The 144179-nt window shown below is 41.1% G+C and overlaps 2 protein-coding genes across 2 annotated transcripts; one reads left to right on the forward strand and one right to left on the reverse strand.

Annotated features, from left to right (window-relative positions):
* Window positions 1-13698: 13698 nt before the first annotated feature.
* LOC309402919 (uncharacterized protein C8orf88) lies at window positions 13699-23494 on the forward strand (the record flags this gene model as incomplete). The annotated part of the gene is made up of 5 exons (XM_081996887.1): window positions 13699-13857; window positions 14689-14765; window positions 15157-15241; window positions 19170-19276; window positions 23456-23494. The coding sequence occupies exons 1-5, from the start codon at window positions 13779-13781 to the stop codon at window positions 23492-23494; spliced, it is 387 nt and encodes a 128-aa protein (XP_081853013.1). The 5' UTR covers window positions 13699-13778.
* Window positions 23495-26494: 3000 nt separating this feature from the next.
* On the reverse strand, window positions 26495-115582 carry NECAB1 (N-terminal EF-hand calcium binding protein 1; the record flags this gene model as incomplete). The annotated part of the gene is made up of 13 exons (XM_082015077.1): window positions 115167-115582; window positions 111249-111273; window positions 98173-98281; window positions 82802-82827; window positions 79775-79872; window positions 45859-45995; window positions 43283-43395; window positions 40128-40204; window positions 34941-34994; window positions 33292-33400; window positions 30986-31070; window positions 29881-29972; window positions 26495-26499 (listed from the first exon to the last, which is right to left on the reverse strand). Exons 1-13 carry the CDS (start codon window positions 115206-115208, stop codon window positions 26495-26497), a joined length of 972 nt encoding a protein of 323 aa, XP_081871203.1. The 5' UTR covers window positions 115209-115582.
* Between the last annotated feature and the right edge of the window lie 28597 nt (window positions 115583-144179).

Consider the following 144179-nt stretch of genomic DNA (forward strand, 5'->3'; position numbering starts at 1 on the left):
TTCTTGCAACTCCTCCTTCTACCATACCTGAAAGAAGGACAGCCTCCTCCAGTACTGTGGACTATTTTGGTGGCAGTTGGGCAACATGAAGGAAGAAAAAAAAAGTAACAAGGAGTGTCAGGATGAAGAAGCAGCCTTGAGGGGTACAGTGATAGAAAACAGAGGCAGAAAACACAATCTGTGAGAATTAGACCAAGGAATTGAAATAGAGGAATTCACACTAGGGAAAATGAGGAAGCAACTCCCGGTAATTTGTTAACAACATTAAATTCTGCTTAAACAAACCTTTATACAGACTACTGCTTTTTTTTTTTTTTTTTGCATGGTATGCCTTTTGGCATAATACCTAGCCCACAAAGGATTGCAGCATCCCTGAGAAGATGCTTTTAGTACTCCCAATCATTATCCACCTGACTTCACAGCAAAAGGATGAGGATGGAGAGAACTTGGGCTATGAGCTTTTCTTCTGGGCTTGCTCTTTGACACTGCCACTGTCTGCATCAGTCTGTCCTGTATCAGGTAATGGGAGCTGGAAGACCTGCAGAAGCAAGACACTCCCCTCTGAGTTTAAGAGCATACATGTGATCTTCACGAGTTCCCTCTCTCAGCACTGTCCAGTGTAACCGAGGGACCTTGGAGTTCTTGGCAGAAATGCCCTGAGCTTGACAGCACCAAGGGACATCCTGCATGTCCCAAGAAAAGGAGGAGACAATATAAACTTTAGAGTTAAATCCATCCCCCTGCACGGGCCACAACAACTAAGAAATGAGAACTACAAGGACAATCTTAATTTCTGCGTTTTTTTAAATTGTAAATGTCACAAAGCTCTTGTACTTAATGTTATATTTACACAGTCTAAACTGGACACTGGGAAGCTAAAGGAGCTAAGCAAATTGTTAAAAATGCACACACAGTACAAAACAAAACAAAACAATCAGAGCCTACCAGGAAATAGCTTAGATTTTCCTCAGAGATCTGTCTCGTGCTCTCTCAAAAAAAAGTTTCTTATTGTTGTTATACATTAATTTCTTCCTAAGTTGGTCTGCAGTCAGCCCTCTTTGCCAGCCCTGACAAGGCTGGTGAAACACTCACCACTGGGAGCATCACTGTGTACCCACTGTCTTCTACAGCGCTAACACGAGAACTGTCCCCAAGGCCACAAATTTTATTCTGATTAGAAAGTGGTCTGCATTTCTATTCAAAATACTTCCAGTTTTGTTTAAAATGCCCTGCCACCAGTATTCAGAGATGACATGCAACAGACTCCATTGACTAGTAGGCTTGCAGCAAATTAACACCTTTTATGACTGTTTAGCAAAAAGAAGACACAACCTTACAAATGGTTTTTTCTTTCCAAATTTGGAAAATATAACCTAGCAGCTATTGTTGATAGTAAAACCTCGGATGTACAAACATACTGTAATTTATATTGCAAAGGCAGAAATGGCATAATTGTAAGAGACTATACAGTTCTGGTATTACACCTGTGGCAGGAAGCTTAACAAGAATCCTTTTTCCTGATTACTAAAGTAAAAATTAGTGAGAATAAACCTTTTTTCTTCATCTTTGTTTTAAAGTGAAAAGCAGAAAACATAATCTGTTGACTGCATTGTGATTTTTAAGCCATTATTTTAGCCATTTAAGCCAGTTTCATTAAACCAGAACATTCTGCAGCCTTTCTGTTTCAATTTAGTTTAAACAAAAATTTAGTGCAATTGTCCTGAAAAAAAACCAAACAAACAAAACCTCTTTTTTCTTTTTGTTCAGGGAAATCCAAACTGAAAGCTTGGGATAGATCTCATTTTGGGAGAGAGTAACTGAAAGCTTTCCAATTCATAATTTCTTACGTGATGAATTATAGAAAGAATACTGTTGCCTTCTCTCATTCAGGCTTTGTCAAACTATTGAATTTTCCTATGTTTTTCACGTTAAGAAAACAGAGCAGGTCAAGAGCGTGGAGAAGTCAATGTCATGCTTCACTGCATGTGGGAAAAGCTATGTTTCTGTCTGGCACAGACAGGGTGGCACTGGGTTGGGTTTGGCCCTTCTCTACACCAGATAAGTAGCCTGGCTGTAACAGTAGCCAGCCATCAGCACAGTGACAGGAGCAAGAATTTCTAGTACTGATGGAAAAGACAGAATTACCATGGCACAATTTATAATCTTGTTATGCCCAAAATAGCTCATGTATTTTTAATACAGCATTAAGTGTATTGGACTGTCACTAATACTGATTTTATTTTTGAGATCAGGCAGAGGAAGAAGAAAATTACAAAATTTACAATTAAAATGTTTATATTTGTGAAATTTAATTTACTTCCCTACTAGGATTATCTGCTTTTATTTCACACTTGTAAGCACATAGGCAGTCTGAGCTAGAAAGCTTGAATGGAATTTTCAAATAACAGCAGATCCTAATCTTGGCTTGAAGGAAAGCCTTGGTGTGAGCTGATTTAATGAGATATTTATGTGAACTGACTGAACCCTAAGTTTCCTATTTCATTATTATCTATGAAATCTCTGTCATTCTTCTCAGTCTATAACCTTTTCTAAATTGATGAGGAAAATACGCTTTAATGAATATAATAATTTCTTTCTCTTTGCAAAGAACAATTTCTTGTTCCTTATAACACTTTTTGACTAGAGTAATATAACTTTTTCTGTTTAGTACAACTATCTGTAACACAGATTCAGTGATTGGCCACGTTGCTAGCTTTGCTTGGATTCAAGACATCAAAAGTTAGTATTTACTTATCCTGCAAAAAATGGTACTGCTGATAAGAGACTGACACCCCCGGAGTCCTTGGAAGTTACTTTCCAGGAGTGAGATCAGACTGAACAAGAAATTCCTGACCCAGGGCAGCATGTGCTTGATGTTCACAACGGGATGCTGACATCCCTGTCAGAATAAGTATCTCCCCCGGGTTGGGGGGTGGTGGCGAGAGGGTCGCAGCAGCTCACAGGCTGCTCTTTTCTCATTGAAACTGATTTCCAAAGAGTCGTAATAGACTTCTGCGAGGAATGGCTGAGAAGACTCCCTTCAAAATCTCAAATTCCTAAATGCTTTTGTGCTTGATTAAAACCTTTGGATTCAAAAACCCATCTGAAAATGGGTTATATTTGTTGATTAAACCGCACTGAATATGTTGTTAAAAAGACTATTCCAGAAAAGTTCAGGTTTCTCACAAACCTTGGTTTTAAGTGGCAGTGGCAGTTAAAAGACAGCATGAGAAGTAAAATACCTGCCTAAAAATCTTTTTTATATTTACAACCTTTGAGGAAAAATGTCATTTTTTGCTACATCCTAAATAAACATTGACTTCTTTTTTTTCAATTTTTTTTCACTACGCTTGTATGATAAACATTAAATCTGGATTAAAGCTCTTTGTAAAAATATTTATCCAAAAATATTTTTTTAAAAACAAGCTGTGGTAGAAAAATATAAAACAGAGAGATATGATGTACTGGTAAAAATTTGTTCCAGACCAAAGCATAGTATTACTGTAATACTTTTAAAGCCTTTGAAAATAATATTCATAAATGAAAACAAAGGAATTCCTGTAACGACCTTGTGGGGACAAATGCCTCTGTAAGCATACGCTCTTATGAGAAGAGACTGATTAACGAACAGTACTTCCTACACAGAAATGAGAACTTAATCTTTTTGTGTGTGTTTCCTTTTTAATTCTAGTAAGATGCAATAGAAATTCATTAGTTTTTGCCAGTTAGGGGGCAAAAAAAAGCACATTCTGTGCTTATTCTCAATAACTTCAAAGAGTTTAACTGTTCATTTTGCAGGCAGTAAATTTCTTTTTCCAATTCATATATTGAAAAAGAGACTTTTGCTTATTCAAAAAATTAAATTAATTTTTATTCCTGTGGTGCTTGTATGGCTTCACTTGCAGAATAGGGTTTCTAGGCACTATTCTTCCTTTTTTGTGTTTTGTTTTAATTAATTTTATGTTAATGACAGCAACAATTTTTCTGTTTACAGCCTGCTCTCATTCCTTTTTCTCATCTGCTGTTTGGTGGCCTTTGCTTTTTCCCTACTTTTGTCAGTGTTTAAGAGGCACACAGTAAACTACAGGACAAGATCCAGAGCATCTGTGTGAGAAGAACAACCTTCTTGGCCAGAACAACCTGCTGTCCCAAGTTATGTACACAGATGAAATTTGATGGGTCCATTGCTACAATGAAATGGCAAGCTTAGATAACTGAGGGTAAGCAAACAATGAGTGTACTGGAGCATAAACTGTACAGTTTGTGGCTTCTATTAGCAGCATAATCTCCAGTAGGCAACGCAAAGCCAAGGCCCACAATGCATTAATTCTTCCTCGGTGCACCCCAGTGCAAGACTGTACTTGCCAGAGCCTTCCTGCTCCTGGCAATGAATTTCTATTGCAAGGAGTCCCTGCCCAGGCAGGAGGTATTTCACTATCAAACTACTATTTCAGGCAGAAGAAAGGCAGCTGCTAAGTGGATTGACTGAACTTCCAGTGCTAGACTTACTTCTCTATTCCTCTTAATTGCTATTTCTCAGATCACTTCAATGCGCAATCTTGGTTCTCTTCGTGTTCATGTGCATGGCAAGAGATCACAGCACAGAACAATGTTCTTTCTTCCATTTTCAGAGTCTTCAACAGCACATGCAGCAGCCAGATTATCACTATGCTGCAGGTAGGTTAATGGTCCAGGCTCTGTTTTAGGACAACACTAAGGCTTGTCCCCTGCCTCTTCCTTGTCCTGCTTCCAGAAGGAATGGGGAGTGTGAACAGCAAAGAAGCTGCAGTAGTTCTCCCTGTCCTTTTCCATGGTTGTAACATCTGCTAGATGTTACATGAAGCATTATCCGTCCTGCAGTATACATACAGGTGCAAAGACAGAAAGGGCCAGGAAGCACATGTGCCGTACAAACCCTTTAAAACCCTGATACACACGCACATAGAAGAACACAGAAATGGAGACAATGCATTACACAATGCAGAAAGACCAACACGCGCTAAAGTCATGCTGACTGCTGTCCTGGTAGTTCATCTTTACAAGCTATGATATATACAATAACACCTAGAAGAACAGTGAACTGACTTAAGACAAATACTAACTTAAAAACTATAGAAATTAAGTCTCTTTCTCTTGTAAGTAAATTAAAATTTAAATGGCAATGTAAGAGAGAAACTTTATTCTGATTCCTTATAAATCATCCATACCTTCCATTCAGAAAAAGCTGAACAAGGTCTGAATCATTCCATTCCAATATGTGGTAATTTGCATTTAGTAATTCTACAATAATATATTTCAAGGTGACAAAGCAAATCTGATTTCCTAGGGTGCGTGACAATGGGTTAATTTACAAAGGATTAATTTTCACTTAGGTCATTCTTACACTCATGTGTACACACACATCTGAACACTTAACAGTTTTATTATCTTGAAATCATATTTACTATTTGGCATGTAAACTGAAATTGTCAACAATTTTCATAACCATTTTTCCCCACAGCTGTGACAAACATTATTATCTCAATCCAGAGAAGCATGAATGCATAGTTTCAATGTGTTTAATTTTTATAATCACTACTCTTTTGCACAGCTAATATATGTTTCCATGTGTCACATTCCAAACTTCGGTCTTTTTTTTCCAGTTATGCTCTTGGTCCTGACTCTTTAATACCCATTTTACTGTGTCTTTCTTTATCAGTACAGGTTTTGGTGGCATTTGCTGAATCATGCTGATTTAGTCTGAATCTAAAGGTAGCAATATCTTAGTCATAAGACACTTTATATACTCCTATTATTAAAAGCTAGGACAACAATCTCAATCAGTGTAAGAACTAAACCCAGTTCCCATGACTGATATACTGGAAAGAAAAAGTCTGCATTCTACTGGAGCATAAGCTGATTTCTTTTTAAGTTTCTTTTCAGATTCAGAGACTAACTCCAGCATATATAAAGATTTGTAGGTCTTGTAATTCAGCTATGAGAAATATATCAGATGTAAGAATTGAGAGTAAAGGAATCTACACAAATAACAGGTGAAATTCTGGCCCAAACCCAGAAAATAAAGTGCAAACCTTGCACTAAATTCATTAAGCCACTATTTCAGAATTCCAGTCTGCCAAAGCACATCGAGCTCTTCCAGGATATTATTATCAACTATTAAATGCATGAGTCTCTTTCCCTGTGTCTATATAAAAACACACAAGAGAAATATATGTGGGTTTTTCTTTAAATCTGTCTACTGCTAAATGTATGTGTACATAGATTATAAAACTTTGTTGTTCTGGATAATGCTAGATGTGGATGAATTTATATTGATTGAGTCATGTAGGACCACAAATCTTTCCCAACTTCTTCCTCTCATGCTTTTAATACAAAAAAATAAGCAAACAGCAGATATCTTGATACTTTCTGATACCCATCTTCATATACAACGTTAGTTATCAAGCTGTTAGCTGCAGTCTAGCAGTTTTCCTTCTCTAGGGATCACCTGTCCCATGGCATCTTCTTCCACTATCCAATGCAATCCCAGCAAAATTAAGCTCTGCATCTGAGATGTGCCCTCCACGTGCTAGTGCCTTCAAGAGAGGCATGGGTTTGTGTTAGCAAAACCAAGAGGGCAACTCCGAGAAGTGTGCAGCGCCCGCGCTGATGCAAGCAGTAAGAGCAGACCCTGCCACTGGGTCAAACCCCTGTGACATAACAGAGCCTACAGGTTCCATGGGTGTTTCTGCCTTTTCATCCTCCCGCAGGTAGCTTCTGGCATCCCCTTCGAGAAGCTGGATGTGCAGGTGCTTTTTCAGAGCCTACAAAATAAGGTCAGTTGAAGTTTTGATATTAGGTGTCTGCAGTTACTGAGAATATACTGAGAATATTCAGTTCATACATCCTGAATGCATTGTTCACTTTAGGTGCAGTAATTAACCTCTGCAGTTCAGTGCTGCCATCTCTCAGTGATGAGAGATGAGTGAGGTAGTCCTAACCCCAAACAATGAATGTTTAATTTTGATATCTATTTTATATATTTATTAATAAAATGCATTTTATTTGCCACTTGGGGATTTTGTGGTACTTCTATGGTGCCTTTGAGCCATGTTGTCAAGATTGTTCTCCACATTCACAGAAATCAGAAATTTTGAAGGAAAATGTTGAGAATCTGTTATAATTAATGATCCCAGAAAATTATTAATTTTAAAGAAAAATACAAATTCCTAATCCAAGAGAAGCATGGCAGTTGACAGAAGTGAAATAAGTTTTGTATGTTAAGAAAATACATTTTCATATGTTAATGTATGTAGTATTATATGCTGATCATAAGCATGCAAACCTCTTTTTAGTTACATGTGGTAAGCACTAAACACAGCAGTAGCTTCCCACTTTTAATTCAACAGTTTCTCTAGTCAACAAGATTAATGCACATGATTAATATTCTGAATTCTCAAATCCATTGAAAGAACAGCATCAATATAGTAAATAGTTCAACTTCAGGAACAGGCACGGGGTAAAAAAGTTTCTCCATTCTTTCCCTGTGCTGCCATCACAGGACAAGTCACTAGTTTACCTGAAGTAGCCACTTCACAAACGTACAACTAAAACATTCTGTGTGCACACATACACGTTTACATGTACATTCTAGTCTCTCAGTGTTTGCTCCATTGACTGACTAATAAAGCATGTAACACTGGAAATAATGCTTTTTTGCTTTGCGATGAAATTACTTTCAAAGTGATTTTAGAAAAAAAAAGGTCTCCCAAAAAAGTACTGCTAAATAAATCACAATTACGTGTGCAAATAGGCTGATTACATTTGGCTGCACAATGGAACGACAAATTACACTGAAAATGGCTTTTTAAACTGGCAACTACAAGTCTGCCCTCAGGCTGACCCATGAGTCCTTTCATTTCAGCACAAAGCCATTACTTTGCTGTTAAGTGCCATCCACTACAAAACTAAAATACGTGCAATTACAATTACATGCTCATTTAGATGTGCCGTTGCTCATTTTTACACGTGCAATATTGATACTGTCTTTCATAAATGTTTTATGCTTTTCTAAACGGTATCTCTGAAAGGGAGTAACTGTGTGTGGCTTTCTGCAATCTACAATCTTCAGAAGCACAAGCAATATGTTAAAAAAAAAAGGAAATAATCTCTCTGATTAGTTTGCCAAGTAGAAGACGACAGTTGGTTTTGGGGTGGGTTTTTTCTACCTATATGCATTTTGTTCACACAGCAATAAAACCTTTAATTTTTATATTTTGCTATATATAATAAATCTCTCTTGCCTAGACGTGTCATTGGCTCTTTAAATTAATTATTTTATGTATCAGGTATTCAAGAGAACACTAGATTATCATCATGTAATGTAAGAACATAAACAATACGAAATGAAGTAGAAACTTCCCGTAGGGTAATTACCAACACCAGGGTAAAGTGGAAAAAACGTTAGCTTATGTTTTCATTTCCCACACTCAGAAACAGGATTCTCTCTAGGCACAGGCAAAGTTGCTTAAGACAGCAGGTTGCTGGGATCTGCGAAATGGCTGCGGTCCAGTGCTCCCTCTGCTTACTGGGAGCTGGAAAGCTGGCCTCGCTGCTACTGCTGGTATTGCCAGCTCACGGGTGGGGGCGTGTGAGGTGATAACTGCTCCTGCCGGGACAGTCAGTGCCTCAAAAAACAGCCATTACCAGCTCTAATATTCCCATCTTCCCAGCAGGCCTAGGAGCAACATGCTTTTAAAATACCTGGCACACGCAGTTTCTTTCTCGCTCTAATTCTGCTCCTGCCCCCTTCTCCTTCCTTCGTATTTTAAAAGCAGCAGCCCAGTCTACAGCCCCTATGAAATACGCAAGTGAGGTTTTTTACTGTTTAATTCATCCTTAGCATATTTATCTCTGCAAAAATACTAGAAGTATATGCAAATCTATATCGCTGTACATGATACCACATTAATATAACAACCACAAAAAGGGTTGCGTGGATGTTGCACAAATCTGGTTTGCAGCACCTGGCACCACTTCTTTTAAAAACTGCAACAGCCCCATGAAAAAACGTGTCTTTATCTTGGTTGCCCCATTGACTTGCATGTCAGTAGCTGTTCTGGACTAGCAGCAGATGTTTAATGTTTATGTGCAGTTACATATTAATAATTGATAGTGCTGATTTAGCTAAGGGAAATGGTTGACATGAATAGGGGAGTAACAGTTTTACATGATAAACTTGTGAGAATAAATGACATGGGTCAGAAGAAACATGGTGTGTCTGAGAATAAACTAATTCACTTGGGAGAAACTGCTTCAAACCAGACTTTAAATGGCAGCAAGTGGATTAGCAAGTACGTAGCTCTACTGCCATCAGTGTCTGCAAAAAGAACGTGATGGCACACCATGCGCAAAGAGTTCAAGAAACTAACTGGAAGACAATGAGTTATGAGAGAAGATGATAGGAGCGTGACATCCATCTATTAGTCTCTATTTCAGGGACAGTATTCAACTCTGCATATCTCACTTAAGAAAAATAAAATTCAGAGATTGCAGCAAGGAAGAACCACAGTGCTTGGTGGAACAAAAAAGTCTTTATAACAAACTGGGACTGTAAATCTCAACCTTGGATATTAGTAATTAAATACCTATTATTTCAGTACTTCCTATTTATTAATTGTTACATACTTGATGTTACCTATTCTGAACTTCTGAAGTCTGAGTTAGTAGGTGCTATGAAATACTAAAAAAAAAAGAAGACAAATTTAACAAAAACTTTAAGAACTTTCATTATGTTGTGTACTATAGTAATGTAACAAGCTAACTACTGGAAATCTAGCAAATTAACATCTGGGAATTTTAGTCTGCCCCTTTGGGAGTTAGCAGGGCACATCCACTGTTATTGTTGATTACATGTTATATGAAAAAAAAAAATTTAATTCCCAAAGCATGCAGGGTGCCATCACTTATGTAAATGAAAAGCTGGGGACCATTCTCTGGTCCCTTGTACCGGTGTAACTGGTTGGTGCAATTGGGCAGGTTGGCAAGGGCTGTTTTCTCATTACTAACAACACCCGACAGCTTTCTCAGGCCTCCGGATTTTCCTTTTCTTTCTAGATGAGTCTAGTGTGGAGACGTCACAACTGTGCTTAAAAGTCACTTACTTTCTCATTTCTACTGTAAGGCCCTGACAAAACATGACTACACTTTGTAGGACAGAGGAATAGTTCTAAGGGAGATCTCATTAACTACCAACAAAGGTGGGTGGGGGGAAGACTATGTGAAGTGCTTTCCGTTCAGTCAGTACATCACCCAGATGCAAGGAGACTCCTCATTCGCACTTTTTATGGCATTGTAGTGATTGAGATCAGAAATCACCCTCAGGGGTGCCTCAGAGTACATGCCTCCGAGTAAGAGCACAGGCTGTACTGTCCCTACCACATACAGACCATGGGCCTCTCCCTTACACCGAAGGGTGGGCCTCTGCCCCTCACTCGCAGCACTAGCTGCTATAAGGTAACATACGCTTTAATTACTAAAACAAAAATTTTTAAAACACGCACAAAAAAAACTTCACAAAAAAACATAACCACAAAGCACTCCGCAACCTGAAAGGGAAAACTTCGAAGGCAAGCGGCAAAAAAATCAACTAAAGCTTACTTTACAAAGGACATCACCTTTATTTCCAGTCTCTCTCAGCCCTGACGCAAGAGGGACCTGCGGGCAGCACCTCATCTTGCCTCTCCTACTGCCTTGGCGGGGGCGGCGAAAACCGCCGCGCCTTGTTCGGCACCCTTCCGTCCTGCGCCCCCTTCCCTAACGCGCAGCAGGTAGCGGGGAGAAGCCAGCCCCACTGACGGACGCCGAAAGCCGCTACTGGGCTACAACCGCCACCCCCCCGCCGGCGGCGCGACCGTTAAACTGCCGGCGCCGCCCGAGTCGGCCGGGCACGCGGCTGTGGCGAGAGCCGCCGCGCGAAGGCTGCCGCCGCCCGCCGCGGAGGAAGAGCGGCGCCGCGGAGCCCGTTCGGGGTACGGGGCGCGTTCGGGGCGCGCGGCGGAGGAGCTTGCCTGCGGCTGGGGAAGCCGCCCTGGGAGGCGGTTAGAGGTGGGCTGGGGCAGCCCTTGGGATCCCTCGGCCCAAAGCGTGGCGGGAGGGGCTGGCGAGCGGCGAGGTCATACGTCGTGGAGGCGGCCGGGCTGCGGCGGGCTTCTAGGTACAGGGCAGGAGGGAGGCGGCTTCTGTCAGGCTGGCGGAGAGCGGTTTTGTTTTCTTGTAGATTGTGGCAGGTGTCCGGGGGCTCTGACTGAAACGGTGCTGTGCCCCTTCGGGCAAGGGGAGGTGCGCGGTTTCTAGTTGCTCGGGGGATTTTTCCCCAAAATTGTGTTAATTGTCTTTCACCTGTTCAGGAAAGAGTCTTGCAAAGAACATTTCTGATGGGCCCTTGTAAGCTGTCTGCTGTGAATGTGCAGCTTGTTAAGATGCTCAAAAAAACAACCCCAAAAGGCCATACCGAAATCCTGCTGGGCCTGACTGCTGCCACAGAGCGCTTGCCTTCTGCGGGGCAGGTCACTGCCCAGTAACTCCTGAGAAGCAACAAGGGCCTTTGTAAGGGGGAGGGGAGCTCTTGGGGTGCAGGAAGTGCCCCCGCAGCAATAGCCTCTCCTGAAAGCAGTTTGTTTTTCAGCTATTAAAGTTAAACTTTCTCCACTCTTCTTGATATTAGTCAGATAGAACACTGTATTAATCCAGCAGATTGGCCTGGAAGACTAGTTAAGATCTTTTCTAGCTTCTTCCTTCAATTTAAGGAAAAAATGGAGCTGTTTGAACACTGCACTTGATTTTGACGCCAACCAAACTCCGTATATTGCTTGTATATTCTCTTCTGTTTTGCTTTCTTTGGGAGTAAATGGTTTCTTAGACATCATGCTCATGGAAATTAGTGGTGAGGCAGGGGGCAAAATGTCTTGTTTTGCTGTCACCATAAATCATTTTGGTTTTCATCAACAGGACAACACTTAAAAGTGTGCTACATTCTAGACATGAGCCAGCCTCTTAAACAGTTTATTCTGTTTTTAAAATGTGTGTGCATGTCATTTACAATCAGGGTATGGAGGAAAACTTGGGTTTTTTTTTTAATCTTGCAGTGCAAATATCATAACTGCATTGCTTTATGTGGAAACTTAGTATGTAGTATAAATATGGTTTAAACAAGCATTCATAAAATGAAATACATCATCCATGTCAGTAGTCTCAGAATTTGCCGGAATTTTCGTTGTTGCTTTTGACTACAGCTTTCAAGTCTTTCCTACCTTCCCAATTTAAGAAAGAAAACCAGGGAATCAAACCAGAACTTTTTTCCTAGCTTTAGCTCAACTGCTGTAATTCAGATAGTAGCCATTTAAAATTTGTTTCTAGACATGAATGGGTTCATAGAATCATGAAGGTTGGAAAAGACCTTTAACATCATCAAGTCCAACCATCAGCCCAACACCATCATGTCCCCTGCACCATGTCCTCAAGCGCCACGTCCACACGTTTTTTGAATACTTCCAGTGATGGTGACTCCACCACCTCCCTGGGCAGCCTGTTCCAATGCTTGATAACTCTGTTGGTGAAGAAATTTTACTAATATCTAGTCTAAACTTCCCCTGGCGCAACTTGAGGCCATTTCCTCTTGTTCTGTTGCTAGTTACTTGGGAGAAGAGACCAACACCCACCTCACCACAACCCCTTTTCAGGTAGTTGTAGAGAGCAAGACCGGCTGTGTTGGGTAACTGTTACTTGAGTATAGTAAAAGTTCAATGTTCAGGTTTGAAAGATTATAACATAGTAAATAGATGATTTTTTTTTCTATAATGCAAAGGCCAGTTAAAGTGGGGAGTGATACTGGATCATACTTTAAATAGCCTAACTTCTTTTTTCCTAATCCATATTGGAATTGGATAATAGTCTTTATAGTTTTAACTCTTGAAGTCACAGTAGTTTCCTTTGAATCTTTTTCATTACAACATTTCTTCTTTTGTCTTGTAAAGTCTCTTCAAGAAAACAATTTCAGTACCATTATGATTGTGTTGATTGTTGTTTCTGCTATTTTTTTTCTCTAAAAGAAGCTGAAGTTTCTTTAGATCATGGAATCTTCCAGTTGACAAAGGAAATGGGCTTGGGATTAAGATATCACAAATTAATATATTACAACTACTGGTTTTCTTGTAGTGGGACATTTGTCAGCAGAGCACCACCTTAGCAGTTTTTGGTGCTTCTATAGCAGCCAAACTGAGTGAGAAGATGCAAAACTGTATTAATTTAATGAAAATAGATCTTAAAAATCCATTATGCAAGTTTATGTAGATATATAAAAGGAACTCCTGTGCAGCCAGCAGACTGAGTACACTAAAGGGTACATTAATGTTAATTAGTTAAAACCCCATTGAATTAAATAATTGTTAGAAAATACTGGCACTTCCATCATGTGCCCCCATCTCCTTTTTCCAAGTCTAGAGACATACATACAGGAAAAAAAATCTTTTTTGTGAAGAAGCTAGGGTAGCTCGATTGGAAGGAGAAATTAAATGTCTGATTCTGTCTATGCAAATTTTATCCAGCATATTCAGTAATCTAAGAAAACTTCTCTTAGGCCTTTCTTCTTTTTCCGGTGGAGATACTAAAAAATAGTATATCCTCTTGTCAAATGCAACTGAGTGGTAGATGATAGACTGCTTTTCTCACTTAACGTCCATATGTGAAATTGAATGCACTGTATTGATTTCTGCTGCTTTTTTAAAGTTTGATGCTTCAAAATGTTAAAGGAAACAAAAAAGTTTATTGGTAAATCCCTTCAGCCAGCACGACCTGTGCATCATCTGTCTTCTAAACAAGGTGAGTAGCATGACAAAGATACAGTTCACTTTACCAAAGCTTCAGCTGCTTTTAAGGAAATAACAAGGATGTGTAAGGAGACTTGGAACTTTTTTTTTTTTAATAACTTTGTTCAAACTACAATGATGTATCAATATTTTGCTATGTGTTATCTTACTACATCATCTCTTGTGATAAGATCTGAATTTAGACTACATTAGTGTTATGCAGAATTCTCTTTGGTGGTGGTGTTGGAGCTTGGCATCTGAAATTCTCACTTCAGAAAGCTGGATCAGGCTTCTCTATTAAATTTGGATTTCTTGGGTTAGTTGACTCCTGCTACCGAAAACATAAAATACACATAACTTAACAAATAGATCATTGTTTAAGTTTCATTGCAGGTACAATCTACTGCAATGTATCGTTCTTATCTAGCCTTCATACAGGTTTAAAACAAACCAAAAAAGGCCTAAGAAAAAAATAATACAGTATTTATGTCAGGTGTGTATATTTTGGCTTTGTGTTTAAATCTGTGTGCCTTCTAGATACTGTAGTGTTGCAGATATTATTATTGTTAAGTTAGAAATTTTTGGTGGCCAGTGAAGCAGTGACAGGAGTGGTGATGTGGACAGAAGCTAAGTGGCATGATAAATTTTTACTTTCTTTAAAATTAATGGAAGAAATAGAAAAAAGGTCCTATGGTGATAGAGCTTTTAAGTTGTGAATAGATGCCCATGTAATCTCTTAGCAGTTGGATTTCAGTAATGTTCTAGTGGTAAGTATCACAAAATAAAAATGTGGACTCTTATTTAAAATATTTTTTTTCTTAATGCTTTCTCTTATCTTTACCAGCATCAGCCATTGCTTTAAACTTTCAGACTGAATTACCTAGCAACACTGAAGTATGTTTGCAGAGTAAGGTTGACTGGGTGAGTACTGAGTAAATAGTAGATGACAAAGTTGATGGAGTGTGTTCTAGAGTGCTATAAATTGGACGTCAGCTGATCTTGTATGTTACCAAATGAAAAGTAAACTGTATTTCCAGCTAGGAATGTCTTTGAATCCATGTTTTATAAACCAGTAGTGTTAGAAGTGTTAAAAAGAAGTATGAGTTTCAGGAATGCCTTTCCCTGATATTTGCATGCAGTTGTAGCTGAAAAATATGTCTCATGAATTACTTGTTTAATAGTCTTATGAAAGTCTATGTGGCGTTTCTTCATTGAGTTTAAGACAGCTATTTTAAAGTACACTTATTCAGTCTTCATAACATAATTTTGTGGAATATATAAAAAATGTTTAACTCTTTCCTCCCTGTTTTAGCTATCTGAAATGACTGAAGTGAAGATCTTAACTCAAACTATGATGTCCTGTCAACCAAAACAGCATGAATCAGAAGCAAAAAAAGGTAAAATATTGCATGGAGATCTGTGTCAGAATTGTATTTTCTGGATGGAAGACAGCTGAACTTTGAAGAGATCTGGGCTGCATGTTGTTTTTTCTCATTAGCCAGTGCTTTGAGAGTTTGGCTTCCCTCTGTACCACAACTTGAGAGCAATATGAATTTTCCTGTTTATCACATAACACTCTAGAGAAAATGTAAAACTTGACCATAACTGAGTGGGAAGCCTCCACTGGTAGACTTGCTTGCATATAAGTGTATACCAAGTAAAAACAAATCCCGAGCATAAAAAAATCTCTTCACACAAAATCCAGTTTTTGTATAAATTGCTTCTCTGTGTAGAAGTACAGGTTTGAGTTGCATCTTTTAGGCTGTTGCAGGGGTCAGTCATTGCATACAATCTTTAAGACTATTGCATGCAACCAATTTAAGAATTTAGTAGTTTGGCTTTCTTTCCCTACTCTTACTACAGTGCTTCTGAAACGCTAATTTTCTGGTGGTTAGAAATCACTTAATTTCTTTTACCGTTAGTCCTGGACAGTTTGTCCTTACAAGCAAACCTTGTAAGGTTTGCTCCTTATGCTTTTCGTTTTGTACTGCCTGTAACTCAGTACTCATAAAACATAATTGTGTTTTTGTCATGGTTTGGTATTTTAGACAAGTCAAACATTTACCCTTTTTTTTTCATTAAGGGATTATCTCAAATTCCAAATGTATTCTCACAGTCGTCCACTGAACTGCTTCCTGCCTAATTCTTCATTCTTAAACATGTCACAGGAACTGCAACGTTGATCCAGGTTAGGTCATTAGTTCACTGAGACAATATTTTCTGTTACTGTCTTCTTGTAATGAGGCATCTTAAATCTTCATCTGTAATCTCCAGTCCTTAAGTAATCTCTGGAGACTTGTTTCTTCTGTTGCTCTTAATATTAAGAATTGAAAGAATTTTGTTAACTTTTATTGAGCCTTTCATATTTTTCATCAGTCTGAGGTTACCGTCACCCAGATTCTTGAGCAGTAATTCTACACTGTGGTGTGTTACTGACTTGAAAGTAAGTCTTCTGTGTGTCCCCTTTCAGGCTCAGGTTTGTTTCTTTTATTCTTGATCTAAATAGAATAATGTTCTGTTCTTTGGATGTAGCTTGGTGTTAGGCTTGTCAAGTTCTGTCTGTTTGGTGGTGGCTTTCTGATCCTTTCTCATTGATTCTGCTTGTGGTGTGTAGAGACTATTGTGTTCTAGGAGATCTTAAATGGCTTCTCATCGGATCCTGGTCTCTTGTATAGCCATCACTTTGGATCTTTTTTAGAGGTTAATTGCTCGGTGATGCCTTCGTGGCTCTACTCCACATTTGTCCATAATGTCAAACTTACTCCAGCACTTGTTTTCAAAGGGCTTTTGTTTGCTGATTATTGTAATCCTTTCTTTCAGAGGGATGCAACTTTAGAGGTCCTGAGAGGTCCTGTTGTTCAGCTACTACCTACAAAGAAGTACTTTTTTTTTTTTTTTTTCCTTTCTTCCATTGCACTGTGAAATTTCCACTGGAACTCCATTTTTATCTCCAGCTGTACCTTAAGTTATAGACAATTCCATTTGGTACCGGTTCAGTGGTAGTATGCTTTCCATTATCTGTCCCTACCCTTCTTAAGTGCTTTTTCCTGCTATCACAGTCCCTTTCTTGCTTTCTCTTAGAATCATAGAATCATAAAATTACTTGGGTTGGAAGGTACTTCCAAAGGTCATCTTGCCTAGATCATAGAATCATAGAATAGTTTGGGTTGGAAGGTACCATCAAGGGTCATCTAGTACAAACCCCCTGCAGTGAGCAGGAACATCTTCAACTAGATCAGGTTGCTCAGAGCCCCGTCCAACCTGACCTGGAATGTTTCCGGGGAGGGGGCAGCTACCACCTCACTGGGCAACCTGTTCCAGTGGTTTACCACTGTCATTGTGAAAAATTCCTTCCTATATCAAGTCAAAATCTGACCTCTTTTAGTTTAAAGCCATTACCCCTTGTCCTGTTGCAACAGGCACTGACAAAAAGTCTGTCCCCATCTTTCTTATAAGGCCCTTAGGTACTGGAAGGCTGTAGTAAGATCTCCCCAGTGCCTTCTCTTCTCCAGGCTGAACCCCAGCTCTGTGACCCTTTCTTCACAGGAGAGGTGTTCCATGCCTCTGATCATTTTGATGTCCCTCTCCCATTTCTGGACCCTCTCCCAACAGGTCCATGTCTTTCCTGTGCTGAAAGCTACAGAGCTGGACGCAGTACTCCAGATGGGGTCTCACCACAGTGAACTAGAGGGGCAGAAACGCCTCCTTCAACCTGCTGGCCACACTGCTTTTGATGCAGCCCAGGGTGCAGTTGGCCTCCGGGGCTGCGAGTACCCATTGCCAGCTCATGTCCAGCTTTTCATCCACCAGTACTCCCAAGTCCTTCCTGGCAGGGCTGCTCTTGATCCCTTCATCCCCCAGCTTGTACTGATACCGGGAGTTTCCCTGACCCAGGTGGAGAACCCTGCACTTGGCCTTGTTGAACCTCATGAGGTTCACAAGGGCCCATTCCTTGAGCTTGTCCAGGTCCCTTTGGATGGCATCCAGTCCCTCAGGCATGTCACAGCTTGGAGTCATCTGCAGACTTGCTGAGGTACACTTGATCCTGCTGTGTGTCATTGATGAAGATATTAAACATTACTGGTCCCAGTTCAGACCCCTGAGGGACACCACTCGTCACCAGTCTCCATCTGGACATTGAGCTGTTGACCACTACCCTCTGGATGTGAACATCCAAACAATTCCTTATTCACTGAACAGTCTAGCCATCAAATCCGTATTTTTCCAATTTTGAGAGAAAAATGTTGTGGGGGACTGTGTCAAAGCCTTACAGAAGTAGTCATCTTCATGTGTTTTTAAACAAGGGGGAAAAAAACCAAGCCATAAGTTTTCAAGTATGGTCATGTTCTTTAAACTATTCTTTCTAAAGTTATCTTCATGCCCTTGCATAGGTTCATCAGTTATTACAATCACTTGTGGTCAAGGGCAGGAAAAAAATCCCATTCATAGTTGACTTTGTGGCCTCTCTAGTCAACAGCTTACAGCCTGAGCAGCAAAAACGGTAGTCAGTCAAGTGACTGTGTAACAATCTTACAGGAGGTCCATTATTCCTAAAGGAACAAACTTTGTCATCAAGGACCAGCAACAAAGTTTGTCCTTTCTTTGCCTAATTCCTTTCCTCTTGTTTCTGCTCTTGTTTAAGAATATCAGCTTAAAATAAGACATGGGTAGACATAGCTGAGGCTGTCCTAGAGGAGAGATGCTACGGTAGAGATAGGTACAAACTGAAATGATAACATACACATTCTAAGCAGAGCCCCTGACTCCTGTTGATTCAGTGTAAAACCCTCAAAAACAATTTCATTGGTATTAATCAGTTTTCCAGTTTACATGCAGCAGATCTCATAATTACTTTTACCTGTTGAACGACATCAACTTGAGAGCTCCAAGAAAAGAGACACTCAGTTTTTGTTATCTGTCACGTAGAAACATGTGCCACTTTGGTATGAGCTATAAACAGATTTTCTTCTAGGGTTTCAAGACCAGTTTGTGGTGTGTCTGTTAATTAGAACAAGATATAGGGAGCCTGTCTGTAGTGTAAGGCTGGGTGTACCTTTTTGTGTTCTTTCCTATTAAAACAACAAAGCCTTATTAGCTTTGAATAGTCCTCAATATTTAGTAAGTCAATTAGATAGAGTGAAATGCACTGTAATTTACTACAAATTGTCCTGGTCAGAGTTAAATTACTGCTGGTTTTAATACTGATTTTTATATTCCACATGCAGCATTTCCACCCTTCTGCAACAGACAAAAACAGTTCTCCGAATTCCCAACCTTAATGCCTTAAGTAACAATGTTGAACTTAATGATTTTGTATATTCACAGAAAGGATCAAATACAGCAGAGATTTCCTTCTGAAACTTTCAAGTGTTTCCCTCTCTCAGAAGAAGCCAGAGTTTCTTCCTGATCATCCAATTGTACTTGAAAAGCCAGTAAGTGCATTTTTCGTATTAAGTGAAGTTTCAAAAACAGTCATGGAGACTTTGACACCCTATTTGATAGGAAACATTTTTCTTCAGACTAGTCTGCCAAATAGATAAAATCTTCAAAAGACGTATTCTGCAGTTCAGCTCTGTTACTTTTGTACATAACTTCCTCAGTCGGTGTTTGGCATGAAATTTTAATATGAAATCATATTAAAGGTTTCTACTATGAAATCACAGTACATAGCTTTAGTATTCGATGTGAATTCCATCTCTTGTCTTTTCCAAATAAAAGAGAACAATCTTGATAGATTTCTGGCTTGGTGAAAGTCTGATTCCAGTTTTTAAGTTGTCCATGCATCAGTGTCCACTACGAAACTATTAATGAGCTTCTCCTATCTTGGAGAAGTATGTCCAGATGACTGCTGTGTTGGCCACAGTTTGAGGCAGTTTTAAACTTTTTATATTTCTATTCTTTGGAGAACAAAGTTAAACTAATATATGACAGTAATCAACCTTCCATGATCTTACTTTTTACACCTTTCTGTTATATTTGTCCTCAAGATTTACTTGATTTGAAAACTTTACTTGTTTGAAAACCTGCCTGCAGATAGGAAAATTTCAACTCTTGAATTTCCCAACTTTTTCCCCCCTCTTCCTGTTGCTTGAGTTTCTAAGGGGGGCAAATTTTGATAATATACACACTTTCACATCATTAATGTTCATAGGTAAGGGATGGCCCCCGCAGAAATGGAATCAGTGGACAAATGAGCTCTAAAATTGGTCATGACATGGCTAAATTGCAAATAATTTGGGTGGAGGGAAAGAAGTATAGTGAAAACTGGTGCAAGCCAAGATGCATTGGATGTGTTTTAAGAGGTTGTTTTGGGTCTGAAGAATCTATGTCTGTAGGATGATGTCATAAATGTATCCAGTTATATATAGTCTTGTCTTTAGAAATAAGAGTATCTCATTGTTTGTGAGGCCTGCTCTTAAAGTCTTTCCTCTGCTTTGCGTTAGTCATATGCCCGCCTGCATATGCTAGTTTATCGTACAAATAAAAAAGCTTTTTAGAGATAAAAAGAGTTTTCTGATTCTATTCAGCTGCAAAAGGGGATGGGTAAATTACAAACCCTTACTAGTCAGGATGTTGTGTAAGAGTAGGATAAAGTGTATCACTTAGCTATCGTTATTGGTGTCTTAAGCACAAAGTATGGATGGTTGAGTTGGAAGCTAAAAGAAAAAAATAATACTGTTCTCGTTAAAAGAAAGCAAAAGTGGTGAATTTGCTGTGTGATCTTGGAGACAGTTTTGAAAAGGGTATTGCGACTGCACTGGTCTCATTAGTATATACAGGTGATATTATTAGCTTTCCAGTCATACTTCAGAAGTTAGTTCCACATTGTAAGTATGAAACTTGGTCAGTGATGGTCTGTATTTTTTTTCTGAGGTGACTAGAATAAATGTTCTGATGTTAATATAGGATAAAACTATCCACTGTTGTATTCTGGTTTTTAATTTTAGTATAGACACTGAATTTTTTAGTAATTTGGGCTTTTGTTGGAGGCATATTAATATGAGTTAAACATACATGTTCTTTGGATGTGCACTGTCTTACTGTGTCACTTTCTATAAGAAGATTGAAGCCCTTGCAGATGTTAAGTTTGTCTTTATGGGAATCCAAATATAAGAATCTGTGAATAGAATAGAAGCTGAATCTTACCCAGGAATGCCTTAGACTTGACTTGGCCTGTCAACTAATGGATCTTACTTTCAGGTTTCATATACTAGTGTGACAAAATATGTGTTGAATTTCAAGAATGAGGAGTGACAAAACACATTTCAAAATTAGAAGGATAAAAACCAATAACTGCAAACATTTTATGGGTTAAAGACCTGCCTTATTTTACCTTCTGAGTTAGCTGCATCTCTTGGAAAACATCACTAGTGAGACTTTTCGTGAAATACAGGACTGATAAGTCAACATGGAAATAGGAGAGGCCTCTGTCTGTTCAGAATGCAGGGATCGTTGGTTAGCTCCTCTTAAACTCTATCCTGGATAAAAAAGTTGCTTATTTGGTGTCACTGTTTTATCTCAAATGAGAATAGTCTGAGCCAAATATCCCATGAAAAGATTGAGCCTGTTAACGGATTTTTCTTAATAATTCTTAATAATACATAGATTGGAGGAAAAGTATTTCACAATTCTTGACCATGTATTCTCAGAAGGCACCTGGAATCAAATAAAAAGTGAAGATAAATTAAAAACTAATTTATCCAGAAAAGGCAGTGATTTTGGCTCTTTGTGGTGCAATACAGTGTCATCAGTCTGTCATGTTAAATTGCCTGCTATGTGTGGCACCTTGATTATTGACACTGGATGTCAGAGTTTGAGCATTCCATGCTGAAGTAGAGGACAAGTTGATTGATAGTGGAAGGCCTATAGGACGAGTACAAACATCTTTACTTTTGATGCAAACAGCATTTTCCAGGTGCTGTTTCATTCTAATCTGTTTAGTGATGAGACAATTATAATCTACAGCATTGTTTTGGGTTTGGGTTTTACTTTTGCTTGTTTGTTTTTCTTTCCTTCCTAAGCGTGTTTTTGGTAGCTTTTAATGAATTTTCCCAGAATCATCTAGTTTGGAAGGGACCTCTTGAGATCACCTGGTCCAGCCCCACTGCTCAAGCAGAGTCAACTTAGAGCAGGCTGCCTGTGATCATGTTTGGTTAGGTTTTGAGTATCTCCACAGGCAGAGACTTTACAACCTCTCTGTGGAGAGATTGCACAACCTGTTGCAGTGCTCGGTCACCCTCACAGTGAACAAACAATTGGTTTGGGGAGGCTGTGAAAGCTAAGTCTCTTTCATCAGATCTTACTGGATGGTCCCATCTGTTAAAAAGAAAAAAGAAATCAAAAATATTCCTCATAGCCTTTGTGGTTTCTAGAAGAGTGGGAGAGATACAGACTAATGTTAAGGGTATCCTATAGCAGAGCTGATATGATAATGAGTAGTTATCTCAATGTTGCATTTCCTGAAATCTCTAAGGTAGGTGCTGAGGTGGATTGCTATGTTTGTGGTGTCCTGATAACAGGTCATCTAAAGACAGTACTTTTTTGGTAGAGCAGTACCAGAAATGATAGTAGAATGTTAGTATCCTGATGATAGCATTATTCAGGACTCGTTTTCAGTGGAGTATGCAAAACCACGTAGTTTACTTACATTGAACAGTAAGTAGTGTTCAATTGTTCCATTATCCATCCTCTTTCCTCTGCACTTTAGTTCCTTCATGCAGCAGATTCTATGGTTACATGGGAAAATTCCCGTGTGTTGACTCATCCCGTGTCATGCGTTTTTCTGTATAGAAATCAGAGGGGTCGGTAAGATGAACGTGTAAATTAAATGAATGATGGGGCAGAAGGAGGCCTCCAGATAAATTTCTCATGATGAACAGACAATCTTACAACATGTCAGTGAGCTTGTCTTTAGGAGCAGGTGGTTGTTAACAGTTTGCCACTGAATTGGGTATTCAGGCGATTCTTACCCATGTTAAGACTTCCGTACTTCTGAATTTTTGAAGTCACTGCTGAAGTATATGCCCATCTATGAGTGAAACCTGTATTTTCAGATGGAGAAAAGATGGCTTCCTAGAGTGACTTGTACAAGGGAGATGCTGTTGTTACAGTTAGTGGGGTGTGGATTGCAGGTTGCATTTATCCCAAAAGACACTGGGGGTTTTTTTGAGATGTGGGGATCAGGGCTGCCTATACATAGCTCAGCATTTGAACTGAAGTGATGCTACTGCCATGAAGAGATCAGATTAAGTCTCCATGATTAATGAAAGTAGAACTTTCATTAATTAAAAAAAAAAATCACATTGTTAAACGTTGTCATGAATGAATGGTTTAGACTGCTTAAAGAATCACCGCCAAAGATATTAGCAGGCAAATGATTTTAATATGAATCTGCAAAAAGTGGAGATTAATATAGAATATATTAATAGAATATATTCGATGGCAAGGTCCACTCTATTACTTATGGAAAAACATGCAGATAGAAATTGAATCAGAATTGAGTTGGAATTATTTGTATATGGAGTAGAAAAGGGTTATAAACAGACCCGTGAAAACCTGTTTCAAATGACCTCTTATAACTGCAGTAATTTGAGGGTTTGTTTGTCTTACAGGAAAAAAGCAACCCTTTTATTGACATATGCAAGAAGTGACAGGTTGTTTGGAAGATGAGAAATCCATCAACGAAGGAGCTACATATGATGTAGATCTTTAAGATTTTTTGAAGGTACTTGGGTGCCTACAGATGAAAGTAGGACCCAATGAAACTTATGGAAATGCCTGTTTCTTCCTGTAATTGCCTGAATGCTTTAGAAGTCAAACCTGTAATTTTTAATGCCTGAGATGGTAATGCAATTACAGTGAAAATAAATAATTTTACATTTTGCTGTGACGGAGTTTTGTCCTTGAATTTTCTGTGTTTATGTAGCCATGTAGTTTGTCTGACCATAAATTATAAACCAATAGTTGACTGGGGTTTCTTGCTTGCTCCCACCTCCCTTCTTCAGCAGTAACAATGGAACAACAAATACTGGCAGTGTGAAATCTCAGATGTCTTAGGGTATGTACTCCTCTAGCTTAATTTTTTTTTTTGCCAAAACTTCACTCACTTGCTTTCTTTATTTGAAATCTCCATCTTGACACAAGAGTTTCCTTAACGTTTAGCGGATGCATACCTTCTTTCAAGGCATGAAATCCTTGTTACTAGCAGTTTCACTAAAATGAGAAATCTTGTCTCATTGTGGATCAGAACAAGAGAACTGTCTACACATTGCATTCCTTGAAGTTTGTTATAAATAATTGTCCCATGTTTTTGTCTTTGAAAAGTAGAAGTAATGGGCAAAATTGAGGAGGAAGACCGATTTTAATCATGTCTATATGGGTAAATATACCAGTACATAGTTAATTCTATAACTTTTTTTCTTTAATTAGTGTCATATTTAATAGTGAAGTGGAAAGCCGTAGAGTATTTCCTGGAAGCACCCTTCAGTTTACAAACATCAACAATAGTTATTTTGTATGAATATAATTACCTTCAAAACCTGCATTCAGACCTGCACTGATGTAATCTGGGCACTGAAGACAATTTTTTAACCTCTGCCACAAACGATAATGGAAACTAAGTGAGAATGTGTTGAGAAGTAATCACAGTAGTGCAGAAAACTTCGAAGTTGCATTTGATAGACACTAGATTTCTTTCCCTGAAATATGCAAATAAGCTTATTTTAATTCAGTTTCTGTTATATTTAGCAGCAGTTAGCCAATTAAAATAAACTTCCAAGTATATTCTATTTGTATATTATTTACAGGTAATGTTACAAAGAACTGAAATATTGTTTGCTTTTTAATCACTGGGAGATTTTTAGAGTGAGTTATATCAATCTTTTTCCCCAGTGTGTGCTGAAGGCAATTTCTGTGTGTAGCTGTCAACTCTTAAATGAAACTTCTCAAACTTGTTATCGTGTATGGTTCATCAAAGTGTTTGCTAGCAAATATAGAACGGAGAATAACTGTTAGAAGGACGTATGACCTGCTAGAACTTTTCCCCCCTCCAGCACCTAATTGACAGGAAGTTCTAAAGCAGGTTATTTTAAGAATAATTTTAGTATCGTTTATCCAGTGAAAAGGAAAAATGTAAACCTCAGAGTGGTGTGTCAGTTTTCACTGAAGGATTTACCCTGCAGCAGTGTCACATGTCACTGTGTTTCCTTTGTCAGTACATCAGTAGCGACAAAAGAAAACAGAACATACACTAGACTGACATCTTGGCATAGGAAAAAAGCCAGCCAGATCTTCAGGAATATAAGTAGCTTTGCTTTTACTTTTTGCTAAAGACAAAGAAACCTTTAAACTTTCACTGTTCTGTTATTTATGAGCGTAGTACGGCTATTTGGGTGCCTTTTTAAAGAATTACCAGACCTGTAGCGGGACCATGTTAATATGGGAGAGCTTTGGACTTCAGTAGTAAAAATTACTAAAATTACTGTAAGAATTATTGTAAGAAGATTTAAATGTGAAATTTATCTCTAATATGAACGCCTAAATTCAGGTGTGTAGGCATCACTTTCTGACATCCACATTTGCGTAGAGAACCTAGGCTCCATTGATTTTATTGGCAAAGGGCTTGATTCAGTTGCCTAAAGGTAAGCATCTGGTGTCATCTGAGACATGTAGGATAGCTGCATGAGGCTGGCATAAGTGACACACAACCTATAGGTAACTCTTGTCCTTCTCAGCTGGGAGCTGGACACCAGCTGGGATACTCTAGAGCATCTCTCATGTGCTAGATGCCTTTGTTAAAGCAATTAATTTTGTCTCAGAACTCCATTGATACAATAGGAGCTAAGATGCCTTGGTCACATGCAGGTACTTAAATGTGATGCCTTTCTTAATCTTGAGCTCAATCCTGGTCATGGGTTCTGGAATATGGAACCATACTGTAATCAAGGTTACTTGTCTGTAGTCTAAATTCCCCACTTTTAATTACACAGGGTAATGTGTTGGTTGAGTTGAAATAAGAATAGATAAATTGTACAGTGAAGAAGATATTTTCTTGAATATGACTTGTAAGTTACTTTTTGGGTACTATTTGTAATGTTGGACTGCTAGATGAGTGGAGAGATTGGTCATTTAGCATGTAGAGCTTGTCAAGCTGTTATGGAGGTGTGAGGTTACAATAGCCACTTGCATTTCATTCTTGGGCTGGAGGACACACCTACTGCTCAGCTGCAGGGGACAACAGCAGGGTTTCTTAGGGAAGAAAGTATTTCTACTTCCAGGTTTATGGCTATGTTTGCTCTTAACAGTGATTCCTCTAATGACTTTTCAGTGAGCTGCCAGTGGTCTAATGGAAATATTTTCCAGGTGTTCAGGACATAGATTTCAAAGCAAATCGGTTGTTAAATGTTAAGTCTATGGATCCAAAGTGGCTTGGCAGGCTGGCAGATATGTTTCCTCTTGCGAGGGTACGGGCTAGAAGCTGTGAAGAGAAAATGGTACTGCCTTGTCTTGTTATGGGAAGAAAATTTCCTGTCTGAGTGAAGTTCTGTATTAACACAGAAAGTTGTCCCTATGTTTATTCTCCTAATTAATGACTTACAGCTTCTTTGAAGCATAAAACATGCATGAAGAAGTGTGTTCATGTTCATACCTGTTTATTCTGTAAAAGGAGAAAACAGCAGCATTAAGTAACAATTGTTTTATTAACGTAAGACTAAAACTTTTCACAAATACTGTCATACCAATCAAGATGCACTTCTCTGTGACAGTTTGGACTGAATATACACAATAAACAGTTTAGCATAGTTGTCTTGTTTCAGCTTTTAGAATGCATCATTCCACTGAACTAGTCACAAGAAGAGACTGTAATGTGCAGTTTTCCATGATGGAAAAGATCATATCCATAATTACAAAGAGCATCACATCATAAGTTCATAACTCAGCACACCTGTACACTGCTATATGAATGTTATTGTAATGAAAAACAATGCAATGTTAACATTACTTGGAACAACACCTTCTAGTTGTTACTGAGAACCCACCACGGTGCTGAAAGAGAGGAGAATTAATTTATTTGTTAACATAAGCAGTATTTCTTTTTCTACCTTTTGTAAAAATCCTAAATAAAATAGCTATAACATATATAAAGAAATGTTCATTTATATAAGCAGCTAATACTACTTTACTTTAAAGCTGCATACTTTCAAGGACAAAACCATTCCGGGCAGGGGAAGAATACTTAAAATACTAGGAGAGCTGAGTATAACTGGGGGTGGGGGAGTGGCTTTAGCACAAGAATTTATATCTCCTTTTTTATAACATTCAAAGAAACATTAAAGTGTAATAGGGGCGGCTGCATAGAATTAAGCGTCCGTATCCCAGAGAGCAAACCACATAAATCCTCACTCCTGTTCTGCTGCCTGTGTCATTTTTTTAGCTGAGCACTGTCCCCCCTGGGTGATTGTGCTGCCTTTAATGACTTTCTTTCCTAGCGATGTTATTCAAACCTGGTGCTGTTCTTTTTACACAACTCTAGGAATTAAGAGCACTTTGCCCCAAAAGTAAGAGAATTGGTGGGCTTGTAAAATGTCATTCCCGTAAAAGATGATCTGTAAGCAGCAGATCATAGACAGGGCTGGAGTGAATCACATTTGTACCTCTGCCCCACGGTCCCTACCCTTTGCCCTTTTGAAACCAAACCTTATGCAGAGAAGAACCACAAAGTTTATGGGGAGAGACAGGAAGGAAGGAAAGGAACTGTGACTGTTTCTGAGATGCCATGTTCCCTTAGCAGAGGGGTGTTCTAGGCTCAGTATGTTTTGCACTACACAGTTGGGGTATTAAATTCCTTAATACAACTTACTTATGTGAATGTGTCCATAAGTCCTTCAATTTATGGCATTCTTCTGAAAAATGTTATTCTTGAAGAAGAATGTCGAGAAGATACTTAAGAATCTTACCTGAATTGGGGCTATGAAAGCCTACTAGTCTCTGACACATCAGTGGATTAATGAATTTTGTCAAAAAAAAAGCCAATTTAACAGCTTATTTCATGGATTGTAGTGTCATAAGTGTTCAACAGTTTTCCCCTAGCTTTTGTTTTCTTCACCAAAAGGTTCTCTAGTGTCCTCAAGTCCAAATCTTATATAAAAATTAGGCATTTGCTGAAGAGGTACTGAGTGATTCATGCCACCCTGGTAGATTGGCCTGAAGCAACTTGGTTGGTTAACAGGTGTGCAGGTGATTGTAGTAGGTTGGTAACTGATGGTAAATGAGTTTGCTTTAGGATAATATTGGATCTAACAGTCTTGAAAACCCTTGTCTTCTTGAAATCTCTTGTCTTCCTGAATCATTCTTGGCCACATAAGTGTATACTTATTAATTTTAATTAATTGGCAAAATAAAGACTCTTGGGTAGTAATCTTTGATTGAATCAGATTACAATTTAGAATTGCTTCAGTTCTTAGTTACCCGTGTGTAAAAAAAAAAAAAAAAAAAAAAAGTGTGGATGTGTCTGAGATAGGGTAAATTTGTTTTTAAAATAGAGCCTATCTATGTGCTAGTTGCAGACAGGTTGGGATTTTTTTCTAGATTGTACAGTGGTATCACTTTACAGTGTCTAAAATTCATTCATAAGGCATACTGGTAGGATTGCAGCCATCATTTTTTACTTCAAGAACATTTTCTGTCTTCCAGATACAAATATGATTTGTATAGATCAAGCATGGGAAGTACTTTCCACGAAAGAAAAGTTCAAATCTCTGCACAGATTTCTAAACTACAGATAATCTATAAAATTATAAAAATGACTGCGAATGCATTACTGCCCATCGCCCCCCCAGCAAGGGGTGCGCAGGGAGAAATGCTGTTTCTATGGTGACTGCCTGCCAGGATAAGACTGCCGCCAACTGAAATCCTTCTTAGCAGAGTCGATGCCTCAACGAGCATTTTGAATCCAATTTCAGTCACTTCTATATTTAGGCATTTAAAAAAATTGTTTACATTTTATTTTATGTTAATTATACTTTAGGTGTGAGTAAACCACCCCTGGGATGCTCCTGGCTCATATGCAGTCTAGCTCTTGGACACAAAGAAGTTTGGGAAAAGGACGCCTTGTTTCCTATAGCCAAGTTCGTCTTAAATCCAGCAATTTCCCAGTATGATACAAGATTTGCAGGGATTCTTGGTTCATTAAGTGCAATCTCCAGATACTGCAGGAATCCCTGGCGTATAACTGTGTGCTCAGATCAGGCTGATGAGGTCTGAAAATGCCTTGGCTGGTTTCTTTTAAGGAGAAACCCCAGGTACAAGATTATGTAATTTTTTTTTTTTCCTACTAGGTGAGGTTTTATTTTAAAGTTAGTCTGTACTCAGACATAGGGGAAATTAGGGTTTCATTATAATAGATTTGTGTTTCCTAAGAAAAAAAAATTGCTGTCCTCCCTGTGTAAATATGGGACTGACACTTGCTTTGCTTCATCCTGCACTGTATCTTAACTGTCATTTCTAGGAGAAAGAAGATGTTGCATACTCATTGTTTTGTTATTAGAAATAATAATTTGGAATCTTCAACACCTTGCTTTTTCAAAAAGTAGTTTGTTCTTTTTTAACATAACAGGAAGTATGTATAATAAATTGGTTAGTAAATATCAATTACTAGTATTTAAGGCTTTCTTCAGTCAATGTAAGTATGATTAAGTTGAAGTCTTCAGCAGAAATAATTTTTTTACCTGAAAATCTTAAATGCGGTCTATTTTACTATTCATGAATAGTATTGTTTATTCTAGATATTTTCTTAAATAGTATGTGCAAAGCGTTAACGTTGCACTATATAAAATAAAACATTGTGGGTCTTGTTCTTGCTGATGTATTTTTACATTTCTGTGCTTAAAATAGAAACATTTGGAGTCCCTTTCTCCTTCACATATTACCAAAGAAGATCTGACTAAGGGTGATACTGTGCAGTGGTTCTGCATATGGAAAACACACTAATATAACAACTCTTCACAGAGAACAAAAAATGTGAAAAATTTATATTTACCAGGGACTAGCATTGTTGTGATGAGCTCTGGAGTTTCCAAGAAGTCCGCGTTACTTCTTTGGAATGTCTTGCTGGAATTCTTTTGAAAGTGGCTAAATGATTGTAAAAATAAGAATATATCAAGTTTTTTAAAGGAGCTAAAATTTTTTTCATGAGCATTAGGAATTTTACAATTAATGTTGTAACAGATTTTGTGCTTCAAAACTTAAGCAATGATGGTAGTGGGGTAGGAGACCAGATAAGCTGCAAAGTGCTTGCATGTTACATTAAACGCAGGGTTTTTTCTGTATGGTTGACTGTTACTCTGATGCTCATCTCGGTTGTGGCCCAATATAGTATTGATGTGTGTTACTGGTGTTCTTGAGTCTTTCTGAAAAGTAAACTTTGAACTGGGGTTTTGTTTAAAAGGCAAACAACTAAGCTTCAGGAGACTTCATCTTCCTTCAGAATGGTTTCTGTCTACAGGTTTAGGATTGTAGGGTTTGTTTGTTTTTTTTAATAGTGAATGTAGTTAAGGAAAATCTTTTTGTCTCTACTCAATTTCATAGCCATCTGCCTGCTGTAGGCTAGAATTCAGCTGGTAGGACGCTCAATCACTAGAACTTCTATTTTGGGCCCAAAAGAGACATTCTGGGAATCTGTCAGATGGGGTTTTGTGATGTGGATTTGGGAAGTGTTGGGAGAGTTCCCTGTGACTGCTTGCATGCTTAAATGTGTTGCTGGATGGCACACCTCCTGTCACAGTCATTGGCTCCTTTTATTTCTTTCATTATCATTAAACTGTGGTAATATTGCTGTCGGCCTGTTCTTTTGTCTCTGATCAACAACATCTACCTGATGCCGTACCTTTCTCTATTTGCTTTCAGACTTTGTATGTTTTGTTCGAACTAGCTGTGTCTGACATTTTTATTTATATATTTCAGTATATTTTAGTCCTTAGAAATTGAAGTATTGTTCTGAAGTATTAATTGTGATATATTTACCAAAGGATCGATTAGCAGTATTTAAAGTAATTTGTATTCAGTCCTTCTACACAACTGCTTTCTAACCTTCAAAACTGTCTATATTACAAAAAAAAACCCCACCACAAACCGCTAAAACTTACCTATTCCAGGCATTGCTGTTCTCCCGGAACTCATAAACAATGAAGCGGGAATCACTTGGAAGCTTCTGTATGGAAACACTAAGAACTGTAGGATAGAACTAATTTAATCAAACATGACAAAGCTTTTGGACATACACATTTTATTCCAAATTACTTTTGAGTAGGAACCAAATGCAGTGACTTTTAGGAAAAAAAAGCAAAACAAAAAGCAACCCAAATAAGAAATTTAACAAATAAGTGAATTTTGGGAAACATACTGCAATTTATCTGAGCTTTTTTTTTTTTTAAACTCTTGGAGTATTTTCATGGGTTTTTATTTATTTTATATTACTACCCTTATAATGGACCCTTATTTATGCAACTAATTTTTCATATTCACAGAATCACAGAATCACAGAATCACTAGGTTGGAAAGGACCTTTAAGATCATCAAGTCCAACCATTAATCCAGAACCACCATGTCCCCTAAACCATGTCCTGAAGTGCCACATCCACACGTTTTTTGAACACTTCCAGGGATGGCGACTCCACCACCTCCCTGGGATATTGATCCAATAGTGTCATTTATCTAAAAAAATACTAATCAATAATACAAAAAATCAATCAAACAACTGTGAGTCAGGGAAAATCAGCTAATACAGCATATTGTTCACAGAGAACATCTCAAATACGTTTATAGAGTAACTTGTGCTGTTTCATTGAAGAAATACACTGTGAGAAGTCATCCTTTTGTATGCATCAAGTGGCATAGAGTTTAGGTGCTTTGAAAGCAAATATTAATGGAGAATAAAAACAGATAGACTGATGTCTGCTGCAGATACACTTTTAAAATAATACCTTTGGGTAGTATTTACTTGTTCTTATGCTATTCAGCTAACAATTTATCAGAAGTGAAAAGTGAGCCACAGAATATCTGCTGATGCTCCCACTTATTATCCTGAGCATAAAAGCTTTATAGCATGTAGGGTACTTATGCATTTGGGTACTCAAATTGATGTTTAGATGTATAGCACAAAAAGTATATATATTTGTATTTGTCTTCAGTGCCCAATTGTAAGATTGCTGATTTTACTACTGATGTGCTTGCAAACCGGTCTCAGATTATATGTCATACTGTAATAAGCAATAAAGTCATATGATTTATTTGGTTTCTCCTGCCATATGTGAAAATACATTGTAAAATAGCAAAAATATCAAGAACTCTTGGAAAAAGCAAGTCAAATGTCATAAACAGCTGTAGTAAAAACCAACCGGAAGGTGTCACTATAGACTTACCAAATGCCTGTAAACTTGGGGAAAGTAATTTTTTGCCATCATTTGCTAAGTTGCATTCTGAAGTCATGTACGCTCTGTCCCCCGACAAGTTTGCGGTCACAGCAGCGTTCTGCTGGATGTTCGGTTTTGGAAAGGGGCTGGGGGGCTTCTCTGTTTTTTCCAGGTCTTGGGCCACAAGAAAATTTTATTTTCCTCATCAATCTGCCTGTACAAGTGAACCACTGCAAGAAGGTCACTCTTTTTTCCTTCCAGCTTAGCGTACTTTTTCTGGTCTGTGTGAACACTACTGATACAATCATAAGTGTGACAATCTCATAGCAACAAGGCTCATAAATTAGGGTTGTGATAGGCAGCCTTTGAAGCCTTTGAATATATAGGAAGCTCCTGTATCGTGTACACGTTATAAAAATGTTTGGTTTATAATGGTCTGTGATGTGTACAGTAGTAGCCTTCTCAAGTATGTTAAATTAAGAAATTTAGTTCAGTGGTGAGTTCTAACGGTTTATTTAATTCTAAAAGGAGCAAAGCAGAAATACACTTTGTTTCATTGAAAATTTTGCTTTTTCATTTTTCCCATTCTTTATTATCAGCGAAAATTGTAAAAATGACAGCCTAAAGGGAAGATTTTGAAAGCTTCCAAGCAGAGAAGCAAGTTGATAAATTGCTCACTTGGCAGGTGAGCACAAATGAAGGATGGCAGATGAGTTTTCCAGTAAAGAGTGTTGGCCTAGGAGCTTCCAGGAGCTATGAATTGATGACCTGTAGAGCTGAAAAGCCTTAAAGATTGTTTACCATCTTTGGGATAGCCTGTATTGTTATTTTGTGATACTGCTTAAAGTCTGCACATATACTTTGATGTCTTTTTCTGGTTTTAGTTGTCTTTGAAAAGCTCTGTCTTACACACATGCATAACCAGCCAGGAAAGAAGATGTTACAGGTTCTCTCTTCATAAACAATCCAGCTCCACTTAAAAGCTATTCAAGAAATCAGACTACATTCCTCCCTTCAGCCCAGGGGCAATAACACTGTACTTACTGCAGGCAGCCACCCAGCAGATTCCACGTACTGCTTCAGAGCAAGCCGGAATGCCTCAATTTCTTCTTCTATCACAGATATTTGACGTTGAACAATCATTATGTGCTGATACAAAAACATTACAATATTACTGCCATATCATCCTCTGAATTCCGTGTACTTTACACTCAGAAAAGTCTACCATAAAACAGTAAAAACCACAATCATCAAATAAAACCCACAAAGGTTCCACTGAAGTTTGCAGTCTTTGTTTTGGTGCTCTGGAGTGGAGAAGTGGAAACAGCCGTGTGTAGCTTTTGTCTCAGCAGCCTGAGGCACAGAATGGAAACACTCAAAATTAGCGTCCGCCTTAGAGAACCTGAGAATTGTCCGAAGCCTGGATGAGAGAGTCTTTTTAGAAGAGTGCAAAGCAAATGTTGATCTTTGGAATATTCTGCAATAAAGTCAGCACGTTTCCTTGGATTAATCTGTACGCAACTAGGGGTGAGGTTTGAAGTAAGAGCATATTCCCACAATCTGCATTGGATGCAGTGTTACTCTCATTGAGGTGCTCTCATAGTCTTTCACCTTTCAGAGCTCTGACTCACACCTGAATGAGATGCCTAAGGTAGCCCATGTTAAATGATGAATAGAGAGGGTGTTTTTTTTCTCTACCTTTCTGCAAAAAATGAACAATTTTTATAAACAGGACTATGGAAACACTTAGCAGTACAGAAGACCAATTTATCCTGAATTGTTATGATTATAATTTAGCTAATGTAAGGTGTTTACATATTGATTTATCCATTGAAGCTTGTCAACTTTACTAATGAAATCTTTCAAGAAACACCATGTGCTTCTTAATACAACTTCATCTCTTGTACGTGTTTTTGACTTGTTTTTTCCTTGATTATTGATACTGTTTTCTCATGGATTATCCCTTCTTCATAAGCAGTCTGTATAGAAATACTGTATAATCTCATCTTAAAAAGAAAAAATCTAATACAACTCCTGTGGTGAAATAAGGAATTTGATGTGCCAGCTATTTTCGTTATTTTTTCATGTGATTTGCATTTTGTTAGTTCAAAGTCCTGAATTTAGGAACACTAGTGTATTTGAAAAACTGATCTCAATCTTGGACATGAACTTAATTAAAAGTAAGTTTATGTCTGGTTATAATTTTGGGTTTGTAAATTGTAATATTGATTACTGCTTAACACTAGATGCTCTTCAATCTTTCCTGGTAAGGCTTCCGATGGCAGTTTGGGAAGGGAGGGAGGCTGGCTGTACAACCATGATTTAAAGCGTGCATGCAGCATTAGGTGATTGGGAGCTGACAAGCTACCAGCCCATAAACACTGCTGCCAAATTCAGTAAATCTTATTAATGACACGTTTTACTCCTTATGTGAGCTGAGATTTTGGCCCACTGTATCCTTTGAAAACAATGCAAAAAATTAGTATAAAAGTTTTGCCCACGTATCCTAAGTTTTGTTGTGTTGCATCTTGCACAATGTATTCTGCTGGCTAAAATGGATTCCTACCACTGGGAAAAGGGAGGATGGTGATTTTTTTATTTTTTAACAAAAGAGATGAGGTGAGATTGTTGTCTTACTACCTGGCATTGAAAATTAAATGTTAAAAGTCATTATCTTGAAAGTACTTACAGGTTTTGCATTTTCTTCCAAAACTTCCTCTTCAAATGGCACACGCTTTCGGTCCTTTCAGGCGGTTGAAAAGAAAATAGAAACATGAGGCAATACTACAGCTGTATTCTGGCCTTAACTTGTTAACAAACTATTCCGCTAGCTAGATTCTGTTATATCTCTAGAAGTTATAATTAAATCCCTTCTTTATTAGCTGTAAGTCAAATACAAGCGTCGTTTTCAGTCTTGCACGTTTCAGTGGTTAAATCCAACCCAGGCTGTTCTGTAAAGTTTTATTTATAATGCTGAGCAGGTAGTTTTTCATTTGTAACAAATGTATATTACATTTGTAACTTGCTCACAAATGTATGTTGGACTTAATTCAGAAAATACATTCCCTCTCAAACTGTCACGTGGACTATGGAGATGAGTAATTTGAAATGAGCTATCAGCTACTATTACGCCTCTATAAAATTTTATGCAGAAGAAACTTCTCTACGGGGGGGTTATGATTGCAAGGAACTGTTTTCTAGCATTGAAAAAAATGTGCACAGTGCTCCAAGTCAGGTTTCTGAACCGCTGCACTTGGTTCTGAGGACAGACTGGGCGGCAGCAAACAGGCGCATCGGTGAGGCAGCAGTGTGCTTTGCTTGGCACACAAACTGGGTGCACACTTCATGAATCAGTGACTCCTGCAAACACCATCTAGTAATGCGCGCAAAATTACCACTTACATGCTAGGCACATGCAATACCCTCTGACACAGTGCCATATGGATGTTCTGAAAAATATCCATATGCCTGGAAAAAAGCAAATTTGCAACAAGCAGCTGGAGCAAAACACGCTCTTCGTTAGTGACGCTTCGCTTCTTATTGCAAACAGTTCTTGTGTCACAAAGATAAAATTTTTTTCCTACTTGCAGGTGGGTGAGGATTGATTAACCTCGGGTAGCAGGAGTTTTGCCAGCACAAATACTGCACTTGCTGAAAAGCCAACAAGAGGTGTGCGGGTAGAATTCAAATGAACAGGGGACTTCCACCAGCAGCAGGTGGCAAAGCCAGGCAGGAGCGAAGCAGCAGTCGCAGACTAACTGCTGTGTAGCTGCACCTCTCCGCAGAATGTGCATAGAAAGGCATGAAATGTGTGTGTGGAAGGAAAAAAACTAACCACAGTTTTAATAGCTCATTTGTCAGTGCAGACACTTCAGATAAAAAGCTGAAGGAAAATGCATATTCCTGTGGTTCTTCTAATTTTCAGTGCAAAATTTTTCCAGGGAATGTTTGGAAAAGGACAGGAAACAAATGACTTGAGTTGTACTGCAAACTTTCTCTTAAGGTATCAAGAAAAAAATAAATCTCTTTTTCCCCATGTGTATAACTTCAGAACTTGAGGGGAAAAAAAAGGACTTACAAGATTAATTCATGGTTAAATTCACCTTTGACAGAAGACAGCAGAAGAGTTAGACAACACTAAATCAACGATTCACCAGGTAGTTTTTCAGTAGGAACCACTGATGGACACCTTGCTGACCCCCTGAAGAATTTAAAAATAATCTATAGCAGTTCTTCAGTAGTGTTATGTCATTAGACAGGGCATGACTACGCAGAGGGGCTAAGCCTACACAGACAGCTTGCTGTGACCTCGGAGCATGCGAGCGCTGGTGCATAGTCCTCATCTCTGTGGAAAGAGCGCTCGGTCACCGGCTGACTCAACGTTGAGCACACATGAAGTAGCCCACTTCTGCTACTTAGATGAGATGAGAGCTCCTGCCAGACAGTTATCACGTGGCCTGAAAGTGAAAACTGACCAAGGCTGCAGCTCAGAGCTGGGGCTTTACAATGCCTCCTCAGTCCTACCTCGCCTCAGATGAGAAGTGGTCGCTTTGGGGTAAAAATGTGTAAGTTGCTGCTGAGAGATGGCATATGTAACTGCCTCATCCCAGGTGGGAAGTGGTATTGGGATCACCCTGCAAGGGCTCGACCTTAAGGAGAAGGAGCTGTGGCATTGAGAAGCTGGTAAACAGCTGGATATCTGCATGGCTCAGCCTTGAGGAGAAGGAGCTGTGGTAAACAACTAAGACGAAGCAAAGGAGTGCGTGGACATCTGCAGGCAGCGAATCCTGACTGTGGAGAAGCGCGTGGACTGTGTGTGGTAACCGACCAGGACGTATTTTGTGGTGCGTGAAAGAGCTGTAACTGCATAAAAAGCGGACACTTGTAGCAATAAAGGTCTTTGGCCTGAATCCCCGCCAGAGTCCGTGCCCTATTACTCCACAAAGTGGTGACCAACCACTTGATGTTTCTGTCTAATTAATTTCAGTCTGAAGTCAATGGTCATTTAAAAAAACGGTCATTGAAAAGCTTTGCCTTTTCTTGACTTTGCTTTGGAACAGAGTACATGGGCTCACAGTCTTCTACTGGTAAGAGGCATCAACATGCTTTTTGCAATACATGCCTGTTCCAGTCATGACCCAGACACCTTTTTGCTAGATGCTGTTTAAACATGGATCACAGGGAGCTCCTCCTACTGTAATGGAGTGTAAGATCTAATAAAATGAGGACGAGAGGGAATGTCAATGCAAAAGAATTCTCATAGTCTTTTTAATACATCTTAGGATACCTTATAGGACCAAAAGTTTCATGATTTCTAAGTTGCATGCTTAGTAAATTGGGTTTTTTACTTCACAGGGGCCAGAAAGAGGTGCCAAGAGAAGAACAATCAAAGTTGGTGGTCCTGGAGAAGCTGCAGAAATGGTGAACTCACCTCTCACAGTTAGATCTGGTCATGAGATACAAAGTCAAGAGGATGCAAAGTTAGGGCAAAGGTGGATACAGGCGGTCTATTGGCAAAATTACATTTATCCAATTGCTGTGTTTTATTAATCAAGTTCTATATTGATAAGGAGATAATTATGGAAGGTCTATGCCCTGTCACCATTTCCTTTTGGCATTGAGCTCCTGTTCAAACTGAGGTTCTCTGTCATTTATCCATAGCAGATCTGATAATTTTATAACATCTGTGTAAATTTCTATACTACAAAATGGTTGGCAGTTCTCTGTAACGTTTGCATTGCATTATTGCTGTATGTCAAGTTTGTTTTTTCAGTAACACTCTTTTAAAAGTTTCCTTAAACTCCTTTTGTCACCAATCCGTGTCAGGAGGTCACTGTGGCAGGGCAACGAGCTGCTATCTCCAAAGCAAAGCTGGAATTAGAGCTGGACCAAAAGCAAGAGTTAAATTTCATGATGGACCTTGACATTTCAAAATCCAATTTATATCTATTCAGCAAAAATGAAGTTGCTACTAAAATGTCATTAACATGGCAACTGCTGTGTAATTGCTTTTCTCACGCAGAAATGACCTCTGGGAGGAAGCTGTTGTGTGCAGGTAGATGCGTATGCCCTGGCCAGAGGCTTAATGGACTCAGCAGACCATGAGGAGCTGCTGAGCATAGCAAGCAGCAGAGTGAGAACCTGACAGAAGTTGCAGGCAGTGCCGCAAGGAATGGCCAAGTTTCACAGCTGGTTAAGGAGAAGCGATGCGAGAGACTGTCAGACCTCAGGGATCAGTGAAGGGAATACTGGGCTCCTTTTGGGGAGCAGAGTCTTGCAAGGCCAGCAGTGCCGGAGGGGACCGTAACGGTAATGCAGCTATGCAGTAATAAGGCTGAGGTAACAGAGATACCAAATTTTGGTCCCAAACTGGGACCAAAGGGGAAAAGTAACTAGGGACCATTTGTTCATTTGGGAGGGAGCAATGGCAGAGAAAGGTCAGTACAGTTTTCTTGTTGAGCCCTGTGCCAGGTCACCACCGTTTATTCTGTCTTCTTGTTAAATCCCAAACTGAACTATTTTCTGTGTGTATAATTTGCTACTGAACTCAAGTTGGACTAGCGGGCAAGTAGGAGGAGACACTTGTCTGCCAGGACCCAGGGTCTGAGCCAATGTCTGGGTAAGGGGCGGGTGTCCAGCCACGAATACTAGATGGACTTGGAGCCCATGATAATGTTCACTGGGGAGCGTCCATCCAGATCAGCTGGAAAGAAGGGACAGGGTCAGGCTGTCGCACGTTCATGTTTCTGCAAGCGCTGTCTGTCTGTGGGTGCTGGTGGAGGCACCCGTGGTGGTGTGCGTGAATCCATGTCTTTGGAGCACATGCACAGCCTCGCCGACGGTGAGCATTGACCTGCAGGGAGGAGCAGCATCAGCCACACTGGGACTGGAGGAACTCCTGGGTCCGAGAGCACTTCAACCTCAAACCTAGCCTCTAGTCAGGAGGAAAATCCCTGGGTCCCAAAATCCTCTGAATTCAGCCACTCCCTTAGCACCTATCTGAAATTGTCTGTCTATCGTTCAATAGAGACACTATGTAGAGAACAACCCAGGAATTTGTACCTTACTTTTTTCTCTGCTCTTCTTTCTCCCCTCTTTCCCCCCCCAAGTCATCATCACACAGACATAAACCAACTTTTAAAACCTAGGGTAGCAATCAATCTGATAGAAAAACAAAAGAATATTATATTTTCTGTACAGGCAGATGTTACTCAAGTTTTCACAAGCCCTGGGAAGCCTTTGTATCATTGGATCAGACAGGTCATTTGTCAGGCTCCTGGAGAGCTCTGCTTTGGTGTGGGAACTGCAGGCTGTCTCCGGGCTCTGGGGGCTGGTGCAGCCTGGGAGCTGGGGTGGCTCCTGCGGCTCCCAGGTGGGAGGGTGGGAGTTGCATCAGCTTTTGGTTGAACTCTACTTATTAGGAAAGTGTTTTATCTTTATAAATTAGTATTCTGTGATGGGGAAGGAAGAAACAAAACTTTCTGTCAAGATTTAGTGGGAAAGTTTGGAGAAGAAGAGAAAAAAATCAGATCCTAAAAAGAAAGGCTTGTCCCAAGTTCCCCAAAACAAGCATAACTAAATACTGTAACATCTTCCAGTCATAGAGTAATGTGACTTTTCAGATCTTTATGAAAATCTGAAACCGTGGTGATGGAAAGGGGAAAGGAGAGTGTGGGAAAACCATGTCATGCTCTCATGAAATAGGAAAAAAGGTGGTGAAAGGAATACGTAGGTATTTAATGAATGTTAGCTCTCTTAGGTGATGTGGAAGTTTCACTCATTATTAATTGGAAAGTCTGGGACATTGAAAGCATTTGTGGTTTAAGGATTGCTTTACTGAAAGTGAGAGAACAAGCAGGTGAAAAGAAACACACACCTTCTTTTCCAGCTTGTCAATCAGGTTTTGGAGTCTGTTTATCTGGGTTGTCCACTGGCTGTCTTCCTCAATCCAACCTTTGGAAAATATAAGTAATAACTATTTATAAAATGGTACTAAATGCTGGAACATAGTGTATTCATTTATTTCATTAAAAAGTTTAGCTTAGCTTGCAATTTATTTTGCTGTTTGAAGACTGTGCTGCAACTAGTTCAATGTTCATTTAGATATAACTAAATGAAAGCATGATTTTGACTATATGAATTATTTTCTTTCTTTTTAAGATACAATAGAAATCCAATACAGAATGAAAACTACATCCTAGATTAATGTCAATGCTTTTGAAATCATGCTGATACCTGAAGAAAGGAATGCTCTCCTCTGCGAATGGAACGAGCTCATAACCTGAACACCTTCTGCTCAAAATGCAAAATCATCTTGGGGGTGTGTGTTAACGCTTTCTCTGTCTTAATTTTTTTCTCAGTTTGCCATTTCTTAATCTTTTTTACGTGAAAGTTGCTGTAAGAGTAAGAGTTAGGTCTTCTGCTGGATAGCAAACCTGTCTTTGAGATTCCTCTAAAATACATCCCATGGAGGGACCATGTGCTGTGTCTCGTCTGCAGTTCCTCTTTCCCCTGGGAGAATGGGTTAAGGTGAAAGAAAGGCAGCCAAGACTGTCTTAAATACCCTGGCATGGCCAATACAGCTTAGATGATAGGATCAGCAGACCTGCTGTATGGCCCTGACCGCAAGGACATCGCCGTGGTTGGCCTGTTAGCGTTCTCAGGATCCTGACGTGGCGCTTCCAGCAGGATTCCAAGATTATTCAAAGGTTAAGAGTATATATGCTCCTTCCCAATAAAAAAGTACATTCTTATGAACAGCAGAAAAGAATTAATTGGGTGTACATGTGCAGATATGTTTCTGGCATGGCACGTTGAGGAATCTTGGTATTGAGGGATTCCTGAAGGAGCCTCCTACCATAAACGTAGAATGTCTCATCTGCATTGAGAATAAGGGTCTTTCTCTTCATTCAGAAAAGGTTCATTTAGCGGCAACAGCTGTTTTTATACTTATACTCTGAGGAGTTTTCAGCTTTGTTACAGTCATCTGCAATGTGCTGTTTCAAGGGTTTTCATGTGTTCATTCACTAATTATGGATATAATCTTGCAGTGGACTCTGTAGCTGATTTGATAACATTAACTGGATGTCCCTTGCAGCTAATGATCCTTGTTTGCCTTTCCAACCAAACAGCGTTCCTAGGTGCTTGATGAATTGCAGCAATATGGTTATTAGGATTGATCCTTCCTACACTAGATTTTTCTAGAATGAGATTTTGGTTTTGAGAGGTGAAAGTTTATGCTTGTGGTGACTGCAAATTTTGACCAACTCGGGACTGATTATGTTTCATCATAATAACTTTCCTATGTTTATTTTTCTCCCAAATCACGGAATTCAGCAGCAGAGGAAAGACTAAAGACACTGGATGTTAATTGTGTCTTGTCGCTCTATATGGATAGGATATGCCCCTTTCAGAAGACTTCCTAGCACTCCATCTCTACTGCAGTCATACTTGTGACTGTATAATGACCTGATGTCTTATAGCAAAGGTGAAACTAGAAAATGTTGTTCTACAAAGGCACAAGCATCTCTGAGCCTCTCTAAAGTCTCTGGAAAACTTTGCTTTGCTAAAGTCTCAAGAAGATTGTCTGTCAGATGGAAGGGATAATACTCAAGGAAGCAGATATGTGCATTATGAGAGCAGTTCCTGGCGTCACCCACAGTGTGAATGCATACATAAGTGATTGCTCTAAGGAGAGAGGAAGACTGTTTATCAAAAACTGAAGATTTTTCAACACATGCTCTTGATGTGTGCATTCATTAACCTGCTCATTTTCCACCTGAGAGTTCTTGTGGCACTTGGACTATGCTTCAACCAAGCAAAGAAATCTTAAAGCTGGGGACATACCAGAGGTGTGATGTGTAGAGGAGACAGAGTGTGGCTTTACCTGAACAAGTACAAAGGCTAAAGAAATGCCGGCTTCAGTGCTGAGTGCATATACACACCTACAGTGTTATGGTGCACGTGGGCAGCAGGCAGTAAGAAGGAAGACCAAGTGCCGAGAAAAACACAAACCTTGTCTAGGAAAGTAGACAGCAGTTAGACAGCTAATAGCATAGCTGTGGAGAAAGATGTTAGCTCTTTAAAATTACATTAATACAGTAAGTGGATTTGGTACAGCTTGCATATGTTTGGGCCCCTTCTGAACTCTGAATTAGGAGGGCAGCAACAAGGCTGTGACCTTCCTTGTTATGAACACCAGCAACTCACAAGGGATGAAACGTCATCCTGCATCATTGCACTGAATGAACAGCATGATTTAATGAGTGGCAGAAAGTGAGTCAAGAATGTAAGTGACAGAGGGATCTTCAAAAGAGGGTTAAAAAGGAAGAGGTAAGCACTTGGCTGCAAGCAGTGAAATCTGCATGACTGGTCAAGAAGTGGGCTTGACCCATCATGTACTTTGGCATTTCCGTCATCTTCATGCCTTGATTCTAACAGACCTCACTAAGCCTGGAGATGTCTTCACTGGAGCCTGGTGCTTAAGTCACTGCTTCCAAAGAATCCCATTTCCCAAAGTACTGTCTCACGTTTTCCAAAGCAGAAATGCTGTTTCAGATTTTTTGTATCACCTTAAATGAAATATTTTTTCCCTTCACATTTTGTATTTTCCCTTTCTGTTTCTTATTTGTTGCCCTCACCTTGGAGGTATAAATTGTGTATATATATATAAAAAAGAGGTATATATATATAAGCATGGTTCTGTATAAGTTATAGCCTTCCCCTTTTCATTCTTATCTGCAGGCTACAAATATTACCCAAGAAATGTTGAATCAACCCCCAACACCAAAATGATATCACAGTTTGTCCCAAAATTATGTATTTTTTATCAGTTCAGATCTATGGATACATATTTGTTTTCCTTATGCTTTTAGCTAATACCTTCTATATTAAATTTAAGATTGATTTCTGTCAGTAAAGTGAGTTATCATGTCTAATTCAAATTTTTGAGAGGAAGAAACATACATATTTTTCTGTATGTGTGTGTATACGCATGTGTTTTAAATATCTTTAAAATGTGAAATATCATACCTGTGCTAAAATGAGGGCTATTTGGTGACAGACTGTTGTTCCTCGGAAGCCTTCGACCTGAGCGTTTTCCTGGCCATTGAATTGAGAGCACTTCTGGTTGTGTTGGGCCTTGTCTGCACAGAAACATGGGAGACTTCATAAGGTAAAACAGTGGGAGAGCTCTCCTCTCTCTGTTCTCACAACATGTGCTTGCATGTTCCCATTTGAATTAAAAAAGGAGAAATACCTATTGAGGCCACTGGATTTTTTTTCCAGATTTTCACTATTACTAATTAGTTGTGTTTCAGTTGATAGTCATTAGAGAAGTAAAAAAAAAAAAAAAAAAAAAAGGAGGGTTAAACTGGCGTAAACCTATCTTTTAGGGAGAGAAAGCTCGAGGTCAGTGTCTGCCTGTGATGTGGTTCTGACCTCACCTAAGGAACCATTCACATAGTTTCTTCATTCATGTGAGTTTTGTAGCATCTCTGCAGAGAAGCTGGGATCACAAGAACAGCTAAAAGTGAGATACAAACTTTAAACATTGACCCCTTCAGCTTAAAGATTTAAAAGATAAACAATATGTATCTGTTAATAAGGAAGGAAAACCAGTGAGAATTAGCTAATATTACATTTCTGGGACCAGTATTGAAATGTAGCAGTTAGATACAGAAATGACTTATGTTTGTACTGCAATGACAGAGTTGTTGAAGCTTGAGAGTTTGTGTGGGGAATGAAGGCTGTCTCTACATGGTTCTTCTTCATCACCCATCCGGAGAGCAATGAAGGACCAGGACTGTGGTTAGTTTTGAAGAGTTAGTTGGATGAGTGGTTGCAAGGAATATTAGACAGTAGTCAAAGAAGTTCAGTAAATAATTCCCAGGTCACTGCTTTAGAAAACTCTCTGGTCTCCTGAAGCACAGAATGAAGGCTTACCAAAAGCTCACACACTATGTTAAGGAGATGTTTGAGGATGGTATTTTCTGCAGCATAAAATCCCTTCACAGTAAGCTGAATTATGGCAGTTTCCCACTGTGAGCACTCTTAAATTAGTTTAGGAATATCTTAATGGGATTTTGATTCAGACAGTTTGCACCTGAGTTAAGTTAAACATAATTGAAGATTATTTTACATAGGAACTGGGGCATCTGCACTAGGTTCTAACTCATTTTCTCCTAAATAGCTGTAGTTAAAGTGCTGAGTTTTCCTGGCTTTTACATTGCTACCTCAGAAAATGGGGAAGATGGTATTTGGCTTAACGATGTCACACCTCTTCCTGATTTTCTTTGCCATAAACCAAATTCACCATCCAAGAGGATATTTCTGAAAAACTGAAGGCAGTTGTTCAGACAGTCAATGCAGACAAGAAAGCTGGCAGCAAAAGGAGTGTTCATATTACCGAAGTCTATGCAACCAAGTGAGTAATTTGAGTTACTCGATCTTTCTGGAGAGGCTTTCCTAAAAGGCAAGTCAGAGAAGAAGTCAGTGATTGCTCCAGAGGATGTAAAAGCACCTAAGTTAGGCCCCAGCTCCGAACTGGCCATTCAAGACTTCTTTCTCTGCCATCAATCCTGTGGGGAACCTGTAGAGGTGTATGCATGAATGGAGGGGTATACATACTGTGCATACTCAGTGCATCCTCAGCCTTTCAAATCAACCTGCTTGATTCCTGCAGTCAAGCTGCTGGCACAAAACCCCAGTGTATTCATGACTTAATAACCTCAGTACAGTATTCACGTACTTCAGAGATCTCAAAACCAACAGCAAAGCAAACAAGAAAAATGACGTTTCCAAAAGCAAGAATGAAAAAGCAATGCATTTAAAAACATATGCTGAGATCTTCTTTGTCCATGAAACACAACAGCTTGTGTTTTGCTTTCTGTATCATCTTTAACAGTAGCATACCGAGGAAAACAAATCCATAAAGCCAAGTACCTTTTCAAAAATATTTTTAACCTTGATCCTACAAACTCTCATCTATGAGGTCATGGTATCAGAAAAATGTTTTGATCCTTGATTCTACAAACCCCATCTATGAGGTCATGGTATTAAATTCAGCTAAATCCCTTGGATGGATATAGGTTATCCAGGTGACTGAGAGTTTATAGAGTTAGATGTTAACCAATACTATGGTTTATGTTCTAGGAAGAAGCTGTTATAGCAAGAGCCTGGCTGTTTCTCCTCTTAATATTTGGATTGTTGTGCAACCAGGAATGAAAAAAAATCATAAAGCTGAAAGAAATAAACAAGGAGACAGTCAATGGTCTTAGTAGTTTCAGAGCTCTTCACATTGCAGTGGTCTGGTTTCTGCATTTGATATTCAATAGTCAGTAGATTTAAAAAGAAGTCAAAGGAGCAGAGCCTAGGATGTAACAAAATGGTCCTCTTACGTGCAACCCACCACAGCACCAGATTGGAACCTGCTTGTATTCAATTTCAGGAAAACTCCTATTAATGAGTTCCTATATGGAATAAAAAGTGTATCCTTATTTCTCCTGCTATGCCCTACATCAGGTTGTTTGGTGAAAAATGGTCTTGGATGTTCATGGTGATCCCACTCCTCACCCCCTTCAGTGCAACTGGGCAGAGGGTTTGCTCACCTCTCCTGCCAAGTCTGCTCCTCTGTGGTTTCCATGGCACACTCCAGGCTGCTCTGGAGGGACTGAAGCTGGTTCAGTGTTTCCTTCAAAAGAAATTGAGTCACAAACTGCTCCAAATTAGAAGATTCCTGATAGTCCTAAAAATTACATTAAAAAAAAGGTAAGGATTTGCCTACTAGGTTGGAAATATGTGAGGGAAGGTTCAGGCTTAATTCAGAAAGGAAGCAGCTTGGATGTTTTCATGCTTATACAGGCAAACCACGTAAGCAACCTTTACGTTTCTGGACAAAAAGACCTCTGAATTTCCAGATACAGACACTGATCCCACCCAGGCTGAGAGAGGCCCAGGTGCACAGTGGCACAACATAGTTTCTACCCAAAAAAACCCCTTTTCCTTACATTTCTTAACTCCAGTTGATGGCAGTGCCACGTTACTTCTTAAATATGGAAAATCCAAGATATGATTGACAAACGCAGAAGTGAAATTATAGTTTTTATTCAGGTCCACTCTTGTGAAAAGATGTTTATCTAGCCCACCAGCCTGTCTCTGACAGTGATTGTGGGAATAGTCTTTGAGCAGGGCACGTACTTTAGTGATACTGCCCTGGAAAACTCCAGCAGCAGTTTGGCTGAAGGACTGCCTGTGCCAGAGAGATTGCCTTCTGAATTTAACTGTCTTTGACTGATTTTTGTTCCTTTAATTTGTTTAGTTATTTTTGAAACCGTTTATCTATATATTTCACAATTAGGTGAAACGCATCTAAATGTTCTTTGAGTTGGAGCTTGGTTATTAGAAATGTTTGCACCAATATGTAGCAGTCTGTAGTGGTTCTTTGTGTACCGACATTTCCAATATATTTTATGTGTTCAAAAATAGTTATGCCTATTTTGTGTAGATAATTTCAGAAATCAATTTTTACACCTGCTCTCTCCCTCGCCCAATGACTCACGTTTCCATGGATGAGGTCAACTTAATGTTTCTGGCAAGCCCAGATCTGCAAAACCCAGTTCCGCAGTGACATGCAGGTAATGCTTTGTGTGTGTGAGGGGTCACCTATACAATGATATAAACACCCTCTTTGTTGTTTTCTCATTAATAAATGTAATAGAGAGGATAGAGCAGACCCCTAGAGCCTCTGCTTTTACTATGTAGAGCTCCCATCAAGAACAGAGAAGGAAATTGGACTTCCACCTCTTAAACTCTGAATGACAGTATGCTGGTATACATTTTTCATATGCCCTAAGTCTGCTTATGTGTGCGGAAAAGCCACTCAGCTGATCTTGAAAGCCTTTGGCTACAATTCTATCTAAAATGGTTTCATAAAATATAAGGCACATCATTGAATGGAAGATTTCTCTAGTCACCACATTTGAAGATAGATGACAGTCTCTTATCTCCAAGCTTTAAAGAAAACTAGTCATTTGAATGGTGTTGCCTCCTACTCTAGCTGAGAATTTGAATATTTTTGGGCAATGCATATGGGTATTTTTAAGCTCTTCCCTGTTCTTCCTAGTGTGAATTACAGCTGAAATGCCTTTTTAACTTTTAGACTTAGAATTTTTGCATGTATGTGTTTACAATAAGAACACAAATACGGGATGTTTTGAAATTTAAATTAAAATAAAAGATTGTAAGATAATAGCTTTAAAAGCATTTTGCTCTCAAATGAAAGCAAGCAATTCACAATATATATTATTAAGTTAGTTCTTGTTGGAATATTTCCGCTACAGAAATCTGATGTTAAACCACTTGTGAATCAGCAGAAGTTACTTCGGTAGCCAGGAGCCTCATGGTCTTATTTAGTTACTTCTATCTTCAGATTAATCAGGTGTGAACCACTTTCCAACAAATAATTTCTTATTTATATGTTTTTAAAATAGATACTCACAGGAGATTGTCTGATTGTAACTGATTTAAAACTTTGGTATACCTGACAGAGATCATTTAATTTCCAACATTTTGATTCTCTGTGGCATGTTACAACAATGTGTGCAAATCTGTGTAGCATGGGCACCTAAATAAAACCCTGCAGTAGAAATAAGGGTAGGTTTTAGTTTTTCAGCTTTTGCCAGTGCTTTTGGAAATAAGTAAGCAAAACATGACAGAACTGACCATTTCTTGTAAGTTTTTGAATACCAAAGCAATCGCACAAGAGGAAGATAAGTGAAGTGTTTTAAAATTCTGGGCATCCAAAAAGCTACAGATACCTCCATGTAGCTTCCTGTTTATAGTGACAGTAAATCTGATACAGGCATGCTGAATTACAACTTAGAATGTACACCAATATTGTTTCATTTTGCAAAATGTTCAGCTGGGCCCTCGCTGATGGGATCATATAAACATTATCTGTCTGAGGCTGGCTGTTTTTTGACTCCTTCAGAAATCCTTTCCTGCATCTGAAAGTTATTAATGTTTTTTTCATCTGAACTACTCCAGGATTGTGCATTGCACCAGGATTTAGTCTTTTTTCTTCCGGTTCTGTTGTGCCGTAATTTCTATGTTTAAAGGCTTCCCTACGGAAAAGGTCCTTGTAATCTTTAAATACGGCTTAGTTACCTTATCTGGTACACAGACCTTTTTTGTAAAGACAGGCTAGACAGTCAGGATGCTATCATCACCAGTGGGAGTCTTGAATTATCAAAGACTCTTTCCTTATGCATATTTTACCCAAATATTGGTGTTTACAACATAGAAGCATAGAACACAAGAAGTTTCCGCATAGAAGACTAGGCGGAACTACTTAACTCGCTTAATGCATCCAGTTGGGCAAATGACTACTCAATATTTTTCTTTAAATAATGGCTCTGCGACTAGCAATTCTGAGCTCACAGCAACGTTAGATAACTTCAGCTCCTTACTGCTGAAAGATGATGACTCCTACCCCTCCTTCTAAAATTCTTCAAAGATTATAAAAGAAGGTATTCAGCATATATGAATTGTCAAAATCATTATAATTTAAGTCATGGAGGGAAAGAGATTGTCTGTTACAATTCAACTTAAACCTCAACTCCAGTTCTTGGCTACAAGGAATTACCAGCCATGCTTTGTTATCCTTTCACCGCTCTACTTCTTGCAGGCAGGTGCCTTCATTTGTATTTTACTGAAGGCACACTGGTACAAGATTTCACTAGAAGAAAAAAAAAAGTTAATTCTGAAATAAGAAAAATGTGTATCAATTTATTAAGTGTATATAATGGTAGAATCAGCTTAGCTGGCATGCCCAGCATTTGTATTGTCAGTATACTGCACCACCAATTAATAACGGGACGCACTGATGATGTCTGTGCGTAAACTAGAAAAATGGCCTGTTTCTTGAATTTCATTAGCTGTAAATTACTGTTCATTAGCCTATACATTATACTGCACAGCAATCTGCGCAGTCCAGATGAAATAAGTCAGTGTTAACATATGGTTCTACTTGTTACATTTACTGAGTGTGAGTGAATGAGGGTAATTTTCCACATCTTCCTCATCAAGAGACAACTGCAACCTTTGTGAGCAGCTAAGATTTGAGTTTCCATTAATGCAACTGAAAATACACATAATTAATGATTTCCCTGTGGAAAAGGTCACCGTGGTCTTTAAAACTGAATTACGGCTATCTTAAAAGATGCAGAAAAAATTATCTTTTTATAAAGGTGGAGGAGGCAGGGCTTAGGTATCTCCTAAGGGCTACCATGGGTTCAGCGACTTGATCCTCTGGAGCCCTGGTGCCAGCCCCAATCCTCTCCCCTTGGGTGACCTGACACCACACTGATCCACTTAACAGAAGAGCAGCTCCTTGAGATGGGGAAGGAGGGAGACACCTGTGTTCGTTTACTTGGGGCAAGAAAACTAAACCTGGTTGGGACAAAAAATAACTCTGAAATCTCTCAGAAGGGGTGGAAGCTTAGGCGAGAGCCCCACAAACTTAGTAGGAAAGGATGTCTGGCTGTCATCTAGTCCAACCCCTTGTTCAGATCAGGGCCAACTTCAAAGCTAGTTCAGGCTGCCTGGGGACGTGTCCAGCTGAGTTTGGAATATCTCCAAGGAGGGAGGTTACACCACCTCCCTGGTCTACTGTTGCACCACCCTCTCTGTGCAAAGTATTTTCTGTATGTCTAGGCAGCATTCTCCCTCCCACAAGCTGTAGCTGTTGCCTCTTGTGCTTTTGCTATGCACCCCTGAAAAAGACAATGTGTTTTTTTCTCCTCTATAACGTTTCTTTACGTAGTAGAATTACATCTTCCCTCAGCCTCTTCTCCAGGCTGGACAAACCTGGTCCCTTTGGCCAGCGTGGAAGAATTCATGCATGGATAAGAAGTAACTCCTATTTAACTGCTCTTAAGTGCACCACGTAACTTAGAGCCAAGAAACTGTGTTTTGGCTGTGTTTTATACCACCGGGTAGCAGGGATATGTGTAATGCCATTCCTCCTGGGAGAAGAGTGTAAGAATACGAGGAAAACATCAAAGTTATTGGTGGTTTTGATAGGTGTCGACAGGAAAATGGTTAGGTTAAATATTTCTTTTTCTGCTATGAAATTATTTCTATGCACTTTTATGTTTAAAGATGTGGATGTTAACTTAATTAAGGTTATGCTTTGTTGTTTTTTTTTCACTTTCTGACTATTTAACACAGCTTCTCTGCTACCAGCAAAATTTTGAGCACTGCCTCTTTCTGACCTAGTAGCCATAAGACTTCCACAAAAAAGAGCTAAGAAATTCCCAAGAGTTTTCATTACTCTGATAAGAAGCTCAGAGGAGAGGAAAGGGGCGAATCTCTGTAATACCCTTGCACAACTGCTCGGAATTCATCACTTGCAGCTTTATGAATTGATCTGCGTTTGGCTTGACTGCACTAATAGTCACCCTCTTAAATAAATTTTAAAGATAGATAATCCTATGCAATGAAATTCCAAAACTTCATTATACGTATTATAAAACTTCGAATAACATCCCTAGACATTAGCTGTTAAGTCATAGAGTTCTCTCTGCCTTGTAGCAGGGTGCAACTGGTGATATATTTAGCACTGTTGCCAGCATTCCTCTCTTCAGATGAGTTTACAGCAGAGAGCTGATGAACAGTTGAGTACATGGATTTAGGCAAAAAGGATCCAGACTCCAATTCTAACCACTGGCCAGTATGTCTCATGAAAAATTAAGGAGTGAAAAAAACAAAAGACCCCATAGAATTTAGGCCAAGTCATACATGCTCAAAATCAAAAAACTTTCAGAGGATTCTTTTTAGGAATTTACAGACTGCATTTGATCAGGTTTATAGCTATTTTAGCTAGAAAAAATAGACTATGAGAGATAACTATGCCTGCAAATAGGAACAGTTCTTAAAAGCCTAATGCAGCTGGAGCTTAGTAACAAGTTCATTTATTACTCTGATATTTTGATGTTAATACTTTTTAACCCTTTGTCAAGGTCTGATTACTCAAAAAGGATTGGTTGAAAAATTCCCACCAAAATTTTAACTTGATGAAGCTTTGAAATTTAAACAACACAAAAATGCATTGAAGGCATCTGCTTTACTCCACTTTTTTTGTATTTTTTTGCTGAAAAATCTTTGACAATTCATCAGAGTTTAGTCCAAAAGTCCAATCTTTAGGACTTTCTTCAACAATTGCTTTAGATTGCTCTCTCATTTCATAGATCTAACTATGAACACTATTAATATTTTAGAGGGATACGTGTAGTCTGATAGGAGAGCCGAATGAGATGCCTGTGATACATGGAGGTCGGAGTGGCACCATACCTGTCATTTCTTTGAATGAACAGTCTGTACAAAATTTTGAAATTTGCTATTTTTTTCTTAGAATTAAAAATGTGTGGGTTTTTTTTACTGAAAAGATCTTATTTTGTTCTTCTTTTGGCCCAACAATTCATGCATTTTTTTCCTGCAACATAGCCAACATCTGCTCAGAAGGGCAGGATGGTTTTTTTTCTCCATTCAACTTTGTATTCTTGAGGCTGGGCACTGGCAGTGCAGGACACATAATGCTAGGCAGCCACATCTTTTATTGGTTTTCTGACTCTGTCATTCCCTTTGTCTTCTCTGTGAAAAGCATGAATTTACAGCAAATCTTTCAACCCTCATTCCCCTCCATAGTATTAACTTATGACATCCATGGAAGTGGCATCTAGCCACTGAAGGTACCTGAAGATAGGTGATAGGATGTGAATATAGACCATTAATGCAAGAAAGACAAATCCCAAGTCTAAAGTTTGCTTGACTAGCTAGATGACAAATATTCTGAGAGTATGTTTCTGACTTGGAATTCAGAAAGTACTCACTCTTCTTGAAACTCTCTTCTTCATCTATGATCTTTTAATTGGTATCTTACACCTTCTAAATAATTGTGAGAATAAAACCCCCTAGTCACTGTAATGGAAGAAGACACAATGTACGTCCAGTTAAACTAGCACAAGAGTTAACTGTCATTAAAAGATAGCCTAAAGCAAATCAAATATACAGGAAGCATTAACTGTGTGCAGTTAAGAAATACATTAGACTGTAGGATTTTTGTCAGTTGGCTTACAGTATTAAAAACAGTCATTGCATTGTGCAGTATGTGCCACTGCTGCTCTTTATGTCTTGGAATTAATCTCTCTGCCTTCAGTGTTTTATGTAATCTTCACTCTGAACAGTTTTTTTTATTTCTTTATAAGGAAAAATAAAATTAATAACTCTTTTTGGTTCTCGCTTTTCATTTCCAAGGGAATCTGGATATTTTGTCCACTTTAAAACATCAAGATGGTAGATGACTACAGTATTTTAGACTGACGCTGACTTAGCGATGTACCTAAGGAACAAATGTATTGGATTCAAAGCCAATGCATGAAAATTAATAATCAGGATGAACTGAGTAATACCTGCCTTATGTTATTCTTAGGCAGCAGCTATTCATTATGTTCATTCTGTGAAAGGTGCATTTGTAAAAAGTACAATTTCAAAGAGAACAAGACGATTCTGTGGAAACTGTTAATACATTCTAATCCTGTGCAAAAAGCAGTGCCAGCCAATTTAACATAGATTTTGATAAAACAAACAAATAAAAAAAGAAAATTTAAAACTTCATCTTTGCTCAAACAGAATGGTAGTTGTGGAACTCTATTGCTGACATATGCTTATCTAGCTTTTTTCCCAGTTATTTTGTTTCACAGTATAATTTACATAATCACTACTGTTACTGTTACTCAAATATACAATCAAAAAAATCTAAGTATTCTGGTTTGTAATGGGTATCAACCCTCCAGAGTGCAGTGATTTACATAATTACTATAAATGTGCCAACAGTAACTAAATTGCGTGTCCCTGTGTTACTCTTTCAGCTCCTCTAATCTTGTCTTTTACTTTGGCTCATATTTATAGACTCTTCAAGAAGTTTTCCAGTAATAAAAAGGTTGCATTGACTTCACTTAGGTCTGGGTTTTTTTGAGCAAAGCAGAAAAATGAATTATTTTGTAGGGTCAAAGAATTAGACGTGCATGAACTCCCCTTTCTATGTTTTTGCAAGCCACATGTAAAAAGTAGTTGGGGTTTTTTTGCTCCCAAATGCTTGGAAGGCTACTCCAGAACTTGATTGCTCTATTGAATACGAATTATCTTTCATTTCCATCCTAAACTTAATATGTTTGTGTTTTGCATATTTAAATGCTGGGTATAAACCAGTCATGGTTACTGCTGCTCAAGTGGTGTTTGCTAGTTCACCAAGTCTGGTCCCAGCTATCACAGGGAGATCATTTGGTGTCCTTCATAAAAGAGTTGCAAAGGAGGGAAGGAAGTCCCTCCAGAGCAAAGAACGTGAGACTTTATGAAGGAGAAATCTTGCAGTGTCCCACTCTTCATTTCCCATGTTTGCCTGCCATTCCTTTCCATGGAAGTCTGCAGTGCTTTTGCCTCCAAAACAGCTGTACCTCTGTATTTACAGGAGGAGCGTGCACTCTTGATTCAATTTTGAAAAACTATATGTTAACTATTTTAGCCAAAGCACCTTCTGGCTTTCATCTACAGAAGAAAGATCTTGCTGTACTTTTTAGGAAGAAAAGAGATGTAAGGAAATGGAATGAGAACAATGAAATAAGGATGATGAAAAGATGACACAGAGGAACAGATTAAGGGGGGATCTTCAATATTTGTTTAAACAATTTCCTACTGTGCTGACAGTCTTTATTGGTTATTTTGATGTTCCCTTTATTTTAGAGATGAATTTCTCATTTTGCTGTTCATAAATGCTTTCTATTGGCTGACAAAAGTCCTACCCAAATCTACCTAGGAGGCTGCTGCTGTGTTACAGTTATTGGATTTGTGCTTCAGATATAAAGTTATATAGGGTCAAGCCCCGCTGTTACTCACTGGATCAAAGTTTCATCTTGTAAGCACTGTTAACTATAAAAGCTAGTTTCTGTTTACTTAAAAAAAATAGAATATTTTGCATCATTTCCTCTTGAAATTCAGATACATGATCTAATAAATGTAATTGATATAACCTAAGAAAAAGCTAAGACACAAAGCTTTTTGTTGTGGAGGTCAGAACACTTTTGCAACAGGTACGGTGGCCTTAAGTCACTTTTCAGACAACTCACAGGGTGGCTTCCATTTGCAAGGAAAAAGAAAAAACCTACATGGGCACTTAGAGCCACTCTCCCAAGGAAGCATCTCTTTCAGGCTCAGTTGCTCTCAGTAATTCCCAATTCCCATCATTTTGGTGATGTGCCAATGCAAAAATTCTGAACTTCAATGGTTACTCCAGTAAATTAAGAGCTGGTACGCTGTACATCAAGACCGTTGTCAGCTCCGTGATGGACTAATGTGTTAGGTGAGACTCAAGCCATCAGCCACTGAAATCACAGAGCAGGAAGGATGTCCCATCCTGAAATCCCCTGGGCACAGGGATCCACCTGGTTTCCAGCTGCTGCCCGAGAAGGATGTCTCCTTTTGCCCCTGGGTCTCCCAGAGGTCCCGTGTGCTATTTGTCAGGCCTGTGCAGATATCTTGGACATCTGTAAATAACCCAGGTTTTCTAAAATACCACGAGGTGCCTATGTTTAAACCCCTGAATACTTTTATATTGTCAACTTCATTTCATATGAAAATAACATTTTTGGTGATTAAATGAGCTTTTGCTAGTTTACTGCGTACAGAATAGTTCACCACCAGCAGCAGGTTGCCTTTGCAATAAACTGTAGCAATACCAGAAATAAAAATGATAGAGCAAAACTTATTCTTACTGAATAGCTGACAAATAGCAACAATTTTATGCAGTGGTAACTTAAGGATGACACGCTCTTTTGTCTGCAAGTCTTTGATTTTCAGTATTTGCAAGTCAATAGAACCAGGATGTCAAGCACCTTAAAAAACCTAGTCTATTTTTATCTACCTGCATCAGTACTCAGGCAGATTTTATTTTCTGTGCTGCAGGTTGCAAAGTTTCTCTTCATTGTATTTGTATGTGACTGCAAGCTGTGGAATGGACTCAAAATGCATCTTGCTGAAATTGTTATGTTTATTTGTGTAATAAAAAGGTCAAGATTAAATATTTTAATTAAATATGCTTCTGTGTTTTGTTATAAAAGTTGTCAGGGAAAAAAGCTTAAAGGAACAAGCCTTTCAATGCTTTTGTAAAGGTTTGCTGAGTCTTTAATTTTTAGTGCTTCCCGTATAGAAGATGAAGAAACAAGATGAACAGAACTACCCTAGCTTGTACTTTGATCAGGAAAATATCAACCTGGCAGGTACAAGAAAAAAACTGTCACCAATTAATTAATCTGTCCTAACCACTCCCGTATAAACAACTCGTGCAGACTCCATCCTAAGGAGGGAAATGATCACATATCAAATGCCACAAGTCCCTCCCAAAATCCCGTTACATGTTTCCCTTCCTTGTGTGAGGATAAATAAAACAGAAGAGACCAGCACCAAAAGAAAAGGACTGTAAAGCTCCCAGCATCCTCTGGTAAGATGTTTTTTGTATTAAAAGTAAGTTGATTGCAAATGCAGCTTTCCCTGCTGAAAGTTGTTCCTTTCTAGATCTATTTCCCTGCCTTTTTAGCTCAGCACCTTCCCGTCAAGCAACAGAGCATGAACCACTCCTACACCAACAAGGGCTTCCTGTCTTCCCATCTGATATGCTGCTCTGTAACTGTTTATCTTAGTAAAAGGTCTGAAATTGGGATTTTGCTCCCCTCACACTCATTGTACAGTGTGTAAAACTGGGAAACCTGTTTTCCTGGGAAAACAGTTGGGAAAACACCTACATGTTTGAAGGAGACCACTCAGAGGATAAGGTGCTATTTAGTTTGTTTAGGCTGGAGGGATCTGTCCCCAGAACAGTGAAAGGAAGTCTGGTTTCAAAGTTTCTTGAAATTGGTAAAAGACTGGAACGTTTTGTCCCCTAGATGACTTGACATTTTCATTTTCAGATAGCATAGGACTGGAAGACTGGAGAAAAGCTCAGTTTAGGAAAGCTGTGCTTTAAAACCACAGAGGGCAATAAAGAACACAGAAATTATGCTGCAGTTACCTTGCAGGAGTCAGTTATCTGCTAATCTGTTGGGTTACAAATATCTACACATGGAAATAATTTGAAGTCCTGGGGACAGTTTGGTTGATCTAGATTTAAATCCAGTTGCTCTTGGTGGGAGAACTTTCTGACTAAAGGCTGAACAGGTTAGGAATATTTGTAAACAAAACCCAAGGTATTTGTTCATTAAGGCATGTGACTTTCAAAACTGATGAATTTAAAAAAACCCAAGATAACATTTAACGTGCAAAAGCTACTTGGTGCACACTTGTGTACTAGATTTACAGATATGGGTCAAATAATGCCACACACTTTGTTGTTATAAAACTTAGATTAATGTATGCCAAAAAGTAAAGAAAAGTATATTCAACTCTACATTTTAGGGGGTTTTAATTTCTAGTTCTGTCTGCATCTGGAATAAGGAGGGTTTATAGATTAGGGTTTTAGATTTTTCAGACCTGTTGATCCAATGTTCAGCTTTTCACTGAAGACTGACACATCTTCCTTCTGCAGCGTTTCCTTGGAAACTGAAGCTGAACAATTTGTCTAAGGCTCCAAATCTGCAGCTGCCTCTCATGCAAAGTATCTACTGAGTACTGGCAACTTAAATTGGCAGGAAAGCAGGGATTTTCTATAGGAAGGACTCAGTGGTGATTGTTTATCTGACCCTAAACTGGAAAAATAAAATTAATGAAGTACCAAGTTGCTCCTTTTTGCCCCCCAAATATTTAAGACTGAATGAGCTGCCTACCTGAAGTGACATGCACTCTGGGAAAGTTTAGCAGAGACTGACAGCTAGAGGAGCTGAGCTTTCTCCAATCCACAAAAAGACAATGGGGATGGAAATCACATGGCAACCCCGAGGAGTGGGTCCGTAATCAGCCCCATGCTCTGCAGAGTGGAGTTCAGGTTCAGTCTGAGGAGTTTTTACTTTTGTTTTTTAATAGGAGGATTTGGTCCTTGGAAATTTAGTCCTGGTCATTGGAAACTGATTCAGCCACCGTAGATACACCATGTCTTTGTAGCTCTCAAAGGATAGGTCTTCAATTCTGGGCTTTTTTTCTATATATGAATTTTCCAACTAGATGATGGCTTAGAAGACAGTAATAAATGCTCCCATTACTCGGTGACTATTCAAAGGACTAGGTGGCTGTAATGGCAGAGCAATGACAAAGGTTTTTTTGCACTAGGAGGGGAAACCCAAGCCTTGCTCTGCATACACGCCAGTGGCCATCCGTAACCAGACCACCCATTTCTGACTACCTGCTTGTTGAGCTGGGGAGTCAGCTTGAGCTAGGAGCGACATCACATCTAGTGTGTGTCACTGGCAATGAACATTTATCCATGTTATCTCAATATGCTAACTAGCTTTTGCTGCCGCTCTGATTTTAGGTGGATATATTCCAGAATTTAGACTTCAATAAAAGCTTGTACTATTTGAGATGGAAATGTTATTATTTGCACTCCAGTGATTTATCAGGTAGTCAGCTCACATAACCTCTCTGTTTCCTGAGAACTGTTGCAAATAAACCCAAGTTTGAATTGAGAATTTAATTTCCATACAAAGACGTAGTTGCTGGGCATATCCTTGGTAGAAAGCTCTATCTTTGAATATTTGAAGAGACATTTTTTGTTTGACTGTGTTCACACACTGTGTCTACTAATTGGAATTACAAATGTTTTTTCCAGCATTAGCCTTGCTCTAGTTCTGCCACCTCTAACGAATAGTCAATTGGGATATTCTTGAAAGAGAGAAAGCCCATTAAGCTTGAATCTTCAGTCAGGAAAATAAAATTCAAAGAAACTGTGGGGATGTTTTTTTGGTTGCTTTTTTTCTTTTTTTTTAGATGGGTTCTTCAAGCAGACAAATGAAACACTTAATATTCCAGATTTTCTTACCCATTTTCTAGTCAGGCCAATGCTTACTTCTTACAACTCTGATTAGTCTACTGGGACTCCTCCTCTGTAATTAACTTCTGAAGTAATTCTTAAATGACGTGTTCTATTTATTTCCAGTAGTTATCAAATGACATGTCCTGTCCTTTAGCAGTAGTTTATATACGTGGCTAATTTTTTTTTAAATTATGCATAGCTAGAATAAACTAATCTGTTGATTTTTAGTGTCCAGCTCAATGGGGCAGTGAGTCAGCACACATTCACTTCATTAGGAGTGGAAAGTGCACAGCATGAATGGAGAGACATTCAGCTTACTGGCTCAAGCTCTAAATAAGCTACATTTTCAGGTTTTGATTTTGGCACTTCATGTAAAATGGGTAAGTACTGCACTCTTGCAAACACCTGAATGCCAAAGATAGATCTCATCTATCTTTGAAAGCACAGCTTTCTCCCTGTTGATATCTCCATTGATTGACTGAAAAAATCAGGGTTTTTTCCCCCCATGGAATCTCACTGAATACTTTTGACTGCATTTTCTGTTGTTGAAGGCTCGTCTTCCCATGAATAGCCTTACGGTGCAGGTCTGAGGTTGTGTTTGGAGGATCTAAGTTCACTTCCTTACCTGGATTGTGCTTTCCTTCAACTTTTGAAGCTGTTGCACCTTGTGCAGAATATTTAACTATTCAGCCAGAGAAAAGGAGCATATTACCCAATGTCCTGATGCACTTTTGATCAGACATCTCGCTGGGATGTGGTATGAATGAGGGGGTTGTGGCGGACCGACGCACGGACTTTGTCTTAAGCATTTCGTGGTACGGAGGCCTGCAGAGCAGAGACGGCACAGTAGTAAATAAATACGGCACTTGACGAGGGCACCTGACAACCAGCGACCCCCCCCCGGCATGCGAGACACGATGCCATCGTCAAACGTGTGAGACTGGTGAGATGTGCCATTTCTCCGGGCAACCAGAGTGAAAAGGCAGGACTAAAGATTATCAAAGGCGAGACTAAAGAGTATCAAAGGCGGGACTGAAGAGTATCGAAGGCGGTGCTCACAGTGGCTGGGGGGACCCCCGCCACCAAGGAACAACGAGAGTCAAGAGGAGCAGCAGGACGCTGCTGGATCCACGGGTGGTGAGACCTTCTTTCTTTGTCTCTTTTTCTCTCTCTCCTCCTCTCTTTGTCAAATTGTGAAAGACGTGTTGCACGGGACTTGTCCATCTAGTTGGACTGTTTGGTTAGAGTAGTTGCCATTGAGTTATTCCATGGAACCTCCTGCCCTGCATTTTTGTACTATTAAATTGTTAAATTGGTTGGCTGATGTCGTTTCACCTTAATTCAGTCCAGGGAGATCACGAACTTGGTCGTTGGTCCCAAGGGGAGGGAGGTCATCCTAAACGGCTCCTTTCGGACATCTAAATTGGAGTCACGCACAGGATCCCCTTGCAAAACTGAACCAACCAGAAGGGACCAGGGCCCTTAGCGCAGCCCCTTCCTTGGGAAGTGCCTGACAGAAGAGGGAGGTAACAGAGGATCTTCTTGTAAAGATCCACACTGGGTGCATGAACCCACAGTAGGCCGAATACTTTGGAGTACTCCTTTTGCATTGTATGGCAGTTGTTGTCGGGATCGATTTGAGGATCCGACGATGGGGGAGAATCCCTACTTGAGAAACTGAAGGGCTATAAAGCCCTACCCTCTCTTCCTGGCATGGCTTGGGCTCAAAAGAATTGGCATGACTCGGAGGCAGTGGTTGATGGAATCGCTCTGGTGGCAAAGGAACGAAAACTGCGACTGGGGACAGGAAAGGCAACAGACTGCCGTGCTGGGGGCAGCACTAATCGCTGCTCAAGAGGAGAAACAAGCAGATAAAGAGACAACTGAGTCCTTGCAAGAACAGATAAGAAACCTGCAAAGCCAGCTCACCGCTGAGCGCAGCACTACTCAGCGGCTTCACCCAATTTTGTCAGATTCAGTAGACCGAGAGAGAATCTTATGGTCTGAATTGCAAGAAAACAGACAGAGATAGGTAGGAGAGAAACGGGCTCAGGTCTGGAGAGCGGACTGGGATTTTCGAGTTTGGCGAAATTAGGAGAAAAACAGGTATCTGACCTGAAAGCTATATATCCAGTTAAAGAACTAGAGGAAAGTAGGGACGTCTTTTATCCTAGAGATGAGGAAGTGGTGATGAGACCCTTGATCAAAACTGAAATCATTGATACTGGTCAGGGGGGTGTCCAACAACGTACCACACGTACCATCCCTGTCACCGAAATCGGGAATAAACCTCGTAACACCAATGTAGTGTTAAAAGGCAAGCATTCTTTATTCACGGCGCCGGGAACACGGGGGATAGTTCCTCCTAAATCGTGTTCGCTCAATCAGTTCAAAAATCAAACATTTATAGGCAAGATTAATACATATTCATCAAGTGTCCATACAATGATTGGTTAAGTATTCCTCGCCTACCATGTAAATGACCACGCATGCTCACTATAATTTCTTGGGATTTTACTTCCTTAATCTTTTGAGTCGGAGGGTTTCTTGAGTGGGTGGTCTCTGAGTCGGTGGTCGCGATCTCCCCCTGCTGGAATTACCTTTCCCTCTAAGTTCATTTAAACTTGGCAACACTAAATACATCTTCATGGGCTATCGGTCCAATATGCAATCATTCACCCCACAGTCCTTTGTTTTAAGACAAGACTGTGGAATGAATAATTACCCACCCACCGGACCGTAGAACTGACCAAGGTGTTCCTTCTTTCTGACTACTTGTTATTAGAACAAAACATAATACCATGATCACAATGTTACACTTAACTCCTTTGTAACCAAGGTGATGGGGAAATCAAACGATAGTTAGAAAATAGGATAGTAATAAAAGACGTAACTATAGGAATAGGTTACGCATCAGTGTTATACACCAGCAGTGCTGCTAGAGGACTCACCTGACCCTTCCCATCTTGATTTAATTATCAAGGAATTAAGTGTAACATTGTGATCATGGGATTATGTTCTGTTCTAATAACAAGTAGTTAGAAAGAAGGAATACCTTGGTCAGTTCTATGGTACGGTGGGTAAGTGATTATTCATTCTATAGTCCTGTCTTAAAACAAAGGACTGTGGGGTGAATGATTGCATATTGGGCAGATAGCCCGTGAAAGCCTATTGAGTGTTGCCAAGTTTAAGTGAACTTTGTGGGAAAGGTAATTCTGGCAGGGGGAGATCGCGACCACCGACTCAGAGACCACCCACTCAAGAAACCCTCCGACTCAAAAGATTAAGGAAGTAAAATCCCAAGAAATTATAGTGAGCATGCGTGATCATTTACATGGTAGGCGAGGAATACTTAACCAATCATTGTATGGATACTTGATGAATATGTATTAATCTTGTAATCATAGACCTATAAATGTTTGATTTTTGAACTGATTGGGGGAACACGATTTAGGAGGAACTATCCCCCGTGTTCCCAGCGCTGAGAATAAAGAATGCCTGCCTTTTAACACTACATTGGTATTACGAGGTTTATTCTCGATTTCGGTGACACCTTGATAATTAAATCAAGATGGGAAGGGTTAGGTGGGTTCTCGAGCAGCATTGCTGGTGCATAATGTTCTTATAGTTACAACTTGCTACAAATTCACAAACCTATTTTCTAACCCTATTTTATTTTAATTCTCTACCACCTTGGTTACATCCCCTTTTCCCCTACGGACTTGGCCAAAATACAGGAAAAATACTCTCGGGGCCCACGAGAAACTGAAACCGAGTACGTGTGGAGAGTCTCCCTCACTGGAGGAGATCGCATTCTGTTGAGCGAAGATGAGGCTAGAGAATATTGGGGACCTGGGGTTTTCTTAACTACTAATGATCACCGAGAACCCTGGTCCTTGACCCAGAGGGTGGCTTATTGGGCAGGAGGATTAGATCCAAGGGAGAAAGGGGACCCTTTTTCTATCAGAACACTCACGGCGAGTCACATTTTGGAAAGCGTGCAGAAAGCTGCCTGCCTCCAATTAATGCATGACCGGTTGTTGCTTCCACGACAGCCCTCCCCCATGCAGTGCATGGCAGACCCCGAGAGGTTTCATCCTCTAATCGGGGGACTTCCCAATGCTTTAAAGCTGTATGCTGTTCGGCTACAAGACCGGTTGTGAACTCCCCGACCGAGGCGAAGGGGAGGCCCCCCCCGAAACGACCTGGGGGGAAGTGGCGCAAGAACTAATTAATTACGGAAGACTTATGGCATTTACTGGCCAGGGGGAAACAAAGCACAGGGCAGAGATAAGAAGGGTCGAAGAAAGTGGGAGGAAATATAAACCATCACGACCCCCACATCCTGAGAAACTGGTATGGGTACCGGACAGTAAAGGACAGTTGTTATGGGCAGAGGGCATTTCAAAGCGCATTCCCAGAGAAGTAACGGACAGGGCACCCACTCCGAACCTGGGAAGTTTGGTGGAAAGCTGGGACAGAATAAAGGGAATCCCATCCCCTTCAGTCCCCAAAGATCCTTCTTCCTTATCCCAAGAACCTGTAACAGCAACCCCGTCCGCACCCCGTGAGACTGATTTGGTTGATTTAAAAACCCCGGAGTCGGGAACCCCCCCGCGCCGTCCTTTTTAAGTGAGCCCGAGGACGGCCGGTGGGCACACTTAAGGCTCACAGAAAACAGCAAAGGAGACTTGTTGATAACTTTCCCTCTGGGTCCCTTTAAAACTTTCCTAGCAGACACTGGAGCCCAAATGTCAGCTCTCCGGATAGACGTCGCCAATAACAGCGGCATAGTCGCAGGCAAGAAACCGATCTGGGTTACTGATGTTTCCGGCAACTCTAAACCGCAACGAACCGCTCGAGTTAAATGCTGGTTGCCGGGAGACAAATCTCCTGTTGAGACCACAATGATATTGGGAGATTTACCAACAAACATTATGGGGCTCGATTTACTTGAAGGTCGCGCCTGGGTAGATTCATTAGGGAAAGGGTGGATGTTCGGACTCCCCACAGCCTCAGTGAGACTGCTTCCATCAGCACCCACACTCCCTTTTTCAAAGATAGTCAATGTCAAACCCTACGCTCTGCCATTAGGAGCAAGGGAGGGAATTACCCCACTAATAGCTGAATTACGGGAACAACGGATAATTGTCCCCACTCACTCACCCTGTAACTCCCCTGTGTGGCCGATCCGCAGACCAAACGGGAAGTGGCGATTGACAATTGATTATCGGCGCCTGAACGCCAATATGGCCCATTAACGGCTGCTGTATCTACTATAGCTGAACTAATTGCATCTATACAGGAGCAAGCTCACCAAATTTTAGCAACCATTGATGTTAAGGACATGTTTTTTATGGTTCCCATGCAAGGATCAGATAGAGATCGCTTTGCTTTCACATGGGAGGGCGTGCAATTCACCTTGACAGTCTTCCCCAGGGCTACTGTCACTCACCGACCATCGCTCACTGCGCTGGATCAGGAACTTACTCAAATCACTCCCAGAGGAGTCAAAGTATATCAGTGTATTGACGATATACGGATTGGTGGCTCTGATGCCACTGCAGTAGGGCAAACTCAATCTGAAATTATTGATCATTTTGAAAATTTAGGACTCCAAATCCCAACAGAAAAGGTACAATTTCCCTCTTCTGAAGTGAAATTCCTAGGCATTTGGTGGAGGGGAGGAACAATATCTATTCCCCCTGAGACTTTAACTACCCTCGAACAAATAAAAATGCCTGGAAATAAGAAGGAGTTACAACATGCCCTAGGCCTGCTGGTATTTTGGAGAAAACACATGTGAGGAACGAGTGATTCGTGTAAAGAAAATCTAGTGAATATAAGCTTGAAGCAAATGTCATTTATATTGAAATAAAGGAATATATGTAGGGCATGACCATAATCAGGGGAGTGGTGGTAAATAGAAGAAACCATAGTTTTTATGTAACTTCCTGATATGTATAGCTTAGGTAAACTCCCTTGATACGCGTAGCTTATGTAGCCTCCTGATATGTGTATGTTAGTTCCTGATACACTAGTGCAAACCAGTGTTGTAGATAACCGCAGAAATGTCGAGAAAATGTATAGTCAAATAAGGTAGCATTATATAAGTAGAATAACAGAGCGCATGCGCAAACAGAGAGGTCATGTAGAGTGCACTGACGAAGAGGAGCATCTTCCTCCCAACGACCACTGGACGACCACCTAGAAAAAGATGAAGCATGCGCAGACCGGGGAAGTGGTGACGTACTTAGAGAAAGAGTCATCTTCCAAGAAAAAGGTGGAGAAAGCGAGAAACGAAGCCTAGAAAAGTATAAAGGAAGGAATTGTAAGAAGTGAAGGGGTGCGTCTAGGTGGAGCGGAGACTCCCGGTGCACCCAGCGCTGTTTGCTTGCCTCTATTCATTTAATAAATTGTAAACTTAAATTGGAATCCTGTGTGGGACGAAATCATTTATCACAATTGGGGGCTCGTCTGGGAGGGTCTTGGTTCCTGAATTCTGACTTTATCTAGGAGGGGCACCCCACCATTTGGTGGCTCCCGATCGGGTCGGGTCGGGACTAACACCATCCTGAACCCAAATAGGGGCAAGCAAAGAATTTAATTTTTATGAGCTCCCTTGCCGGTTGCAGTAGTTTATTTTGCCAGTAATTCTGCGCGCAAAGATCTGAACGAAGACGACGGGGTTGTAAGTATTTAAGGTGTATACCGTTCGGTTGGGTGGGATTCGGTTGCCTGTGTGTCTAAGAGCGTGACTGAGACGGAACCTTGTTCCAAAGCGATTGTGGAGGTCTTCTAACCGCGGTTCCAATCTCCTGCAAGGGACTTGGCCGGTGAAGGACCGAAGCGATTTTTATAGGATCCGTAGGTGAGTGACAAGTTTGAAACTCCCTGCAAGACACTCTTACTGACAACCAAGGGCTGTAGGAATTGCCAGAATAAAATTCCTAAGATGGGTCAGACAAAATCAAGAACCCAGGATCAGAAGAAAGGGAGCAAATTACCAGATATACCTCCGGAGAGCCCGTTGAGAATAATGCTAAAACATTGGAATAATAAGGGCCCTAGGAGAGGAAAAACAAAGGAGGAATTAGTTAAATATTGTATGATGGAATGGCCAAAGAACCCCTTGAGACCCCACTTTTTGGCCTGTATTTGGGTCATTTGAGGACTGGGTTTGTCAGGCGCTAAACCTGTATGTAAATTCTAAGGAACCGTTTTGCCAAGAGGAGAGCGAGTATGCTAGTTTATGGATAAAGGCCCATGTGGGCGTTTATAATCTTAAAACAGGAGTAAGGGAAAATAAGACCGTAGGGGAGCAACACATGGAAAAGGAAAAGAAGGATTGGGACCCCCTAGATCACTTACCTCCCCTGTATGATCAGCTACCCGTCAAACACCGTCACCCAATTTGACGACTTCCCCTATGGCACCGGGGTCGAATTCAACTCCAAGGGAAGGATCCCAAACTGAGCACCCAGAAACGTCTTCGTATCCTTTACGGGAAGTACCTCTGGGTGGAAATAGAGGAGGAATTGGATATGTAACTGTCCCATTACATACAACGGAAGTAAGATCTTTTAAAAAGGAATTGGGTGCTCTTTTAGATGACCCTTTAGGAGTATCTGACCATTTGGACCAATTTCTAGGTCCAAACATTTATACTTGGGAAGAAATTCAGTCAATCTTGACCATCTTATTTACTATAGAAGAAAGGGGGATGATTAGACAGGCGGGAATGAGGATATGGGAAAGACAAAACCAAGCGGGACCCCCGGGGGATCAGAAATGGCCTAATACAGACCACCAGTGGAATCCTCAAGTCCCCATTGATAGACAAAACATGAGGGATTTGAGGAACCTAATTATACAGGGCATAAGGGAAGCAGTCCCCAGGGGACAAAATATTAATAAGGCATTTAGTGAACAACAGGGAAAGGAAGAATGTCCAACTAAATGGTTGGAGAGGTTGAGAAAAAGCTTACAGATGTATTCGGGAATTGATCCAAATACTCCGGCTGGAACTGCTCTCCTAAGGACCCAGTTTGTTGCAAAATCCTGGGGGGATATAAGGAAGAAATTGGAGAAGATAGAGGATTGGCAAGAGAGAGGGTTGGAAGAATTACTAAGAGAAGGTCAAAAGGTTTATGTCAGGAGGGACAAAGAAAAACAAAAAGCAAAGGCAAGAATTTTTGTAGCAGCAGTGAGGGAAAGTCAGAGGAGTAAGACTCAGCTAAGAGAGAAAAAAGATAAGAGACCAGAACAGCCACCCCGGGGACAATCTTATCAAGACAGACCCACAATTCCTGTCTGTTACTCTTGTAACAAAAAGGGACATGTTCAGGAAAACTGCCATAAACGGGAACGGGATGAGAAAATGTTCAAAGAGGATTAGGGGTGTCAGGGGCTATATCTTCTGGGGACCACAACATCAACAGAGCCCTTGATAAAACTATTAGTAGGTCCCCAAAAAGAAGAATTTTTATTTTTAGTAGATACTGGAGCTGAGAAGTCAACGATTCAGAAACTCCCAAACGGGGTAGGAAAAGGAAAAGCCTATATGTCAGTAATAGGTGCAAGAGGAGAACCCTTCAAAGTCCCCATCTTAGAAGAAGTAGAGATTGAGACAGAGACAAAAATTTGCTTAAATGATTTACTTTTATTACCAGAAGCAGAATATAACCTATTAGGGAGGGACTTGATTTTAAAACAAAACCTAACTATTCAGAGCCAAGGAGATCGGTTACATATTAACTTATGTACCTTAACCCAACTTGATGAGGAAAAAATTGACCCCCAAGTATGGTATAAGGAAGGAGATGTTGGGAGACTAGATATGGAACCCATCAAGGTACAAATAACAGACCCTTATAGGCCAATTAGAATTAAACAATATCCTATATCTATAGAAGGCCGGAGAGGTCTAAAACCTATTGTGGATAACTTACTAAAAAATGGGACTTTGGAACCATGTATGTCACCCCACAATACCCCGATAGTCCCTGTAAAAAAATCAGATGGTACATATAGGATGGTACAGGATTTGAGAGCTGTGAATCAGCGAACAATCACCAAATTCCCTGTCGTAGCAAATCCTTATACTTTATTGAGTCACCTGTCTCCTAAATATATTTGGTATAGTGTAATAGATTTGAAAGATGCCTTTTGGGCCTGTCCTTTGGATAAGGAGTCCAGAGATTATTTTGCCTTTGAATGGGAAGACCCTGAAACAGGACGAAAACAACAATTAAGGTGGACTGTGCTACCACAAGGGTTTACGGAGTCACCAAATTTGTTTGGACAGACCTTAGAGAAAATCTTACAAGGTTTTACGGTACACAAGGAGGTAAAATTATTACAATATGTGGATGATTTACTGGTAGCAGGAGAAACTGAAGAGGAGACCCGAAAAGCCATCATTAGATTGCTAAATTTTTTAGGGAAAAAGGGATTAAAAATGTCCCACTCGAAATTACAATTTACAGAGCAAGAAGTAAAATATTTGGGACATTGGTTAAGCAAAGGAGAACAGAAATTAGACCCTGACAGGGTTTCTGGTATTTTAATCCTAAGACCTCCACAGACTAAAAAGGAAATAAGACAGGTATTAGGATTATTGGGATATTGTAGGCCCTGGCTTGAGAATTATAGCGAAAAGGTAAAATTTTTGTATGAGAAATTATCTAACAATCAACTCAAGTGGTCTGAGGAAGACACTAGGAAGCTGGGGGAAATTAAAAGAACCCTTGTAGAAGCACCTGTCTTGAGTCTCCCAGATTTGGAAAAACCTTTTTATCTTTTTGTGAACACCTCTAACCAAACAGCTTATGGGGTCCTTATTCAAGATTGGGCAGGAATGAAAAAACCTGTGGGATATTTATCCAAATTATTATATCCGATTAGCAGGGGGTGGCCAGCATGTCTCCAAGCCCTAGTTGCTACAGCATTATTGATAGAGGAAGCTAGGAAAATTACCTTTAGTGCACCTCTAAAGGTATATACGCCACATAATGTTAGTGTTATAAATTATTTAGTCCCAAACAGGATTCCAATTCAAATTTACAATTTATTAAGCGAATAGAGGCAAGCAAACAGCGCTGGGTGCACCAGGAGTCTCTGCTCCACCAAGACGCACGAGGTTCAGTTCCTGTTCCTGGTTTATATCCTGTCCGTTAATACATATTCATGAATGGGTGTGTCTTCTTCGGCGCATGCCCTCTTCTCCTTCTAGAATCTTCCTGACTCTTCCTCAGCGTGATCCTGTTTGCTAATACATATTCATGAATAGGCCTGTTTTCTAATACATATTAATGAACAGGCGTGTCTTCTTCAGCGCATGCCCTCTTCTCCTGCTAGAGTCTTCTCGAATCTTCCTCGGCGTGCGCCCAGGATGACCCCAAACCTTATGCATGCACTTTCTTTACACAATACTATGCGGTCAGTGGTCAAACTGGTTTGAGCTGATATACCAGCAAAGTAGTTTAACTTTCTCCTGTAAAATACCCCTTTTTATGGTGCAGGAGAAATCCATGTACACTTCATCACACGAATCAGATAAACATATTTCACATTAGGAATGTCCTCCAACAGAGGGCAGAGAAATGGTTGACAGATAGTTGACTTTTGAAATATGAAACCATCTTAATGGATTCACCTAATTTGGAATTAGGAGTCACCTCTGCCAGAAGCCCCGCGCAGTTCCTGTTTGGGGAACCCTCAGAAGCAGTAGCGCTACAACACAATTGTTTAGAAGTTATAGAATCCCAGACAAAAGTAAGGCTCGATCTTAGAGATATTGAATTAGAGGGAGGAGAAAAATTGTTTGTAGATGGATCCTCCCGACTAACAGAAGGGAAGAGAAAATCAGGATATGCAATAATTGACAAGGACTTAGAACTTGTGGAATCAGGACCTCTGAGTCCATCATGGTCAGCTCAGGCTTGTGAGCTTTATGCCCTATGTAGGGCCCTGGAATTATTAAAAGGAAAAAGAGGGACCGTATTCACAGATTCCAAATATGCATACGGAGTAGTCCATACTTTTGGAAAAATCTGCGAGGAAAGAGGCTTGATTAACACTCAAGGAAAGAACTTAATACATCAGGAGTTGATAATAAAAATTTTAAAAATGTTAAGAGAACCAAAGGAAATAGCAGTGGTGCATGTGAGGGGACACCAAAAGGGATTAGATTATTGAATTAGAGGAAATAATTTAGCAGATAAGGAGGCTCAGGAAGCAGCCTTGAGGATTGAAACTGTTAAAATTAATCATACACAAACAAGGGAGGACACTGGTGGAAGAGGACAAGAGGAAAAGGAGAAAAAGTTTACCCTGGAGGAACAAGCAAAATTAGAGAAAATAAGAACTAGATTGGAACAAGGGAAATGGACATTGCCTGATGGGCGAGAGATGTTGCCAAAAGCCTACACCAGGCAAATATTAGAACGCTTACACGCGCAAACACATTGGGGTACAAAAGCATTAAGTGATCATTTCCTTAAACAGTTCAGCTGTATTGGAATTTTTGAAATAGCAAGGCAAATTACACAAGGGTGTTTAACGTGTCAAAGGGTAAATAAGGCCGTGTTTTGACAAGTGGCCACGGGAGGAAGAAAACTAGCTTATAGACTGTTTGAAAGGATTCAAGTCGACTTTACTGAATTGTCGAGAATAGGAAGATTGAAATATTTGTTGGTTATAGTAGACCATTTAACACGATGGGTCGAAGCCTATCCTGTAGCAAGAGCAACAGCTCAGACGGTGGTAAAAAATTTATTAGAACACCTAATCCCCAGGTATGGGATAATACAATATATTGATTCTGATCAAGGCACTCACTTTACTTCTAGAATTATAAAATCCTTGTGCCAATCATTAGCTATTAAATGGGAATATCATACTCCATGGCATCCTCAAAGTTCAGGGGTAGTAGAAAGAATGAACCAAACAATAAAACAACAGCTAGCGAAACTAATGGTTGAAACACAGATGTCATGGATTAAATGTTTACCGCTAGCTCTTCTTAACATAAGGACCAAACCACACAGTGAGACTGGATTATCGCCATATGAGGTTTTATATGGCATGCCCTATCTCCAAGGGATGCCCATTAGAAACAATATAGTGGAAGATTATAATATTCGGAAATATATTATCGTTTTAGGAGAAAGGTTGAGAGAACTAAGAGATATAGGAATCATGGCACAAACTCCACCTTTGGGGTTTGCAATCCATCAATTCAAACCAGGGTATAAGGTATTGATCAAAACTTGGAAGGAAGGAACTCTAGCTCCTTCATGGGAAGGACTCTTTGTTGTATTGTTAACTACAGATACTGCCATCCGGACCGCGGAAAAGGGGTGGACACACGCGACTCGAGTAAAAGGACCCATGAAAGACTGGAGAGTTATTTCACAACCTGGAGCTACAAAAATAACATTAAAAAGAGAATGAACTCATGGGAAATGATCACGAATTAAAGGCTATAGCACTGAGCAATTGTCAGGCAGGACTAAGTTTATGTTCACTATGTAAACGATGTTGTATGTTTATAAGAGCTAAGTGTAATCTGTGTAACAAATATATCATTTCCCACGGAGGCAAGCAGGAGCATTTTCTAAATCAAAGCTTAAGTTTCCTCTACATTTGGTGTGGGCGGATCGCTTTTATAGATGATTTCCGGTGGGTGAGATATTATTGCTGTCACCGAAATTAAGGAGTCCGCTTGAAATAGATTGAGGGTGAGACGGCAAGACTGGATAGGGATTTTCAGTCGCAACCAAGCAAGGCCAGTCAAGGACGAGTACCCCTTGTAGCTGACGCCTCCGACCATGAAAACCCTTACCGGACCTCTCCTGATTCTATTTGGACTCACCAACTTAGTGACAAGCAACCCGGATTGCACCGAGTGCATGAGAACCACCCGGCACGGACGAGTAAGTACTAAAACATTAATATACCACACCTATTATGAGTGCAAGGGGAAACAGAACGGGAGTTGTATATACAATGGAACGCAATATTGGAAATGCTTAGTGGGAAATGATACTATTTGTTATAATCCAGAAAATCTTCCTGCTATGTATTGGATTGAACTCAAGACTGGAGGACAATTGGCAAATTGGCAACCAACATTTAGTAAGAAGTTGAATACTAGTGTTATAACAACAAGCTTAGGACAGCCCATTTCAATTATTTTTGATGTTTGTCAAGCAATAGACTGGGAAAAAAGCACCTCATGTGGTGATATCGGGTGGCAACGTTATTATGCAACATTACCCAAGTATATTTGTATGCCTCCCCCGGGTACTCATTGTACACCTGTACTGGACGGTCATCATTGTAACAACGGTTGGGATTGTACCTGCTGGTCTACCAAAAAAGGATGGGGATATGAACAACATTGTGGAGAATTAAAAGCCACAATAACTAATCTCCCTGCTCCACCAAATTGTGGACCAGGGGCGTGCACTTTAGTAAATTTAACAATAGAAAATCCTCAAAAATGGAAAGATAAGAAGATAAAAGAATTTGGAATAAAAATATATGCTAGTGGATATGATCCCGGAGCTCAGATTAAGATGAAAATAAAGGAGGACATACGTGAAAGTAAAGAAAACCAAATTTTGTTCCATTCTTTTTATCATGAGATGGAAACGGGGACCAAATATGAAATCCCAACGGTTGCAAAAAACTTTTTTATAAATTTAGCCAAAAACATAGCTAAATCTTTAAATGTAACTAATTGTTATGTATGTGGTGGAACTAATCAAGGGGAGAGTTGGCCCTGGGAGGCCCAAGAAAGCAACATATCAGACCCTAATGTTTGGAAAAAATCAACTCAGGTTAGGAAACAACAATGGATATTACAAACAAGCATAATAGGAAGAAGCTGTTGGCAAAATGATGGCGGGAATAAACCAGTCGGATATTTAGTATGTGAAAGGGGATATAACTGGAATAGTACTTACCAAAAGTGGGATAAATGGGGCACTGCCCAAGAAATAAGTGGAATTTATGCAAATGGGACCAACGGCACCACTATTAATAAAGGGTGGTCAAGTCCAGAGGGGCAATATTGGATCTGTGGAAAATTTGCGTATACCCGATTACCAAAAAATTGGACCGGAGCATGTGTGTTAGGAACTATTCGGCCAAGCTTTTTCTTATTACCTATAAACCGAGGAGAACGCCTAGGGGTACCGGTATATACAGACGCATTAGAAACTCACAACCGAAGGGAAAAAAGAGAGCTACAAATAGGAAAATGGAAAGATAATGAGTGGCCAACTGAAAGAATAATAGCATATTATGACCCAGCGACATGGGCAGAAGATGGGTCCTGGGGATATAGGACCCCCATTTATATGTTGAATAGAATAATCAGGTTGCAAGCTGTAGTAGAAATAATTGTAAATAAAATGGGTAATGCTCTAGGATTGGTGGCTAAACAAAATACTAAAATGCGTACAGCCCTATATCAAAATAGACTCGCACTAGACTATTTACTAGCACAGGAAGGAGGAGTCTGTGGAAAATTTAATCTCACAAATTGTTGTTTGGAGATAAATGATGAAGGAAAAGCCATCAATGAATTAGTAAGAGAAATGAAAAAAGTAGCCCATGTGCCAGTCCAAACGTGGAATGGAATAAATGTCCAAGGACTATGGACAACATGGGAAAATTTATTCTCAGCAAACTGGGTAACAAAAATCATTATCATTTTGTTAGGATTGTTTGGAGGTGTGTTAATAATACCATGTCGAATTCCTTGTCTTTCGCGAGCTGTAGCTTCTGCGATTAATGGAATGAAATTTACAGCCACTCCAATAGAACCAACACAGAGTGAGAGAAAACATGTTTTAATGTTGGTAAAACATATAGAGGAACCCGAGTTTATATCATCAAACAAACTTTAAATAAATTTTACACAAATCACAGTGGTGAAAAAGAAAACGGGGGATTGTGAGGAATGAGTGATTCGTGTAAAGAAAATCTAGTGAATATAAGCTTGAAGCAAATGTCATTTATATTGCAGAGAAGCGATACTCAGCTTGGGAGAAAGGCCTTTTTGTAGTTAGCCTAGCTTGCAAGAAGCTGAAAAAATCACACGACAACAGTCAACTATTTTAAGAGGACCCTTTAAGGTTTTGAAACTGATACTAGCCGAAACTGAACTAGTTGGAGTTGCACAGCAAGAAACAGTAAGGAAATGGTATGCACAGATAGACCACTACTGTCATACACACCAGACAGAAGAAGGGTTACCTAAGATGCTTCAAATACAGGATCCGTCTTCTGATCACCCAGATCAGGAGCCTCCTCCTTCAGTTATAAAACCTGCTCCTCCCTTTGATTCCCAGCTAAAGAATGAATGGTTCACTGACGCATCCTCTAAAAGAGAGGGTAAGGTATAGAAGTACCGAGCAGTAGCACTACACATTGATTCAGGGAACAAGATAGTGACAGAAGGGGAGGGAAGTGCTCAGGTAGGAGAGTTGATAGCAGTTTGGAGTGTGATAAAACGAGAAGCAGAAAACAAAGAACCATATGCTGTATTCAAGGGATGTACTGAATGGATCCCATTTTGGGAACAAAACCTATGGGAAGTTAATCGGATACCGGTGCGGCAGCGAGAAAAATGGGAAGAAATTCTAAACATTGCTAAACAGAAATCTCTTCTAGTAGGAGGAGATCATTCTTCCCACCTTTTGAACAATCAAGTAGATTCACTAACCCGGTTGGCCACATTAGCAGTGGAAGGGGAAGGGGAAAAATGGAAACATCTGTTGGAATGGTGTCCTGGTTTCAGCCAGGATAGAGCTGGTTTTCTTAACAGAAGCCAGTGTGAGACTGTGTTTTGGATTTGGGATGAGGAACTGTTGATAATGTGCTGATGTTTTGGGTTGTTGCTGAGCAGTCAAGGACAGTCCAGCTTCTCGTGCTGGCCTGCCAGCGAGCAGGCTGGGGGTGCACGGGGAGCTGGGAGGGGACACAGCCGGGACAGCTGACCCAGGCTGGCCAAAGAGATATTCCCTACCATACGACGTCATGCCCAGTACATAAACTGGAGTTGGCCGGGGGGCAGAAATCGCTGCTCGGGGACGGGCTGTTGATCACTGGGTGGTGAGCAATCACTGTATTGGGCATCACTTGTTCTTATACATTCCTTTGTTGGTATTATCATTGTTGTTTCCTTCTTTCTTTCTGTCCTATTAAACCGTGTTTATCTCAACCCACAAGGTTTTTTTCCTAATTCTCTCCCCCGTCCCACTGCGGGAGGGGGAGTGAGCAAGCGGCTGCGTGGTGCTTAGTTGCCGGCTGGGGCTAAACCACGACAAATGGTTACATGTTAAATGAGGACATTCTGGAAGTAAAGACCTTTATAAAGAGACAATTAACAGGGGATGGTCTGTGACCAGGGAGCTATGCAACACTGTCACCTCAGCATGTGGCCTATACTGTACACGATTAGGGGAACATAACCCTCTCAAGGGTCAACTCCTGCACTTAAGGGACGACAAGGGACTGTGGGATACTTCGCAAGTAGACTACATCGGTCCTTTTTGTCTCTCAGAAGGAAAGGTATTGGTAGGAGTTGAGATAATTTCTGGACTAACTCAAGCTGAAGCCATCCCACGAGCAACAGGAGAATATACAGTGAACAGTCTGAAATCATGGTTTACCTGTTTTCCTAAACCCAGAGTTATCCAATCAGACAATGGTAGTCACTTTACTGCCAGGGTGGTCCAAGAGTGAGCACGAGATGAAGGGATACGGTCGATTTTCCAAACCCCATATCACCCTCAGGCAAATGGTATTGTAGAATGTACTAATGGACTCCTTAAACCCTGAGACCACATGACCCCGAATGGGCACGATGAGTATCTGATGCAGTAACTAAAGGCAATGGATGCTGGGCAGTAAAAGGTTGCCCCAGACTCACAGCTTTTTACCCTAATCCCCCATCCCTCTTACCTGGGACTAAGGAGAATAAGAACCTGAGGAATTCATTGTATTATCCAGGACAACCAGTTTTAGTGAATTTACCCACTGTGGGACAAGTACCTCTAGTACTGAAAGCTCAAAAAAACCTGTATGCATGGGTAGTCACGGATGCCCATGGGAAAGATCATAGAATCCATACTAGATGGATCATTCCAGTCTTTAACCAGTTTGAAGTCGAGCCCAGTTGCTTTATCTGATCTCTTGCAGGTGGAATCCTGAGATCAAGAGAAGAAAGGAAAAGGACACTGGGGAAGAAGATTTGTCTTATGTCAAGCTGGAGTGTCCTCAAGGGATACTATCTTTTGTAGTTATAATAGTTATTTTTATTGTATTTGTAATTGTGTGTTATGATCATAATTAACCTTATTGTTGAAAACACAACAGCTAAAAATGGCATTTTTAACCTGTGTTAGAAAGATATGCCTTGGTTTAATATGTTTATATGTGTTATGGCCAATCTATTGCCAGATTCAGGAACACATCCGAGGTAAAAATAAGCTAACTTTATCAGTCCAAGCCACCCATGGTTTGGAGGATAACTTAGTTTTAACCTTGATAAAGGGGCTTGCGAGTGCCCTCAATGAATCTAGTATTACTGCTTGCTTGCTTTTGCCTAAATGTGTAGAAGATCCCCTTCTGATGGGTATTCTTCCTACAGACATAACAGGAAGTTTATTACGACTGTGGAATACCCGGGTATCATTGAAATAGTGAACCCTTATTACTCAGATAGAAGGCGAGTTTCTGTACAAATTAATCAGCCATTTAATATTTCTACCATTGATAGCACAACCTGTACATGTTATGAAAAAGGCTTGAACGTAACTTTTACCTGCAATCAGATCATATGGGGAACATCCGATTTGTGACCCTGGGGATGAGCAACTAACATCCTAAAGTATAATCAACCCATAAATACAACTTGTTGTATACAATGGAATAGAGGACACGATTGTCCCAAGAAAAAAAAAACCAATAATGATTGTGTCTGGTTCGGGTTAGATGGACAAGGTTTTACGCCATTCGAACCAGGATTCTCTTTTGGCTCAGTATCAAACAAGTCAGCATTGTGGTTCTGCCAAAATGTAATAAATTGCTCTAACTGGAAACATTATGATTGGGTCAGATATTATTGGCCAGTTTATATCACCTTAAAAATGGGCTGTTTGTGTTGAAATCATAGTATATCATATAAATCAGTGAGTGCAGATTTTGCACCTCGCAATGACTGTCATGTTGCCTCTGGTGACGCTCCAGCTGGTTTGATCTGGGCCTGTAACAATGGTAATATGTACACTTCTTTATGGGCGGGACTACCTGAACTTCAATGTACTTTGGGTCTCCTGACATTATGTCCCATATGGAAGCGAACCCCTATTTGACCCCATTGGACAACCCGCATGAAGGGGGCGAAAGTGACACTGGACGGAGAGGTAGAGAGGTGGCAAGACCCAGGGGCCACCACCTGCATAGCCTGGAGAATGGAAGGATTCTGGGGATTTGGGAGTGCTACCATGCGGACATGATTATGGTTAAGTAGGTTAGCTTATCAAGTAGAAAAACTAGCTAATACTACTGAAACTAGTGTACAGCTGCTTAATCAGCAATTGCAAGCTACATCGAAAATGGCTTTTCAAAACCGCATGGCACTAGACTTAATGTTGGTGTATCAAAATGGTCTTTGTGGTTATTTGAACCTCTCTAATACTGATTGTTGTGTTTATATCCCTAATGTTACACTGGACCTTAATGTCCAACTAGAGAAGATACAACAAGTAGCAAAGTACACCTGTGAGCACCAAGAATCAATGAGTATTAGCTGGCTTTCAAAGGTATTTAGTTGGTTTGGATTTTCACTGGTTGGATCCAAAGTTTGATACAATTTGTGATGATGTTTATTGTAATTGTAATTATCATAGGTGTAGCAATATCTTGTATAAAGTCAACTATAATGAAAGCTGTTAACATACGAATGGTTCGGCTAACTAAATATACCCCCTTATAGAAAGATGAGGAAGACTTAAATCGATGTCCTTAAATCTGAAATAGCAATTCAAGATCAGATGGACTCATGGGGTGGGGAGAGGTGAATATAGCAAATGTTATTGATAATTTGTATTGGAATTGAAAGAAGAGAACCGTAAGGCGGGAAAAATCCATGACGAGAGAGTACCCGGGCCCAAACCACACATGCACTCCATGTTGGAGGCGTGGAAATCTATTTTTCTTGCTGTGTATGCAGACCTCAACTCCAGCGAGCCAGGTAGCGTGGCCATCAGCCCCTGCACTGACCACGAGGGCCGCAACCAACAACCACGGCCGGCTTTGTATCGCTAGAACCCCAAGAACAACTCAGAAAAGGTACTTTTCCGTCATAACAGAAACACCATTTGTGAACTGTACTGCCAGAAGAATCACAAGAGAGGACAAAATGGCCGAGTTCTATATAAACGAGACACTTTATTTTGGGGCATTAATCTTGTTAACTATTGCTGTAATTATTCTTTTGATATATGTGTTTACCTTATGACTATCATTGTGGACAATAACCTCCTGTTTCTAATCCCCCAGAGCCGTAAAACAAGTTCTCAAACTCAGCCTGGAACATGTTTTGGTTTTGTAAAATCTGTTAAATTTAGATATGTTATAGTTATACAAAGATGTTGTTAAGTAGTTGAACCAGTTAAGTAGTTGTAGCTACTGTGTGCATGTATTGTCACTTCCACCCTTTTATTTCCTTATTCTGTCCCTTCTAATACCTTCATATCACCCCTGTGGACGAGGACCACAACAACTTCAGGAGGCGGTACCAGCCGATGTTTAAGCCACGACGTGGTGTGGCAGACCGACGCACGGACTTTGTCTTAAGCATTTCGTGGTACGGAGGCCTGCAGAGCAGAGACGGCGCAGGCACAGTGGTAAATAAATACGGCACTTGATGAGGGCACCTGACAACCAGCGACCCCCCCCCGGCATGCGAGACACGATGCCGTCGTCGAACGTGTGAGACCGGTGAGATGTGCCATTTCTCCAGGCAACCGGAGTGAAAAGGTGGGACTGAAGAGTATCAAAGGCGGGACTAAAGAGTATCAAAGGCGGGACTGAAGAGTATCGAAGGCGGTGCTCACAGTGGCTGGGAGGACCCCCGCCACCAAGGAACAACGAGAGTCAAGAGGAGCAGCAGGACGCTGCTGGATCCACGGGTGGTGAGACCTTCTTTCTTTGTCTCTTTTCTCTCTCTCTCTCTCTCTCTCTCTCTTTCTCTCTCTCCTCCTCTCTTTGTCAAATTGTGAAAGACGTGTTGCACGGGACTTGTCCGTCTAGTTGGACTGTTTGGTTAGAGTAGTTGCCATTGAGTTATTCCATGGAACCTCCTGCCCTGCATTTTTGTACTATTAAATTGTTAAATTGGTTGGCTGGTGTCGTTTCACCTTAATTCAGTCCAGGGGGATCACGAACTTGGTCGTTGGTCCCAAGGGGAGGGAGGTCATCCTAAATGGCTCCTTTCGGGCCGTGACACAGGTCTGAACATAGGAGCAGGTACAACCATAATGAATTGAGTGCCAAGTGGATCAGCCACCTAGCGTGTCCTGCAGCACAGCTACATCCCCCATCGGATGGATGGAAAAACAGAGCTTCTCCTCCTGAGAAACGTCTCCTACCTCCGGGGTGAATAGCCCCTTGCTGCACTAGTAGGCAACAGCCCTAACACCTCCTCTTTGCTAACTCAGTGTTGTTTTTGTTTAAAATTCCTGAAATGGAAATGAAGTCTTGTTCTTGGTCAGGATGTTTCACTCAACCCAAATTTCTATCTCTTCTGTTGTTACTATCAGAAATACTTTCAAGTAATCTACACCAACCAGTTTTATTTTGGGAGTAAGTAGTTGGGATGCACAGATGCTACCTACAGGTTAGTTTTATAATCATGAGGGTACGAGGGTTCAGCTTCAGGGAACACAGGGAGAGATATTACAGCCCTTTAAAATCTTTTTAAACTATCCCGGAACTGATATTTAACATGAACAAAATATGACTCCCCAGTCTGTCTCCAGGTGACTCTTGCCTACCTAATTTAATGGTAGTCATTAATATAGTTTAAGTCATTAGCATCTTTTACTAACATGTTTTCTATTTCAAAATCGTGGATTATTTTTTCAAATTCGGACTATTTGCAAATGTTGATATGCTGATAATTCTTAGCCACATTTGGCATGGGACATAGAACCCTCTCTTGGTACAACAATATGAAGAACATTCTTCAGATCATTCGCAAAGACAATTTTGGTTATAGCCAAACTGTAATACTTTGCAGACAGAGCTTTACGGCTTTGATACTCATCCATTTTGAGAAGCCATTTCCTATTAGACTTTTGCTACAGATATGTATGTGTGGAAAAACTTAAATACAAATTAGTAACTTTATCTAGATAAGAAAAATACCGGATACATGTTCAAATAAATAAGATATACAACGTAAAGAAAATGTCACAATTTTTACTTACTTTCTTTGTTTTGTCCATTGCCTTCAGTATTGTTATGTTTAAGTCTTCCAAGACAGATAGAACATTTTCGTACTCTCCTAAGTGCTGGGAAAAATATTCTAAAAGAAGAAGAAAACCCACGTCACCTATTCATGAGCTGAAAAAACAATTTTTCATTATATGGAAATTTTATCAAGTCTGAATTCCGTTATGTTATTATTAGCGATCTAACTATATAAAATGAACAAGAATTACAGTGAAAGGGATGATTTTATTTTTAAATTCTGTATTATTTCCCTCAAAATCATTCCTAGAGTAGTTCAAATACCAAAATCATTGTTTCAAAATATTTCCTTTCAATAAATGAGTTGCCAAATTGACAAAAATTTAAAATACCAGTTTGCGAGATGAAACAGACCTATTTTCAAAATATTTACATTTTCTTTCTAAACTGGATTTCCAGTTTAATCATCTACTTTAGAGTTACTAGCAGGAAATGAAGTTTTCATGTGTATGATTACATTGATGCCTGATTACATTTACACATTTTCGTGTGTAAATCTGATTACATTGATACAAAAATGAATAATTCTGGTAAAGCCCTTAGAGGAGATAAGATCAATTGGGGGCTATCGTCGAGGACAGCTGAGACCGGTTGTTTCTCTCTGAGAAGCAAAGAGACCATGAGTTGGCCAGTGTCCTGATTTCGGCTGGGATAGAGCTGATTTTCTTCCTAGTAGCTGGTATAGTGCTGTGTTTCGGATTTCGGATGAGAACAGTGTTGATAACACGCGGATGTTTTCAGTTGTTGCTAAGTAGTTGTAGTGCTTATACTCAGCCAAGGACTTTTCAGCTTCCCATGCTCTGCCAGCGGGGATGGGCACGAGAAGCCGGGAGGCGGCACAGCTGGGATAGCTCAGCCCAAGTGACCAAAGGGATATTCCATACCATACGGAGCTGGCCAGTGGGGGCAGGAATCGCTGCTCAGGGACAGGCTATTGATCACCAGGTGCTGTGCAATTGTTGCATTGTGCATCACTTGTTTTTGTTTATTCCTTTATCAGTAATACTATTATTTCCTCTTTCTTTGCTGTCCTATTAAACTGTTTATCTCAACCCACAAGTTTTTTTTCTGATTCTCCCCCCCATCCCACCTAGTCAGGGCGGGGGGAGGCAAGCGAGTGGCTACGTGGTGTTTAGTTGCTAGCTGGGGCTAAACCACGACAACCAGATAAGATTCTAGTCCCAGGTACTGTGACTATATTTTCAACAGCTATGATGCACGCAAAATACTTTTCACAGAAATCATGGAAATAACATTAGTTGCAGTATGTCCTTGCATAGCTGCTCGAAGCAAAGGACGTTTTAACAGAAAAAGCTGATGTAAAATCGGGGAGCATAGCTCAGTCAGAGGAGGCAGTCAGATTTCCCACCTGGGAAATCATGACCTGAGTTCCCTTTCGGTCAATGCAGCAAAATACAATTGATGGAGGCATAGGAAGGAAAAAGTGTGAAAAAGAAAGAAGGAAAATGTTATTAAAGCTAAAGACTGTGTTTGACAAGGCATTTAGACATCAGATCATAGGAAGAGCGTGAAAAGCATCTAAATGGCAGACGGGAAGAACAAGATTAGAATAGGAGCTTTTTGAAATAATAACAATACTTCAAGGCTTTTAAGAGATCAGCATGAGTTTCCCAGGGGAGCCATGAAAGCATAAAGATCCAGGAGCACTGCGACATAACCTGGTATTGTTGAGAGGTTGAATGAAATGATTTAGAATGAAAACATATTGTGAATTAGTATTCTGGAAGTGAAGATTCATTTCTGAGGAGAACCGAGATAACTCAGAAAGAGTGGTCTAATCACTAGCTTAAACGTGTGTTGAGTAAACTCAGTACCAGATTCACAGATGAGAAACGCTCTAGTGACAATGTATGAAAGATTTAAAAGGCAGATGAAGCAGCCCATATTTGATCAAAACAGACAGCAGATAGAGCCAGTGCCAGGCTGAGACCCCCCTCGGCCCCCCGGCCAGCCTGAGGGGGCTAACAGGGTACGCCTGTAAGCCTCCACCACACCACCACCAGCAGTAAATCCCTTGTGGAACAAACACACCTGCCTTCCTTGGCCAGTTTTACATAATTCTGTTCTGGTTCTCAACCAGTAGAAGTCTTCATAGCCCAACTCACTTGAGCTGAGTCACTTGTCATATATTCATAAGCCACAGGCTGAGGTGCTTCTCAGTGGGTTCTTGGCTGTGGGTAGAGTTACCTTGTGGGTGAGTGAATGACTGGCATTCAACTTGGCAGTATCTTTAGCCTTTATAGGTCTTCAATATTGTTGACCATTGGAAAATTTATGAAGCTACCATCTTTCCCTCAGAAACAAGCTGTTTTTGACAAGTTTAACTGTTTTTTTTGACATTTTGTGGGAGAACTTGCAAGAATTTTCTGTGAATTCTTTTCTGCACTCCTAAATCAGCTGCTGTAAGTTAAGATGGAGAACAAGCAGGATTTTGGGGAAATTATTTGAAGCCCAGAATGGGGTACAGAAATGGGTAACTGGCCCAAATTCTAGGCCTTCCAGGCATTTTTGTGATGAAGGATGATAGAATTTGTGAAACTGCTGTTCTCACTGGCTCAAGTTGGGGTACTAATATGACAATCTCTTTCAAAACTGCCAAAGCACTCATACCTCTGAGAGTGATGCACTAACTAGAAAAAGTATCTCACAAGAAAGGGAAATACAATAAAAGTTATCTATCTATCTTTATAGATATATATAACAGAACAGATCTCGAAGCTCAGAGAATGTGAAGTATTGATTGGGAAAAATATTTTCCAAGTAATTTTTGCATTTAATGGATGACAGAGCCTGAAAAGGTTATAATCCAGGAATTTTTCCCAGGAAAATTTTCCTTTCAATGGAAATTATTTTCTGTTTGAGCTACAAAAGTTAAACAGAAAAAAAATTATATCACACAGTGTGTTCATTTGCACAGGGCTACTGCAGGCGTAGATTAAGTTCTTGTTTAAAACAGAACTTACCACAGAGCTCTTCTGTGTCAAGATTGCTGGAAAGATAAAAGTATAGAAGGTTAGTGTTTTTTGTTGAATTGGTAAATAGTAGGACTCAAAGATTAGTCTGACTGGGACATGAAGTCTCTCCTGCCCAGGAGATGTGAGTGCCTGGCCCTTGCTGGCCTTGCTCCGCTGCCTTAGAGAGGCTTGTCCTAAGCCAAAGGCTGTAGCTGTGCTGCAGCTTTTCTGAAGCTTGCTGCAAGTGCAGCCTCCCTTCTCCATCATGTGCCCACCAGCACCTTCCTACTTACCGACAGCCCTCCTTGTAGTTCCTCACCCAGCCTTTGTGCATCATGGTGCAGAGTCACTGCTCCTCAGGCTTTACTCATTTGGTCCCAGTGCTGACAGAAATCCATCTAAACACCAGAAATGGTTTTTCCCCCATCCCCACCTTTCTGCCTGTACTCCTCTTCTGTGGTTGTCATGCTGGAAAAAACAATAATTTTCTCCCATTTGCTCCATGGCAGAGACAGTACAGTAGGAGGATAAAACCAAACATAACACATTAGCACGTGTAATTTCTAAGACTTTCTAGCCATACAAAACTGTTTCGTCGGTACTAACTTCAGCAAAATTAATGATGTGAAAAGGATAGCTATATTGCCATATTCCCATGCCAACATTACATAAATACAGAAATGTATGCAAGTATTTTACACAATTCAGAACTGTTCATTTCAAACAGATTTCAGCTTGATCAACTCTTAAGCGGTATTTTCTCTCCTAAGCAGTATTTTCTCTCCGAGGCTTTAATAGTCAAAAGAAAAAACAGTTGACCTACAGCTCAGTTCTGAAAGTTAGCATATTGACTTTCTTTCAAGAAGAAACTGATTATTAAAGAAACTTAAAAGCATGAATGTCCTTTTTGAATCTTGCTGAGGGGTGAATATTGAATAGCTGATTGCACTAAGGATTTTTTCACTTACCTTTTTAATGGGATATTTTATTGACCTTTTAATAAAATGATGACAATGTATTATCTTAAAGCCACTTTCACCAGTGCTGACTTCCATACATCTGGCTTTTATTTCATGAGGGAGAGAAACAGACAGAAATTGCAGGATCCTGGGTTGTCACAAACTTGCATACTCAGGGCTATTAAAAACTTCTGGACACATTTAATTGATGATGTAAATGAGGTTTTCCCACAATTTTTATTAACTAAAGGTGACCTTATCTGCATTTGAACCGGCCAAATTGGATGGCTGCAAATGAGTCTTGTATCTGATTGTTCCAATGACCTTGGAGGCAGGTATAATGAAATTCATAGTCTATAAGAACAGCTGCTGAAGCTGAGAAACTTAAGTGACTTGTGACTCCTTAAGGCTGTTTACCACAAACCACTATGGCATCAATCATCAAATGTGTCTGATGAACCACTTCTACAGTTCAGCAGTCATTTTTGGAACAGTCCAGATGTTCACTCCTTGAGTGCAAACTGAGACCCTGAAAGCTGGAAAAATTGCCTGGATCAAAAAGCAGTGACAGAATATGATGATGTTTAATGACAGCAGTTTGCTGTTATCATGCCTACTCTTTGTTCATTGTCCCTGCATTTTCTGCCCCTTTGCATCATCTGCCCTAATGCTTTCTCTTTGTAAAAGACATTTCTGCGTTTCTTAATGTACGGCTTGATAGCTGTGTTTAAAACAGCCTTTCACATTGTTAGCCAGTCAAAGTCATGCTCTCTTTTCAAATTTTGTTTTAAAATCCATCCTGTTCTTCTGCAGTATCCTCATCAGTGTGGTAGTAATATAGTAAGGGAGTGGCTCAGAGGCTTTCAGCGTTGCAGTCATCAGAACACCGCTGTTAATCCTATTGACAGAAGTGATGCAGCTGCGGTGAGTAAAAATGGAAAAGTATTTGGGTGCGGAGTTCATTTTCAGTTAGAACTGAGCACCTGAATAATGAGAAAATTATTGTCCAAAGTGATTTGTGCAGTGGCTTTCAGGAAGCCTGTGACAGAAATGACATAAAGAGCGTGGATTTCACTCCAGCATACTCATAATATTTCTCTCTCTATTATAAATACCCTCTGAGGCTCCATTGTTCTTGGCATCCTATTTGAAGGGGATGCTGTTCTAGGCAGGAAAACTATAATTTTGTGTCATTGATTATTTCATTCTCTCAGAAATAATAACGTGCTGCTTCAAACACAGTTGTTTGAAAATCTTTTTCTGTATACAAGCAATTCTGAGCTCCCTGTAGGATGATGCTACAGAAGCAGTTAAAGAAGTCTGGAGCGTATTTAATAGTACAGGAGTAAGGTACACACCAGAGGGCTGTTTCTGCAGCTCAGTCCTCAGGTTTATAGGGAGGACCTGTTCATCATTTCAGTGGGTATGTGTGCCAAGGATGCTTCTGCTTAAACCTATAATCTGGCAATGCTGAACAAGTTATTTGCAATATTTTCTGGATGACTCGCATCCAGGAGCCAGCACTCCATTCGTGATAAGCACCCAAAGCACAGGGTGCAGCCAAATGCATTCTCGTCATGTCAGCACAATAATTTTTTAAACTTCTGCTCTCAATTTGCTTCCTGACTACTAAATGCAGTCCTTTTACATGTCTGACTTTGTGTCTAAAATGTTCCCTACCTAATAACATGAGCTAATTTTAAAGCACTATTGCAAATATTCCATTGAGCAATCCTGATCGCTGCGAAGCTGATCATATCTGTTGCTCAGTGACAGAAACATAAGCAATGATCTTGAATGATCTGTGGCAAAAGTGCCTATTTGTGGTACCTCTGGAGGTGGCCAAAATGTAGGAGTGCAAAGCAGCTGTGATCATGCTCTTGTTCTGCCCACCACAGTCAGCTGTGGACAGGGGCCAGCCAGGGAGAAGGGAAGGTTAAAGCTATTCCATCCATCCACTGGTGTTTATTGACTGATCCACAGCCCCATCCATTGACCTGGCACATACCATTCTCTGGGACGAAAGGGACCTCTAGACAAAGGTACGAGCAGAAGATCTGGACATATTCCCTGGACCTCAAGAAGAGGCAATGACATCTCTTCAGTACAGGAATTATATATAAAGTATGGAGTCTTGGCATCTAAAGCAGTTATTTTATTGAAGAATACAATACTATGTCAAAGACTTTATGAACTAATTTATTTTAGGAAATTCATTGTCATGAATAACAGCTGGAGAAGGATAACTTTCTTCTTCAGATCTCTCTTCATTCTCAGATATGAGGAAGATTTATTTCAGAGGCTTGAACCAACTCTTTTCTGGGTCCCATTTGCACATCTCTGCTAAATTTGGTTTTAGGGAGGAAAGTGTGAGGCTGGTATCTCCTATTGTTAAATAGAAGCATATAATTTGTGACTGAAAGGAATTAAGTGTTACTTAGACTGTGCAAGGGTAACTGAATAGTCATCCATGGACAATCTCAGCCAGAAAGCTGTAAGCTCTTTGCAACAAGAAAGCCTGCATACCAACCCACTTCAAGTCAGCAAAATGAGGTAAGTGCTCCAACACTGCAGAGGGTGTTGTGCAAAGGAGTCTTACATGTGCACTTCCATTTTAAGGGTATTCTGCTTCACAGCTCCCTTGCAACAGCAAAGACCTTTTCGCTCAGGTTTGTTCAAGGTTTCTTATGAGTGGAGGCAAACCTGCCTTTTGTCATCAGTAGGATGAGACGTTGGCCTCTTGCCACAGAAAAGGGAGAGGAGGAAGAAAGGACAACAACGGGACAGAGCTCCTGGGAATGGTCCCTGGAGAGCCCCGTGGACACTGCTGCTCCTCAACCCCAGGGCTAGCTGGACTGTCCACCCTCTGGCCTTTCAAACGCATCAGCCAACTTGACTTTCTGGGCTCTGGCACAGGCAGTGGGGTCATGGCTGTTTTAATGTCCCACATTGTGCCTCACTATATAATTGCCTGGTTTGTTTATTCTTAGCTCCAGGCCAAGCGATAACTTAAGAATCGTCACTTACTGCTCTGCATGTGGCAGAACTAGAGGAGAGAATAAAGGTTTTTTCTTGACTAACAACTCATCTGAAAAAAAACCCAAACAAAACAAACCCTAGTCCTTTGCATTAGGCAATGATTCACAGGGATGCAATGACTACATAGCTGGCTAGCCACCTTAATCATCCCAGCTGTAACAGTCTCTGTGTTGCTTAATAATACTATTAAAAGTTGCATGCTAAAATCTGTAGAGAACTGTACAAGGGCTGCAGAGCTATGATTTTTTAGCAGAGTCTGAATCATGCCAACCTAAATGAAGAGATGAGAGGCATATCGTAGTGGCTTTTTTGCCACAAGGAGCAAATTTCAGAGTTTTCACCCCGCAGAAGATTATAATGTTTCAACTTCTCTTTTTGTCCCTTTTTTTTTTTTTAGTGAGATTAAATTATTTATTGTTACTCAAAATAAAATGTTTGTTTTGGTTTATTCAGCTCCTTGGAAATGCACATGTTGACAGAGATCCCAAAACTGCTGTGGTTCTCTGGGAAACCCAGATTATGGAAGGGACTAGGCCCTCAAACTGCACTACTGTTAAGCAATGAGCTCACTGCTAGGAAGACAATGTAATCTTCTGAAGAACTGAACTGAACTGAAACATGCTAGGTCAGCTCCATTTAGGTCAATGCAAATTTTCCCAATGTGACTGATTCTCATTTTTTCTGCAGAAAGCTGAATTTCCCATTAAAAATAACCATTCATACAGAAAATTTCCAAGTAACTCTATTTGCAGTTTGTCTGTCTGACCAGAGGATCCGTTAGCATCAGGACTGTGTAGACCATTCTCAGGGAACTTGTTTTGTTCAATCATGAAATACTGAACTGCATAATCAGCTCATTCTGACCAGTATCTTGCCTTTTTTTCTGTACTTCCTTTCCAATCTGATTTCTGCAGCTATTGTCTTGAAAAGTCTAAGAGTTAAAGACAATAGCTGCAATTACGTCTCTTAAATAGTAGCAAACACACCTTTCTGATGTCAGTGCTGCACCATGTGCCTGAAATTCTCATTTAATCTAAAAGATCTAGTGTTAAAAAATGGTCAAAAAACAATGTATTGTTTTCTTCCTGCAATTTTTTGCATTCAGTAATTCCTTTTTAGAAAAGACCACTTTTAACTCACCTGCAGTTCACCTATTAAAGAGCCTGTTTGTATCTCATGCTGTGTTTAATAAACCTTTTTTTTCCTCATTGTACTTAGAAGTTCATTATATTTTTCTGTGTACTTGTATTGAACCGTGACAAATCAGTAATAGCATGAGACTATAATATGCCTTCCAGCTGAAACAAAAGAAAACCATCCAAGGCACAGATAATTACTACCCTTACACTACTGTTAAACTGCTGAGGATTTGTCATTATTATCTTTACAACCAGAGTCTTGAAGGAAGCACTGTGGTCCCATACAAGATGCATTTTATTTTAGTTTCAGTGCACAGTACTGGGTTGCGGGCTAATGCAGTCAGATGGGTTCCCACTATTGCAAGGATAATGCTCACCAATCTGTTGCTCTCAGGCATGAAATTGGCATCTTGTGGAGTTTGCTATTAGGGCAGGTGATCTCAACATTTCTCTTTTGACCCAAGGCAGGAACCAGGGCTCTGCTAATGAAGACCTGGGCAGGTGGGAGGGAGGTAAATTCACTTTGGGGCTCAGAGTCCTAAATGTAGACATCCATATGTGTACCAGGTGTCCAACCTGCCCTGCCAGGCAAAGGACCCCCAGTGTATTCAATGGAGTTGGAGGCTTCTAAGCAGACCAGCTAGAAGGAGCTTGAGTAATTGGATACAGCACAGGTATCTAGTGTTGTTTCAGATGATCTAGCATTTCTTCCATCATCCACGTCCCAGCTGCTTCTCCAGTGCCATCCTGTCTACCTTGGGCTAGCATTTCAGGCAGGAGCATCTTGAAGGCCTTACTCCTGGGCAACAGCACTGAAGACTGGGTGTGCAATATTACTTCTTAGGTGCCAGCAACTTCATTGACTCTAAGGCAGCCTTAGACACCCTGCCAGTACATACACATGTAAGTGTAGAAGCCTCTCCGTAATACCAAATCCCATCCCTACATGTGCAGTACACGCAGCATGACAGACTCTCCCAAATGCCCAGCATAAGCTTGGTGATGGAGGTGGCCAAGGCTCTCAGGTCCTCACCAAACTCATCTCTGGGTTGTGCATAGTTTATCTTCTTTAGCTTGTGCCACATGCAAAGGCTTAATGGGACCTTACTGCTTTCAGGACATTGCCTGTACCTGAGGTCTGCCTCAATAGTTCTAGCATCCCTCCTACCTTGTAACTAAGGTCCTGGCTGAGGACTTCATTTTACCAATGAGAAAAGTGAGAAAAACAAGTCTGATTCCCCACTGACTCATGACTCAGTAGTCAGTGAAGCATTTATCACACTCTGTCTCTGGCAATGCTGTGGACTGAATCCCCTTGAGATCCTCTGCATATCTCTTAGTTTGTAACTCTGCCAAATCTTCTCATTATCTTCTGGCACCTTTTCCCTGAGGATGCCATTACGCAAAAGCAATTTCCATGAAAGTTATGAGTGGGGGGAGGGAAGGGAGAAGGGTAAGAGTAAAAGGGAGGTTTACCTTTGCAATGATTGCTAAAACCTATTCACTAATCCATTAACCATGTCAAAGATTCTTGCTCTCCTGAAACATGGACTCATCACAGTTGACATTAAAATTAGGCAGGGGCAGATTTACCAAGGAAATGATCTGTAAAAGCATTCACCCCATAAGCTATAAATTTCAAACTTTTCCTTCATACTTCTCGCCATGTATGAAAAGATCTGTGCTGCTGATACTTTACTTTCAGGACAATTATTCAGGCAATAACACAGGTAAACAAACCAGCGATATTTCCGCAGAGCTACCTCCTCTGAAGCTGAACTGTGCTGTAATACTGTGTTGCATGCAAGCTGTTTCACGTTCAGAAGTCCAGGTAATGCAATCTGTTAATTGTTTAGAGAATGTTAACCCCACAAGTTAGAGTTTTCTGAGTTGGGATAATGGGAGTTTAAAAAGTTTCTTCAGCAGTATTACAACCCTCAGACAGCTGCACTGGACATAGGCACACATTGGATTTGGAAATCATAGAAATGTTAAGATACGAACTATGTAGCAGGAATGATGCTCACATTATGTAAGTACTTAAAATATCAAGTTACAATAAAAAAAACACTTTTGTTCCTGATCAGATGCAAATATGGGAGGAAAATTTGGGTTTGGTGTATACAGTATGATTTAGTGATTCAAAAGGCCAAGAAATGAAATAGCAATGGAAATAACACCAAAAAAAGTAAATATTTTTCAAATTGAAAGTTAGCAAAAGCCAGTCACATTCAATGATTCTTCTTTCTAACTAATCTGTAAAATATTCTTGAGCTTCAATCTGTTTAGGAGAATACGTTAAGAAACACAATGCTTAAGGTGGCAAGACAACTCCACTCTTCTCTCCTCAACCTTAAATTTTCAGATATTGCCTTTGTAAAAGTCTGCAGTTTTTGAAAACTTGTTTCTTGTAGTTAACGTCACCAGCTCATGTCTCCTACCTTCAGGTGGCTTTGAGCATCAGTTCCTGAAAACCTTTGCTTTGAGCTGTGTGTAGTGATTTACCCTTGTGCCACGATAGTACAAACTGGTATCCAACCAAAATGAGTGTTTCATGTTCACTCGATAGAGGATGCTCCAAGACAGCTGAGCATGTGGGTCTGCAGCTTCAAAATTACTTCAGCTGACTTGTAGACCATGTCCTCCAGGAGCTGTGTGTTGTCAGTCTCCTTGTCAGTCCCAGGAAAGCCTTCTGGTGCCTTTGCAGCACCTGCATTTGCCTCCAACACCCTGCCTATTGCTCCCACCAGCCCTGCAGGGCCTCGCTGAGCACTGTGTAGCTTGGAGTTGAGGCTGGGGAGGAGAGAGAGGAACCAGAAACCATACATTCCCTCATCCTCACAAAACTCCTTCAAAAAGGTTAACTCAGCTTCCCTTAGAGTGCACTGAGGTTTTTTGAGGGCTCAGGTCAAACACTGACAAGCTCCCAGCTGTGACATTACAGATGTATAACATAGATGTCATGTCAAATATGTGTCAAATCAGGAGGCAAAATTAAGCTCTTCCTCTTGCTCCTTCCGTGCTCACAACTACACACTCCTGTTGGTCTAACTTGTGCTGTGGTGGCTTGACTCCGACCCAACACATTGTGGAGGTCTACTTTGGCCTACTGATACCTTCAACAAAGCTTAAGATGTTGCCTAGATGTTTATAGTGTGCTTATTTCTGGACTATCTACAAAACACTTAAACCATTATGAATAAGGGGAGAAGGATCATTGTACAACTCTGTAATTTCTCTTTTTTTTTAACGGTCTCTAAATACAAGACAGTGCTTTGCAGTAGATACAAGTGCTAAGTGCTGCATGCTAGGAAATGAGAACGTGGAGACCTGCCTGGAACAGCCCAGACCTAATTACTTCTTGATCAACGGAAAGGTTTTCCTTGCATGGGCAGAGTGAGGGCATCTGAGTGGGGACCCTCCATAACAACTTCCTTATACTATTTAATGGTAAGAATTGAATAGGGGTTGCCCAAAGGTTTCATGAGATCCTAGAAAGCACAAATAGAAGTGACTTTCAGTGGAAGTCAAATGCCTAATTAGCTTTCAGCTTCCATCTGAAGTAATGACAATACTGGAGACTGCATTTGAGGAAGAATAGTTAACTGCCACCCCCCTGAAGCAGTCACCTTGCGCTAATTAGATGTCAGGAATGCTAGCTGCATGGCCTAATCAAAGCAGCCTACTTATTAGGCTCTTTATGTAGCTTTTGAAGCACAGTATCTCTGAATAATCAGAAGTTACTTGTTTTACTGAAGAATGTTAAAATTAATTTAATGTATGTATTCATTCCTGGTATTACCTCCCTGCCTTCATTAACCAACAGGAGACTGACATTCATTGGGTCACCACAGTGGCCTTTTGTTTCTTTCTGGTCATAGGAGGCTTTTAAAAAACAACAGCTTCTGTTAAGGCCTTGTGAACAGGTATGGGCTAGTCTGCCCATGGAGCGAACTTCTATGTAACTCTCTGTATCTAGCAGTTGGCCTATAAACTACTTATTATATTGGCTTATGGTTCAGTGGATGGAAGACCCCTACACAAATTTAATTGTTTACAATTTATCTTTTTGATTGCCAGTTCTTGCAAATATAATTCTTGTATTAAAACTTTCAAGAAAGGTAAAACATTGTAGCAGTACTAAAATACGGGAAAAAAACGCTTCCTTTTTGCGTGGACACACTACTTCACCTAATTTGATTGTCTAGATCATCATTATTAATCTATGTTGTACCTGCTATATATTAATTTAGACATTTGTTTCTGGCTGTATCAAAAGGAAAAAAGAATGGACGTTAAAAACAATCAAGTAATCAGTCTGTACGGTGTGTCTTTATTGGTATTTATTTAATGTTTAAAATGTTATAAAAAGGCAGTGTAGATTTTGTGGAAGAGAAAGAAAATGATAGCCAGTCTACACATAACTATATTCATAAATTGCAAAATATTTGTCCAAATGATGTATTGAGGAAAGATCCTTAGCTAATGCAAATTTTCAGTAAAAACAATGATCTGCCCTGGATGCATAACCCGTCCCTTAGGGTCTAGAAAAATTGTAAATATAAATTCATCCTGGCACAATGAACTCCTATTCCACCTATTTTTTGGAAACTTTTTGTGGTGGTAACTAATTCCTACTCATCTTTTTTTCTGGTCATTATGGTCACTGCAGTACAACTTGACTCTTCTTTTACTTTGTAAAAAGGCAAGACCAAAGAGCAAGGTGCAGTGATCGTAGTCAGTTAGGCAGACACAACCTTAATTACTGGGAAGTTAAATCCCCTATTATTTGCCCTGCTATCACACTGAAAATGGTAATTGCTCATTTTAGCAGTCTTCCACAGCCTATCTGCTTTGTAACAGGTATGTTACATTAGCTTCACTTGGTCTTTTTAAAAGTTAATAATCATCCAAAACCCTCTTCAACAAGACTGACATTAGGACCCATGTAACAGAGGTTTTTAATACCTGGTTAATTTAGTTCCCTTAAAAAAAGTGTTAAACCGGTGTAAGTCTTTTATGCTTTGAATATTTTTTGAAAGATAGCTGCAGCAGATCTCAGAAGGCAGTTCAGATTTCCTGAGCTTGTGGCCCATGGATATCACCCCGAGGCCACGTCTCCTGTTTTATCTTCAGGCTTCGAAGTACAAAGACTCACGCACACAGACAGCGAGGTTTTGAATGCTGGCAGGGCTGAAAGATTTAATGCAGGTGGAAGCAACCCAAAGTCTGCGCTTGTGACAAGCTGGGTATGAAATCCTGAGATACTCCAAGAAATGATCTAGCAGACCATGACACGCTTCCCTAGCCATCTGTCCTAGGCATTTACGGGTAGTGTAAATAGCTGCATAATCTCAATGCTTATGAAATATTTCTGGTTTAGGGAACTGCAGTCTGCATTTTGTAAATGGAGAAGTGAAGCAGAGAGAAGATAAATGGTTTGCCCAGAGTTTGACAGAGTCTGTGTAAGAAAGATACTGGATAAGAAAGACAAAATAATCTGTGCAAATCTTCTCCTAGTAGATACACGACTGAGTAGAATTTCTCACCCTCCCCTACTAAAAATCAACCATAAACTACTTGGGATTTATAGGCACAACCCATGATTTTCATTTCATTCCCTTGGGTAACTTGCAAGTGAAAACATCACAAAATAGGTGGTTTGGGGATTGTTTGGTACGTACATAATTCTCCTAATGCTTGCATTACAAAACTTCCCAAGGTTCAGTGAACGTCTGGCTGCTTTTCTTAGCCAGCTGGTTACTTTGAGACATTTTACATAATCTGCCCTTTCCAGCAAATGCCAGTGAGTAAAGTTTTTGCCTCCTTATTATATCTGCTTCAGGTAATTTTTGATGGAAAGCTATGCTAACAAGGAATTTATATTACACTGTCCAAGCTGTCTGTCCTTGCTATGGGAAAGCCTTTAAAATGTGTTTGCCTCTGTTAAAGAGAAAGATCAAATGATGTAGAAAGCTTTTCAGCTGCAAAGTCAGGCACTAAGCTTTTTATCAGTTAAAGACTTCATGAGAAAACATGCTCAAAAAGCTGCTTGTTGTTGTATTAAATGTAAGCTTTAAGCTTTTTTTCTTATTATCTATAGCTAGGTTCTACTCTAAAACAAATATTAACCACTAAAAAGAAAGCACCCTTTCTTCTGATTGGAAAAGGTAATTTAGTAGGTTTTCTTAGTCTTACGCCTGTTCAGTTCCCTGAAATACATGAAAATATGATCCTTCACACTACATATTCTCTGTGATTTTTGTGCCCTACTTTTTGCCAGGCTTTTTCTGGACAGTGAGAATAATCTCTCTCTGAGATGGCTGCAGTGCCAATTTCATTACCTGTTCTCAGCTAGTAATTGTAGCATTCAACAATGTCACACCTATTCTTCAGGTATGCCTACGTCCCAGGAAGAAAAACATAATGTTATTCTCATTTTTCTACATATTCTTCAGATCTAGGTATTCTCTGGTAAAGAGAAAAAGCTATACTAATACTAATAACAATAACAATTTAAAAAATCACATATAAAATTATTCTACAAATTAACAAAAAAGCTTTACAAATAAAAAGAAAGCAAAAATCGATGTAGAACATCTATTTTTTTTCATAGAAATCTTACATAGCCATCGAGGATATTTGCCCTTACCAGGATGCTGCCTGGCAAATGCAGATAAATGGAATTGTGGTCAAATAAAACCAATCATCTCATGCATACATGTAGTAATATGAGGAAGCCCAAAGCCGCATGAATGAGTCTTTGACTATGAAATGAGTATTTTTCTCTGGGTTAAAAACTTGTGTGAAGGCTCTTAATCTGCTAAGAAAATTCCCATGGTGTTTCAAGAAACATGTTATTCATTTTGCCCGGATTAGACAGACTGCATGCATTGTATTTGTTCAGCATCATACTTGTTTCTCAGTCTTTGCCACCGATTTTAAGAAACCTGAGGAAATTAAAATGTTACGCTTATCTCTCTTGTATACAGTGCCTATTAGTTTAGCAGTATTTCTGCAGCTTTTTGCTTTGAATCTATAGTAAGTACTTTTGACAAATTAGGGAAATATGGGAAATTAGGGAAATAATGACAGTCTTTTCTTGTGGTAAGAAGCAACCTGTTTATATTGCTGCTTCTCCTCTGTTGTCTGTTACAGAGAATGATATATCAGGGAAACCGGTTTCTCTGTCTTTGTTGCATCTTAGTACTGAGAGTCTTCAACACAGGATGGTTTACTGGATACTTTAGGATGGTCTTGGGACTAGGAGCCCAATTCGATAGTTGCGTTTTGTGCTGGCTTAAATCTAATGATTCTGGGGAGGTTATGCCTGATTTGCGGAAACGTGAGATGAGAGCTAAAAACCAAATCCACAGAGTTATTTAGGCATTTAGTCCTAGGGGATATATTCCTATGTTTATATGAATTAGGTGCCTATGTGAATGCTTTTAGGACTGCAGAGAACAGATGTAAAAGAGGATTCCTAACTGTAGGCATTTTATGGCTCCATATAATCACACAGACAATACTGCTCATAAACAGTACTTCACACATGTTTGTAAAAAAGCAACCAAGCTCTTAAGATAGCAGTGTGGTTCTGCATATAGACTGTATATTTAAATGGCTTGAAATAAGCAACACTTTGAATATTTAATATCTGAATTCATTTAACGACTTATTTTTTACAAAAAAGACTTGTATATTGGCTAATGAAAACCTAGAAAAATTTAAAAAATTTTTATTATCTTCATGAAAGTTGTTCATAAAAGATCATAAATTGAAATACATGTTCCCTAGCACACACTTGTACAATATTGATCAGATTTCAGACTTCAACTGACTTCTTTCCTCATACTTCCTGGTTTGATAAATTCCATCTAGACTGGAGGGAGGTAAAATTTCTAAGGAGGCAGAATATATTGAGTAGACTAACTCATAATGGTGGAAAAATGGACAAGCTTTCAAGCACACAAGGCCTTCAGTGAGGTTTCTTCAGAAGAATGAGCTTTGAGAGGGTTCCCCAAAAAAGCCCTCGGCTGGACTTCCAGGCCTTCTGCTGCAAGGGTAGTTGTCATGTCAAAGGCCAGCATCACGCCTGGCCATTGACAGGCCTCCAGGGTGATGGGCCTGGGCTCAGGTCAGCATTTGGGGCTAGTGATACTAGCCCTACTAGTGATCCCATGATACTAGTCATGGCGATTGGGTGTTTGCAGAGGAGGACTGGCTTGATGATCTTAAAGGTCCTTTCCAACCTAGTGATTCTGTGATTCTGTGAGAAGTTGAGAAAGAGGGGAACAAGGAGGGGTGCGATGCTGTGACACAGGCGTCCAAAGGAGAAATAGCCATATGAGAGTCACTGTCAGGAAGAACTGGCCAAGGGAAAAGGCCCGTCTGGAGCTACCTGGGGTAATGTGCAAGTCCTAAAGTATTAAGGTGATTACCAAATTCATGTGTCTGAGGAACAAGGTTACTAATATCTCACTGTGAGTTAGTGTCTGGGTGTTTACGAAGTAGATGAATTACAAAATCTCAGCCTGTTGGTTTTGTTTGCCTGTTTTCCTGAAAGGAAAAAACCCAGAGACACTGGAGGTTGGCATTGGATGGGATAAGGTCCTGTTACACTGCTCTTACCTTTTCTGACAGTAAACGTAGGAAGCAGGGCTGTGGTAGCATCTTAATACTTGCTCCACTGTATGCAGCTGAGAAAAGCAGTACTGACTTACTGTGTACTGGCTCCTTGCAACCAGAACCACAACCCATGCCATGATTACTGGACACTACACAACGTCTTCATAACCTCTTAGCAAAAATAATAAATGGCCTCCCCTCAGGACCTTCTCTACCACAGGAACAGTCTGATTTAAAAACCACTAGCTTAGTAACACCCTCCTAATTAACAGTAAATGGGACACCTGCTGTGAGTAACTGCTGATGCCCAGAAAGCAAATAAAAAGGAAATTAATTCTCTTCTTCAGTCATAAAATCATAGGATGGATGAGGTTGGAAGGGACCTCTAGAAGTCATCTGGTCCAACCTCCATGCTCAAGCTGGGCCACCTAGAGCCAGTTGCCCAGGACCGTGTCCGGATGGCTTTTGAATATTTCCAAGGATGAGACTCCACAATCTCTCTGGGCAGCCTGTGCCAGTGCTTGGTCACCCTCACAGTAAAAAAGCATTTCCTGATGTTCAGAGGGAACCACCTGTGTTTGGGTTTGTGCCCATTGCCCGGGCACCACTGAAAAGAGCCTGGATCCTTCCTTTTTGTATCATCCCTTGAGATACTTATATACATTGATGAGGTCCCCCTGAGCTTTCTCTTCTCCAGGCTAAACAGTCCCAGCTCTCTCAGCCTTTCCTCATCTGTGAGGTGCACCAGTCTCTTAATCATCTTTGTGGCCTTCTGTTGGACTCCCTCCAGTATGTCATGCCTCTTTTGTACTGAGGAGCCCAGAACTGGCCACAGCACTCCAGGTGTGGCCTCACCAGTGCTGAGAAAAGGGGAAGGATCACCTCCCTTCACCTGCTGGCAATACTTCATCTAATGCAGCCCAGACTACCATTTGCTGCCTTTGCTGCAAGGGCATGTTGCTAGCTGATGTTCAACTTGGTATCCACACCATGTCTTTTTCTAACAAGCTGCTTTCCAGCATATATTGGTGCATGGGGTCATTCCTCCCCACGTTCAGGACTTTTCACTTCTCCTTGTTGAACTACATGAAGTTCCTGTCAGCTCATTTCCCTGTGGCCCTGTTAATCCCAACTGTAACGGGGATATCCAAACAGCCTAGGTGACAACACCAACACAGTTACCATGCCAGCACTAGACAGGATGGCTTTTTCTGCTCTTACAATTGCTTCATTTATTTTTTTTTCCTGCTCAATATCTGGTCCAAGTATTCATCCCATGTAATGAATCAGCAAAGTGGGATCAAGAATTGAGGAACTCATATTTAAGCCTGAAGGAGGCCACAGCCTCTTTTCCTTACTATCATGGGTGGGGAACACAGAAGGTATCCAGTTTCCACTCTGTGTTCTTAGTACCCAAGTCACATTTATTGGAATATGCAGGTATTTCTACAAGGTTTAGAAACACTTCACGTGTACAGTTTAGAGCCATAAGACACAGCCTAGCTTCCCTTAAGCAGCTTTCTTCTTAGACTTGTTTTCTAAAATCAGCCTCGTGTCTTATTTCCGTTCTCAGGTACAGAGTGTGGCACTGTAATTGTAAGAAGGGGTCACTTACTCAGTATTGCGTGTGTCAATAGTGTGAAAAAGTTCATGCAGTTCTTCTCCACTCAGAACTCCATCAGCAAAGTAAGCTTTGAATTCATCGAAGGACAGTTTTCCATCATCTGAAACAATGAAGACATGGAAAGTGCCTTTAGTTTCATTTATAGTTTTTCTTGTTTACTTCATGCAGTATAAGAGGAAACTATTAAAAACCTCTAGCTCTTCAGATTAAATATAGAAACGTTACATAATTGTTCAAGACACATAAAGAACATGATGCTAAATGCATCGTCTGTTGTATCAGAGTTCTCAGTTTGCCTGGTAACTCTGCTATTCTTCCTCCTCCTTATCGTTCAAGCAAAGAAAGTTTGATTTTGGTAAGTCTCTACTGATAAACACATCCATACAGTCCTGTCTTTGCCCCGATCCCATTTACCGTGGCTTCTCCCTGTCCTACCCCATGTTTCCCCTACTTGCTCCCTGCCTGTGTCCTCACCTCTTCATGGAAGTTCAGTGACCTCCTGAGACTGACTGGGACAGAAAAAGTCCAGGGAAATGCAAAAGAAAACATTTGTTGAAGGGACATGTTAGTTCACTAAATATTTCTTCAGCTATCTAGAGCTATCTCTTTCCCTTTTCTATTCCTCCTCTTTCTTTCCTCTGCTGCCTGCCTCCCACATGGGAGACCGAGACTCAAGTGCACAATGGAATAGCAGCAGGGACCTGACCCTGGCTCTCCTCTCTAGCAAAGGACACTAATCAATACACTGCACTGGTTTGCAGCATTTTGATTCTCTCTTTCTTTATAAAATACATCTTTCTCAAAAAGCTCTGTCCTTGGTGTGTACATAACAAAATAAACTTTTAAGAAGTTTGATTTCATGGAATAGGGAGCCAGCTTTGTGTCCTCTTCCACTAGAAAGAATTTCAGATCATTTTCTTGGTGAGCATAGAAAATAACAAGTTTCTATTTGCCAGCATGTAATTCATCTGGAGATTACACCAAAATATAGGAATGATAAAACTGGTTTGGACATATATCAGAGGTCAGTCAAAATGGTGGATTTTCAGATGGAGTTTGAACTGGCCATTTAATATACAGTGAAGCCCAACTATGAAGAAATTGTCTTTATTTTCTAAGTAACTGCTTAGACAATCATCACCACATGGGTCCTGATCATCATCAATAACATGTTCACGTAGTTAGGAAATGTCTGCAGCACTAATGGGACTCAGAGGGAAGGGAAGGACCATACGATAACATTTAGAAGAACAGTAATGGAATGTACATTAATTGAAGAGGAGAAAGTCCTTATTATACTCTCTACTATATTATTTAGTGAAGTCTGTTTCATCTGTTTCTTAAGTTAGCTTTAATTATAGTAAGCCCTTGACTACATGAGACAAAATCCTTGAGATGAGATGTGTTAAGTAGATTAATTCAGCTGGTATTTTCAGAATGTCACCACTTCTGTGAGGCTCTACCCTCCTTTGGTCAGATCAAACTCTGCACAACCACAAACGCTTTCTAAAGGGTATTCCAATAACTACTACAGCATTTCATTGAAGAAGGGATTGTACTTGTATTTCACCTCACTTAAGCATGTCTGATAATCCCAGAGAAGTTGTGTCCTGGTTTCAGCTAGGACAGAGCTGGATTTCTTCACAGAAGCTAGTGTGAGGCTGTGTTCTGGATTTGGGTTGAGTGAGCAGCTGTGTGGTGCTTAGTTGCCGGCTGGGGCTAAACCACGACAAGTTGCTATGCTGCAGATTTTCCATGCTTTTTCTTTTTTTTTTTTTTTTATTAGTGATGTCAGAAATGGATAATCTGTGACTCAATTTGGAAAGCCTGTCCCACCCACAGGGTGGCTGTGGCTGCAGTGACAGACGTGGCAGTCTTAGGCTAACTGCCCTCTTTTCTTTGCTGTATAGGCATGACTTCAGAAAGAGTTCTTGGGTCAGGATATAAGGCAACTATAAGGCAGTTCCTCCTTGACTAGTGTAGTGAGTTTTAAATGCAAGACTGATGATCAGCAAACAAAAGCCAAAGAGAGAAGTTCCATCTTTTGCTTTTATTTAGAAGAAGTCTGAATGGTTAAACGGTGGTTAAGTAATAATTTTTCTAAACTGATTGAGCCTTTGCATGATGCATAAAGAATATTTTCAAAGCCTAACACCTCATAACTCAGTTTTGGGTAACACTAAATTTAAGTTCACATGTCTCTTTCTCTTCCTTCAGTAACATACTGAAACACTCATAGGGCACTAAACAACTGTAGAGCGTAAGACTAAGATGTCCTAAGCACCAGACTAATCTACAACATATTATGGCCCAATTTTGTAGTTGTGAACAATCTATTATAAAGGCAGTATCCGAATCCTGTAACTACATGCTGTACTACAGCATGCAGATTTGAAAAATAGAGTTGAGGAGTTTCCTCACTCATTTACTTGCTATTATTTCATCATTTCCTTGACTTGAATATATGGCTTCAAATATGTAATCTTCAAGAGGTTTCAAAATTGTACAAATTAAATGTCTGCTTCAACAAAAACATTTTGAAATGTTTAATATGAAAAGACAGATTGTAGCTGGAGATAATCACCATTACAATCAAAATAAAATGTCAAGATCTACAAGACCAAGATGGCACAATACTGTGTTGAATGCAGGTGACTTTCTTTGACAGAACTGCCATGATTACCTAATTGAGACTCTAAATACATCTGCCATTTGGCACTGGTTACAGAGAAAGAGTATCAAATATTGAGCATGTTGAAACAAGCTTCTTTTCACAGCTATGCTTCCTTTGGCTCATACAGATACAATCAATTGTTTAATCAAACCTCCTCTGCAGCTTTAGCCTTTGCTGGGAAGGGTGATTTACTTGCAAGTTATACACATACTCAATAAATTAGTGCTTTTTGGCAACTTTCCTGAGATAAACATATTATGAGTTTACTCATAGAAGAGTCTGGGTATGACACAAAGCCTGAAACATCTGTCTGTTTATCTCTGTTCTTCAGGATCTTTGGCTTTGTATCAATCCAGAAAATCAATGATCTGCCAACAGCCAGATTGGGCACTTTAGTTCTTTTCTTTAAATTTTATCAGCCAAGAGCAGACACTGCCTTTTGCTTCATTGCTATTTATTATCAATAACATTTGGAATGTTATTGACATTGGCTGACACATCAACTGAGCTTGTTGCTGGCAAAATCCAAGGAGGTTTGAACCTATTCGGTTACTTACAGACTTCACAGAGTTACTCTATGAAGTAACTATGAAAAAAACTCCAGGACATTTTTCTGATTTTGTATGAGTGTGACTGTTTTGCTAGTGCAGCTGGGGACTCAGCCGTTAGGGGCCCAGGCCACCGCTGCAGTGCTCAAATGAAGCTTAGACTCAACCCCTAACAAGTGCTCCTTGTTTAATTGAAGACATGTTTGCCTAGCCAGTTGTTGGGTTTTTTTTCAAGTGTCAAGAATGGCTTTTATTTTAAAGGCTGGGTTACATATCCTCAGTACCACCTTCCTGGGGCACACCTTGGTGCCCTTGGAGCACCCAGATAAATACTGTCTGGTTTAAGTACTTCAGCTGAGTGGAAACCTCTATTATAGATGCCTTGATCCTTGCCATTGGCAAAGCAACAGGGGATGGATGATTCATGAATGACAAACTTCTCTGAAGTCGTGTATCCCTCAGACAAATCAACCTTCAGCAGTGTTTGCCTTGGCAAAATTATCTCGAAGAAGCTGTTTTGCAAGACTTGCTTGCTTTTGCGTATCTTCTCTGATGTCTTTCAAAAGCAGGGTTTCTTCAAAAACAGGCACAGTTGCCCGTCCTCCTTGGAGCCAAAACACTCCTGACTGACAGAGAAAAATATAAACAATAAAATGAATCTCCCTATGTAGCACTTGCAAGTTTAGAAATATATTTACATGGTGTTTTAGAGCTTTCACTTGGGTTACAATTGCATTCTTACATTTATTTCAGTAAAATTCACCTCTTTGTTGAATATTGTTTTATGCATAAAATAGGCCCAAGTGATATGTCCCAGCCAGTCCGCTCCAGAAACATTAGTAGTCTCCAGGAGACATTTTGGATACCGTACGACTTTAATAGACATGTAACAGCACATCTGATGAAGGAAAGCCACATACATGCTCTCTTTTGGAGTTGAAAGATGACTTCAGTGAGGGAAAAGCTATCAAGCAAATAATGAACAAGGGCATGTATATATTTGGAGTCTCTGTGCCCAAAGTTGATGGCAAATGGTGAGTCTGCAGCCAGTGAAGGAAGGCACAGTGACATAGAGGAGCAGGAGGTCTCACAGAGATGCCAGCAAATGTCAGAGGGCAACAAAACAGTTTCCACTGCCACCTATTTTGGGCTTCTTGTTAGGACTGTGAGCCTCTCCTAGCAGTTAAACATGCCTGTGGGCTCCACAGGGGATTGCCAAAGCAGTGTTTCCATAGCTGGAGCCACATCAGACAGAGATCATATGACTGAATGGCAACCCTAGGGCTTATGGTAATTGGAGGAGCCACATAGAAGAACTTAGGGCAATTGGAGGGAAAAACCCCACTGGGATAAAGATCATCCTGGGATTCACCTTGGCGGGATGGGATTTGGAAAGCAGAGTCCACAGCACTGTCCCAGCCCAACCAGACGGTTCGTAGCCTGCCTCCAGGCTGGCAGTGTGCACACTGCAAGGGCAGTTGGATTATTTAGGGTCTGAGGTTCTATAAGCACAGTCCTCTGCCCCTGTAGGGCAAAAGTTAGCAAAGGGACATGAGAAAACAACAAATGAAACCAATAAATAGAAAAATACTCAGTGGCAGAAAGTATTTATTCCCCAGAAAATTACAACAGGGACTAGGAAATGACAGTGCTCAAAATGAAGCAGTCACTTATAATCATAGACTCAGAATTATCTAGGTTGGAAAGGACCTTTAAGATCATCGAGTCCAACCATTAACCTAACACTGCCAAATCTACCACTAAACAATGTCCCTAAGCACCACATCTACACATCTTTTAAATACCTCCAGGGATGGTGACTCAACCGCTTCCCTGGGCAGTCTGTTCCAGTGCTTGACAACCCTTTCTGTGAAGAATTTTTTCCTAATATCCAATCTAACCCCACATCACCACCCCCCCACCCCCCCCCTTGCAACTTGAGGCCGTTTCCTCTTGTCCTATCACTTGTTACTTGGGAGAAGAGACCAACACCCACCTCGCTACAACTTCTTTCAGGTAGTTGTAGAGAGCTATAGTTCTCATTACCCTACTCTGATTTGACTGGCAATAGATTAAATTAATGTCCCCAAGCCAAGTCTGTTTTGCCTGTCATGGTAATTGGTGAGTGATCTCTCCCTGTCCTTATCTCAACCAACAAGCCTTTCGTTATATTTTCTCTCCCCTGTCTAGCTGAGCGGGGCAGTGATAGAGCAGCTTTTGTGGGCACCTGGCATCCAGCCAGGGTCAACCCACTACACTGATACAAGCCAGGATGCTATTTGCCTTCTTGGCCACCTGGGCACACTGCTGGCTCATGTTCAGCCGGATGTCAACCAGCACCCCCAGGTCCTTTTCTGCTGGGCAGCTTTCCAGCCACTTTTCCCCAAGCCTGTAGCATTGCATGGGGTTGTTGTGACCCAAATGCAGGACTCAACAAGGCACTTGGCCTTGTTGAAACTCACATGGTTGGCCTTGACCCATTGATCCAGCTTGTCCAGATTCCTCTGCAGAGCCTTCCTACCCTCAAGCAGATCAACACTCCTGCCCAACTTGATGTTGTCTGCAAAACTGGGAACACTCAATCCCCTTGTCCAGATGGTTGATAAAGACATGAAACAGAACTGTCCCCAGTACTTCTGCCAGGGGAAAGGCAAGGGGAAATCTCCAGCCCCACCCAGGCCCTCATAGTTCTCAATGGGAGCTGACTTCCTAAATCCCTTGTGGGAGTTGTGACAGCTCTTTACGGCTTTTTGAAATCCGTCTGCCTTTGAAGAACTTAAAGCCTTAAAGTACCTCACTCAGGCCCCAGTCCCCTGCACGGTTGAAGCAAACACAGTGGGAAGGCAGCGTAAACGTGGGTCTTCCTCCCAGCTCACCCGCTCCCAGGGACCTGCTGTGTGACTTGCCTTTTTGGAAGGAACTGATAATCTATACCTGCTGTAAAAGGTTTGGTTCAGAGCACCAGAATGCTAAATGATATTGCCCTATACACAGAGAAAATGAGGGGGGACAGTGGGACACATGACAACAGGCATGGATGGATTGAACCAGATGCAAAAAGTTGAAAAAAAAAAAAGATCTATTGGCATTCATCATATAGGCTGGAATCAGAACAAGGAAGAGCTGCCAGAATAATAAATTTCAGTGTGCCAAAGAGTATTCTGATAATATCCACTAGGTCCCAGGCATAAGGAGTTGCATTAGAAGAAGCATAGACAGAGACAGAAATTTTAAAAATTTTGGGCAAATGCACCAAGTTTTCATTGACTCTGATCTGTAGCGAGCATTGAACTAGAAATAATTATTTTAAGCCATTATTCCAGCTGTTATGCTGAAAAACTTAGCACGTGTAACCAAGCAGTGCCAAGGGGACTAGGCTAACAGGCAGAGGGTTTAGGTTTAAAAGTAGGCGTTTTGTCTTCATAGAAATAACGTTTGGAATCTGGAACGCAGAGTCCAGCCCTGCAGCACCTGAAGGACCTAGAGAGGTGGGATGGGGAATCCCACCCCAGGCAGAGCCTGGGCTCTGAAACAGGAGCAAGGGTGGTGTCTGCAGTGGATCCAGATGGTCAGGAAGCAAAAAGCACCGCGGTGAGGGTCGCTGGAGGCTGTGCTACAAGGATTTTGCCTTACAAATCCATTTCACCAGTGCTGATTTAATAATTTTGGAACTCAAATCATCAATGCTGTAGTTCAGAGAATTTCTGTGCTCTGGCTCCCATTCAGAATATATATTCTATAAAGTCATCCAGTAAATGTATAGCTCAAATGTGGCCACTGTGATGTTAAGACCTGGCCCTTCTGTGTATCATGGTGCACAGTGCTTCCCCAAGGGACTCCTGCACACAGCTGTTTTTCTGAAGGAAGGGCACACGGGAGCTGGGTCACCCTGTCACGCTGTGGCATACCTGGCCAGTCCGTGTGTATGGAGGGGAGAGCCCACGCACTGCTGCAGCTGCCACCACACAGCACTGCTGGTCTGTGGGCTACCTGAAGACCTCATGTGGTGCCAAGATGTTGTGGACCCAGAACAGGGGATACTGGTTGAGGAAAAAATGCTGAAATCAGGGACTTGGCATGTCTTGCTTTTGTGTAACTCTAAAACTTTTCTTGAAAAAATGTTTAATCCCATAAGCGATGATCTTCAGAGAGCCTCCAGGACAACTCTGATGGTTCACATTAGGGTGATTCAAGAGATCACCTTCCTGAGGTTCTTCCCCTGCCTCTCCCAAGCATGTTCATTCAGTCCTCTGGGATGGCTTAAATCAGCACTCTGGGCTACAAGCTAAAGCCACTGAGAAGTCACCATCTGAGGACTGTAGTGAGGCAGCTATCACCTTGCCAGATCTCACCTGGAGACACATGAGCAGATGTAGCTGGTAGAATACTCCCCTGCAAAGCCCATGTTTGTCCTGCAATGGCACTGTCAATAAATAACAAATATGAAAACATCTATTTTGATCTCTGCAAAACTTACTCTAGAGGGAGCGTTGTGAGATTTCCTCTTGATCATCGTACAGGTGCAGCTTGGTGGCTTTTTGGTTATTCCGTGGAAATCTTATCAGGTCACTCAAATGTGTATGCTCTGTGAATTAGTCCCTTTGGTCACTGACACCAGTGGAAGATACAGGATGCTACTGCTGCACTCTGTTGCCTTACTTTAGAGAGTCCTTTATTTATGACCTGCAGTTTGCATGGTTTTAGAGCTGCTCTGCCATCCCCAGGCCACTGCAGTCAGCAACAGTTTTGCTACTGCTGGAGTGCTGTGTGTTTTACAGAGGGCACGGGGGACTTTTTGTATATAATTTCTTATGCTACAGGCAGGTGAGAGGATACTGTTAGTATTATCATGCTATACGGTTTCAGAATTCTACATTTAAAAGAAGTGTGATGTCCCTGCTCTGTATCATGGACATCAGGGGGTGCTGAATGAAGACATGTGGCAGAATGAGATTAGTCTCATCTGACTGTATTTTTCATTTTACAGATTCTAATTCAATGAAATTACAAAAATCACACTTGTGGAGGAAAAAAAAGCTTTCAGTGAGTGCTTGTTTGAAACGTCAGAGAAAAAATGAAACCAAACATAACTGCGCTGGCTCTGGCATTAATAATTTTTTGTTGCTTGTCTGTTCTGGGTGTTTGATATTCAGGTTTGGCCATCTCTGGAGCTTTAGTCTTGCTTTGTTTAGTCAATTTTTTTATTTTCCCTCATTTGCTTGCAGTCAGTGCTGACTACCTGCAGCATACTGTTTACTGTGCTTCTTACAGTGAAGGCTTTTTTCTTTTTCCCTTTGGAAAGTCTCTGATTCTATAGCAGATACTGCCTACGGTGTTTTCAAATATCTTCCTCTTAAGATCTTTAAGGATGTTTGACATGTAGCTTATACTCAGTGCTTTTTCATAACAACTGACTTGTATTTACAAATGAATGGCAGCATCTATATACGGACCCTCTTTTCCAAACCTGTCATATTAGAGCTGTCGTTTTTAGTAAACTCCTGCTTGGAGGTTGATCCAAGGGTTTGGGGGCAGAAGCCCAAGGTCATAATCAAATACCAGTTCTAAACTCGTAGAGGGGAGAGAGACATCTGAGAGGTCCTAGGTCCTCCTTCTGGAGGACGTGGCTGAGGGTCTCTCTCTCTCCTCCCTCCAGGTTTAACTGAATAGCTATTTCCATACTGAAAAGTGCTATAAGGGGACTTTTAAATGCCAGGCATGCCATGTCCCACAGCAAGAGAGGAAGCTCATGCCTTAAAGGGTGGTTATTGTCCTGGCACATATTCTAGCAGCCCACAGCCAGGCAAGCATGCCACTGGGCTCAGAGTCATGCACTTCCACCTTCATAAGAGAATAGACCTGAAGCAGCCAGGCTCCCCTCAAGAAAAAGCTGGAGATGATAAAGTAGAAAGGGAAGAGCAGCCCTCTTCTCCCACAGGAGGGTGGAAGGGAAGATAAATGACCCCCACCATGATGTGGGCAAAGGCAGGGCACTGCTCTCCAGTTATTTTGTGGTACTCCTTCTCTCCGGTCAGTGTTGAACCATCAGAGTCGAAGCATCTTCCCTCAGCTGAAAGACAACGGCTACTCTTGCAAGATCGAGAGTTGCATTCTCAGTAGATTATTACTTTTTTTCTTCTCCATTTTGTCAGTCAGACTATGATTGGATTTCTGCAACATAGTCTGTATTTGAATTTCTATTCCTGTGTTAACAGGAGGAAGTAACAGCACGAGTCTATATTAACAGGGCACATGTCAAAGCTGCATGGTCAGGAGAGGCCCCAGGGTGACCTTTACCAACAATTGATATTGTTTCATCTGATTGCAAATCACTGCAAGGCTCACTGCCCCACATCCCTCTTAGCATAGCAGAAGATAAGAGAAACACCTCAGGCAGACAAGCACTTACAGGTGCTGCAGTCACACGTGTGCGGGGCAACCGCTGTTGCCTGTGAGATGAATGAGGTAAAAAATTTTCTTAATTAGGAAAGACTGCATTTGGCAGTCCCAGTTTCCCTATTTCTTTATTCTCTCCCTTGCAGGCTAGGGACAAGATTTTACTTTATGAGAGGAATTTATTGAGTTTGATTCTGTTTTAAATAGCAAAAGGAATGAAATAAATTAAGAACTTTCCTTTTAACTGTTTTTTTTCCATGTGAAATCCACATGCTTTCCTTTGAATGCATGGTATTTTGTAAAGTAAACCTGACCAAAATTTCATTTTGACATGCAAACCTGAAATTTCTTCTTTCCAAAAAAGTTGTTGTGCAGCATCTCACCTTTATGAAATTGCTTTTTTTCCCCTCAGGGTTTTCTGTTGTTTTTGTCAATGTTATGAACCATACATTTCTTAGAAATGTGATATTCCTTCCCTATGCTTTGTTCTCCCACTAAGAAAATCACATGACCTTTTCAGTTAAGGGAGGAGCATGGATCTGCTCCATACAGAGCGGAGCTGCTCAGCCGTGAAATAAGAACTGTAGATAGAGCTTTATGAAGCTGATCCTCTTGTGGAAGCTGTGCATAGCTCATATTTCTGGAAACGGGAGGATAACAGAATGATACACATACCTGGGTTAGCAAAGAAAGAAACCACCACCCCAAAAGAGAAAACATTTGCACAGCTTCTTTCAAATAGGGGAACAACTGCTTGATAAAGGAGTTTCTCAATTAAACCCAGCTGTCATAAATCATTGTAGTATTTTTGAGTAACAGCAATTCAGCAGGATTTCTTGGCTCTTTTGATCTCTTATTTTATATTGTCTTTGCAAGAACAGTTGTCTTCCCTTATTGTGGAAGACTAACCTGAAGCCTTACAGACCCTAAATTCATAGTAAGACTGCTATCTCCTACAATACACCTACTTATCAGCTTGATCCACTTTTTTGGATGTATTTTTTTCTTGCTGTCAAGCCAAGTATCCAGTAAGGTTTTTGATGATAAATTTTTGGGAGCATTTTAATCTCACAGAGAATGAATATGGCAGCTCTGAGAGCGTTCTATGAAAGTATGTGGCTTAACAGAAGAGTGTCACGGACAGTAACATAGTATTTGTTACTGTAAGACAATACTTGGTTTCCCGTAGCACAGAAAGGTGACACTGAAAGTGTAACAATCTTAGTCATTAAAAAAAGCTAATAATCTGTGTTGACAACAGTGTAAACATGCTAGATGAGTGTTCACATATCCAATAACCTGAGACGGTACTTAATGTCCCAGCCTTAAAACAAATCTTCTCCCTATTAATGTGGCGTGAGCCTGTGCAGTGCTAGATTAGCAAAGTAGAAGTCCCACGGGCAATTGATGTTTGACAAAACACAATTAAGCACATAAAACCTGGAACCATTTCAAGCTCATGGACTTAAATTAACAGAACTAAAGTGGCTGAAATTAGCCACTTTTTTCCCAATAATATGTTGTAAAGGATCCATATATAGGTATGAACTCCAGTGACCAAAGTTTCTAGGGCCAATGTGGCTTCATATTGTTCTGGAACAAGCAAGTTTCCCCTATTTTAATAGCAAAGTATCAATAATAAACTGTGGGGTAACCCCAGTGAGGACTGCAAGTCTTCCTGACCACTGAAGTGCTGTGGATCTGCCAGGGCTGGGACAGACCATGACCTCAAAGTCCAGGGCAGGGACATGAAGCTGCAGGGGCTCTTTTTGACTCCAGGGGGGTGATGGCTGCTGCTCTGCACCATGCACTCTGACTCTCATCAGTCTTCAGGGTAGAGACATAAATGTCTATTCCAAACACCACGAGGAGGTCTGCGGGGGATGCCAGCAGAACTTGGCTGTAGTTGGCACATAGCTAAGCTGGAAAAGCACGGATGAAGGGGAAGGTCCTTCTCCTCCCCATCCCAGCCTTCACCGTGGGATTCAGTCCGTGCCATCACTGCCCTTCTAAGCCACTGGCAAGCTGACTGAGGGACATAAAAAAACTCCACTAAAAAAAAGCCCTCACAGTGATGGGTTTTGTGATCCCTGAGCTCTCTGAAGGAGCCTGCATCCGTTTCAGTGGGAAGTGCCAGCTGTTGCACAGGAGCTGGGACGGGAATATGCAGCCAGAGGTGGGCTGTTGGGTGGGATTGCCCTCTCAGCAGCAATAAGTGTTTATTCAACAGGCTCAGCTATATCATCAAACCTTATGGTAGCCCCTTACTGTCCAATAGATCTTCCTTGAAAGTTATTCTCTCTGATTTTCTCAATGGTACCCATTTGTCCTCAGATACCTGAGAGTGCATCTTATCGAAGCTGCTCCTGTTTCCTGAGGATTGAGAGGGAATTGCTTGTCAGGGTTAAACCTGTCTGAGCTGTGGGTCTGACATTGTTCAATGCTTTCAGGAAAAGACCGAAGTCTGTCCTTGCTTCTGCAAAAGTCACATCTCCCTTCTTCCCATACTTTGTATTACAGTGCCAAATAATTGCGAGCTTGTGTTTCCTTCCTGTCCTGTAAGACCTAACTCTGGTTATCTGAGTTAAGTATAAATACTATTATGGTAACTGCAGGGCTATAGAAGCTCTTCATAGCCTCAAACGTACCAAATCTCACACTCTGTGTGACACAGGGAAGTAGTAGAGGCTTCATTTCTTTGCTGCGGTATGTGGCACAAAAACAACAATGCAACTTGTCCAAAATTGTGCAGCAATTCTGAGGTGGGAAAAGAAATTAAAGTCATGTTCAAGACCGTGACTATGTATATCAGCAAAAAAATCCAGTGGCTACACTTGTGGCCCTTACAGCAAGGCCCTTCGTCTGTTTAGGCCAAAATGGGAGCATTTGTGAAGCCTTACAGTACTATGCTCCAACTTACTGTATTTAAAGAAGGGAAAAAATATATGTGGAAGGAAAATCAGTCACTAGCATGAGGGAAAAGCTTTTGATTAAGAACATAATTAAAAGTTATAACTTCTGTGTTATAAATATGAGAGTTGAATTCAAGGCTTTACTCTGCCTACTGATGTGCAGAACAAATACATAACTGCAAAATGTAGGAAACAAGTCTGATTGCTCGATATTGCCGTGGGTGTTTTTAAAAAGTAATAAGATGGACCTACTAACAAGTATTTCAAGCCTTCTTGTGAATATAATACCACTGAGAAAACACCCACATGCACCCAAACTGCCAAATTGTGAAAGTACAAGATCTGTCCTTAAAGAACCCATAGGGAGGAGCAGTGCACAACAAAACACATTGCATTGACCCTGTAGAAAATATAAAATGACATGAGGGATGGCTGTTTTTCCTGTTAGGATGTTTAAAGCATAACTTCAAATGCTGAATCAATGATGGATTTTCTTTTTTTCCAAAGAGAGGGAGAAAGACATGTGACTGGTCTTACCATTCTTGTCTGCTCTTCTTAATATCTAAATAAAAAGAGAGAGAGAGAGAAGAGGATCACTTTTTTTCCCCTGTGGTTTAATAGCACACAATGCTATATTTAATATGCATTTATAGTTTGAGCTTTGCATCACATTTTCACCAGGCTGAATAAAATGGAATAGCCCTGAGTATGTCTCCATCCTTCCCTCAGAGTATTGCTTTCTTTAACTCCTCCTGTGCTGTGTACACAGAAAACCAAGACCATAATAAGAACCAGTTTTACTTTCTAGTTTGTGCATGGCTTATGAGGATAATGTTCAGGCACAAAACCTGATACCATGTGGCTACCATGATACTGGATTTGGGGTTGAGAGCACTGGTTTAAAGAAGCAGAGCAAGGATGATAGCTGGGAGGATGCACTGAGCATCTGAGATGATGAGAAAGACTCGGGGTTTGTGTGGGTGGAGGAAGCAAAGAGATAAGTGAGGAGAGGAGCCGGGTGGCATGAAGGGATCAGACTGGGTGTGGGAGGCAGCAAGATCAGAACTGTGCGAGCAAATTTGAGTTTTGCTCTGACAGCAAGTAGAAACCGGATACAGAAGGAAGGAGAGAGGGAAAGCAGAAGAGGCTTGCAAGGCGGAGAGGCAAGGGCAGCGCGGGTGTACCTGCCGGAGATCCTTCGCTGCAATACTTCTGCCACGAAAGCTGTATGTGGCCGCAGCCCACCCTCACGGCGCGCAGGTCTGCCTCTTCTCCCCACCGCAAATGGCCCCTGCTGGAGAAGCTATTCAAATGCGTAGGCGAGCGCCTGTAACTCCTCATGCAAAGCCTGAGGAGAGGATCCCTGGGGGGGTGCATCCCGCAGGGAGAGGGGGCAGAGCCTTCCAGGCTCAGCCCCGCCATCGGCGGGGGGGCACAGCGCCAGCACATCCGGGCTGCATGCGGGTGTACCGGCCCTGTCTCCCCACCGGTGACGCACGGCTGTGCCCGCCTGGCCCCGCTGGAGTCCCGTCGCAGGTACCGCAGCTTCAGTCCACGCTTTGGAGAAGGGATCGGGGATAGGGAGTGGAAGCCACAGAGAGGGTCTCCTCCAGCTTTTTTTTTTTTTTGCTCCCTGCTCTCCGGATGAGGTAGTTCTGCTGTGGCATGGGCAAGTCGCCAGCCACAGCAAAACTTGAAGTTGTCACCACGTGACACTTCAGATAAGCGCAATTGTCATCCGTTACGACCCTGCTACGTTTCTGGACGTAGCCCCCATCTCTACTTCAAGCCTGAGTTGCAATGGGGAGTCATCCAGCCCATGCTATAACAAGTTTAGACAAGGGAAGAAAGCAAATCTTCTGAATATAGTTTCTCTTGCTACTATAAATATCAGTAAAGGAAAGAGTTTCAAAATGGGCATACATAATTTTGAGAGCTGGCAGCAATGGAAATGTTCTCTGGTTTGATAAACTGCTAGTAGTATTTAAGCAGCTTCTCCAGCACGTGCTGTAACTGCTCTCCTCCTAGAGATGAAACCAAATGAGAAACCCAAGGATCCAGGCACCAAACTCAGTTGGAGTGTCTTCGTGACTGTATTCTGTAGGGGTTGGCAGGGAACCAACAAAATTGTGACCCACATCCAGGACTTCACTTATGGTCTCAAAGATGAACTTTGCCTTGGACCAAGTTTACAGCACATGAAGTATGAAATAAACTTAGTAAGATGACGTCTTCCATCCCTACATATCCAAATAATTTGTATATTACAAGTCAATTTTCAGTATGAGGATGGGGCTGTTTAGGGTTTTTAAATTTTTACTCTTAAACTGGTAATATTCTCCTAATGAGAATTAAAAGACTAAATGCAGAGCAAAGGAAAGATCGTTAAAAGCATTATTAGAATAAAATAAAAATCTCTTTCTACAATGCTTAACAGATAAAATATAGTCCTAGATTCCTGGCAGGTTTGGCTGGATTTTTTGGGGAACTCTTGTTGGTTTTTCTCCTCTGCCTACTCCCCAGCGAGACCAGGACCTCAGTGACTGCCCTTTCTCTGCAGCCTTACAGCCGGGCTCTTGCTGCCTGGTCTAATGTACAGTTAAGTGTTTATACAGGTGGAGGTACTTCACTGAGGGCTAATCAGAGAGCTGCACACCCCCAAATATCTATGACATGAGTGTGCTCCCACAGGAGGAAGGGCCCCCAGGGTCTATTCCCTGCTTTGAAGCCAGCAGAGTCTAGGTTTGAATTTAGGGTTTTCCTCAGGATATAAGAGCACAAGTACGACAGCAGCCCCCCTCCTTCCTCTTTGCCAATTTTGTGAAAGGCATCTGCTTTTCTCCAAATATGAACCTGACACTGGTTTAAGAAATTGCTGAAAATTAAACAAATAATTTTGAATTGAATGAAATTTTTCACAGTGGGTGAAATGAAAAGTTTTCAGTTTACTAGATATTCTGACCGTCTGCAGTTTCCTAATCAGTGTGCTGAGTCAACCTGGGGAGTTGTCTCCATTTGAATGTCTTTCATCACTTTCATGACAACCTGGGTTTCTCTTCTGTCTTTGTGATGTATGCCTGTAATTCTCCTATTTCTCTTACAAGAGGTATTTATAAGACCAAAAAGCTGCATTTTTCATTATACACTTGAATGGAAATAATAAAAGTCAACAAGGAGTCTGATTTAAATGATTTCTCATGGAGCCTAGAGCAATTAGGAGATGAGCAGATGTGGCTTTCACTGGGGGCTGCTTGAAATAAATTGGGGAAAAGGTTGGGGAAGTTAATGTGGGCACATTAGAGAAAACATCTAGATGAAGAGTCCTTTACTACAGAACATGAAATTTCCAGCTGATATTGTGGGCTAACCCTGGTATAAGAGTTGGTGTGAAGTAGAGAAGAGTTGCTAGTAGAGTTGGTCTGAAGATTTGTAGCTCTCATCAAGGACAGAGGATACTTTGAAGATCTTTGGGTGGGAGTTTTCCTTTTACCCAGGACTTGCCTTGGACGAAAGAAATGCTCTGCACCAGGCAAGCTTGGACAAAAAAACTTACAGCTGTGTCTTGTGAGATGCTGAACCCTCGGTGATGGTGTAGCACAGCACCCTGAGGGGCAGGATGGCTGGGTGCACAGGAGGGGACCTCGCTGGTCTCCCTCTCAAAGGGCTGAGGGGCTCAGGGTCACTCTGCACATTAACCCTGGGCACCTCAAATCCATCAGGGTCTAATGGGATGGGAGGGACCCTGCACAGTTTGGGAAAACAACTTCTGCAGGGTGAGAAACTCTTCAGTGAAAAGCCCAGGAAAAAAAATTAAATAATAATAATCCAAATTATGTATTTTGAAAAGTGACAGCATTTTCACCTAACCACACCCAGTTGCTAACCTGCTCTCCTCACACATGCATGCCATTGGAAGCAAACTCAAGCCCCTCATTAACATTTTAAATGTTAAAAACATTGGGGAAGAAAAAAAGGAAAGGGGAAGGGGAGAAGGGAAAGGGGAAGGGGAGAAGGGAAAGAGAAGGGGAAGGGGAAGGGGAAAGGGGAAGGGGAAGGGGAAGGGGAAAGGGAAGGGGAAAGGGAAGGGGGAAGGGGAAGGGGAAGGGGAAGGGGAAGGGGAAGGGGAAGGGGAAGGGGAAGGGAAAGGGAAAGGGAAAGGGAAAGGGAAAGGGAAAGGGAAAGGGAAAGGAAAGTAAGACCCACAGCCTCCCTGGGCTTCATCCCCTTTTACTCCAGGGAGGAAATCACGGCTGTAGAAAAAAAAGAAAAAAAAAAAAAGGAAGAAGAAGAAAGGAAAAAAAATAGATGGGTGGCAGGGAAGGTTGTGGGGAGAAAAAAACACAAGGAAAAAAGGCAAAGCAGAAAAAAAAGACACCCCCCCGCCCTAGCCCGAACGCTTGCAGTTGCTGCCCTTGCTGGAGGGAGGGGTTCGTCGCAAGGGTGCCGCGTACTCACATCGCGGAAGATGCGCAGCCCGGCTCCCAGCTCCGCCGCCATTCGCCCGCCGCCGCCGCCGCCCGGGCCAGCCCCCAGCCCCGGGGATGGCGGCTTTTGCCTGGGTGCCGAGCCGTACGCCCCGCCTCGCCTGTCGCTGGCAAACCACCCCAAAAGAGGCTGGAGAAGAAGCTTCTATTGCTTCTTCTCGCCCTTGAGGGTACGGGGAAGAGTTCGTGCCCTTCCGCTCTGCAGCCGCCTCGTTGCATCTTTAAAGCGTGTTCCCGGCTAGACTTGCTTTTTCTCCACGGAAGAAACTTGGTTCTTGCAGTCCGTCTTTGTCAGGTCAAGTTTTCTGCTTCTCTCAGCATTTTGGCTGCTTTCCCCTTCGATATGGTGGCTTCAGGGGGTCATTTCGTGAACCAGAAGCCCCCAGACTGGACGTGCTTTGAAGCCTTAGCCGTGTGGCGAGGTGACGAGGTGTAACGGTACTTTCACGTGGCTGATGCAGACATCACGATAAACTGCGCTCTGCAGAAGCACTCTGGCTGCAAACTAAGGTCCTTAAATATAATATACCCCTCAAGGTGGCCTGGCCAAAAACCAAGGGCTGAGGTGTCCTGGGACTGCTGGGGTTACTGGAGGGGAGCAAGCAGGGAATTGCGGGATGGGGCAGGAGTGGGCTCTGCAGGGTGAAGGCAGGTGAGGAGGAGGATGCTGGGGCGAAGGGGAGAGCAGCTCTGAAACTCCCCCATCGTGTCACTTCAGACTCGTGCCAAGAGGTCATCACGTAATGGGGGTTTTGCCTTGTTCCCTTACCACACACCACCAGTGGATGGCATTACAATTGTGCATTGCATATTACAATAATAAGTTATACATTATAATATATATGCACATTAATATATTACATTATTATATATTATTGTAGATGGTATTATGTTTCATAACAAATGTTACAGAGAAATTTTTACTTTAAAACGCCTTCCTGTATGAAAATGTGTGGCACGGGTTGCTCTGCGTGGGTGTTCCTGCTTCTTCCACCTCCCTTTCCATGTTTCAAAAGAAAATCTGAGAGAGGAGAGAGAGGATTTTCCAAAAGGAAATAAAAGGCATTTCATAGGGTGAGAAATTTTTATCTCACTTCCTAAATATGGCTTCAAAAAGACATGGAAAATCACCTCAGGCTATTTTTGCTTTTCAATAATAATGAAGGCTTTTTAAATTTTATTTTTCTGATGCAAATATGGGAATGTATCGCTTTTCAGAGAGAGAAAAGCAGAAAAAAATCCAGAGGTTGTCTCAAGAGCCAGGAGGGTGATTGGAGATAAGGAAAAGCTTCTTCAGACTGTATAGGGGCTTGTTTCTATTAACTGTTATAACAACAACAAAAATAATACATATTTAACTTTATTGACTAATTACTATCTTAGAATAAAAAGACTTCTGTTGAAAAACCAATATCTTTTCCCTTCTATTAGTCATAGAATCATAGAGTAGTTTGGGTTGGAAGGGACATCCAAGGGTCATCTAGTCCAACCCCCCTGCAATGAGCAGGGACATCTTCAACTAGATCAGGTTGCTCAGAGCCTCGTCCAACCTGACCTGGAATGCTCCCAGAGATGGGGTGGCTACCACCTCTCTGGGCAAGCTGTGCCAGTGTTTCTGTCACCGAAATCGGGAATAAACCTCGTAACACCAATATAGTGTTAAAAGGCAGGCATTCTTTATTCACGGCACCGGGAACACGGGGGATAGCTCCTCCCAAATCGTGTTCATTCAATCAGTCTAAGAAACATTCTTTTATAGGTACACAAATACGTATTTATTATCCTCTATACAATGATTGGTTAAAAATTCTTCGCCTAACATGTAAATGACTATGCATACTCACTATAACTTTCTAAGAATTTACTTCCTTGATCTTTTGGGTCGGAGGGTTTCTTGAGTGGGTGGTCTCTGAGTTGGTGGTCACGATCTCCCCCTGCCGGAATTACCTTTCCCTCTAAGTTCATTTAAACTTGGCAATACCAAATGGTCCTTCACGGACCATTAACACAAACACAGTTATTCATTTCAAAGTCTTTGTTTCAAGACAGAAAAATTGCCTTCACTATGTTATACTACACCATTCAGACTAGTTACACTGTTCTCTCTTTGCTATCAAAGAATGAGACATACAACTCTTAATTCTGATCTTATACAATTACAATGTTACATACTGATTAGATCTTTGATGTTTAAATCAGGATGGAAAGGATTGGGTGGACTTCTGAGCAGCATTGCTGGTGCATAAAGTTCTTATAGTTACAACTTGCTACAAATTCACAAACCTATTTCCTAACCCTGTTTTATTTTAATTCCCTACCACCTTGGTTACATTTCCACCATCTTCATTGGGAAAAACTTCTTCATTCTATCTAGTCTAAATCTACCCTCCTTTAGTTTAAAACCATTACCCCTTGTCCTATCGCAACAGGCCCTGCTAAAAAGTCTGTCCCCATCTTTCTTAGAAGCCCCCTTGAAGTACTGGAAGGCTGCAATAAGGTCTCCCAGGAGCCTTCTCTTCTCCAAGATGAACAACCCCAACTCTCTCAGCCTGTCCTCAGAGGAGAGGTGCTCCATCCCTCTGATCATTTTGGTGGCCCTCCTCTGGACCCTCTCCAACAGGTCCATGTCTTTCCTGTGCTGAGGGCTCCAGAGCTGGATGCAGAACTCCAGGTGAGGTCCCACCAGAGCACAGTAGAGGGGCAGAATCACCTCCCTCGACCTGCTGGCCACGCTGCTTTGGATGCAGCCCAGGATATGATTGTCCTTCTGGGTTGCGAGCGCACATTGCCAGCTCATGTCCAGCTTTTCATCCATCAGTACCTCCAACTCCCTCTCAGCAGGGCTACTCTCAATCCCTTCATCCCCCAGCCTGTACTGATACTGAGGGTTGCCGCAACCCAGGTGCAGGACCCTACACTTGGCCTTGTTGAACCTCGTGAGGTTCACACAGGCCCGCTTCTTGAGCTAGTCTTAACATTCACTGTGAATATTTTAAATTTATCTAGAAAAATCTTCCTTGAAAACAGTAAGAAAAAGATTATGTAATCTTGATATTTTTAGAGCAAAAATAGACATTAAAACCAATGTGAAGCAAAAATAACTCACAGGCCTTTTATTATATAAGGAAGTATTATTTCCATTGTGCTGATGCACCGTAGGCCACCCCAAAACATCCTCCAGTTTGAGTAATCAAGTGCTGCTCCCTATAATAGCTCCCTCATGACTTTTCTTGATTGTAAGCTGTAACAACAGAGAAGTTTTAGGGTTAGCATGTGTGTGGCCATGGCTTGTTATACAAGCAGCAACAGAGGATGATAGAGGCCTCCTTTCTTTTCCATCACCTTGTGTCTTGCATACGGACTAGTCTGACCCAGCTCAGGAGGCAGTATCTTTATGGCTTTCTGTTTCCATGAATGGGATTATGAGGATGGAAAAGCAAGTTGCCTTCCATATGGTATCTGCACCAGTGACAGCAAGGGTAGATGTACTAAATCCCAAAAGGAGTGATGGTGTGCCTTGAAAATGTGAAGGCAACCACCTATACAGGCAGTAAGTACATGGCTGCATCTAATTCATCAGATGCCTCCAAGTTCCTAGCTCTGGGGCTCACTTTACGGTCATCCTGATCCCTCCTGGGGCAAGTCTTGAACCTGCCCCCAAGCCCCTTCCTTCTCTTCTCCTTTCCTTCTGGTCCCATACCCACTCTTTGGTGGAAAGGAAACCCAGACACAGGCTGGACTGGAGCCACAGTGTGCTCCAATAGCAATCCAGCGTAGACAACTGGGATGCAGGTTGGACATCAGCAGATGAACCTGGATGCAGTCTGCATGTATTGGAGCTCTTTTTGAAATCACCAGGAAAAGAAATGTAAGGTAAAGCTGTAATTACACGGAGGAATTCAGGGAGATAATGGTGTCTGTGTTGATAAGAGCTCCTGCAGAAGGAAACCACACAGCTTGCACTTGAAGATGATTTTGTTCTTTTTTTTTTTTAATTTCATTGACTTTCCTACAAATATTTGGGAAAAATCACTGAAGACCTACTCATTCAATCCAGTTTTCTTGTAGGTTCCCAAGCCCCATTTTTCTTAATAGTTTAGTGTCTTTGACAGACTCTTCCCAGCCAGTGGGAAATGCCAAGCCTGCGATCTCCTGGCATCTAAGGCAGGATTTAGACCAGCAGCTATGAACCTCAGTCCCTATTTACCAGGCCCCTTTCTGTCTGTAGGGGACATATAATACTCCTGGGATAGAAAAGTATCATTATAAAGACAAAAACAGTAAAGATGGAACAGTTCTTGGTCAGTAATGCACAGCGGTGCATTAGAAGTCCCTAAGTAAACTATGTGCACATCACTGTACCCAGAATATTGGTTGTTCCGTGCAAGACGTAACAGTTTTTTTTACGCACTCTTTCACATAGATCCAGACAATGTGGCAGATTTTAGGATAACTTTTTAGGGACACGTGAGATGTGTGATGATAACTAATATACTGTGTAGACTCTCCTATGCACATTCTATTTATGACCAACTCTGCAGGAGTGTTTTGGAAGCAAGCAGTGTAATAAAAATGACTGTAATGGAGCATCCAGCAGAGACTATGGCTCATGTTGAGAAAAAGCCTGCTGTGTGGCTGGATGGCTAAGTCAGATATTTCCTTATAAGATCTAAGAAAAGGAACTAAGGAAAAGACCAAAACATGACAGAGTGTCAGAAGCATAACAATGCAACAGTGCAGTAAAAAAGAGGCACTTTCATTCTTTGTATTTGCAACATTCCCAGAAAAAAGGTAGAAGGAAACTGCTATTGTTAGCCTGCATCTAAAAATAATTTCATATTTAATCCAAACCCAAAGAGGTCCAATTCACAGTACCTGCCAGACTCAGACAGAAGCAATGGATCCGAGAAGTCCATACACTCCAGCTCATTTCCCCTACAGAATCATAAGGCTATTTGTATTGCAAAGCTGTAGTCGCTCATGATTTGCCCAGCCTGGGAGGAGAGTTTTCCATACAGCTAAAGAAGGGAGTGAGGCTCCACCAAAGGGTTAAGTCCAGCCTCAAGGGTCCTGGTCTATATTGGCTCTGAAGAAGCCATTGACTACAGGGTAATTTTAGGAGCCTCATGTGCTTGAGGCTTGTTGGGGTGTGTGAATAATTACTGTTTCTTCATCCGTACCTATGTACCCCCCACCAATGCCAACCTATGAGTAACATGTTTTGAATTAAGAAGTGTTTGAGGACTGCCACTGAGAAAAATGACAGAGACTTTCCACCTCACAACTGGGCCAGAAGTAAGCACCTACGTACATCTAATAGACCGTACAGCAATCTGGGAGAGTGTCTGAGACCTATGAAATGGAGCCACGGTTTTGGACTTTGGCAAAGCTTTGGTGCTTAAGCTCTGGTTTAGGTGCCTAAATATTTTTGTAGGTGCAGGGCATCATCCTTCATATGCAACAGGGATTTAATTACATGAATCCAATAACAAGACCATGGATCTGAGAAGAGTATCTCAAACTCATTTAAATTGCTGGATTTGAGAAAATTGGAAATATTCTTTAGAAAAATTGTATTATTCCAATGGTTTTATGAAATGAAGAATTTTCTCTCTATGCTTCCCAGGCTGCTGCTGCTCCTGAGGTACACACCTCCCATGAAGTTGTACCTGACCTCATGATGCCAGTTCTTCTCTTTGCTCTTCGGTTTGAAGACCCTCGGCAGTTGTTGAAATTCTGCTCTCAGAAGCAGCCACCTGGCTTATTCCAGCTCAGTGATTTCTTCACTTACAGCCATGCTGACAGCTCAGAGTCTACGGATAACCCCCCCTCTCCACGACAAGCAATGCTTATAGCCTGGTGGCACATCTGGTACTTCTCACCGGAAGGAAAGCCAAGGGCTGTTTGGTCTCTTTTTGACTGATGTTTGTGATCATACTGTTACAAATGACACTCTGTTTTGCTTTCAGAAGATCTTTTTGGGAGGATGGAATCTTGCAGAAGAAGCAGGTATGGAGCTATCTTATTTCAAAAAAATCTCTCACAACTTTATATTGTCAGAGCATTCAGTGACAAGCACTCTGTTTGCTCCCCAGCCATTATCATGCTCAATCCTAGGCTACGGAGAACAATGTAATAAAATGCAAAAAAAGGAGGGGGGAATTAACATGTGATGTTCTCTATTATTGATTTTACAATTAATAGGTCAATAATTAATATAATTAATAGGTGTCTACTTACAATAAAAACCAGTTCTGCTAAATGACAGAACCAAAACCTTTAATACAAACAGAGAGCAGCTTTGGAGAAATTTCTATCCAAATGCAAATCTGTACTAGAAAGTGAGATAATTTCCAGTAATGAAAATCAAAGTTTTGGCCTGCTTCAGCATATTGGGCTGCTTTGGAGAAATTCTGCATAAAATGTTCCCAAAGAAGTTCTACTTACAGGTGAGATTTGAGATTGAGAATAGCAGTAAGTGATTTGGACAAACGCATCCCAGTAATGTCGTTATCCTGGAGCCAAGCCTGTGAAGGCTGGTTCAACGCCACGATGCTAGCCCAACCCCAAGTCAGCAAGGTTAAAGTCCTGGCCATATTGCGGTCTTTCTGTAGGGTCCTAGACAAATAATTTAGTAGCACTGGTGTGCCTAGGAGCCCCCGGATCCACAAATTATCTGCAAACTTGCTGAGGGTGCACCCTGTCCCATCATCCTTGTCATTAATGAAGATGTTATATAGTACTGGTCCCGGTATCAGCCCTTGTGGTGCACCACTAGTGACTGGCCTCCAGCTGGCCTGGAGAGGCTGACAGCTGGGAAGAGAAGGCTCATGGGGTACCTCATCACTGTGTATATAAATATACAGATAGGGGCAGGAAAACCAAATTCTACAGGTAGGTATATGATCTCAAAATGTGCTTACTCACTGCAAGACTAACAGGGAACCGTAAACAAGATTTTATGGTGTGTATTCTCCACATAGGCCAAAATACACAAACTTAATCAGGAAAGGATGCAATAAAATGGCAGGGACATTGTATGTGTCACTGTGAGAGGCATTTTTAGCATTCAGGGACCGACTGTACAAATCACATTAAAATTAATGGGAATTGCAAGACAGAGTTTTCTACAAGGGATACTTATCCTCTCTGTGAAATTTTAAAGACTCTTTATTACCCTCAGTTAAAAAATAAATAGACAGTTTATACTTCCTTGGTCTGTATCTGTGCTGAGTTATATTAATGTAAGAAAAGAATAATTGTATTGTTTGGTGTCAGCCTGTTGAGCTCTGGAGAGCGCCCTGAAGCTATGCTGCTGATGTGAGCAGAGGATCTAACAGCGTGGGATAAGAAGTTGACTCATTTCAGGTCGTATGAGAGCTGTAGGAATCAATCACTATTTCTTCTCTCCTTTTCCTTTTCTCCCTTTCGTTTTCCTCTTCCTTTTCCTTTTCCTTTTCCTTTTCCTTCTTTTTTCTTTTCCTACAGAGCTCTAAGTGTGCCTTCCTTCCCTGCAAAAGATTTTAATCAGAAGACTCAGCCCTCCACATCATTATGGGCTTCCTGGAACTGCATTCTGTGTTTGGAGGACTGAGCCCTGGCAGCAGGCACTATGCAGTGGCTGATAACGACAGAAGGATGGGAAGAATTAGAGGGGGAAGAACATTACATACTCAAATCCTTCAGGTTGTTTTGAAAATCATATCCATGATTATTAGTGAACATCGGTAACTTAAATTCTTACTTACTAGGACATTCCTTATAAATGTCGTAGCAAGAACAGTCACAGGCATTTCCCAGATAAAATAAGGAAGACTGTCAACTGAAGTGAAAAAACTTGCTAACTGAAATTTCAGATTTCATTTAAAAATACGCAGGCTTTTGTGAATCTCCTCACCGTACAAGTCAGACAACAGTTTCCCTGGATGAAATGTAGCAGATTAGGAAATTTTTCATTTGGATGCTAATCAGGAATTCTGATTTTCTACAAGAGGACCTGACTAATAAAGTTGTTACTTCCCTCCCCTTTGGATAGAGATTAGATGACTACATACAGATATATGTATAGATGCATATATCGGTATTTAGATGAGTTTACATTTAGATTTTTATTATTCTGCCATAATGGGACCTCTCCAAATCCCTGGCATTTGTGACAATTATTGACAAATGTGGCAGTATGTAAATGGAAAGTTAATATTTTTATTGCAGACACTTCTAGAAATCTTAATCAAGGATTACCACCCTGTTATGCTAGATGCTGAACAGCTCCAAGACAAATAGCAATACTTACTGGTGGATGACACAAATCACATCATTTTTGTTAAAAAAACCCACAACACAAACATAACGATATTCCACCTCCCTTTGTAGTCCTCAGTAGATGTCTACTTCTCTTTACCTCAAATCATCTCCTCAGTAGTTAGGGGATAATAAAAGCAAATAGCCTGGAGACAATAAACCTATACTCTCCAGTTCCTTGTGATACGCTGCCAGAGTAATGATTGGGTTAAATCTCCATAATATTTTCTGGGTCATGGGAGGCAGTGAATCTGAAATGCATAAATCCATAATACTAACATTATTGCCTCATAGAGTGCATTCATTGCTTTGTGGACTCTATCATAAAAAGACTAGTTTCAAAAGGTCACTGGTATCTGACATCTAATTAGGGATTGATCTCAAACTCTTTTGCTATTCAAAAATTGAAAGTGGTTGCAAATGGAGCTGTCTGTGGGATAGAGGGAGTTTGTTGATATTAAAGAATTTTCCAGCTTAACAAAATAGATCAGTAAAAAACTATTCTATAATCATTGTAACATTCAACTGAAAATAAACTAAAGTCATGAGATTCTGTTATATTTCAGACAAAACTGGTTTCCTTGTTCAAAAGTCCTTTCTGTTTTGAAATGTTATTTTTTTGTAAATATGTAAGCAGTTGATTATTGAAAAGAAAATATTTCAGCATTGTCTGTTGTTTCTAGGCTCAGAGAACACTGCCTTTCAATTAGAAATAATAGATTTTTCACCCGAATAGGATATTTTTTGCTCATCCCCCCATCTCTAATTTATATTAAATACTATGTTAACTTTTATTTTTAATCTGTTCATGCCGGGCTGCCTTATCCGGTTCTACATAGTTACTGCAGCTGTGCCATCTTGTGGTCTGCACAAAGCTTGAAATATCTGGTAGCTCGGAAACTAATCAGAAGTGTCACAACTTGGCATCAGCCACAGCCGAGAAGGCACGACCCAAACGGCACCCCCTAAGCAATGGTCCAATGGCTCCGTTAAGCAGAGGATGCTTCACTGATGGATACCTGCCCAGCCCAAAGTTTCAAGTCTGCAGGCTCCTGGCTTGGCAGGCAGGGAGAGCAAGGGCTGTCATCTGATAAAGTCCAGAGCTCTTTCCACCCGGAGTCTACCTGGAGTCTCAGTAACTCATTGCAAAAGTGTATGTAAGATTTCCTACAAGGTCCTGTGGGGTTTTTTTTCCAAAGCAAAGGATTTATAACCAACTCTCTGCTGTCACAGTCCAGCTTAGTCTGTGGATCTGAATATTTGTTAAAGTTCCTTATTATGGGTTTGTTGCTCTTGTTGCTATTATTTTTGCTCCTTGTTTTTAGGAACAGCAGCAGATGGGTCTACAGGGATAGATTTTATTCCAGTTTCACTTCTAACTCCAAAGAAATTGCTTGTTCTGGTGTAGGACTGGCCTTTCCATCCCGTTGTTGCTAAGCTGTGCTTAGGGAGCAGTTTCTCCCATTGAGAGGAGAAGAGGTGGTTTCACTTTACTGCCGTGCAACTTGGTATCCTTTGGGCTTCTGTATGACCAGCTGCGAATTAGAAATGCCTTATGGCTTCTTATGGCTTCTTTTTCCTGCTGCAGGATGGAAGTGTTCAAGGTGGCCCTTCTGTACACTCGTTAGCTGCTATCCTAAAATTGCATATGCTTTTATTTGCCTCTGCTGGGAGACAACCCTGCTCTCTGATAGGTAATATTTTTTTCCTCTTTTCCAGCCTAAACATATTCATGGCCAGTTTATTCCCATGTCTTGCTGTGTCAGCTAAAAAGTCCTTTTCCTTCCCTGAGGTTTGCTCTTGATAGCTTTATAGAGAATAATTTCTGCTTCTTTCAGCCTTCATTTTGCTAGACTAAGTTAAACTTGTTAGTGCTTCTCCCATTAAGAGCAGCTGTCAGTTCCCTTGTCATGTCTGCCTTCTCTGCACTGGTTCATGTTTGCTTCTCTTTTTCAGAGCAAGGGACGAGGGTTTTATGCCATCTTCCAGAAAGAGCTCACAAGGAAAATGTTATTATATGTTTCCTCCTCTTTGCTAGAAGTAGCTCAGGCAATACTTTCTAGGTACCTTTGCTTCTTTGAAAGTAAATCCTTGGTCCATCATCTTCTTGAATGATGAACTCCCAGTTCGTAACACAAATCTCATTGTAGGTCCAAAAGTTATAGTCTTACAACGTATTTGATGGAAGCTCATCACACTGCTGTGACTCCAGGCCCTAGGGTCCTCTAGTTCCTCCTGAATGATACTGCAGTCTTCTGCTTTGTCATATCTGCAATTTCAATTAAAAATAACTTTTTAAGATTACGAATGAAAGTTATCTTTCTGTGTTCATTTTTTGCTTTTCACCCAACACAGGAATCTATTTTCTTCACCAGCTGAAAGACGACTTGGCAGTGCTATCAATTGGACTTGAGTCCAGAAGGTTTTGTGGTGTTTGTGTGGCCCTGCAGAGCTCTTCTGAAAGTGTCCAAGCTCGAGGAAAGTGGGAGGCATTGCCATCCCTGCACTTGCTGGGTACCGATGCCCTCCCTGGAGCAAAAGTTTGCAGCCCAGGTGAGGATTTCCCCAGGAGGAAGGGAAGGGGCTTGCAACATGGGCTCCCTCCAGCTGGGTGACGCAGCTCAGGGCAGTGTTGCATTCGTTTGCTGAGTGGCCCTGGAGCATCTGGTAAAAAAACCCTCAGGAACCTATGGGGCTGGGGAAGGAGGAACAATATAAGTACTGTTACAGAAGATCTGCCCTGTTCCAAACCTCATGCACTTTTATAGTTCTTTTATGACTTCCTTTCTCATTCATCTAACAGATACGGTCCCAAGCGGCTGCACATTAAATGTTTCCCTGAAGTTCAGATAGATGAGATCTGCATTTCCTATTCAGAGCTGTTAGCACATCAAAGAAGCTTAGTCTGGCATGATCTACCACTGGTAAACACATGCTGCCTTTGATCTCATTTTCTATTAACCTCTGTGAGCTAAAATTATAATAGATGTGCAGTGCTCCTAATTAGAAATCAGAGTTCCCACGAGTCTCATTTTTATTGCTGCTTTAATGATTTCCTTTTGTTTCCTTCACATTTGCTTTTACATTCATGAGTACACATGTGAGTATAAATAAATATACATACCATGTTCCTGAAAAGGGGGAAATTAACAGCTGGGCTTGCTGAGCTCCATTAATCTACAGATGAGGTACAGCACAGGCTACAGCCTTAGGAAATGCTGGGCTCACCTCTGCTGCAGACTGCCCTGGTGAAGTCAGGACAGAAGTATCCCACGCAAACAGTCTAGAACTAGGGCTCTCCATGCCCCAGCTGGGCTGCTTGGGCACGGCCACCGGCGGTCCTCCAGTCACAGGAGCAAACGCTCTGCCTCCAAAGGACCCCGCTATTGAGTCTCTGAATGGCATGTGGCTCTCAGATTTTTGTTTTAGTCTACTCTGGTCTTGAGTCTCAGAGATCTGTTGTTTTTGTCTTCTCATCTGTTGCAACTTTGTTGTAAAAGCATACAAACCCCAAACTACTTTCAGCTTCCAAGCAAGATGACCCAGGCTGCAGGCACGCTCTGGCTCCTGTCTGAACTCTAATCTGCCATGGAAGCAGTGCTCCTCCTTGAATTCAGATTTTGTTTTTTACACTGCAGCCTAGTACTGTCTAACCAAAAGCTTTAGGGAATTTTCTCCAGTCTTTCCTAATTAAAGTGCTAGAACAGCGTATTTCAGCAAACATGCCTTCTTCTGGTTCTCAACCAGAGTTGGTTGAATAGAATAATAATATTTGAATAATCTTTCCAACTTTCCACATTAAAATGTTTGCTCAGAACTAAACAAGTAAATCAGCATTGAGAAATACTCAGATGTAAATAAAATAAAATGCAAAAGGAACAGGAAATTTATGTTACCTTTTTAGAAAATAGAGTTTATAAAGCTCTAATTTATTTTTTGAAGTATAAACATGGTGCTTATATTAATTTTAACTCATTTTGAGCTTATTATATTGAAATACAAATCAGAATTGTAATCCGATTAGACAGCATGAAGGTGGTTTGAACAACAGAATTTCTTTGTTTTATCGGCTTTGTCATTCCTAATGAGTTTCTGAAATGGAACGCTTCACAAATTCTGAACCTTACCTACCAAGTCATTAAAACAAGAGATCTAAAGTTGTGCAAAGCTAGTCTCCTATTCCCATCTGCATGACATTCAACAAGTTTGTTCAGTGTTTAGAAAGCTGTGGTACATGGAAAGAGGTTTACTAGTCATGTCTGGTTCCTATCTTATATTCTTTTCTTTCTCTCTATTTTGCATTTAATTCTCTACAATTTAAAGGATATAAACAAGTTAGGTCAGAGCAGCAGAAATAAAATGCATACATGTACAAAGTGCATCTGCACAAACAGCATTGCCCACCCTAAGCCTTTCTCATAGATGAGAATTTGGGGGTTAACAAGCGTTAGTAGTATTTGTGATGTATTTGATTAAACTATGAAAGCAGTTAACAGGATGATGACCTAAGATACCTACTAATGGACTATCAAACAGTTTCTACAAACCACAGTTTAAAGCAGGGAACGTGCTTACACTGAGAGCACTCTCCCCGTTGGCCATATGAAGACAAGCATGCGCAGTCTGCAGAAGCCGGCACGGTCTGCTGGATGCTCCTCTCTCCTTAGTAGCATTGTGTGTTTCACTGGATCATCCTTTAAAACCTAAAGCTGTTGACTCCTGATTCTGTTTCTCAAAGTAGAAAGTGACTAAATTATCAGAGAAGATTATGAGGACAACACTTTAATTCTGGTGAATATAAGAAGAAAGTCTGTGATGGATACAATGCATTAAAAATTACAAAAGTGCCAGATTTAACCCTTTCCCCATCTGTCTTTACTCAACACTTGATCCGTCAATGTGAATATTCTTAGGCAGTTCCAGTTTCTTGACTGAGAGAGGATTTAATGTCTGAAACCCTTGTATGGATGAGAAAGTTTATGGAGATGTATGGCAGCTGTGTTTTTGCTCTTTTATACATTTTTTAAAAACATTTGCAGGATCCCAGCTGATGTCTCTTCTATCTATTACAGACAAGATCCTCAGAGCCCCAGGGCCTTGGTCCAGAGGAGTCTCTCCTTTCAGCTGCCTCTGCAGTCATGTTATCCCCATGCCAGCTTCCTTCCCACAAACCTTCTTGCTTCATACTGTGCAAAGCGTTATATGGACCATCCTGGTCCTGACCATCCTGCCTACCTGCTCAGCAGACATATGTGGCAAACAGGAGTCTGCCTGAGACGTGTCACACACCAGAGGAACATCTACACTGAATTTAAGGAATGTATGGGCAGCTGAACGGTAAACATAATTACTTATCAGGTGGATCTCATTTGAAAAGGAAGCAAATTATATCCAGTACATTTTTAACCACTTTATAACCCCAGTGTACTTCAGCCGCTGCTTCTTCCAGCGTCCCCCTTCAGCGGGAAAGTCCTGCTGTCTGCAGCGTGCGTACTCTGTCTAATCACATCTTCTTGCCAAAGGTCGGATTTCAACATGTGTGCTTGGTAATAAATGTCTGTAATCTCGGGCAAATAAGCCTTGATTCTTATGTTGGTATTTGTTTTACCACTTGTTTCTTTCCTGTTGTTCAGAACAGATGTTGGGTCCGAATCTACCAAAACCAGCCTGAGGAATAGTTACCTCTGAGTTTCCCACACACAAATCTTTTGCTTCGACTCCCTTTGGCCCTGATGTGCCCTGCCTGCACCTATAGCTGAGTGTTATTTCTTAGTTCTTTTCCCTGTCCTTGGGAAAACGGATGTCCAGCTAAAGCAAATCTCCATCCACTTCATTTGTAAGAGCAGACAGGAAAATTACGCAACAGGTCTGCAATGCAACTCCATCCTCTCTCTAATTCCTTATTACCCTAAAGAGAATCAATTAATTTTTTCACCATGCTCCAAGTACATCTGTTCTTTGGAAAGTCTTTTCCTGTTAATCGAGATACTGTCTGTGTATTTTGCAACTTCAAGCCTTATTTCTCCCTCCTAATTTTTTTAGTTAAGCTTCTTTTCCTAATCTACCCATTTCTCTCTGACCACCTCCTAAAAAGCAGAAGGGCCTCATTTAGCTAGCACTCACTTCAAACATACAAAACTAGATTTAAACCTAGAGTGTACTGTAGATTTGCGGCATTTATTGGTATAGTTTGGTACAGTATTTAACCCTTCAAACTGTTAAATGCCGTATACATAGTCCTGTAATACACTTCTGTACTGGCAGATGGAGACTCATACCTAGAAAAAGCGGTAGTGGTGGTGGCACAAGTGTCTGTCTGCAGCATTTGTATAATTGAGTTTCAGATGAACAGAGTATATAAAATAAAGGATAAAATTAAAAAAGTAAGACATCTACTGTAGGAAAATTTCACCTTTGGGAAATGAAGCTTCATTAAAAACCAAACCATCTGAAAAATGCATTGCTTTTCATGAAATTCTATGATGGAAAGAATTGAAAAGCATTTTAACAATGGAAGCGTGATTAATTTTGATCCTTTTCAGAATAAGTTGTCATGTTTGAAACTCAAAGCTCTTTACTAGTTAATTAGCCTAGGGTAATGCATTTCAAATTTCTTGAAACAGCATCTGCTCCAGAAAGTTGTGTTTTAAGAAACTATAAAAAGTTGATTTTGTTCCCGTTCAGAATGAACACAGCTTTCAAAGAGTCAGAATTTTCCTGCAAATTCTGATCGCTGAGCAGCTGAAAATAACTGGGATGATGTTATAGCAAAAGTAATTTGAGTGTCTCACTGGAGACAATAATAAAGTTTAGAAATTAATTGTAGGGCTGGTGAATTAGTAGCCACATTCTCTCATCACTTCTGCCAATGTAAAATCTTGTGGGAAAGGTAATATTAACGCTTTTTGTTCTGTGTCTTTCCAGAAAAATCTAAGTGCTCTTGGTGTCTCATTCGCTTGCTGATGAAAATTTAATATTGATGTTAATCTAGATCTGTACTGTTGTAAGTGATGACTGAACCTGACTATGCTGTCTTAATTTTAATGCTGCGGACCTTCAGGACATCTCACAGAAATGTGCTGGTGTAAATATCTGACAGTGGAATACATCACTGGGACATATGTCAGAGAGAGAGTTATTTCATTGCTGACCTTACAACCCACAAGTCACTTCTGTCCCTTGTATTGTTACCAGTTAAAATTTCTGCACCTGGGCATCTACTGATTCTGGGAACTTTAGTAATACGTCATTAGACAGCATAAAATACTGGCTAGTTCTGCTGCCTATACAGTTTTAACAAATGAGGTTAAAGCTTTTCTTTGTTTCCAAAATAAGCAAATTCAAGCAAACCTATAGAGATGAAGTGTATGGTTAGTCTCTGACGATACTTGCACAAATTCCAATTGGGTTAGCACATCTCCATTTACATTACAGCCATAGGGTTAGACAATTACCTTTTAATTACCAAGACGGTAACTGATTATTCATTATCATATATTATATAGCATTTTCGAGTATTAGTGGCAACTGCATTCTCCTTTTTGTTGAGACATTCTCTCTCCTTCGCTCAGTGACCCTTTCCTTCTGCTCACTTTACTGAGTAAGGGACATAAGAAAACAACAGTATAATGTAGAGTACTGCTTAGCAAAAGAGTTTCCCAAGATGGCCTAATTATCTGGCAGCTGTACTGGTTTCAGCCAGGCTTATGGGTCTAAATGCGAGTCTCTGCTTTGGTTTTGTACTTTAGAAATAGCAACCAGAGGTGTCCTTGGTGCTTATGAGGTCGTTTCCACAAATAAACTCTCTCTTCTCTTACCTCCTCTTCCTTCCCTCTTCCTTTCCCAGGTTCCACTGGCAAGTCCTTTGTGTAACTATAACATCAATATTAATCTAATCAGTACTAATTAACTTCTCCATCTTTAGTTTGAAGGATGAAGGTGGTTCTTGATCAGATAAGGAAGAGAATATGAGGAAGGATCATTACATGCAGAAGATGGGGTGTGAGGTTGGGGCTGGGAGAACTTCTACATCCAGATAAAAATAGGCTGCATATACTGGTTTGGAAAAGCCAGCTTCAGAACTAGAGGTACAGGACTCCAATTCATCGGCAAAATCCCCGGCAATTAAGTTGTCACATTTTTGAAATAGTGGAGTTCAGCAGAGTATGAGTCTGGCAGCTGCTGGAAATTAAAAGAAAAGAATAAAAAAGTTTATACTTCCTTATTGTACAGTCAATTTTGCCATCAAAGCAGGCAAGAGATTTTTATTCCTCTCTTTCCTTTGCTTTTGTGTGTATAGTGCAGGAACTACAGTTAATAGACTCTCAAACTGTCTGTAAACACTGAAAAAAATCGATTGTATGGTTTGGCAGAGATTCTGAGAGAAAAGCAGCAGTGGAAAGGCATTTGATGCACATTTGTTGGCACAGAAGTAAATACGAACAGAACTATGCATGGAAACATCTTCTGTGAGCAGGGAAACAGCATCAAGACACTCCTAGAATTTCATACTTAATCAGTGGCAAAATTACAGAAATATTAATTTTCTCCCTTGCTAAGGATACGACAAGGGTTCGGGCGGCCCCACCATTTGGCATTCCCGTGAGACCTGTTCTGCCTGTCATTCCCAGCTGAGCAGCTCCTGAAGTCTTTCATGTTTGTGGGCCAGAAATCCTGGTCTCTCTCAGGCTTCAGGGGGACTCAGAAATGCTTACCAACCCACTGCTGAGTATTCTGAGTATTTCTCAAAGCCTACTCTCCTGTCTTTTTCTCTATGGCTTCTTTTTCAAGTGTCCTTTATCACAAAGAATAAGGCTTAATAATTTATTTTTGGCAAGCAGTAAAGAGACCATTCCAGGTGCTGAATAACCTGAACTAATGAGATTTTTTTAAACATAAATGGCAACAGAATCTAAATAAAACACAAGCACGTCTTTTATTGGATGGGCTGTATTTGCACTGCTCTTTCACTTAGGCTCTTCAGCTCTGAGTATTCCTATTTTTTTTTTCTTCAGCCCCCAGCACTAAAGCTGGTTGTATAAAGCTATATAGCCTATACAAAGCTATACTTCTGCTAAACTATAGCTATTTAGAACAGGTGAACTTTTAAAAATGTGTCTAGATATGGGCAAGAGACCAAGGGTTTGTATCAAGATCTCATTCGTGGTTGTCTCTTCTCACCATGGCCAAAATCTCTCTGGATAATGCAGTTGGAGCTGCTAATTCCCGGGGGCTTTTCCCAAAAGGGAACCTGGCCTAATTCAGGGAGTGACTGAGCTCCAGAGACAGAAGTGTGAGTGTGTCTCCATCCACTGCAGCGTATGCATCCTATTGCAGGCCTGAAACTGGCTCAGATTTGGTCGTATGGAAGCCACTGTAATTGGTGTAATTTACTCTTCTTTCTGTAGGGTTAATAGCATTTTCCCTCTCCTCCCTCCCATATGCTAAAGGAAATCACAAAGGACATTTTTGCTCGGAAGACCCCACATTGCTGGGCTGTGGGAGATCCATACAGGATGAGTCCTGGACAGGATCTTGGGCTCATACAGAATCACAGAATCACTAGGTTGGAAAGGACCTTTAAGATCATAAAGTCCAACCATTAATCCAGCGCCACCATGTCCCCTAAACCATGTCCTGAAGCGCCACATCCACACGTTTTTTGAACACTTCCAGAGATGGCGACTCCACCACCTCCCTGGGCAGCCTGTTCCAATGCCTGACCACCCTCTCAGTGAAGAAATTTTTCCTAATATCCAATCTAAACCTCCCCTGGCGCAACTTGAGGCCATTTCCTCTTGTCCTATCACTAGTTACTTGGGAGAAGAGACCAACACCCTCATCGCCACAACCCCCTTTCAGGTAGTTGTAGAGAGCAATAAGGTCTCCTCTCAGCCTCCTCTTCTCCAGACTAAACAACCCCAGTTCCCTCAGCCACGCCTCATAAGACTTGTGCTCCAGACCCCTCACCAGCACCTCAACATCCTTCTTGTAGTGAGGGGCCCAAAACTGAACACAGTATTCAAGGTGCGGCCTCACCAGTGGCGAGTACAGGGGCACCATCACTTCCCTACTCCTGCTGGCCACACTATTCCTGATACAGGCCAGGACGCTGTTGGCCTTCTTGGCCACCTGGGCACACTGCCGGCTCATGTTCAGCCGGCTGTCAACCAGCACCCCCAGGTCCCTTTCCGCCGGGCAGCTCTCCAGCCACTCCTCCCCAAGCTTGTAGCGTTGCATGGGGTTGTTGTGGCCGAAGTGCAGGACCCTGCACTTGGCCTTATTAAGCCTCATACAGTTGGCCTCTGCCCATTGATCCAGCCTGTCCAGATCCCTCTGCAGAGCCCTCCTACCCTCCAGCAGATCAACACTCCCACCCAACTTGGTGTCATCTGCAAACTTACTGAGGGAGCACTCAATTCCCTCATCCAGATCATCAATAAAGATATTGAATAAGACCGGCCCCAGAACCGAGCCCTGGGGAACACCGCTTGTGACCGGCCGCCAGCTGGATTTAACTCCATTCACCACAACTCTCTGGGCTCGGCCATCCAGCCAGTTCCTCACCCAGCGAAGAGTAAACCCGTCCAAGCCACGAGCCGCCATTTTCTCCAGGAGAATGCTGTGGGAGACGCTGTCAAAGGCTTTACTAAAGTCCAGGTAGACAACGTCCACAGTCTTTCCCTCATCCACTAGGCGGGTCACCTGGTCCTAGAAGGAGATCAGGTTGGTCAAGCAGGACCTGCCTTTCATGAACCCATGCTGGCTGGGCCTGAGCCCTTGGTTGTCCCGCACATGCCCTGTGAGCACTCTCAAGACCAACCGCTCCATAATCTTCCCTGGTACAGAGGTCAGGCTGACAGGCCTGTAGTTCCCAGGATCCTCCTTCTGGCCTTTCTTGTAGACGGGCATCACATTGGCAAGCTTCCAGTCTTCTGGGATCTCCCCTGTTAACCAGGACTGCTGATAAATGATGGAGAGTGGCTTGGCAAGCTCCTCCGCCAGCTCTCTCAGTACTCTCGGGTGGATCTCATCAGGCCCCATAGACTTGTGGGTGTCCAGGTGGTTTAGCATGTCCTTGACTGCTTCCTCCTGGATTATGAGGAGTACATTGTGCTCTCCATCCCCATCTTCCAGCTCAGGGGGCTGAATATCCTGTGGATACCTGGACTGGCTATTAAAGACTGAGGCAAAGAAGGCATTAAGTACCTCAGCCTTGTCCTCGTCCTTGGAGACAATGTTCCCCGCCATAACCAGTAGGGGATGGAGATTCTCCTTGCCTCTCTCTTTGTTGTTAATATATTTGTAAAAACATTTTTTATTATCCTTTACGACTGTGGCCAGACTGACCTCTAGCTGGGCTTTTGCCTTTCTAATTTTGTCCCTGCTTGACCTAACGAGATCCTTGTACTCTTCGTGAGTTGCCTGCCCCTTCTTCCAGAGGTGATAAACTCTCCTCTTTTCCCTGAGTCCCAGCAAAATCTCCCTGTTCAGCCAGACCGGTCGCCTTCCCCGCCAGCTCTTCTTACGGCACATGGGGACCGCCTGCTCCTGCGCCTTTAAGATTTCCTTCTTGAAGACTGTCCAACATTCCTGGACCCCTTTGTCCTTCAGGACTGTCTCCCAAGGGACTCTCTCAACCAGTGACCTGAACAGGCCAAAGTCTGCCCTCCGGAAGTCCATGATAGCAGTTTTGCTGACCCCTCTCCTTACTTCCCTCACAACCGAGAATTCCATCATGTCGTAGTCGCTAAGCCCAAGACGGTCTCCGACCACCACATCTCTCACCAGTCCTTCTCTGTTTGTAAACAGCAGGTCCAGTAAGGCACCTCCCCTGGTGGGCTCACTCACCAGCTGTGTCAGGAAGTTATCCTCCACACACTCCAGGAACCTCCTAGACTGTTTCCTCTCTGCCGTGTTATACTTCCAGCAGATGTCCGGTAGGTTGAAGTCCCCCACAAGAACAAGGGCCAGTGAATGCGAGACCTCTGCCAGTCGCTTATAGAATGTCTCATCCGTCTCTTCATCCCGGTTGGGTGGCCTGTAACAGACTCCCAGCAGGATGTCTGCCTCATTGGCCTTCCCCCTCATCCTTACCCACAAGCACTCTACTTGGTCTTCACAATCTTCGATTTCTATGCAATCAAAACACTCCCTAACATACAGAGCCACCCCACCGCCTCTCCTTCCCTGCCTATCCCTTCGGAATAGCTTATAGCCATCCATTGCAGCCCTCCAGTCATGAGAAGCATCCCACCATGTTTCTGTGATGGCAACTACGTCATAGCTGTCGCGCTGCACAATGGCTTCCAGCTCCTCCTGTTTGGTGCCCATGCTGCGTGCATTGGTGTAGATGCACCTGAGCCGGGCTATTGATTTCAACTCTGGCACGTTGAACCTGTCACCGAAATCGGGAATAAACCTCGTAACACCAATGTAGTGTTAAAAGGCAGGCATTCTTTATTCATGGCGCCAGGAACACGGGGGATAGCTCCTCCTAAATCGTGTTCGCTCGATCAGTTCAAAAATCAAACATTTATAGGCAAGATTAATACATATTCATCAAGTGTCCCTACAATGATTGGTTAAGTATTCCTCGCCTACCATGTAAATGACCACGCATGCTCACTATAATTTCTTGGGATTTTACTTCCTTAATCTTTTGAGTCGGAGGGTTTCTTGAGTGGGTGGTCTCTGAGTCGGTGGTCGCGATCTCCCCCTGCCGGAATTACCTTTCCCTCTAAGTTCATTTAAACTTGGCAACACTAAATACATCTTCACGGGCTGTCGGTCCAATATGCAATCATTCACCCCACAGTCCTTTGTTTTAAGACAAGACTATGGAATGAATAATTACCCATCCACCGGACCGTAGAACTGACCTAGGTGTTCCTTCTTTCTGACTACTTGTTATTAGAACAAAACATAATACCATGATCACAATGTTACACTTAACTCCTTGATAATTAAATCAAGATGGGAAGGGTTAGGTGGGTTCTCGAGCAGCATTGCTGGTGCATAATGTTCTTATAGTTACAACTTTCTACAAATTCACAAACTTATTTTCTAACCCAATTTTATTTTAATTCTCTACCACCTTGGTTACATTTCCCCCCTTTGGAAGTTTTGAAATAATTTCTTTTCAATACTTCCATTACAAATTAATTTCCTTATTAACATTCAATCACTTTATTGTATGATGATAGGAGCATTATTAGTTAGTCCATTTAAATTTTGGTGTTTTGTAGTCAATGCAAGTGTAATTCTGCTATCAATGGTAGCTCTTTTTGTAAATTCCTTTTTCAAACAATGATAAATGAATAATATTCCCAAAGATATTATTAATAATAATAACACAGTACCAATTAAGGACTTAACCCAAGAACTCAAGTTTCATCCCAATCCACTGAAAATTTTATCAAACCAATTTTCTTACATGTCTTGTTGTATTTCCTGAGTATCCTTTTCTATTTTTCTTAATAAATCCAAATCATATTCAACATCCTGGGTAACATTTGGGATATGTATGCAACAATGATCTATCCTATCCCTCAGGTATCCACAAACTCCATGTTCTTTTAGTAAGAGCATATCTAGAGCCATCCTATTTTGTAGGGTCATCTTCAAAGTGGCTTGTAACTGTAAATTTAGTTGTTTAAATCCTTTCCTCATTATTTTAGCTAATCTTTTCACTTGACCTGTCAACTTATATAACCAATCCCTATTCCTGTAAGTTGCCAAGGGAGTCAATAAGGATTCTAAGGCTCATCCAAGTTTCACTCCTGTCGAGGGTTCATTCCAATCATCATCATCAATTTGTGATCTTTTTGTCCATATTAACTTCAGATTTTCAGAATCTCCCCTAAAGGGAGCTTTCTTCCAGATTGGACATAATGTCGGCATTCCTAAAGTGATTTGTCTTACCTTCCCATCCACCGGTAAATGGGTGGTCCAAGTTCCATTACTCATTGCCCAAACTAAATGTCCTGGGTTCTGAACTGTAGACCTTCTACAACTAAATATTGATCCCCTTCTAATTTTATATACACTAGTCAAATTTAAATCATTCTTGAGTCCTCTGCACCAACACCCATATTTCAATGCAGCTGCTAAGGGAGGAACTTCCTGGACTGCTCTATCAACTGTGCTGCAATTACATATCTTTTTACAATTCCACTATATCCTCCTTTTCCCTGGATGTGGTTCCCCTGTCATTAACTGATGGGAAAACTGTAAAGAATGTTCCGTCCCAGGCAAAACACCATGAAGTATTAGCCATATATTGAAATTGAGATAGAATAGCCATAGACCACACTGAATCCCATGCAGCCTCTGCCTCTCGCTTAGTTTGATTTTCACAATTATGGACTACACGTCCAGCTTCCTCGGGATCATGTACAGGGAGGCCTCTACTTATTTCTTTGCATAATTGTTCATCCCTTGTGCTTACTGCGCTCAAATTTGTTGTTAAGATTCCCCACGGGATTGATTCACCTACTGCTCTTGGAATTGGAAGACATATGGTTATTTAGGTTACATTTTGTAAATTTGCAAATTCTTTTATCAATCCTACCATTAAATTTTCTTCTGGAGTTCTCCTTGGAATGTATATTAGCTGGTCTGCTTCACTCTCCCTTCCAATTGATCTATTATCATCTCAAATAATGCTCCCAACATCATCAGTTTCCAAATCAAAACCCATTTTTCCATATTTTCCAATGATAATTTCTTAAACATGTTTTAAAATCAACTTTGCAGTCTCTGAATCCCTATTGATGACCTTCCATGCCAGGGCTTTCTTCGCTCGGGTGTAGTGTATCCCCGGTTCCACTCCTCCAACCTTGATTGCAGTATGAGTTGTTAACAGTACCTAGAATGGTCCCTTCCACTTTTCCTGCAGTGGTTCAGAGTTCCAAGTTTAAAGATCACCTGGCTGATACTGACGTACAGGCGTATCCAAGGCAAGTGATCTAGTCAGCACAATGTATCTCCGAAGTGCTCCAAGAACTTTTCCTAAAGAAATTAGATACACTTTCAAATCAGTTTCCCCAGCTACCTTCATATCCCCTGGGATTAAAGGAATCTGGTACAGTTTACCATACAGGACTTCATATGGACTTATACTGTCTCTTGATCTTGGTTGGATCCTGTTTCTCAAGAGAGCTAGTGGTAAAGCCTGTGGCCACTTCAAAGATGTTCCCTGACAAATTTTACTTATTTGTCTTTTCAACATTCGATTCAATCTCTCAATTTTTCCACTCGATTGTGGCCTCCAAGTGGTATATAAGTCCCATTTTATACCCAAAATTTTACTGATCTGTTGAACTACATCTGCCACAAAGTGTGGTCCCCTATCAGAAGACATTCCCAATGGCATTCCAAATCTTGGTATTATTTCCTTCAACAACACTTTAACTACCTCTCTAGCTTTGTTGGTGCGGTAAGGGAAGGCCTCCGGCCATCCAGAAAATGTATCAATTAGTACTAATAAATACCTGTATCCATTCTGACTGGGTAACTCAGAGAAATCAATTTGCCAGTAATCTCCTTCGCTCCTGAAGAATTTCCTTGTTTTATCATTCCTAGAGGTGGCCTCTTTTGGTGCATGAGGTTATTTTTAAGGCAGATTGGACATTTAGCTATTATTGATTTAACTATTCCTGTCATTCCTACACATACTACAGATGTTTTTAAACTTGAAACCATAGCATCTACTCCCCAGTGTGTTTGTTCATGTTTTTCCTTTGCGAATTCTGTCATAATTTGTGGGGTTACTATCACCTGATTTTTTGTTTTACTGGTACTAGTACAAGGATACCTCGTTCTGCGGCCTCTTTTGCAGCTTTGTCTGCCAATCGATTACCTATATTTACAGCCATCTGACCAAATTGATGAGCTTTACAATGCATTACCGCCACTTCTTTCGGCCTCTGCACATCTTCCAGGAGTTGGAGAATTTCTTCTTTATACTTTATTGGTGTTCCTTGGGCTGACAGCAGTCCCCTTTCTTGCCAGAGGGCTCCATGAGCATGGATCACACCAAATGCATATTTAGAATCAGTCCAAATATTCACCCTTTTTCCTTCTGCTATTTGTAAAGCCCGCCTTAATGCCACCAATTCTGCTTTCTGTGCTGAGGTACTTACAGGTAGTGTCCTTGATTCCAGTACCTCAGAGGTGGTGACGACAGCATATCCAGCCATTCGTTTTCCTTCTTGTACAAAACTGCTTCCATCTGTGTATAACTCCAGATCAGGCTTTTCCAGAGGTTCATCTCTCAGGTCTGGTCTACTGGAATAAACTTGTTCAATAGTTAACAAACAATCATGTTCCAAATTTCCTGTTGGATTCTCTGTTGACAAAAAATATTGGATTGCTGGATTAACAATCGGTGTGGTTTTCAATTCCACATCATCTTGTTCCAATAGGACAACCTGATACTTCAGCATTCTGCTGGGGGATAGCCAGTGACCCCCCTTTTGCTCTAGAACAGTTATTACCATATACGGTACGTACACCACCGTCTTTTGACCCATGGTCAATTTTCGGGCTTCTTTGATCAGCAATACTGTTGCTGCTACAGCACGTAAACATCCTGGCCATCCTTTACTCACGTTGTCAAGTTGTTTAGAGAAGTACCTCACTGGTCGTCTCCAGGGTCCCAGCCGTTGTGTCAGCACTCCAAGAGCCAGATGTTGCCTTTCATGCGCAAACAACTCAAAAGGTTTGGTCACATCAGGTAATCCCAGAGCAGGTGCCATCATTAATGCCTTTTTCAGTTCTTTGAATGATTTCTGACCTTGAGGTGTCCAAGTCAGATACTGATCCTTGGATTCCTTTAAAGCCTCATACGGTGGCTTTAATCCAAAGTCGGCACCACTCAATCATTCCCAGAAAAGTTCTCAATGCTTTCGGGCTACTTGGTTCAGGAATTTGACAGATAGCTTCTTTTCTTTCATTTCCCAATTGTCTCTGTCCTTGGGATATTTCAAATCCCAAATAAATTACTGTTTCTTTTCCTATTTGGGCCTTATTTCTGGAGACTCTATACCCTCCTTGGCCTAGGAAATTTAGTAAACTGATAGCAGAACACTTCCCTTTTGGTTCTGTCTCTTCCATATCTCTAATTCCTTGGCCAATTGATTCCCAAATATCGTAGGGCTATTTTTGAATCCTTGTGGAAGTACAGTCCATGTCAATTGGGTCTTTTGCCCTGTGGCCAGACTTTCTCACTCAAAAGCAAATACATTTTGGCTGCCTATATCTAGAGGTATGCAGAAGAAGGCATCCTTTAAATCTAGTACAGTAAAACATTTATGTTCCTCTTTCAAAGAAGTCAGTAAAATATATGGATTAGCCACTACTGGGTGTATATCTTGGACTATCTGATTTATAACTCTTAAATCCTGAACCAATCGGTATTCCTTGCCTCCGGATTTCCTTACTGGTAATACGGGAGTGTTATATTCTGATTCACACTCTACCAATAGTCCACATTCTAAAAATTTTGTAATCAACCCCTCTAATCCTTTTCGAGCCTCCCACTTAATAGGATATTATTTTTGTCTTACCAGTTTGGCTCCAGGTTTTAAAATCACCTTTACCAGCTCTGCCAATTTAGATCGTCCCAGAATTCCACTCGCCCAGACCAAAGGAATAACTGCATTTTCCACTTCTTCTGGAATCTGTTCTTCCCTGTAGGAATCCTGTAACATAAACACTCTTGCCTCTATGGCTTTTGATTCTGGCATTAACAATTTGATTTCTCCATCTTTGAAAGTTATTTGTGCATCTAATTTACTCAATAGATCTCATCCCAACAAAGACAGTGGACATTCAGGCATATACAGAAACTGGTGAGTTACCCATTGTTTTCCCAATTTAAACTTTAATGGCTCTAAAAATGGCCAATTTTCCTTCCGCCCTGTCGCACCAACAACATCTACTGATTTGTGACTAAATTTCCCTTTACATGTATACAATACTGAGTAAGTAGCTCCAGAAACTCTATTTCTTCATCCCCTAGCTTCAATGTAACCAGACGTTCAGCTAGGGTTGATTCCCCCAGTCCCCTTCATAGTTCTTCATCCAGAGTCATTAATTTAATTGCCTGGAGAGCCGGATCTAATTCTCCTGCCTTATGACATTCTCTTTTCCAGTGCCATACTCCTTGCAAACAGCACATTGATCTTCTGCTAATTGGGGCTTATTTTCCTTCTCTCTCCGATATTCATTCCTCGTCCTTTCCCTCTGTCTATCCTGTTATTCCCTGCCAAAACTGCTAGTAGCTTTCCACCCCTTCAGGCTTGCCTCACCTGTTTTTCTTTTTCTCTATTGTTATATACAGCCCAAGCAATTTCAAGCATTTTACCTTAGCCACCCTTTCGGGATCCTCCTGATAGGTACCTGCAGTCTCTTTCCATGATCTTAAATCAGTAATTGAAAAAGGAACTTTCACCACCACTGTTTTGAGCTCTCATCACATTTTCCCCTTTTCACAATCTTTACCATGGGATCATACGGATGTATTCCACACTGTCTCTGCCATTCTGAATGATTTTGTAGTGTAAAGAACAAATCAATATAAGCCATTTCTTCCCATTTACCCTCCTTTTTACAAAACAACATTAATTGCAAGATGGTGTTATATTGCAATGTCCCATTTTCTGGCCATTTCTCCCCACTGTCCAACCTTGGACATACATTGGCCACCAATGTTTGCAATATTCAATTAATTGCTTCCGAGTCAGAGGATCACCTTGCTGGTGCATAATGTTCTTATAGTTACAACTTTCTACAAATTCACAAACTTATTTTCTAACCCTATTTTACTTTAATTCTCTACCACCTTGGTTACAAACCTACCCCTAGGCTCAACTCTAGTGAGCCCGGTTTTATCCCCTCCCCCCTCCAAATCTGGTTTAAAGCCCTCTCAATGAGGCCTGCCAGCTCATGAGCAAGAATCCTTTTGCCCCTCGGCGTCAGTTGCACTCCATCAGCTGCGAGGAGGCCCGGTGCCGTGTAAACCGCCCCGTGGTCAAAAAACCCAAAATTCTGATGACGGCACCAGCCCCTGAGCCATGTGTTGATCAGGTGTGCTTTCCTGTTCCTTTCAGCGTTCTTCCCTGTCACTGAAGGGATTGACGAAAACACTACCTGTGCTCCCGCTCCATCGACCAGTCGCCCCAGTGCTCTCAAGTCCTTTTTGACTGCCTTCGGGCTTCTTAGCGCAACCTCATCGTTGCCAACCTGCATGACCAACAGCGGGTAGTAATCAGTGGGCCAAACCAGACCAGGGAGTTTCCTGGTGACGTCTCTCACCCAGGCCCCAGGGAGGCAGCAGACTTCTCTGTGAGTTGGGTCTTGTTGACATATTGGGCCCTCTGTACCCCTTAGAAGGGAGTCACCTACAACAATTACCCTCCTCTTTTTCTTAACTAAGGACGTCTTGATGCGTGGGGCTCGTTGACTCACCCTAGGCACCCCCTTGGAAGGACCTTCGTCAAGGTCCTCATGTTCCTGTCCCTCATGTTCCAGAGCCCCATACCTGTTGTGTAAGGGCAGCTGGGACGGTGAGGGAGGCTGGGAGGGAATTCGCTGACCTCTCCGAGGAGGGACCTGCTTCCATTTCCCCTCATCTCTTAGGTCCTCTCCTTCTGCCCGGCAGCAAGAGGACAGGGGATCTCCTGCTGCTTGTGGAGCCTCCACCAGCTGCCCCTGCCTCAGGGCCGCCAGGGAGTGGCTCCACCAATCTATCTCCCTCTCACACTCCTTAATGCTCCTCAGCCTCTCCACTTCCTCTTTCAGCTCTGCTACCATGCTGAGCAGGTCGCTGACCTGGTCGCACCGCACGCAGGTGGTGTCCCCGTCAGTCTCTGGAACAACTGACAGGCTCAGGCACTCTCTGCAGCCGGATACTTGGACAGCCGCGTGCCTGAGCGGGAGCTCCGTCTGTGTCGCCACATTCTTTCTGGCCCCGGTTTTCAGCCGAGTGGCGACCATGGCTGCGCCTCCTCTGGGAGGACGATGGCCACTTGTACTGTACCCCGCCCGCACGCCTCCCCTGCACGCCCTGCCCGCGCGAACTGACGCGCTACGCCCTCCTGACGTGCCACGCCCTGTTTGCCCGCCCAGGTCGCTCGCGCTCCCGGGGGCTGCTCTTGCAGGCGAGGGGTTTTGGCCGCCGCCGCCCTGGGCCCCGCCCACGCTGAGTCAGAGCTGCCGCTCGTCAGGAGCCCGCTCCGCCGGCCGGGGGGGAAAGCTGGGGCACTCTCTCGCTCCCTGTGCTGCCGCCTTCGCGGTTTGGCCGCGTCGGGAAGGCTCCCCCGGCGCGATCCTTCGCTCCGTAGCCCTTCGCCTCGGTGGCTTCGAGTGTGCAATACAGCAGCGTGCAATAATACTGTGTGCAATACAGCTAAACACAACACTTTATGAAGTGCAAAGATTAATAATATGCTCTCTGGGAAAATCTGGTTGGCATGCTGATATTCTGAACATTAGATAAGGACAGATAGAATAAATCATTGTGGGACACAATGGCTCTAAGCAGATTAGTTTCACTTTGAGCCTCTCCTGAAAGGCACGCAGCATCTTTAGATGGATTGACTTTAAATATTTTTAAAAGAGACTTACTGCATGCTAAAGAGAGTTTGTCATGAGATTTCCAAAGGAGATGGCCTTCAAA

The sequence above is a fragment of the Phaethon aethereus genome (assembly GCF_964289735.1).
Source record: "Phaethon aethereus genome assembly, chromosome: 2".
Classification (NCBI taxonomy): domain Eukaryota; kingdom Metazoa; phylum Chordata; class Aves; order Phaethontiformes; family Phaethontidae; genus Phaethon; species Phaethon aethereus.